The sequence below is a fragment of the Spinacia oleracea genome, chromosome 5 (genome assembly GCF_020520425.1).
Source record: "Spinacia oleracea cultivar Varoflay chromosome 5, BTI_SOV_V1, whole genome shotgun sequence".
Classification (NCBI taxonomy): domain Eukaryota; kingdom Viridiplantae; phylum Streptophyta; class Magnoliopsida; order Caryophyllales; family Amaranthaceae; genus Spinacia; species Spinacia oleracea.
The window spans coordinates 25356956-25493061 of NC_079491.1; the positions used below are offsets into that span (position 1 = coordinate 25356956).

The 136106-nt window shown below is 34.6% G+C and overlaps 7 protein-coding genes, 2 long non-coding RNA genes, 3 other non-coding genes and 1 pseudogene across 13 annotated transcripts; 7 read left to right on the plus strand and 6 right to left on the minus strand.

The window, feature by feature from the left end:
- Positions 1 to 9505: 9505 nt before the first annotated feature.
- On the plus strand, positions 9506 to 11364 carry LOC130461368 (uncharacterized). Its single transcript, XM_056829448.1, has 2 exons — positions 9506 to 9574; positions 10921 to 11364. Exons 1-2 carry the CDS (start codon positions 9506 to 9508, stop codon positions 11362 to 11364), a joined length of 513 nt encoding a protein of 170 aa, XP_056685426.1.
- Positions 11365 to 30495: 19131 nt separating this feature from the next.
- On the plus strand, positions 30496 to 47193 carry LOC110790221 (regulatory-associated protein of TOR 1). Its single transcript, XM_021995009.2, has 23 exons — positions 30496 to 31363; positions 32731 to 32833; positions 35951 to 36033; positions 36157 to 36315; positions 36399 to 36515; positions 36614 to 36765; positions 37079 to 37233; positions 37346 to 37490; positions 39636 to 39714; positions 39869 to 39970; positions 40426 to 40509; positions 40634 to 40744; positions 40868 to 41221; positions 41327 to 41510; positions 41929 to 42531; positions 42709 to 43038; positions 43160 to 43283; positions 44366 to 44490; positions 44617 to 44762; positions 44842 to 44943; positions 45201 to 45286; positions 46014 to 46098; positions 46203 to 47193. Exons 1-23 carry the CDS (start codon positions 31031 to 31033, stop codon positions 46539 to 46541), a joined length of 4101 nt encoding a protein of 1366 aa, XP_021850701.1. The 5' UTR covers positions 30496 to 31030; the 3' UTR covers positions 46542 to 47193.
- A 1271-nt stretch (positions 47194 to 48464) lies between these two features.
- LOC110790230 (uncharacterized) lies at positions 48465 to 49138 on the plus strand (annotated as a pseudogene).
- Positions 49139 to 54526: 5388 nt separating this feature from the next.
- LOC110790222 (alanine--glyoxylate aminotransferase 2 homolog 3, mitochondrial-like) lies at positions 54527 to 61144 on the minus strand. The gene is made up of 9 exons (XM_021995010.2): positions 60743 to 61144; positions 59198 to 59428; positions 57841 to 58011; positions 56598 to 56741; positions 56324 to 56503; positions 55952 to 56177; positions 55752 to 55865; positions 55583 to 55669; positions 54527 to 54827 (listed from the first exon to the last, which is right to left on the minus strand). Exons 1-9 carry the CDS (start codon positions 60983 to 60985, stop codon positions 54784 to 54786), a joined length of 1440 nt encoding a protein of 479 aa, XP_021850702.1. The 5' UTR covers positions 60986 to 61144; the 3' UTR covers positions 54527 to 54783.
- Positions 61145 to 62302: 1158 nt separating this feature from the next.
- On the minus strand, positions 62303 to 63202 carry LOC130461198 (uncharacterized). The gene is made up of 2 exons (XR_008921597.1): positions 62994 to 63202; positions 62303 to 62768 (listed from the first exon to the last, which is right to left on the minus strand). It is a non-coding gene; the product is annotated as an uncharacterized lncRNA (long non-coding RNA).
- An 855-nt stretch (positions 63203 to 64057) lies between these two features.
- LOC110784706 (uncharacterized) lies at positions 64058 to 66382 on the minus strand. Its single transcript, XM_021989159.2, has one exon. It carries the CDS (start codon positions 66380 to 66382, stop codon positions 64058 to 64060), a length of 2325 nt encoding a protein of 774 aa, XP_021844851.2.
- LOC130462272 (small nucleolar RNA R71) lies at positions 65778 to 65884 on the plus strand. Its single transcript, XR_008922370.1, has one exon. It is a non-coding gene; the product is annotated as a small nucleolar RNA R71 (small nucleolar RNA).
- Positions 66383 to 68446: 2064 nt separating the features above from the next.
- On the minus strand, positions 68447 to 69857 carry LOC130461222 (uncharacterized). Its single transcript, XR_008921627.1, has 2 exons — positions 69138 to 69857; positions 68447 to 68912 (listed from the first exon to the last, which is right to left on the minus strand). It is a non-coding gene; the product is annotated as an uncharacterized lncRNA (long non-coding RNA).
- Positions 69858 to 73054: 3197 nt separating this feature from the next.
- Positions 73055 to 82826, minus strand: LOC110790223 (uncharacterized). Its single transcript, XM_021995011.2, is given in 5 exon segments — positions 73055 to 74918; positions 74920 to 75050; positions 78437 to 78781; positions 79563 to 80279; positions 82611 to 82826. Coding segments are annotated over 5 exon segments (1425 nt in total). The 5' UTR covers positions 82701 to 82826; the 3' UTR covers positions 73055 to 74776.
- Positions 82827 to 89309: 6483 nt separating this feature from the next.
- Positions 89310 to 91712, plus strand: LOC110790224 (G-type lectin S-receptor-like serine/threonine-protein kinase SD2-5). Its single transcript, XM_021995012.2, has 2 exons — positions 89310 to 89937; positions 90502 to 91712. Exons 1-2 carry the CDS (start codon positions 89539 to 89541, stop codon positions 91516 to 91518), a joined length of 1416 nt encoding a protein of 471 aa, XP_021850704.1. The 5' UTR covers positions 89310 to 89538; the 3' UTR covers positions 91519 to 91712.
- Positions 91713 to 91787: 75 nt separating this feature from the next.
- On the minus strand, positions 91788 to 91878 carry LOC130462315 (small nucleolar RNA snoR114). Its single transcript, XR_008922411.1, has one exon. It is a non-coding gene; the product is annotated as a small nucleolar RNA snoR114 (small nucleolar RNA).
- Positions 91879 to 93594: 1716 nt separating this feature from the next.
- TRNAY-GUA (transfer RNA tyrosine (anticodon GUA)) lies at positions 93595 to 93679 on the plus strand. The gene is given in 2 exon segments: positions 93595 to 93631; positions 93644 to 93679. It is a non-coding gene; the product is annotated as a tRNA-Tyr (tRNA).
- Positions 93680 to 123027: 29348 nt separating this feature from the next.
- LOC110790207 (cationic peroxidase 1) lies at positions 123028 to 125456 on the plus strand. 2 transcript variants are annotated; one of them, XM_056828447.1, is made up of 4 exons: positions 123028 to 123297; positions 123403 to 123594; positions 124197 to 124362; positions 124959 to 125456. In XM_056828447.1, the coding sequence occupies exons 1-4, from the start codon at positions 123028 to 123030 to the stop codon at positions 125252 to 125254; spliced, it is 924 nt and encodes a 307-aa protein (XP_056684425.1). In that variant the 3' UTR covers positions 125255 to 125456. The 2 variants fall into 2 exon arrangements, with proteins under 2 accessions (XP_056684425.1, XP_021850675.2); XM_021994983.2 differs by having other exon boundaries at positions 123029 to 123297; positions 124863 to 125456.
- Positions 125457 to 136106: the final 10650 nt, after the last annotated feature.

Consider the following 136106-nt stretch of genomic DNA (forward strand, 5'->3'; position numbering starts at 1 on the left):
TTATCTACATGACACCTAATTAATTATTTACGTGGCACTTGATTTTTTTTAATTCAAAAAGAAATTAGAAATCTTATTTTTCATTGGCCGAAACCATTAGTAATCCTAGGTGGCACTCTAATCTTTCAGCAAATATGCCTCCTTTATATATATATATTAGATTAGTAAAGGAAATGAAGAGAAAATAAAGGAAGGGAAAAGAAAGGAAACGAAAGGAAGAGAAATAGATTTTCATTGTGTTTGGGAACCAAGTAAACTTGGAAATGTGAGGAAAATTAAAACTATGAAAATCTGTAGAAAAGCAAATCTGATGAAATATGTACAAATCACAAATTTTAATTTGTTTGGCTAATTATTATGGAAAACAAGAAAATTGAAATATCTCATATATTTCACTTCTTTAATTTTGTTTTCCTCATATTTCCACAGCTTTTCCATCACTTTTGAGGGGAAAAGTGTGGAAAATAAAACATGCAAAATATAACTAGTTGATTTCCACAGATTTCCACACATTTCATTTTCCTCCCTTTTTCATTTAAATTACCAAACAAGCTAAAATTAAGGAATTCTCATATTTACACAATTTTACACATTTTTCCTCATTAAACTAGAGTTCCCAAACACAGTGTTTATTTTCCTGTGTTTGGTTTAAGGAAAAGAAATGAAGGAAAGAGAAAGGAAATGTAAATGACAACTTTTAATTTTCTCTTTCCTTCCAAATTCCTCCGATTTTGGAAGGAAAGGAAATTGAAAATTTTATAAAGGAGCTTTCCTTCCAATTCCCTTCCTTTCCTTCCACTTCCCATATAATTATTTGTACCAAATACAGGAAACCTTATTTTACTTTTCCTTTCTTTTCTTTTCCTTCCAATTCCTCCCAACCAAATAAAGCCTTACCCGATAACAACCCCATACGGGTTTGGGTGAGCTTGGTTCTTGATTTTTTATGCCATATCGGATCATTTGACCAACTTGGTAAAAAAAAAACGGATTTTTCATGAAATATCCCCGAATTTTTAGCGTAATTCACCAAATGACCATCGACTTTCAGAAATTCACCAAATTCCCCTCAAAAATGACTTAATACCCAAAATACCCTTACTAATGACGCGTCGTTAGTCATCCGTTATCCTAATTTTCAAATTCATCAAATACCCCTGTTTTAATACTTACTAGATTTTAACTCGTGCGATGCACGAATTCTAATAAATTGTTAAGTTAAAATAAAACTTTTATATACACCAACTGCTATATTTATATATTAGATTAGATTGTTTTTTATTTTGGATTTTCATTTTAGATTTTTTTTAATTATTAGAGTGTTTGATTTTGGATAAAATTGTACTCCGTATATGCGTAATATTAATAATTAATTAATAAAAATATCTACGTGACGCCTAATTATTTATCTACGTGGCACTCGACTTTTTTAATTCAAAAATAATCAAAATATTATTTTTCATTGGCCGAAAGCATAAGATTTCCTATGTGGCGCTCTAATATTGGATTAGTGTTTGATTTTAGATTGAATTTTATTCTTGATTAGTGTTTGATTTTGGATTGACTTTTATTTTAGATTAGTGTTTGATTTTGGATGAATTTTATTTTAGATTTATTTTTTAATTATTAGAGTGTTTGATTTTTGGATGGAGTTGTATATATATTAGTAATTAATTAAATAAAATATCTACGTGGCAACTAATTAATTATCTACGTGGCACTTGATTTTTTTAATTCAAAAATAAATTAGAAATCTTATTTTTCATTGGCCAAAACCAATAGTAATCCTAGGTGGCGCTCTAATTTTTCAGCAAATATGCCTCTTTTATATATGTATATTAGATTTCACCAAATACCCCTATTCCGAAACTTAATTCACCAAATACCCATAACTTAAAATTACTCATTTTGATTTCCAACGGCTAGTTTTTGTGTTTGAAAATTAGTCGTTGCTTATTGTTTGCTTATGAAAATACCTCCTTTCTGACTGTTTATTGTAGTCTTCCTATTGTTTTTATTAATTTCTTATCATTTTTGTCATGAGTTTTCTTTCAAAATCATCATCCACACCCACGAATCCACATATGTAAGAGTCCCAAACAGATTCTGTTATAGTGGGAGGAAATTCCCATTCGAATCTCCGATACAACACTCAATACAACACTAAAACAGAAAATACTCCAAAAATTAAACACCTTAAAACGCCACAACTCATCAAGAAAATAGCTATTGCTTTTGTACCTTATTCTTTATGTGACCAAGTAATATTTCTCATGCAATCAGAAGGTATTCCTTTGCCAATATGAGATATATCTTTTATCTTTAACATGTGCAAACAGATTAAAAACAAAGCTCTTATTAATTTTATTCTACACATATTTTCCAGCTACCTCGGCTCCTTCGCTTCCATGCCACCTATTTAACACGTTAACTTCCTTTTTGTCTCCTGTCTCTACTGCTTCCAAACATCTTTCTTTCATCTTCTAACTTTCTCTCAACCTTACAGTCGAGACAGAAAGGTTCTCCCACTTTTCTTTTGAGCTAGGTTCTATTGACATGGTGATATAGATTTTATGGACAAATGTATGTTTTGTATTTGAGGGAACAAGAAAAAAAATGAAACTAAGGTATGCTCCAAAACTCATGTACGTACCAGTTAAAAAACATGAATATTGGGACAAAGATTTGCCTCCAAACCCAATATCTTCACATCATAAATCCAAGTTCGATATCGAGGTTGTGATAAAAATGTATGCGTTATTGAACTTGATTCTTAGTCTCTTCACGTGTCATTCAGACAATAAGAAAATTAAGGTGTTAGCTTTAAAATTGAATTACTTCAGCTTCACTCACATAAGATTTCATTGAAAAGGGTTTTTGTTTTCTAGCCTTTTGCTCACCTAAAACAAAAACCTTTTTCAATGAAATCTTATGTGAGTGAAGCTGAAGTAATTCAATTTTAAAGCTAACACCTTAATTTTCTTATTGTCTGAATGGTACGTGAAGAGACTAAGAATCAAGTTCAATAATGCATAGATTTTTATCACAACCTTGATTTCGAACTTGGATTTATGACATGAAAATCTTGGGTTTGGAGGCAAATCTTTGTCCCAATTTTCATGTTTTTTCACTGGTACATGAGTTTTGGAGCATACCTTAGGTTCATTTTTTTTCTTGTTCCCTCAAATACAAAACAGACATTTGTCCGTAAAATCTATATCACCATGTCAATAGAACCTATCTCAAAAGAAAAGTGGGAGAACCTTTCTGTCTCGACTGTAAGGTTGAGAGAAAATTAGGAGATGGAAGAAAGATGTTTGGAAGCAGTAGAGACAGGAGACAAAAAGGGAGTTAACGTTAAATAGGTGGCATGGAAGCGACAGGAGCCGAGGTAGCTGGAAAATATGCATAAGAATAAAATTAATAAGAGCTTTGTTTTTAATCTGTTTGCAAATGTTAACGATATTGCCCATATTGGCAAAGGAATACCTTCCGATTGCATGGGAAATATTACTTGGTCACATATAGAACCCTAACCCTTTAAAAAGCAAGAGTTACCCAAAACTTTTCTTAAGAATAGTTAAATTACCACCCTATCCTTAAATCCTTCCTTGAAAAATATTCAAATTCTCTTAAGAACAGTAAAATGACAACACTGTCCTTTCACACTTTCTTTCTCGATTTTCCTGTCTTCATCCTCCAGATTTTATTTATCTCTCTTCTTTCCAAACCAAATCCTATTTCTACAATACCCTCCTTTACCGCCATCATCATCATCATCGTCATCAACTAAGGTAATCTATCCCGTCGTGTCTTCGTCTCCCTAAATCTTCTCACTCTCCTTGGTCGATTGAAATTCTATCAAATATCACAGCTATCAGAAAACCCTAATTATCTAATTTTTGGATTTCAATGGGACCCGTCTAATAATGGTATGTCTTCCATAGCTAATTAGTAACTCCAATAGAAACAACAACAAAATCGAGTAATTTTAGTTTTATTTTATGGGTTTATCTTCTTTGCTATTAATTTTACTAATTGAAATAACTCCTCGGTTCTTTATCTTTTGGGTTCTTCTGCTTAGTGATCAACTTAGTTTCAAATTGACTATTTTGTATTTCAAATGATTTCAGGACAACAATGTGCCACAACTATTTAATGTCAATTTTCAGGAAAATTCTTCACAGGTATGTAATTCTCTCACCTCGGTAATTCCTTTAATTTTGTTTCCTGTTTATTTTATTTTATTTTATTTGCAGCTACTCATATTGATACCTTCGAGATTGTCGTTGTGAGAGGTTATGTCGTTCTTGTGGCATGCTATTACTAGAGATCATGTCATGCTTGAGGTTTGCACTCCCCTCTCTCCTTTCCCAATTTAAAGTCCAGATCTCTATGTGTTATACTTTCCATCTTAATGTAACAGTTTATTTTAGTTATCATAATCTAAAATTTAAGGGTTTAATTGGAGTATTTCATTCAATAAATCAATTTTATTGTTGGGAGCTATTGGTTATTTGGGTGTTTATTAATGATGTAAAAGATACTTGTTCTTCTTTTACTCCGTATTAAGTAACGACTTTGAGTGTGACATTTTATTGAGCCGCAATTATTGATTATGTCTTTTAGTGTTTTCATGGAGAATTTGCATGAATGGAAGTATGTTTCAATTTTAAATTCTTGTCTGATGGTTTAATCATGAGATGTATATAGTGGGTCAGATATCTAATCTAATTAATATTACGGAGTAAGAGCAACTGAAACTAATTTGTATGTTGGTTTGTGTTTGGCGTTACATTTCCTGTTTATTTACTGATGTCAAGAACTATGTAGTTGACTTACTATAGTTTCTGTCTGCTGAATTTGCTGATATGTGGAGTAGTGGAAATGGAAATTAAGCATGCTTCTACCAGACAAGGATTGTAATCCAAGGAGAAAAAGGACTAACGTGACGTTGAACAAATAGTAAATATAAAACATTCATGACAATAATGACATGTATGCAGCCTTATGCAGCCTTATGCACTACCTTCCAGTTCGTAACGAGTGTCTCTAAACCTTACTTTTGAGTTAGGCCAGGCATACCCAAGCGGCTATTAACACCTCGTTTTAGAATTGGATAGATGGAATTCCCTGTGATATGAATATGATAGGGTTAATTAGATCACTAATTTCCCTTCCAACTCATATTTGGGGGTTTTACCTTCCATATCACTAATATTATCTAAGCTCTTGCTATAACATTATTTAAATAATCTACAGGTTGTAGTTGATTGTAGTTTGCTGAGGAGAATATGTGCTTATCTTGCTGACTACCATAAATTTGAGAGTGTGAATGTTTTACGGGATAGCCTAATCCATTATGATTAAGGAACAAGTGTATTGTTTATGTGTGTTTACATATTCTACACCTTGCATCGCTGCATTTATTTTCCTCTTAACGTAGACTCGTGTTTCTAGATCTTGATTGAAGGATCCTAAGTTAGTTTACTCTTGCTTCTTAATATTAAGGTTTATTGAGATTACAGGGAGGATGAGGGTCTTAGTCGACATTCTCTCTTACTTTTCATTGCGAGTGGTGGACAGGATGATTAAGTCACTATTCTATTGTCTGAGTCTATTGTAACCTTTCATATTCATATTTTTTCCTTACCGGATGAAGATAATTTAAGACTTTTTTCCATCATGGTTGATGTATAGCATGGATTATGGAACTAAGGGTTCTTGCAAAAGAGCTGACGACAGTTCAGCAAGAGTAAGAGAGCGCACATCCTCTCTTTAGTAGATTAATGATGTTAGTGTTAAATAGTAGGTAACTCTTACCAGAGGTAAATAGTAGTATTTGTAATGGGGTGATGAACACAGGTACAACTGCATTCTAACTTCTCCATTTCAGTGTCTTTGCAAACTCTTAACAATAGTGATCTGACTAATTACATGATCGTCTATCTATCTAATAACTACATGAACCATGGAATATAATATGTTGTCATTTTGTCTTATTAAAATTGTGACTTGTTTCTTATGTAATAGTTGTGAGGTACTAATGATCAAGGAGAAAGAGAAAGCAAAGAGAAGGATGGAAAAAGATAGTAAGTATAGTCCACCATTCACATCCAGTTGACCCTTTGGAGGACGAAGATGGTGAATGATTGTAGTCAAGGGTTGATGTCCAACTCTATTTTTCTAAGAATCAATGTCAATTGTTATATGTATAAATTAGTTGAACACTAGCTAGCAATATGATGTAATACGTAAGTGATGAGTCATATTTGTATAGGGTATTTTAGGCGCATTTAGGTTGCATTATTAGGCATTTATATCATTTTAGTTGCATTTAGGATCACATTTGCATAAGTTATCGTTGTCGTACTCTATTACGCCCCGTTTGTGTTTTCTTAATGTTTCAGGTGATTTTACGGTCATTTGGATGCTTTCGGAGTGTTATGAGTTGATTCGGATGATGAACGGATGGAATGTTGACTCGAGGATCATTGCATATCTCTAGGGATAATTTTGAGTCAATAACGAAGCTAAACGCTATTTTTCTAAGCATCAAAACGGACAAGCGTTCACTCTTTTGATGATATCTCAAGTTCTACATGTCGGAATGAGGCGATTTTTATTGGCCTAGAAAGTAGACTTCAAGAGCTTTCCAACGACAGGTCACACGTCCTTTTAGGCATTGTAGAACAAGAGTTATGACATAAACAAGATGGCTCGACTATCCGATTCGCCCGAAGCCCAAAACGATGGCCCAATCTTCCCCTTGGGCGCGAAAACCAGCGACCCACCAGCGGGCCCGCTGGTTTCTCCGCCCAACTACTTCCACACGCGGGTTCATGCTTTCGTCTTGGTGATCGTCCAATTAAATCTTAGCTTATGTAATTGTTATCTTTTCCTATTTTGTTTAGAATTTAGGAAGCATATAAATACTTGAAAGGATTGCTTTATTTCGCTCATGCTTTTATTTCCTTTAGGTTTTCAATTCCCTAGATTTCGAATTCACGTTCTTTTTCTCTCTTTTCTTCTTCATGATACCTAGTTTTTCTACATACTCCATCAATGTAATTCTTTGAGGTATAATTGATTTTTCTCTTTATTTTATTTATTGCTTTTAATTATGTTTTCATTCTTAGAATTGATTTTCATTGTTCGTTTCATGATTGAGTAGTTCGCTTTCTAGGGTTTGGGAATCCATGTTTATATTATGAATCCTTATTATTATTGTTGATGGTTTGATTATTCATTGATATTTCTAGTTGATTAGGTTTATATTGTTAATCTTTGCAATCTGATCAATTGTTTGATTAAATCATGCTAATAGGATTTAGAATCGAAAGATCGAATTTTAGAGGCTTACCTACAACTAGCAATTCTGATTATGTTAGCGATCGTACTGCATATGTTGAATTGAGAGTGTTAAGACCCGACCGTAGGATTAACTTGTGCTCTAGATAATTTGAATATTTGAGTTGTTGATGATGTTTTGATTGATTCTGAACTATGAATATGGTGAACCGTTGCCCTAGATATTTTAGTTTATTTTTCTATTTATTTTAGTTTAAACATTGAATCCTAAATTTCGTGACATTGTTAGTTTCGCCATACCTTGAAAGCTAGATTTAAATAGCCATCTCTCTGTGGATTCGACCCTGCTTACCCTACTACATTGTTAGGAGGTTTCGTTAGGATTTTATTTTTGACGGGTGTACGACAACCTATCAGTAAGGCTCGTACGTACTTTTGAATATCTCTAACACTCTTAGTCCTTTTGTGTGTAAGCATTTGAATTTCTTAAGCACTCTTAGCCCATTATGTGCAAGCACCAGATCATCCAATCACGTACGTACCCTAAGTTTAATGTGTGTTCTTAGGGCTTTTGCAAGGCAATGCTCCATGTTCGTAGCCAATTACTCTATGCTTTTGCTCCTTTTGTAAGACTTAGTAATTCTGGTTGCCAAATGCATCTAATATCTACTACCTAAGTATTTGCATCTACTTGTTTCACTATTTGTTATATCATATGCATCTACTTGTTTCACTATTTGTTATATCATATTGCGTTTTTTGGACTTTTATCATACAAGTTATACAAATTTGCTTTCTCTAATCGTTTTACATCCTTGAATCCTAAGAAATATTGTACATTAACTCTAAGGTACTCCGTATTGGGGTAGCATTTTTCTAATGTAGTACTCTAGGTAGTGTGATTGATTTTATATTTTATTTTTTGAGGAATATGGAGAAGTGAAATTTCATATTTTTAGGAAATACTTATACCTTTTGGCTTGCTATTATGACTCCGACTATCAACGACACCAACATGCAAATCGAAATTTAATATATTCTTGCGTTTATTATTAATTTGTAAATGCCCGACTTTTATATAACATTTTTACAAAATAAATTTGTATAACTTGGGGGATTGTGCGCGCTAGCGCACAATCAAACAACTAGTAAGATACAAAAGCAATAGCTATTTTCTTGATGAGTTGTGGCGTTTTAAGGTGTTTTAGGAGTATTTTGTGTTTTAGTGTTGTATCGAGTGTTGTATCGGAGATTCGAATGGAAAATTTCCTCCCACTATAACAGAACTTGTTTGGGACTCTTACATATGTGGATGATGATTTTGAAAGAAAACTCATGACAAAAATGATAAGAAATTAATAAAAACAATAGGAAACCTACAATAAACAGTCAGAAAGGGGGTATTTATAAGCAAACAATAAGCAACGACTAATTTTCAAACACAAAGACTATTCGTTGAACATCAAAATGGGTAATGTAAAGTTATGGGTATTTGGTGAATTAAGTTTCAGAACAAGGTATTTGGGGAAATAAGTATTGAAATAGGGGTATTTAGTGAATTTGAAAATTAGGTTAACGGAGGACTACAACGCGTCATTAGTAAGGGTATTTTGGGTATTAAGTCATTTGTGAGGGGCATTTGGTGAATTTATGAAAGTCGAGGGGCATTTGGTGAATTACACCAAAATTCAGGAGTATTTCATGAAAAATCAGAAAAAATGGACATTGTGCGTGAGAAATTTCAAAACAATCCCTTTGATTGACATATCAAGTGACATTCTCGTAATTATAATGAAAAATAATCTAAAAATTGCAATGTACAATATATTTGCATAGCTTCTAAATGCAGAAAAGATTTTCTTATGCAGAAATTAAAATTACCAAAATATCCCTAATTAATAAATAAACCTTAAAAATATTAATAATACAAAAACCTTAGTTAGACACCTAACTCAAAGGCAAACCTCCGATTAAACCGATCCCTCCAAAGAAAAAATCATCTGAATTTGTCTCAATCAAATTATCACGGATTTACTCCTCTCTCTAGATTGCATCTTGTAAAGAAAGAGAGAAACAAAAATTTGCCAATGTACCAAATTAATCCATCTTCTTTCCATTGTTGTAATTAGATAAAGAAAATCAAATTGAAGAACACCCATCTGATTTTCTTTAGTGGACGTTACAGAGACAAAAAATGAGGAAGGCAACGGTGGAGGCGGCGGTGGTATGTACAACGGTGGTGTGTGCGGCGTTAGCGATGTTGGTGAGATAGAGGTTGAAAAGCTCAAGCAAGTGGGATCGTGTAATGGCAATACTGAAGGAGTTAGATGACAAATGTGGGACTCCTTTGGGTAATCTAACTTACTAACACCTACTCTCAGTACGGAGTAGTAAATACTTTTGTAAAGAAAATATATAAATAAGGTTATATACTTCGTATTGGGACTTTTGTTTTAACTTAAATAATTTCATAATCATAACAACGTATTCAAGCAATCACCTATATACGTTGTTACAAGTAGTTGACTCCTACAACTACTCTAAGGGATTACTAATTAGTCCTACGTAAAATGTACGTAAGATCCACTTCTAAGTGTACTAGTTTACTTAGTAGTCCTAATAATCTATCTCAACACACCGTCACACGCCAAGATATAATTATATAGCTGGCCGCCAAAATACAATTTTACTCCTTGTATGATTTGATACTACAAATATTATTGTCTAAGTTTGTATGTATTAGGATTCTAGAGTTAGATTATATAGATATAACGTTTCCTTTGCATATTAAACATAGACAATACTCTTTTACAAATATGATGAACATATCAATGAACAAGAGCATTCAATCTTTGATGAAAACAAGAACACAGTAATTGGTCACATCAAGAGAATGGAGGAAGAACAAGGAAAATTTGGCCATACAACAAATACAGAGCCAACTGAATTATATCAAAATAACATTTAGTTTGACTTTGTGTTTAATAATATTGATTATATATGCATTGTTTTTATGATGCAACAATCAATTAAATTAGAGTAGTGATTAATTCATAGTGGTTAGCAATCGATTTATTGATAATTGTATTCACTTGTTTGTTTTGGATTAGAAGGAACCCATAATTGTCGTTTTCATATTTTAAATTTTAATTTTGACAATTTATGTATTTAGAGAATTACTATAGATCGAATGGGTATTGTGTGAAAGAACTATTTACAATTGGCACTACACAAAGGTGATTGGCGTTTGACTATGTGTTTTATTCAGAATGATACGAAGTACATACTATGTATTTTTTTTATAGTCATTTTGATTATTGAACTCAATTTTACCAACATGTTTGATAGGACTATAAAGAATATTGGCATTTTCACTAAACAAACATCAAACCCAATTACGACAACCAATATTTGTTTATAATTATGGACAAAAAACATCGTTGAACAAACATCAAACCCAACCTTTATCGTCAAACCCAATTACGACATTTACATATAGGTAATTCTCACTTGTTTGTTTTGGATTAGAATGAACCCATATTTTATCATGTTGGAAATTATTGTTAAGGTAGTAAAATAGATCATATTGTATAATTTACTTTTTTGCAGGATGTCTATGTCCACTTAAATTCGAGCCAATTGAAGGATTTTGGCTGCTTATTCGAGACAAATGTGACGTTTAAAAGTCGAATTGAGGTAATAAATTTTGCTAGAGATATCGGAAAAATGCACAAAATAGGTGTAGCTATTATCACTTCAAGGGGAGGTGCAGGCAACGGATCTAGAGAAGCATATGTATGGTTTGGATGTGAAAGATCTTTACCTTATCGTAGGAATATTTATAGTGTGCAGGTAAATACCAAGCGTAACACCGGATCCGAGAGATGTGAGTGTCCATTTCGTCTTAATGGAAAGGAAATGGTTGGAGGAACTTGGAGATTGTTTGTAGCCGATGGAAATCACAATCATGATTTTCCTGCATATAATGTGGGTCGTTCGATAATGAGTAGGTTGACCAAGGATGAGGAGAATAAAACAAGGGAGATGACTTGAGCTCATGTGACACCTTCACAGATTTTGGTGCCTATAAAGAATAAAAATAAGGAAAACTAAACCACAATGAAACAAATATACAACTTTCGGCACAAAATAAGGAACGAAGAAACGGATCGTCGATCAGTTATGCAACAAACTCTGAAATATTTGAATGATGAAACATACTTCTATTGGTACCGAACTACACCAGGTACAAATGTATTAACTGATTTATTTTTTGCTAACAAAAAAGTCGTGCATATGTTACAGTTATTTAATTTTGTTTTGATGATGGATTGCACTTAAGACAAATAGATAGAAAATTCCCTTCCTATAAATAATTGGATGTGTTCCGACCGGGAAAAACTTTGCCGCTGGATTTGCATTTCTCCAAGATGAGAAAAAAAATAGTTTTGAATGGGCACTTCGGTGTGTGAGATCTCTCTTTGACCCTAATCATATGCCAGAAGTTATTGTTATGGATAGAGAGTATGCTGTAATACATGCGATTGATGATGTATTTCCCTAGAGTGATCATATGTTAATTCAACTTGAACTGAAGCGGCCTCTAGCTAGACATTCATATCACTTGATCTCAATGAATAATTAACTAAACCACAGTAGAGGTGGTACATGGCAGCCATGAAAAGAAGATAATGGAAGGGGGAGAGAGAAACAAAAATAAAGAGAAAATAAATTAGTTAAATCAATCTATATTATCAAAGCAGAGTGTGAAAAATGTGAGGTCTTCAAAACCCCAATCCTCAGCTCTCATGCACCGTTATTTAAGGAATATGTAATAAATTTTTTGAGTTGAACAACCATAAAATCATACAATACCATTAATTCAACAAAGTCACTTACCAATTGCTATAAAACATGTTACATCATTATTAGAGCATGATATTTTATCTTACATATCTAACAACAATTTAATTATCTAACATTGAGAGAATGTTATTTATCATATAAATGTTTATGTCCTTGATTAATATCGTAACTGCTTGATGTTTATTGTCATTCCCATTATATATAGTACTTTGTAATTGTTTTTATCTAATGCAATGCATCTTGGGGTGGCCTGATTTGGGGAGTAAACATAAAACATGGAGGCACCACTTGCGTGAAGGAGTTACAATCCCAATTATTTTTGGGGGTGATTTTAATGAGTTGCTTGCTTATGATGAGAAGGAGGGAGGCTCAGATAAAGATAGGAGGGAGATAGCTAATTTTCGGGAGGCGGTCAACAATTGTGAGCTCCGTGATTTGGGTTATGAAGGCCAGTGGTGGACATGGGAGAGGGGTAAAACTGTTAGCACTAGAGTGAGAGAACGGCTAGATCGTTTTCTTGCATCTCAATCATGGCTACATATTTATCCCCATGCCTCAGTTGAGCACTTGCTTAGATATAGGTCAGATCACTCGCCAATAGTAGTTCGCACTAGTCCCAGACCAAAGAAGAGACGCATGAGAGGGAAGTCATTCAAATTCGAAAGGGCGTGGCTCTTAGATGAAAATTGTGAGGTTGTTGTGAAAGAAGCATGGGAACAGGCTGCTGGACGGGATGTCATAAGCAAGATAGCCTCGGTGGAAAGTGGTTTGGTGGACTGGAGCAAGGATAAATTTGATGACCTAGGACAACGGATAGAAAAGACAGAGAGAGCACTCAAGTTGGCCCAACAAAAGACTATCTCTCAAGAGAGTTATGTGGAATGTACGGAGCTTGAAAAAACCCTAGATGAGCTACATTTCAATTAAACATGAAGCTTACTGGTATCTTAGGTTTCGTGTGTTAGAGGTGAAAGATGGGGATCGGAATACTAGTTATTTCCACCACAAGGCATCACAAAGGAAGAAAAGGAACACTATTTAGGGCCTCTACGATGGAGATGGAGTTTAGCAAGTTGATGAGGAGAAATTTGAAGGGATAGTTTCCCGTTACTACGAGTAGTTGTTTACATCAAATAATCCCCGTGACACAAATTTGCAAGAGGTACTAAGACACTTAAAAGTTCAATCTCGGTGGAAGATAATGCTGATTTGTTAAAGCCATATACAAAGGAGTAGATACACTTAGAATTACAACAAATGCACCCTTGCAATGCTCCCGGGCCAGATGGTATGCATGCCATTTTTTACCAGCGTTTTTGGCATATTGTGGGTGATGACGTTACTGCCTTCGTTCGTAGTATTTTACATGGCCCTCTTTCTATTAGTCATGTTAATAAAACTAATGTGGCTTTGATCCCTAAAGTTAAAACCCCAAAAGAAATGTCTGAATTTAGGCCTATTAGTCTGTGTAATGTTTTGTATAAGCTGGTTTCTAAAGCTCTTGTTCTCAGGCTAAAATCTATCCTACCTGGGTTGGTGACAGAAAATTAAAGTGATTTTGTCCCAGGTAGGCTCATCACAGATAATGCTCTAATTGCTTTAGAACTTTTTCATACTATGAAAAGGAGGAGTAGGGGCAGACGAGGGACCATAGCTTTGAAGCTGGATATGAGTAAGGCCTATGATAGGGTGGAGTGGGAATTTCTGAGGAAATTACTTCTCACTATGGGTTTTGATGGAAGATGGGTTAATCTGGTCATGGATTGTGTGTCGTATGTAATATACTCTTTCATTATCAATGGAAGAGCTTGTGGTTCGGTGTCTCCGGCTAGGGGGCTCCGACAAGGAGATCCTTTGTCTCCTTATTTATTTATTCTGGTAGCGGATGCATTTTCTCATATGTTGCAGAATAAAGTGGTGGAACGGAAATTACATGGGGCTAAGGCAAGCCGTAGTGGCCCGGAAATCTCACATCTTTTATTTGCAGATGACAGTTTACTCTTTGCTAGAGCTAATCGACAGGAGTGCGAAGTTATAGTTGATATACTCAACAAATATGAAGTAGCATCTGGTCAAAAATTTAATTATGAAAAGTCAGAAGTTTCCTTTAGCAGAGGGGTGAGTACTGAGTAGAAAGAAGAATTGATGGGAGTCCTTAATATGCGGCAAGTCGATAGGCACGGAAAATATTTAGGGATCCCTACTGTTGCGGGGAAGTCTAAAAAATTTGTGTACGGAGCACTACTTGACAGAATCTGGAAGAAACTACATGGTTGGAAGGAGAAACTTCTCTCACGAGCTGGGAAAGAGATACTACTTAAATCTTTCATTCAAGCCATCCCGACTTATTTGATGGGTGTTTATAAATTTTCGTGTTCGGTGATCAATGACATTGGCTCAGCAATGACTCGCTTTTTCTGGGGCCAAAAAGGTACGCAACGTAAGATACATTGGAAAAGTTGGGAAGTAATGTGTACCCCCAAATGCCTAGGTGGGATGGGACTTAAAGATCTCTCGGTCTTTAACGATGCACTTCTTGGTAGACAGGCTTGGAGATTAGTACAAAAGGAGGAATCGTTGCTTGGAAAAGTCATGAAAGCCAAGTATTATCCCAATAGCTTAGCTCATTCATGGAGGCTTTCTTGGGCTATGCAGGTAGTTACTCATGGAGAAGTATATGGAGTGCTAAGGCACTGGTCAAGGAAGGGGCGATATGGAGGATCGATAATGGCTCAAAAGTGAACATTTGGAAGGATCTGTGGCTAACTGACAGTAAAGGTAGGTTTGTTACAAGCACCGAAGTGGAGGATGTTGAGCATGTTAGTGACCTGGTGGACGTAGATAAGATGGAATGGGATGAAGATATTATTGATAAATATTTTAACGAGAGTGACAAAAATGCATCCTCACTATTCCATTGAGTGAGCGAGCACCGTGTGACTCCCTTACATGGGCTTACTCAAACGATGGTCTATACTCAACTAAGACAACTTATATGTTGGGGAAAGGGTGCAATTTTGATGCACCCCATCGTGCTTGGGTGGTGATTTGGGGTTTGGAGGCCTCCCCGAAGGTGAGACTTTTCTTTTGGCGTCTATGCACAGGTATAATGCCCTTGGTCCAAGTATGCATTCTATGTTAAGTCTAATAAATGCGGTTCAGTATTAATTAACAAGTTAATAATTCAGTGAGATCAAGTGAGCTGAATGCCTAGCTAGAGGCCGCTTCAGTTCAAGTGGAATTAATGATATTAATCCACAGCTTACTCTTGACTGAACCCGTAGGGTCACACAAATAGTACGTAAACGGATCAAGTATTTAATGGCATTAAATACTCTATCTATGGATATTCGGAATCGACGGATCTTGGTTTCAGTGGGAGCTGAGATCGTCACAGGCAAGAAATGAATACTCCGGAAACGATGATATTGCCGGAAACGGAAATATAGATCGTATCGGAAATATAAATATTATCCAAGTCGTAGATGTTGCCGAAAACGGAAACATGGTACGTATCGGAAAATATTATCGGAAATGGAAATATTACCAGAATCGGAAATATTGCCGGAAACGGAAATATTGTCAGAATCGGAAATATTACCGGAATCGGAAAATAATTCCGGAAACGGAAATATTAAATATTTGTTCGAAACGGAAATTAATTCCGGAATCGGAAATGTTAAATATTGTTCGTATCGGAAATGAATTCCGGAATCGGAAATTTAATCGGAAGCGTATCGTACGAATAAGCATCGGACGAGGCCTGCCGGACGAGGCCCAGCACGAAGCCAGGCCATCGCCCAGCAAGCCAAGCGCGCCGCACAAACAGCCACGCCAGGCCCAGCGCAAGGCCAGGCCCAGCAGGCCATGGCAGCGCGCACAGCGCGCGCAGCGCGCGCGGGAGCTGCGTGGGCTTGCAGCTCGCGCAGGCCTCGCTGCGTGGGCTGCTGCTCGTGCGCACGCATGGGCGGCCCATCGTGGCTGCCGTGTGTGCGTGTGTAAGTGTTTGTGTTCGTGCACGTTTCCTAAAACGTGCAGAGTTCGGTTAATGATTAAATTCCTAATTCTATTTGATAAATTAATTAAATTAGAGTTCTTGTAGGATTTTAGGTTTAATCAATTTGTATCTGAATAGGATTCCAATTCCCTTTCCATACCCCTATAAATATGTGGCCAGGGTTCACAATTTAAAACGAGTTTCAAAGTATTCAAAGTGAGTTTTTGAGAGAAAAATTCAGCCACACATCTTGCTCAAAAGTGCCGAAAATTCTAGTACCTTAAGGGCGATTCTAGTTGGTCAATCTTAAGGCGGATCCGGACGTGCTGTGGACTATCTACGGAGGGACGACACTTGGAGTCCTAAAGACTTGTTCTTGTTCGGTTCGGGCGCAGCTAGGGAGGGCACGCAACAAAGAGTAAGCATCTAAATTATGCTATATGATTATGTGTAAATAATATGTAATCCTGGGTTAATGGTTGTTTCCGCATGATTTATGTAATATCATATGTATCATAACCTAACAGTGGTATCACGAGCCCCTTATTATTTTCATAATCTAAAATTGCATGAACATGGTTAAATATTACAAATTTGCAAGAATTAAAAGGGGTGATTAATTTTCGTAATTGTTAATTAATTGCAAATTGCGTTTATTTAATTATACGTACGCAGTTTTTCGGCAGTTTCTTCGTTACTCATCCAAATCGAGTGATTTTTGTGTCAATTTCGCATGTAAAAGGCATTCTAAAATTTTGACAAAAATAGTTTTTTTCTGCCGAACCCAGAATTCTCAAATTCGAAGCCTAACTATGACTTTTCGAAGGTTTTAGTTTTTCGAATGCAAAATTTCGTAAATTTAAGATGTTAAATTAAATATTTGCGATTCTTGTTGATAAATCTTGAATTTTTGATTGACCTACTGTATATGTTTAACAAGTTTTAATGCCTAGCCTTGTTAATTATGCAATCTAATTTGTAATTATGATTAATTTGTTGAAAATTAGAATAATTTAGAATTAATTTGATTTTCATAATTAATTATAATTTAGTTAGAAACCTATGATTAAAAACCACCATAAAAATTGTAAATTTATGATAAATTTTAAATTTTTATGACCTAGACTTGAATCCATAACAATCGGAAATCAATTGGATAATAAATTTTCGATTTTTCGCCCTAAAATTATGAAATTAATAATATTTATTAATTTGTCATTAATTTTATAAATTTTAAATTTTTTATGCGATTCGTTCATATAACTTGCACGCACAAAGCAATGGACGCTTCGTGTTACCCTTAAGGGGTGTTGTATAGTGCGGGCATGCGACGACGAGCAAGGGAGCTCGTCGCCCGTGCGGCACGATTGCAATGAGCAAGGCATGGTGCACGTGCACAAGGCAGCAGCCCTGCCTTATGTCGTGGGCCACGAGCAATGGACGAATGGGCATGGGCGAAGGGCGAGCCAAGGCAGTCGCGTGTGGGCAGCAAGCGAGCTGCGCCACAACGCGCACTGCCTCGCGCAAGAGCGCGCAGCCTCGCGCGCAGCGAGCGCAAGCTCGCGTGCCACGAGCGCTGCGCCCAGCGTTGCTCGCGCGCACAGCGAGCGATGTCGCGCGCCCAGCGAGCGATGGCTCGCACGCACAGCGAGCGATGTCGCGCGCCCAGCGAGCGATGTCGCGCGCCCAGCGAGCGATGGCTCGCACGCACAGCGAGCGATGTCGCGCGCCCAGCGAGCGATGTCGCGCGCACAGCGAGCGATGGCTCGCGCGCACAGCGAGCGATGGCTCGCACGCACTGCGAGCGATGGCTCGCGTGCGACGAGCGCTGGCGCGCGCGCAGCGTGCGATGGCTTGCGATGGAAATGCAGCAGCTATGCGACGAGCGCATGGGCTGCGCGCACATGGCCAGCGATGGCTGTGTGCGAGCGGCCCATGGGCGTGCAATGCGTAGGGTGTTTGCGTTACGATTAGATCGTTTTGAATGTTTAATTTGAAAATTTCAGTTCACGTAATTTTAATTAATTTTAAAATTAATAATTTAAATTATTTTCTTGGATTTTAATTTTGAATATTGTAATTATAATAAATGTTATTTATTCTAATTATTTTACTAAAATTAAAATCATGAATTAATTTAAATAACGACTGAAATTAAATTAAACTTTTTGGATTCAATTATAAATTTATATGAGCTTTAAATTTTAATTAAATTTGTATGTTTCCGGTTAGACTAGAAATACATTTTTATGTTTAAAATTGGTAAAGCATATGAATTTATTGGTTTAAGTGGGAGAGCTATTTAGTCATAAACTCTTGATTAGGTCTACAAATCCTTAAGGTTAAAACAACTTGATTAGAATTAATAAGGACTGAATAATTGGTAGATTATTGGTGCCCTTGATTAATTGCTGCAAATATTTACGTGATGCATAATGTGTTTTACTAACCAGCTAAGTGGGCCATTCATGATAATGAATGGGTGAATGGTATATATTGTATATGTACTGTTTTGCAGGTTATGAAGTGACTAGTATGGCCCAAATAGGATAGAAAATATGGTCTGCGTACCATTAATTTGAATGTAATTGGTCTGAAGTACCAAAGTTATTTTTCAATTCAAATATGGTCTGCGTACCATCAAATAGTTGTAATTAGTTATAGCTTATCCTATTTGAAGAAAATGGTGCCTCCCACGGAGATTTTCAAGACGGACTTTGAAGTTAAAGCTTCAAGATGAAGTCGGGCCATACTAGATCACAAATATCTTATGCATGTTTTAAGTTATTTATTGCTTTTAAATATGTCATAAAATGCATGAGATCAAAAGCTTGATTATGTTGCATGATTAAGGATTTTAGTTCACTTAAAATCTAACCAACATAGTAAGAGCTTTAAGTTCCAAACTTAAAAATTGAGTTAAAAGGTGCCATGCCAAAATATACACTTGCTTGGATATCCTTTACATCAATCTAGTAATAGTTTTCGCTCAGCGAGGTGTTAATTATTGGTCCTAAAGGGGCAAGGTACACAAATAATTGTGAGTACACGTTAGTTTTGGTGAAACTCAACGATATAAGTAAGGAGTCCTTTTATGTCGTGGCAAAATCGATAGGTTTACCTAACAAGTTCTTAGACGTACCTATCAACCAAAAGTAGTTTCTAGACTATTAGCAAAAGGCTTTTGCTTACCTAAGATGTTTTAGGATTAAGTCGACAAACTGTGCTTAGTTCTTCAATGATTTTAGGGTCTTGGAATCATTTTATTCACACCTGCCGGAACAATAAAATCGAATAAAATGCTAATAACTTGTTTGAATTGCATGGTTGCTTTAATTTCAAGTTATTATTCATGATAAATGTTTAGACTTTGCATGCTTCAATGTATGTTTTAATTATTGTTTATAATTAAATATCTTGCACTGCAATAAATCCTTTTAGAAAGGTAACAGTAAATTTCCTCGATTGGTAGTGAATCCAAGAACGATTCACGGAAATGAGAGAAAATGAGCAATTTAAAATGTACATTTCTTATATCGACTTTTATGGTTGTTTTCGAGAATCAAAATCGAATGGCAAACCGATTGGTGATTGTGAATTCAAAATACAATGTAGTTTTGAGATCATAAAGCATTGAGTTTAATACGCTCAGCTTTACCAATGGTTAACAACCTAATATCTTTGTCCATTTAATTCTCGAATGAGTCTAGTCCCTAGACATTCGAATAGATCGATGCTTAGAGAACTTTAGAAGCTTCTGGTAAGATCATCTAGTTGAAACAAAATATTCAACATAAATTAAAATGGTAAAGAACCTTGTTGGTGACATTGGACATGTCTAACAAAGTATAAAAGTCAACACTAAAGAATTCAATTCTTAAGACTATAAGAAAGGGTACAAGAAATAGGAAAACAAAGGAACAAATGAAAGGAATTTACAATTCCGTTTCTACCTAAAAGTTAATGTTTAAAGAAAAGTGACCTAGCAATCAAACTTCCTTGGTATCATATACCGCTTGAGGTTCTTACTTCGATAATAACTCAAACAATGGAAGCTAGGATACACTAATGACCTACAAGTGGGAAATGAAGCATGGCATTGCTACATTAATTGTAGGGTCATCTAAGTTTGTTTTAAGTCCTTTCAAAGGCTGGAACTTAATGGCTATTTTGTTCCATAATCAACATACCTAAATTTCTGTTTTCAAACACAGAAAGACTCACATTCAAGAAAAACAAAAACAATGTTTGTTTGTTTATTTGAATGAAATGGTCAATTACAGGTTGAGTCAATATGCTTGATTAAAACAAACAACTCTTTAAAGAACTTTACTAGGTTCAAATCAACCCCTTGATTTGAGTTCCACTAATCTTTGGCATTGTTGCTTAGACCATATCAATAAGTTAACATTCAAAAGCTCTATTTTGATGGACTTTTGAAAGTTGATTGATCAATTCAAGACAAGCTAGTCTTACTTGTTGAAAGTAACAAAAGATATGAACTATTGTTAGAACGCCTAGACAATAGAGTTCAAAGCTAAAGAAAGATTTTATGACTTTATTATTTCACATGGATTTGAGTGAATATAGGTTTATTTACTCAAATGTGATATAAGTTGAATCTGTTTGGCTAGTTCAAAGATTCAGAAGTATAAAATCCACTTGGTAAGAAATCATAAAGATCTAGGTTAGATCATGTTGATGATTACTTAAATCAAGAATGATCATCAATGATTGTGTGTTGTAATTTCACAATCTAGGTCCATAAGATATGGCATATCTTAGTTGGAATAATCGAAGTCAATTAGTACTTGATTCGATCAATGATGGATCATAAAGACTTTTCCTATAATTTCTAAAACAAAATGCTCAACTACCACCAAACTAAACCAAATTCGTCAAAGCTATTGAAAAGTAATTTCAGAATAACTTTTCATAAAATATATCTAGAGAGTTGCAAAACTCAGTGGGAGCTTAGTGTTTGTCATTTCGACAAACTAAGGCCCAAGTATAGATATATGTTTCATTATGATTTATTCAAATGAGGCACAAGGGTATTGTTTCTACCACGAATTTTGAGAACATAATGTTTGTTTGCTCGAAATAATGTCCTTTTGGAGATTCGTTTCCAAAATGACAAGTGGGAGAAAATAGACCTCGAAAGTCTTCGAGGCGAACAACAAACATAAACGGACATTCCGGAGGCTTTTCGAAGTGCTTCAGAAAATCCGAACTTATTCTTTAAGGACTTTAGAAGTGGCTTTAAAGAATAGACATCTCTTAGAAGACTTTACAAGTGCTTCAAGGAGAACAATTATTCAAAGGACTTTCAAGTGGCTATTGATATTCTATTGTTTGATGTTCTATACCCTAGTAGGCATAGAGTTCAATTCACTGGAACTATGAGATTCTTCTATTAGATAGTGAAGAAACATGGAGTTCAGGTCACTGAAACTATGCAATTCTTCTATTAGATAGTGAAGAAACCTACAACTTGCAGTCAAACTATTATCATGTAGATTAATGAATTTGTGACTTGTAAGAAAGCTATGACGAAACCCAGATTCCCTAAAATGGTTAGAGGCCATATATAGACTCAAATGTTTCAAATGGTTAAAGGCCATAAAACATACTCAATGTTTTGATGACAAAATTGAAATTTTGTTGATTTGCAAGAATAGTTTCACACCTATTGGTTGCAAGTTTGTTTTAAAGATAAAAACCATCAAACATGAAATTGTGTTCACACACAAAGCTAGATTAGTTGCTAAAGGTTACAAGCAAATTCACGGCGTGGATTGTGTTGAAACCTCATGCATAATCATAATGCTCAAGTCTATAAATCAAGCAATGATTGCATATTGGTACATATAGCAATTGGATGACAAAACGTATTCCTCAATCAAATGTTGGAATAAAATATGTACATGGTATGTCATAGGATTTGTGGATCCAAATAAATGCTTGAAAAGGAAAGCTAGCTTATAAAATCTAAGTACAGATTTAAGCAAGCAATTGGGAATTGGAACTGTATTTTAAGTGAAGCTAATAAGCATTTTAGTTTCATAAAATATACATGATTCTTATAGATATATAAGAAGTTTAGTGGGAGTACATAAAACTTAATTGGTCCTATGTGTATCACACACATATCTCTCTATTGTGAAATAACATTCAAATGCTAAATACTTAGATTTGAGATTATTCATCAATGACGGACCATGGCGAAACTTAGTACATACTGGGTATTAAGATCTATTTACAAAGATCTTATGATATTGTTTTGGATTAAGTAATGGCATTTACTAAATCAAACACGAAAGTCTCCATTGGAGATATTCGACCCATGTGAATAAATCTAAGTAAAGGATGTTTGAACTATGTATAAGCATTTACTAAGTTAAACATCAAAGAATCTAAATGAGATTCTTAACCTATATTATATGTCAAAGAATTTAGCTGAATTTAGTATCTACTGAAACTAGATAAGCTAAAGTTACATGAATAGAATTCAATTGGGAATTATTCTGCAAAAGAATTTATCATGTATGATATAATATGAGGATCGCCAAAAACGTATCGTATGACTTTAGGCATGACGAACATATACCAATCTCTATTGATCTAAGTGAAGATCAACTAGATTGAGATCAAGAATACTTATGGTACTTGAAAAGGTACATAGGAATAGTTCTTGATTCAAGGAAATAAAGATATGCTAAATATTGATGCTACACGCATAAACACTGGCAAAGGATCAAGCAAGACCCTTTGGAGTTAACCATTGATAAGGACGAGCTATAGAGCATCGTGTTTTGAAATGGCAACATGGATTGGAGACCATGAGTTGTTGCGTGGGAAATTAAAATATTAATTTCTATGTTCTAAGATACAGCTGGAAAGTCTTCCACATATCTGTGAACTGCTTGGATAAGCAAATCCAAACAAAGCATCACTAGCAACCTAAACAGTTGAAGTAAAAGTAATTATTGCCTAAGGAGCAATAAAACAGGGTTGTTTAAAGTTCTTCACTGAACTTGGGTAGATCACCTATCTGCTAGCTTGATGGTTCTTCATTGAAAAATGCGTAGAACCACTCTTGAAGCAAGAAAAACGTCTGCTAACTTGATGGTTCTTCATTGCAAAATGAGTAAAACCACCATCGAAGTAAGAAAGACTAGATCACATAATAAACAAACTCGAAAAGATCTTATCATCATATCTCGAAGAACATTCGATGAAAAGGATATTAAGATTGGCAAAGCATGATAACTAAACCTATGCAACAAGTGAGAAGCAACACTCACGTTGTAGCACTGGAAATCAAGCGTAGCTTTGAATTCCATGAATTGTTTTAGAAGATGGGTTTGAGGCCCATGGTTATAAAACATTGGGGTTGAACATTTATCATATATGAAATGTATTTTCATATTCCATTTAATCTTGGTTTAGTATTAAATGATGAGTCCCTTCAAATTTGACGATATATTCAAGATAGACTGTCAGGACCAGTCCTGTGACTAAGAAATGTCTATCAAGTGAACTTGAATGTCAAAGGTTGAAAATGGTCCCTAGTCGGAGTTTTCTATAAAATTGGACGCATAGAAAACATTAGACGATTAGAATGCAAGATGACTAGTAGTTCTGTTTCTTGAACTATGTGGACATGGCAATGTCATAATCATTTGCATAGATACTTACTTTGGGAAGACTAGTATCGGACAAGACCTATGAAACTTTACTGTAAGAGATGAAAGTCTGTCATAAGTAAATTTCATTAAATTATTAGACACTAAATCCTCAATACCTGAGTGATTTGAGATTACTTGTTTGAGAACTGGTTGCTTTGACGTTGACCAACCGTCGCACCGTAAAAGGAGGCTATAAAGGCAACGCTCAGGTAATCACCTATCAAACGAAGTCTAATCTCAAGATCGCAAGATTGGGATTGTCCTCCCATAAATCGGGATGAGATGCTTAAAAGTTGTACAAGGCCACTCGGAGAGCTAGAAACTGTGAAATGCATGGCCGTGCTCGGATGAATCATAGGCTATGATTATCTGTTTATTTGATCAGTTGAACTCTGAAACCGAGGAACACCTCTGGACATAATAAGGATGACAACTCTTACCTTATGTTCAAGAGCAAGCATCGAGCGACAAAGGAATTAGGAAATGCACACTTGTCCCTAAGGACAAGTGGGAGACTGAAGGAAATAATGCCCTTGGTCCAAGTATGCATTCTATGTTAAGTCTAATAAATGCGGTTCAGTATTAATTAACAAGTTAATAATTCAGTGAGATCAAGTGAGCTGAATGCCTAGCTAGAGGCCGCTTCAGTTCAAGTGGAATTAATGATATTAATCCACAGCTTACTCTTGACTGAACCCGTAGGGTCACACAAATAGTACGTAAACGGATCAAGTATTTAATGGCATTAAATACTCTATCTATGGATATTCGGAATCGACGGATCTTGGTTTCAGTGGGAGCTGAGATCGTCACAGGCAAGAAATGAATACTCCGGAAACGATGATATTGCCGGAAACGGAAATACAGATCGTATCGGAAATATAAATATTATCCAAGTCGTAGATGTTGCCGGAAACGGAAACATGGTACGTATCGGAAAATATTATCGGAAATGAAAATATTACCAGAATCGGAAATATTGCCGGAAACGGAAATATTGTCAGAATCGGAAATATTACCGGAATCGGAAAATAATTCCGGAAACGGAAATATTAAATATTTGTTCGAAACGGAAATTAATTCCGGAATCGGAAATGTTAAATATTGTTCGTATCGGAAATGAATTCCGGAATCGGAAATTTAATCGGAAGCGTATCGTACGAATAAGCATCGGACGAGGCCTGCCGGACGAGGCCCAGCACGAAGCCAGGCCATCGCCCAGCAAGCCAAGCGCGCCGCACAAACAGCCACGCCAGGCCCAGCGCAAGGCCAGGCCCAGCAGGCCGTGGCAGCGCGCACAGCGCGCGCAGCGCGCGCGGGAGCTGCGTGGGCTTGCAGCTCGCGCAGGCCTCGCTGCGTGGGCTGCTGCTCGTGCGCACGCATGGGCGGCCCATCGTGGCTGCCGTGTGTGCGTGTGTAAGTGTTTGTGTTCGTGCACGTTTCCTAAAACGTGCAGAGTTCGGTTAATGATTAAATTCCTAATTCTATTTGATAAATTAATTAAATTAGAGTTCTTGTAGGATTCTAGGTTTAATCAATTTGTATCTGAATAGGATTCCAATTCCCTTTCCATACCCCTATAAATATGTGGCCAGGGTTCACAATTTAAAACGAGTTTCAAAGTATTCAAAGTGAGTTTTTGAGAGAAAAATTCAGCCACACATCTTGCTCAAAAGTGCCGAAAATTCTAGTACCTTAAGGGCGATTCTAGTTGGTCAATCTTAAGGCGGATCCGGACGTGCTGTGGACTATCTACGGAGGGACGACACTTGGAGTCCTAAAGACTTGTTCTTGTTCGGTTCGGGCGCAGCTAGGGAGGGCACGCAACAAAGAGTATGCATCTAAATTATGCTATATGATTATGTGTAAATAATATGTAATCCTGGGTTAATGGTTGTTTCCGCATGATTTATGTAATATCATATGTATCATAACCTAACAGTTACCAACTAGAGCACTGCTTAAGGCTCGACATTTGATAGACGAGGCAGCTTGTCCGTGGTGTGGAGTGGAAGAGGAATCAAGCTCTCATGCCATATTCGATTGTGCGAGAGTGAAGGAGTTGTGGGAAGATGTTGGGTGTGTGGGTATAATCACAAATAAAGAGAATATGTGTGAGCTTGTAGCGAGCTGGGCAAAGACTGAAATGAAGATGAGACAAAAAGCATCAATTTTGGCTTGGTGTATATGGACTAATCGAAATATGATGGTATTTGATGGGAAATCAACCCCTAATGGAGTACTTTCGAGTAGAGTACTAAGATTGGCAAAGGAACATGGTAAGTATAGCAAACAAATATATAAGCGTCCTTCTTTAAGGAACAATGCTAGCAGCAAGTATTGAAAAGCACCACCCATTGGCGTGACAAAATTGAATGTTGATGCATCTCTCGCCGTAGAAGGATGGGTGGGATTAGGGGTCGTTGTAATACCTCGTATTTTTATAATATTTATAAGTATATTTTATTATATTTATAAAGCATTTTACGATTTATTAACATTTAAATAATATTTAAATGCATTTTATTTAATGTGTTTTAATTAATTAGAATATTTATTATTTTAATTAATTACGAAACGAATTTAATTCTTGAGTCGGGAAATTAAATGAGTTGCAAATGATTTATATGTGCTTCGGGTTTTAAATAAAAAGTCCAATCCGTTTTATTAAACGAGCCCAATCAAAAGAGTTTAATTTAAATCCTAAGCTAGCCCAAATCATTTATTTCCTAAGCTCAACTCAAATCTCCTAAGCCTAGCCCATCAAGGGATTAGGGAGCCTATAAATAGGACTCCCCCATCATTAAATGAGCCCCTAAAATTCATAAACCCTATTTTGCTTTGCTTGCCCAACACTCCTCACTCCCTCTCTTTTCCTCTCGTCCGCACGCCCGCACGCACGCAACCCGTGCTCGTGCTGCTGTGCCTCATGCTGCTCGGCCTCACGCCCCAGCACTCGCTCTCGCTCCCTCGCTCCCTCTTCGCGCGCGCCCAGCGCCCACACCCCCTTGTCTCTCGCTCTTTCTCTCGCAGCTCGCCCAGCCAGCACGCATAGCTGCTGGTGTTGTGTTTCTGTGTTGTTGTTGCTCGTGTGCACCGCACACCCCTTCTCTCTCTCTCTCTCTTTCTCTCTCTCTCTCTCGCGCACAGCGCCCAGCGCTCGCGCCCTCGCCCATCCGTCCCGCCCGCCCCAGCGCGCTGCTGAGCCTGCCCCTCGCCCGCGCCCACGCACATCGAGTGTGTGTGTGTGTGTTATTCGTTCGTTCGTTCAATTCTTTTCGCCCAATCACATTAATTCGTGGTTGTTCCGTGCTATAGGACGGATTGGTATAATTCTCTTCTTCCTTACCTATTCTATTTAAATTCCGTATTTTAAATTATTATATTAATATTGTTTTGAGTAATTAAAATGCTGTGAACCGGTTATGAATACTGTGGTTTGAGGATTTGCGTGTTGTGATTCATTAGGTTTGTTTTAATTATTAAAGGATGAATTTTCAGATTTGTTTATTGAATAAAGCATTGATTTTTATGATGATAAACTAGTGTTATTGGGATTTTCAAGTTAGGGCTTTAACCTAGACCTAATGAGTCAATTGATTAGCATAATTCGGTGATGATTTTAATTATGATAATCAATTATATTTTCAGATTTGAATATAGGGTTAAAGTGTCGATTTTTATTGATTTTAAAGGCGGAAAAAGTATGTTTTTGTACTAGGGATTGATTTTGCAAATTGAGACGATTTTATTATTGAAAAACGATTGAATTCTAAAGTTTAAATGAGGTTTTAAATTTTATAAAGTTGCTGGAAATTTAATGAACATGGAAATAATTTAAGTTTCATTATTTTGATGATAGGAGGTGATTTCTAGTTGAGTGCTCGTTATTGCAAAGTGGCCCCTACGCTTAGGTATTCAAGGTACGTACAAGTCTAGGGTGACCACACCTTTTGTCAATGACATTACATGATTGTTGATGATGTGAATTACATTATGTGGAATCATGTTTATTTTGGTGAACGAGCATGTGATTTGTGATGTTGGATTTATTGGATTAATTGTTGAACAAGCATGTTGGAATTGTTATGAGTATGGATTTCATTGTCAATCATGTTGTTCAATATTTATGCATGTATGGTTTATTTCACATGCAAGGGATGAATTATTTATTTGTATGCTATTGTACGGGATGTCTAGCATACTTTGAGCCAATTATTCGTACTTCGTTGTACCTATTTATTTTACCACATGTGAAGGATTAGCTCACGTAAGCCACCGCACATGTAAGGTTCAGTTGGGAATATTATGTATGAAATGAATTAGGATTTGTCGTGCAAGGGCACAACCCTCATGTTAATGTGCATGATGTGGAGTCTCACCTTGGCGAGGAGGAACATGGAAGTAATATCACAAGTGTCTTGCCTTGTTGATCACAAGTCCTAAAGCATTTAAAATAAGATTGTTTTGGTTGTTGTTTATTAATTGTATGTGTGCATGTTGGTGAGTCTTGAGTTCGCCTTTAATAAAATATTAATAAACGTAAAGTGGAACCAGAACAAGCTTCAAAACTCTTGGAACGTATATACCTTGAGTATGAACAATGGGGGGAGTCTTGCCGGAAAGCTCGTACTCCTACTAATGATACAAGACGTTGTTTCATTTATATTATGCGCAGGAATTCCGTCGGTATGGCCCGACACTCGGTATGGCCCGATTTTATTATTATATATTTGGTGTATGGTTGGCTCCCATCACCTTTTCCCTTTGTGGATTATTCTTTTGGCTCGTTCGAAGCTTATTCTAATTAAATTGTGAGTCAAGAGTCGAGTCAAGAGTCGAGTCTTGTATTCATGATTGATTGTTTATTATTATATGGCTTTTGCATGTTGATTAGTACTTAGTGAGTGATGCATGTTTTAGTTTCATTCACTCTATGCTTGTAAGTACTCAGCTTTTGCTGACTACGTGCTTTGTGTGTTTTGGTCATGGCCTTTGCCTTAATGACCCTATGATGATCTATCATTTGCACTTGCATTGATGGGGAGCAGAATAAAATAGCAGGTTGGTAGATCGGAATCATGTGGCTTGGGATGATCGAGAGAGTTGCATGTTTTCGTATTTTGAACTATTTAATAATACTTTAATTATGTTTGAAATGTTTGAAATTATTTATGTTTTGGGTTTTGGGCCATTATGGTTCCAAATTGTAGGAGGCCTCAATATTTCATTAATTATGTTTTTAAAGGTTAGTTGACATTTAATTCCGCTGCGTAATTCTGGTAATAGCCTTAACCGTTATCACGGTGGCGATAATACTTTAGTAATTCCTTTATTTTAAGTTGGAAAATGGTTTTATAAAAGCAAGGAATTATTAGGGTGTTACAGTCGTGGCCCGTGATCATACTAGGGCAGTGTTGTTCGCATCCACGAGAAGAGTCAAAGCATGGTGGCCAATTGAGATAACAGAAGGGAAGGCCATACTTATGGCTATCAAGCTCGCAAAGAGGTACAGGTACGAAGATGTCATAGTTGAGTCAGATTGCCAAGTTATTATTAATCGTCTTGCAAAGGAGGTAGTTTTTCTTTCAAATTTTGATAATGTCCTTGAGGATGTAATTGTTTCAATTAGTAGTGATTTCAATTCCATATTTTGGTCTCATGTAAGAAGGGATGACAATTTTGTTGCTCATCACTTAGCTAGGCTAATGCCGTTTGGTGTTCAACAAGTGTAGGAGAATTTCTGTCCTACCGAAATCTCGCCCTATGTACTCTCAGACATTTTATCCCTAAATTAATGCATTAGCTCCGCTTTCCCCTCAAATAAAAAAATAAAAAAATCTAATGCAATGCATTCTTTTAATAGCATTTTAAGAGTTAATTGGGTTGATTAGGGATTGATGACGTCATTAAGGGCATGTTGGTTTGTGTGTGTGTGTGTGTGTGTTTATGTGTGTGAGAATTAGGGGTATTTGGTGAATTGAAACACGAGGGGTATTTGGTGAATTATGAAAACTGAAGGGCATCTCATGAAAAGCCGTTTAAAAAATGCATCAGCGAAAATTATAAACTCGCAAAAACTTCAAATACAAGGGCCCGTTCGGTATCACTGCTAGTTTTCAGGTTTTGGTGTTTTAGTTTTGTAAGTCATACGATTTGGATTGAATTATGAACTAAAAAATAATCATATCTATAGTATCATGTAGATTTTGAAAATTGGCAACAAAAATACGAAAATTATTTTTTTGTGGTTTCATATTTTGGTTTTTAATTTGTAAAAAACAAAAAACAGGAAACAAAAAACGATACTGAACATGCCGTTAGTTTTTTAGATGATATTTAATCACGTACTCGCTATTACAACTATTTCATACGCAGTACATATAACTGTTTTTTTCCCAGAGTTTTACGTATTATTTGTGTTTTATTAAAAAAAAAAAATTGAATATTATCAGGTTAATATCACATTTACTTTTTCAAACATTTTTGTTGTTTTAAAAAAAATGTGAAGATATATAATTATATATGAACTTTTGACATATTTTCCATTTTTCTCAGAAGTTTTTTTTATATTTTATTTTATTTTTTACCAAAAATGAAATAAAAAAGAAAGAAAATAACCCCTTTGAACCTTTTTTCACTTCACCAGCTCCCTGCAAACTTTCTCTCTCCTCCCTGTCCCTCTCTCTCTTTCGTTTGCAGTATTTCGCAAAATCCCCAACTTTGGGACGCCTCCCTTCTTCCCCATCATCTCACCCCTTTCACCTCGGCCGCCACTCTCTATCACTCTTTCTCGTCCCACTTTTTCACTCCGATTTCTAGGGTTTTCCGACGAACTGAAATCCCCACTTTCCCCCTAATTTCCCTAGGTTTTTCCGAGCTGGATTCTATCTCCTACCTTCAATTAATCTCTATGCGTCGCTGGTGTACTGGGTTCGTCGATTGAGCTCCACTCTACAGGAGAGAATCGATACATGAAATAGATAGATAGGTAGATAGATTGATTCCCCTTTTGATTATACTAATTTAGGGCATATTAGCACAAAATAGGAGCTGATTTTGGTTTAATTTTATCCCTTCTATTACATTTGGTGTAAATGGTTTTGAATTTATTATTGGGTAGGTAGAAAAGGGGGGAGGGTGGGTTTCTGGGTGTTTGATTTGGATGGCATTGGGTGATTTGATGGCCACAAGGTTTGCAGATTCTACAGTTGTGGTATCTAATAACTTGGATGAGTATTTGAACCGGGATGATGTCGAGTTGTATCGTGCTCGGGAGGTTCCGGATGATGCCAGTACGAGTGGCGGTGGTAATGTCTATGAAAATGCTATCACTGTGTTGTCTACTGCTGCAGGGAATACCTCTACTGCCACTAGTATGATGTATTTGCCGCAAACTATTGTGTTCTGTGAGCTTCGGCATGAGGCGTTCGAGGATTCTGTTCCTACTGGGCCTGCTGAAAGTGGGTTGGTTTCGAAATGGCGGCCTAGGGACCGAGTAAGTTTCCTATTTTGTTCATTGATTTGCTTTGTGACGAACTTATGGTGGTTGTTGGACTTTGCGGAAGTGGATTTTTGTATGAAAGTATGCACAATTTGTGCTTTCGCCAGTGTTATTTTTATTTTGAAGCGCTAGTATTTGGGTTTACTTTCAGTTTGGGCCAAAATTATGCTGATTTATCGTGTGATTCACGATGTGCTCTTAGTTGTGAATGGTGAAACTACTCGAGCTAAGATTACTTTCCATTGATTTGGCGGGGAAGCAATGCAGCACAATGCACTAGATTAGACTCGTAACATGGGATAATTCTTTGAATGCTGTACGAAATTGTGCACAAAAATGGTATTAAGTTTTGATGTAGCTTAGGTGACCGATTACTAGATAGACTGTTTGTCTTATCTAGACTGATAGTTTGTCAAATCATTAAGACACATTAATTGCCTTGGTATCTATAGCTTGTTGTATAGTAGGCGTGGTAAGACAACTTAAGATGTTGATAAGTTAGCCTAGAAAAAGCCTTGAAACATTCCAAGTATCAAGTATTAGGAGAACTCTGTGCTCCTGTTGTCTTCAGTTCGAATCAGCTTTGGATCTCACTCTATAACTGTTCTTTGTTTGCAAGATAATGTGACTAGTAGCTGATTCTCTTCCCTGTCTAGTAGTTTCCTACAATAGTTGGTTCCATGGGGTGGAAAGAGTTGTGTTCACTTTTAACTTATGACAAGACTTGAGAGATTGAGTGGAGATTGGAGAAGAGGTGTTCTGCTGGTGCTTGGGAGATGATATCTGCAGGAAAGAAGTAATTATTTAGGTTGTAAAGCTAAGGAGAAAGCTAGCCCTGTTTAGTTTTTGCATTATTTCATGTCATTTGCTTATTGAAGAAATAAAAGAAGAGGCAGGAGGAGGATACCTGCCCTTAACTTCTGACTTTGGTTTCATGGAACGAGGAGTTTCTCTTGTTCTCATTATACGTGTCGGTTCAAGTTGCTTAGGTCTTATGTCGTTCCTGAAACAATGAAATATAGTTTATGCACATAAAATATACGTTCTGTTAGTTAACTACTTTGAAATTTATGTAGTTAAGGCACAGCTGTTGAATGTTAACTTAAATATTACTGCTTTCATTTGTCTTCTGAAGTATAAGTCACCGAAGTTGTCTTGGAAAATGTTTCCTTAATGATTTATTTGAAGTATATAATTTGGGCATCTGATACTATCATTTTATTCTTTGCTGGTGACCCTGATTTTCTCCTAGCAATGAAATTAGGCCGTCTTTAATGATTAACACTTATGTTAAACTGCAATATTTTTCTCAGAGTTCCTCACTAGAGCCATCATCCCTAACACCAAATATATTTTTGCAGATGAAGACGGGAATGGTAGCTCTTGTTTTATGTTTAAATATCAGTTGTGATCCACCTGATGTTATTAAGATATCTCCTTGTGCGAGGTTGGAGTGCTGGATAGGTATGTCCAACTTTTTTTCGTGTTCATTTAACTGTGATAGACTGGCAGTTCAAGTCAACGAGTTCCCATTGTGGATAATGACGAAACTGTACAGTTGGAGACGGGTTGTTTCATTTACTTTCATTTTTTTAAGCCTACAGAACTGCACTCAATGCTTCTTTGCTGGAAAATGAACTTCTTGTTTCATATTCCGTAATCCGTATGATAATGTGAAAGATCCCCATAGGGTCAAGCAAGTGTTGTTACCAGAGAGCTTCTCATAATAACATGAAAAAGCTGGTGAACTCGTCCAAGTTCTGAGCTGAAAATGTTTTGGAGCAAGCTCGTTTAGCATGTGTATGGTCAATATTTTCTTGGTTATGATAAAGGAAATTCTTCTTCATCACTAAATTAGTATGTAGGTTATAATTGATATGTGGAGTTATTTTTAACTTAGGCCCTGTTCTCTTCACATTATCTTTGTGGACTAAAACTTTAGTAACTAAAATTTATTTTTACTGTCGGCACTAATTTATACTACGTCCATAGTATTTGTTAAAATCAAATTTATTGAATAAAACATACTTTTTACAGATTCAGTGTTATATTTGTTCTTTGAAGTTACAAATTTTTACTAAAGAAAATATACTTTTACCCATGAAATCTACTTTTACTTATTGAAACTTATTTATACTCCATACCAATTTAATTGCTACAGTTTGAGTTTAAACTTTGCGAACGTACAACTTTGACCATTAATATCTTTAAATACTACTATTGTTCTTGAAAGTTATTTACACTTTGGAATATGTGTCCAAACTCCAAAGTATGAAAACTATGACCGTAAATTCTCACTATTATATATGTTGAAACATTATCACGTGAGATCTTGTTAGATTTGTCTCGATATGTATTTCCAAAATATCAACTTTTTACAATTTTGTGGCTTACGGTATTTGATATATTAAGGTTAATTATTGTATTGGAGTCCGTGCAACTAGTGAGTGTAAAGAACTTTTCGGAACTGAGGTAGTATGTATTAGTGAAAATATATGAAATTGATATTGCGAAATGTACATAGAGGCTAATCTAACAATATTTACATTCTATCCCATGTTTATATAGTTGTAAAAAGAAGTATGATCAGGGTTAGTATATAAATAGTGAAAGGTTCAATTGTAGAGATTAAATTGGGACAAAGGGAGTATTGATAAAAAATGATTTTTTACCGAATATTATGTTTTAAGGTCAAGAGAACAGGGCTAAGTTGAAACAATCATGTTGGAAACAGCATAGTTTATGAGTATTATTTAATTGTTGGTCATTCCTAAATGTTAATAGTAGAAGGTATTCTATTGAAACAATTGATGTAGATAATAAATTAACGAAAGGATTCTTTGGAAGTTTTGAATGCTGTTAAGTTGCTCAAAAACCACCAAAATCCCATTTATCCCGCCGTTGGTGAAAGTCATGAAACTTTGGAAAAGCCACTTTACTGATATTTTGTTGTTTATGAAGGGGGAAATAAGTACCCATGGAAACTGAATGGGATTGTGACGTATGCTTTTTCTTGATTTGAAATTCTGCCTTTTGGACATCCCTAGTTGTGGAGAACAATGATGCTGTGGAAGTCAGTGTCTATTGTGGCACAGCCAGTGTAACATAATTCGCTATATAATTCACCTTTTCAATTCGCAGTTCGCCCAAAATGGGACAAATATAGGCGAAAACCGACCATAATTCGCTCTTTTCAGATCGCAATTCGCAGGGAGATTAGGGAATTATGTAACACTGGGCACTTAGATGATGAAACAGTGATGAAAAACTTGTGATATATTTCCTCTGATTTTTATTTTAATTTCCAACGTTTTGGCTTTTGCACTACTCACATACTCAACCTTGACTATCTTTAATGATTTATAGTCAAGGAAAAATATAGTCCCATGACATGTTTTTATTTTTTGACAAAATGTGGGTATTGTTAGATTTGTTTCAATATATACTTTCAAAATATAAGCTTTTTATAATTTTTTACTTATTGATAATTAGAAATATTAGTGATTAAAGTAATGCACTAGAAAGCGTGAAAATGGAATGTTGCAAGTTAATAAGTTGGAGGAAGTATATAACAATGCTTGGACAACATCAATGAGTACTATAGTCTCTTTTATTTTGGGCTGTAGTTCACCATATTTTGTCACTGTTCCCTTCATTGTCGTCAGTGTTCTTTTCCCCTTTTTTTGTATTTTAGGATGTCTGATGGGGGCATTTTTGGTGGTTAAGTTGTTTTTCTTGATGACTTCATTCCTTGAGTTGATTCTTTCATATTCTTTCTGATCTCTTCTTATTTTGTATGATATTGAACTGTATCGTTTGGAGGCTTCTATATCCTTTCTCTTGCCACTGCTTTGTTACCTGTTGGAACATTTATAGAGTAAATGGGTTTATGTGTTAAATGTGAAGTGTGTATTATACTAGGAGTTGTGGAGGTAGTATGATGTATATACTGAGAGTTTATTCCAAGCGGATATAACGGTTCAGAGTCGTTGCATTTAGACCTAATGCAACGGTTTTTTGAGCTAATGCAATGGTTGTTTGGGCTAATGCAACGGTTTTGGGCGTTGCATTAGCTCACCCGATCGGGCGAATTTCATGTTGCACGCGGGCCCGATCGGGCGAAGTCTCAAACGATCTTTTTTGAGCGGTTTTTTTGACAATTGCTTTGGATGTAACCGATGGATATTATTTCCAACGGTGACTCTTCATTAAGAACTCTATATATAGAGTACTTATGACACATTTATTTAATGATTAACATATCTATCATACTTGCATACATTTGAGAAACATCTTGCTAATCTTTTCTTAATTGTGAGACATTTGAGTGATAAACACAAATTCTTGTTGGATTGATTTTGTGAGAACACCCAAGATCAATTGATTCTGCATTGTATCTCAATAGTGTTGTCGTGAACCCGATTGTTCCTTTGTGGGTCGATAAAATACTATTAGGAAAACGTGTTATCTCGTGCCTTGAAGATTTTATCCGGTCTCCCCATAGTGATATTTCGAACATTACCTTCTCGTGTTGTTAGTATTGTATTTTTACTTATTGTAGCCTGTGCTCCATGGTGGCAGACCCGTTGGCCATGGCACCTACAAAGGCACTGGAAGCTATTGGAAAGGCCCTTAGTTTGCAATATGAAAGATGGCAACCCAAGGTGACTACTTTCTAACCGTTTTGTAACACAAACTTCTGTTATAATCATCATGGTGATATCCCCCTTGTCTGGCTGGTTTTTGATATGATTCTGCTCCATATTATTTTTTTGGGATCTTCTCAGGCTCGGTATAAGTACCAACTTGATCCGACTGTAGATGAAGTGAAGAGACTATGTAATACTTGTCGTAAATTTGCGAAAGCAGAGAGAGTTTTGTTTCACTACAATGGACATGGAGTGCCAAAACCAACGACGAATGGTGAAATCTGGCTCTTCAATAGGGTAAATTATCTCTTGAGTGGCTTACTTACCTTTAAGATTTTCCTCCTGGAGTTTACTGTTTTCTCATATTTGCACTTATGCAGAATTATACACAGTATATCCCCTTGCCAGTCACTGAGTTGGATTCCTGGCTAAAATCACCTTCAATCTATGTGTTTGATTGTTCTGCTGCTGGAAATATAGTCAATGCTTTCATAGAGGTACATACCTTTTTGCTAATGATTAAAATCCCCCTTTAACTTATGACCCTAAAGATAAAAGGTTGGTGGATGATATGGTTAGTTTTGATTTTTGACAGCTTATTGATGCTTCTACTTCCTCTGGTGCTGCGAAGGATTGCATTTTGCTTGCAGCATGTGAAGCACATGAGACCCTTCCTCAGAGCGCTGAGTTTCCTGCTGATATTTTCACTTCTTGCCTCACAACACCTATTCAGATGGCCTTGAGATGGTAATACTATAGTTTCTTTTGTGAGGCAGCTAATGTTTTAACTGAGTTCTGATTCAGCGGTTGAGCACATATGTCTCCACTTCATTAACTCGGTACTTCCAAACAAGTACTTTTTTTTTGCAATTGCTACAAAGCTGTTTGTTTCCCTCTGCTTTTTATATCTCCTTGCATCCTATTGGCAGCAATTATTGGGATTCTAAAGATGTCCCATTAGTGTTTCATGGTTCAATCATAATAGCATTCTTCTATACTTGTTTGTCATGTCAAGTATCTGTTGTTACTCATTTGTTTTGTATTTGAGTTTGTTTATCAGGTTCTGCAAACGCTCATTGCTTCGTGAATCTCTTGATCATTCACTTATAGACAAAATTCCCGGTCGTCCAAATGATCGTAAAACACTTCTAGGTGAACTTAATTGGATTTTTACAGCAGTGACAGACACAATTGCTTGGAATGTTCTCCCACATGGTAAAACTGTATTTTTTTTTAATTTTTTATGTGTGTCTGTGTTTGTTATTTTTAGGGTTAAAGTTCTCCTTGAACTTGGGGCTTAATTGTTGATATGTTTTTCATTTGTCAGATCTTTTTCAGAGGTTATTCAGACAAGATCTGTTAGTTGCCAGTCTGTTCCGCAACTTTTTACTGGCGGAGAGAATAATGCGTTCAGCTAACTGCTCTCCGATTTCGTATCCAATGTTGCCGCCAACTCATCAGCATCATATGTGGTGTGTATTTAAACTCGAGTGAACTTTTCAGCATCGGTTTATCTTGTGTGTGCGTCACTCTCTTTTTTCAGTAAGTTATGCATTGACTTTATATTTTGGTAGCAAGACTGCACGGGTTACCTTCTTAACAAAACATTAAGCAAAGCAATGTGAGATAGTTGATTTTGACGTTAATTAGCTTACGTTTTCCTTGACCGATTTTAGTTGCAACTCCATGCAACTTTAGCTGTTTTTCCAAATGGCACCATCTCTTCATAAAGGCATGGTATAAGGGTGGCATTTTTATCATTTTATTGTAGGATTTTTTCACTAATTTTGGTACCATTTCTTTTTCTGCAGGGCTATCTTATCTCTACCATTATAAAATAATTAACATCTCTTTATAAAAAATTATCAACCATACTACTCCACTTTGCTAAGCAGTCATCTCTGTGGGAATTGCAACCAGCAGTTCGGCACATACTCGTTTAGGATATGCAATTTACTGTATTTATCATCTGGAAGTATTTGATGTTCGTGCCATTGGAGGTGGTGGGAGTAGCCAAGGGGTGGCATTCCCATCTCCGAGGGGCTTGCCCTGCATCAAATCCTCGTCCAAGCAAGGGGGTAAGGAGTGTGAGTTGAGATGGTAAGCCTTGAGTTTAGGCCTAAGATCTCCAAGGAGTTCAGGACTCTTACCCAAAAAATGTTCATGTTATAAGAAAAGAGAGGGAAAACCGGAAAAGTGCTATAGTGAAATAGAATACTGATCTCCCTGACTTTGTTTGAAAAAGTTTATACAGATGATGCAGGGAATAAACGAGAGGATATCGATTTCTGTTTAAATTTAGCATTAGTGAGGTACATCGCATGGAATTAAAACACGGCCGTTCTTTTACGTAACGGCTGTTCTGTAACCCGTTTTGGATTTTCCGTTACGCAACGGTGCGACAAAAGTCACGTCTTTCTCCCCGCGTCGTCCGTTACTTGGTGACTCGCCGCGTTAGACATTTTTTTCACTGTTACACTGTTCTTTTACACAAATTGACTAAAATATTTTTTTAATTAGTTATGCAGTTTATGAAACATGATATTTTGAGTGCTTATTTGTTAACAAAATATAATACTCACTCATATTATGATAGATTTGGTTATATTATGTTGATATAATACTTTTTAGACTTAAAATATAATAACAAGGCTTAGACATGCTAATGTGATTTTTTTCAAAAAATTCACACCGCGTCAGCCGCGATCCGTTCTATTCACCCGTTACAAGCGGTTTCAGCGACTACGTGCCCGTTACCGCGAACGCGACCGCATCCGCGTTTTTTTTCTGTGGGTACATGGCTTGGCAGGAGGCTCAGAGTGCCACTTGTCCACCTGTGTATGGCTGATGTATGCAGCAGGTATAGAGGTATTCATGGAAATCAGGGCAAACTTCTAATCATGACAATTTCGTGTAGTTAGGTAGAGAGAGATTGACGAGGTTTTTTTTTTATGATTAGTTTTATATCTAGGCTGATAAATATGCAGAGGAAGAGGATATATAGAAATGTTGGATGAGGTATAACTGAAAGGTAGAAGGAAGTTACTTAAATGTTTCAATCACTTCTCTGGGAATACTAAAAACTTTAAACTTGAAGAGAGACAATTGCAAAGGAGTAAACAGAAGGAAAAATTATGTTTGGGGTTTCGCTGTACTCTCTTTATTTTCCCTTGTCTTTTATGCACTGTGATGCTGAGTCTTTCGGTGGATGCTAAATACCGATCTTGTCTTTTCTTTCTTACTCTGTTTTTTAGTTAGGTGTTGCACTTTCCTAAATTGACCTTTTTTTTTAAGTGTTACACTTTTATATATGGAATTTACTGCACTACTTAATTATATTTCTCTCCTCTCATGGTTCCCCAACTCCCATTGTATTGATCTTTCTCTCTTCCAAGGTCTCCACATACTCGCACCATATTTTCTTACAAGAAAATAATTCGCCTACTATCGACTTGTTACAATTAAGAATTTACCACTTCCCTCACTAACAAATTCAACTCAAACCTCATAAAACTATGTGAAGTTGAAATGGTACTTGGTGAGTAGTCAACCATGCTTGAGCTATTCTATTTCCCTACTTTAAGTTTGTTAATGTTTTCCTGCTAAATTGACTGTAGGGATGCGTGGGACATGGCTGCTGAAATCTGTCTTTCTCAACTTCCATCACTAGTTCATGATCCAACTGCGGAGTTCCAGGTGTGTTATTTTTATGTGTATTGTGCCATTTATCATGAATTTCTAACTTAAAGTTGGGATGAACAGTTTTTAGGATCGTTGATCCTGATTTACTGGAGGACTATGGGGATCATTTATGGTTATCATGTGTTAAAATTTGTTTTTCCTCTTTTAGCCTAGTCCTTTCTTCACGGAGCAGTTGACAGCATTTGAAGTATGGCTTGACCATGGATCTGAGCAAAAGAAGCCACCCGAGCAGTTGCCTATTGTTCTTCAGGTGTAGAAACATGCTATCCTCTCTCTCTCTCTCTCTCTCTCTCTCTCTCTCCCTTTCTTGTCTACCGGACTACCCGGAGGTTAACACCTTTTGATTAAGCTGAGCTCGGCTTTGACTTAATACTATGAAGTTTAATATAAAAATAAGGGATACAATTGTACAACATTCAGAGTTAAAAATCCCCTTTGACTTCAAGACCATGGAGTTTAATATGTAGATCTTTTGCTCAAATTATGGAAAAAAATTTGAAGTCTCTGGGATGTGCTGGACTGCTAGGGGTGTAGAGTGGATACTACTGTTTGTTTATGTTCTTGTTTTGTCAAAGTTAATTACGTTTCTTTTGTTCCGAACCTTATTGTAGTTTGGTTATTGTTCCATGCTGCAACCCTGTTTCATTTTCTGAATGTATGTTTTTGTTTGCATTTGGTTCTGACTATTCTCATTGTGTAATATAGGTCTTACTTAGTCAATGTCACCGTTTTCGGGCTCTGGTGCTTCTTGGGAGATTCCTTGATATGGGACCCTGGGCTGTTGACCTGGTATTCAAGACTGAACACTTTTTGCCTCTATATATTATTTTACTTTATTGTTTTTATTGGTACCTGTTGCACCTCTTTGTTCACAGCATGCTTGACATAAACAATGATTTTGTCCTACTTGTAGGCGTTGTCCGTTGGTATATTCCCATATGTTCTTAAGCTGTTGCAAACTACAACACCTGAACTGCGGCAAATTCTTGTTTTCATTTGGACAAAGATTCTTGCTCTTGATAAGGTAATTAGAAAGTGTCCGAACGTTTCTTTCAGTCCTCCCTCCCTTTAATTTCTCTCCTCTTCATACATTTGAAGGCCCTCCTGCATTAGATTTTTTCTAAAATGTCTTTTGTGGGATTGTCAGTCATGTCAGGTTGATCTAGTGAAGGATGGAGGTCATACATATTTTATTAGATTTCTTGACAGCTCTGAAGCGTATCCTGAGCAGCGAGCGATGGCTGCATTTGTTTTAGCGGTCATTGTAGATGGGCATAAACGAGGACAAGAAGCTTGTATCGAAGCTGGTTTACTTGATGTTTGCCTTAAGCACCTTCAAGCTTCAACTCCAAATGATGCTCAGTCTGAACCCTTATTTCTTCAGTGGCTTTGTCTCTGTCTAGGAAAGATGTGGGAGGACTTTACAGAGGCTCAGATAGTAGGTTTACAGGCAGGTGCTGCTGTGATATCAGCATCTCTACTGTCTGAGCCCCAACCTGAGGTTTGTCTATTTACAGTTTCTTACTTCATACGAAGTATCAATTAATGTGTTTTTTCGATGTTTTTTTTTCCATCTATCCAGATGAAATGATTTTCATTTTTTCAGGTTAGAGCCTCTGCTGTCTTTGCACTGGGAACTTTGCTTGGTATTGGATTTGACTCTTCAGGAGATATAGGGGATGAAGAGGTTGATGATGATGAAAGGATAAGAGCTGAAATTAGTATAATTAAAAGCCTTTTAAGTGTTGTTTCAGATGGAAGTCCTCTTGTCAGGGCTGAGGTTGCAGTAGGTAAGAGGTTCTCACTTTCTCATATTTGGTCATTTTGTGGACTAATGGCATGTTCCATGGAGTTTGGGTCTTTTGTTATGCATTGCACAAAAGATACTTCTAAAATGAACTAATGATTTTTGTTTTGAAGTTAACATTTAATCTGTTTTCTATATTTTTTTGGATAGCTATATTTTATGCCTTCTGAATTTATTGAATCCTTTGTTACGTGAGGTAAAAATTCATTAGCTAAATATGTGGCGTAGGAAGACAAAATTTTAGAATTTTACACTTAAGATTGATAACATGTTTTGATAGGATCCGGAGTTTTTAGTTTGATGAAGGCTTTGTTTACCTTGCCACATGTGCGCCCTCATATTTGTATGACTTTTTTAACTTGTAGATTTCTTTAACCATTTTTTTTCTGCTATTTGAACAGCTTTAGCTCGATTTGCTTTTGGCCATAACAGGCATCTCAAATCCGTAGCTGCCACTTATTGGAGATCCCAGCCAAGCTCTGGGCTCAGTACCCTGCATATTAGTGGTACAGGCAGCGGTTATAGTACTCCAAGCCATTATGTTCCTCCAGGAAGTATCATTACTTCTCAAATTGGTCCTCTGTTGAGAATTGGGGGTGACAGCAGTCCTATTGTTCGAGATGGGAGAGTCTCCACAAGCAGTCCACTGGCTACTGCGGGAATAATGCATGGATCTCCCCTTTCAGATGATTCGTCTCAACATTCTGATTCTGGTGCATCAGATGCTGCCGGCAATGGAATAATAAATCATGCTAGGCCTAGACCTCTTGACAATAGTCTTTATTTGGAATGTATATTTTCCATGTGTACATTAGCAAAGGACCCATCGCCTCGCATTGCAAGACTTGGACGGAGAGTTCTTTCTATTATTGGAATTGAACAGGTTGTTGCAAGACCCATAAGGCCCTCAACTAGCAGTGCTCGGTCAGGTGAACCTACCACCTCTGCTGGTGTGAGGCTTGCTGGACTAGCGCGGTCAGCATCATGGTTTGATATGAGTTCAGGTATGTCTCATATGATGTGCTAAGTAACAACAACCTGTTTCGTCTACTTACAAGTTACAACTGTAATTTGTAGTGGTTATTGGTTGTATCATAGGCTGTATACTCTAAAGCTACAATTCACTTGTTTCCTTGGATATTTTTATTTTAACTGGAGAAGATGTTTGGGTGGTTTGACAGGTCATCTTCCTTTGACATTTAGAACTCCACCTGTTAGCCCTCCTAGAGCGAGTTACTTGACAGGAATAAGAAGAGTTTCTTCATTGGAGTTTCGACCACACTTACTCAGCTCCCCAGATTCAGGATTAGCAGATCCACTGCTAGGTTATGGCGGATCTACTGCTAATACCGAGCGCAGTCTTCTTCCGCGATCAACCATATATAATTGGAGCTGTGGGCACTTCTCAAAACCTCTTCTCACAGCATCAGATGATAGTGATGAATTAATTGTAAAGAGGGAATCAAAGGAAAGATCCGCCTTGGACCTCATAGTGAAATGCCAGCATTATTGTAAGTTGATTTTGTTTTATGTTAGTCTTTCTCTCTATCTGAATTCCATCTACTTGTATTTCTTGACATGCTGATCCTGTGGTGTTCTCTTTTTATTGTTGTTTTTTAAATGGGTTTGCAGCTGTTAGCAAGCTAAATAATCAGATTGCAAGCTGGGATACCAGATTTGAGACTGGTACAAAAACTACCTTGCTACAACCTTTCTCTCCTGTTATGATCGCGGCAGATGAGAAGGAAAGGATTAGGTATGAAAATGAGCATTGATTTATATGTCTTGTGGAATCTTGAAGAAATAGAAAATATATCTGTGTTTATCTTGAAAATATGCAACATAAGCATCTTGGAGGTTATTTAGAATGTGAATTGTCAAAATGTCTGATGTAAAGCCAGGGGATTCTGAGCAGAATAGGTTGTAAATAGCTTTTGATTTCGTAATAACATTGGATAGTGTAGAGGTTTCTGTGAGTGAGTTTGTTATGGTATGCTTCTTACCTGCAAATCATCAAATGCCCTTCTAGCTGTTGGAATTTTGATATATTTTCTTTCTGGAAGATAATAGACAAATTATACAAGCTTTCGAGAGGCTTGTTTCTCTCCCAGATAACACCAACTGCAGACTGCAGAAGGGTTTTAACAGATGCCACTATTTTTATGCTTGCCCTTTGGCATTTTGCTTTTCTGCTATTGGCTTGTATATCACTTCGTATCTCTTAGGCCTTTGTTATTGCAGTTGACTTGGTGGCTTGCAAATGTTATGCCAGTGGGATTTTGGAAAAATGGTAAAAATTCCGGATGGGTTTGCATTTGTAAACAACGAAAAAAACGTTTAACATTGAAATAGAATCATGTTTTCCAGAAAAATCAGTTTGGTTAATTTTTCCCCTATTGTTATTTGAGTTTTTTTTTTTTGATGCAACTTGTTATTTTAGTTTGATACCAGATATTAGACATATCTACATTTTTTATTTGTACCCTATTTCTTACTATCTTACGTTCTTATCAGCTGCTTCCTCTGATAGTCTGGTCTCAACAGAGTATCGCTTTGACTTTTTACACTACTTATATACTAACTGGACCATCTATATCTTTAATTGTAATATCAGGGAGTATTTAAAAACAATAATTTTTTTTGATAATTTGAAAATATATTTTGAGATTAACCTAACAATTAAAATATTGGCTTTTGTCTTTATATGTTAGCAAATAAATGTGGTCAAATTTAATAGTGTAAAAAGTCGAAGCGACGTCTATTGTAAAACGGAGGAAGTATTATTTTCACTGTTTACTTTTTGTTTGCTTATAAACTGTCCTTTTGTTTTTCTCTCAGGGTTTGGAACTATGAGGAACCAGCCCTTTTGAATAGTTTTGACAATCATGAATATCCTGATAAAGGAATTTCTAAGCTCTGCCTTTTGAATGAACTTGATGATAGCTTGCTTCTTGTTGCTTCTGGTAAAGCTTCCTCATCTAGTGTTTCTTTTCCTCTCCACACTATGAAATGCTTACACATTAATTAATAGACTGACACCTCAATTATTAGAACCAAGGCTGAATTTAACTCATTTCATTCTGATGAAGGTGATGGAAATGTACGGATATGGAAAGACTACATGCAAAAAGGGAAACAGAAGCTTGTGACTGCCTTCTCCTCTTTGCCTGTTCATGGACCTACTACTCGAAATGTGAATGCTGTTGTAGATTGGCAACAACAATCTGGATACCTCGTAAGCACTTATTTTTATAGCCATCTGGATTTTAATAAATTGAAAACTATTCTAATTATGTTTATCCAACTTTCATTAGTTTGTGGCTGGGGATGTACCTTCAATCAAGGTTTGGGATCTTGACAAAGAACAGCTTGTGCATTCTATTCCTTCATCCCCTGATAGCAGCATATCAGCACTGGTATCTCCTTTATTTGCTACTGTTGCAAAAGCGTTTGTTACCTGTTGCATGAATATTGATGTTTTAGTCTCAGTCTTCATTTTTTCTTGAAATATTCAAGCAGAAAACTCTGCATAGATTGTTTCTTCAAAACTCTGTATGCTGGACTGCTATCAATTCATATGTTACTCTCACTGACTTTATGATTAGCTGCTTCTACATAGCTTTCTGTTCAGTTATTTTTATGTCTGGCTAACACTGTTTAATCGGGTTTGTAGGCTGCTTCTCAAGTTCATGGAGGCCAATTTGCTGCTGGGTTTGTTGATGGCTCTGTCAGACTCTTTGACATCAGAACACCTGAAATGTGAGCTGATTAGGGGTCTATTTTTGTCTGTTGTCGCTTATAAATTGTACTTTAAGTTGTCTAAGTTATATGAAATGTTAACTTGCCCTGTCCATACTTGTGCTTTTCATGGATTTTAATTGACTTGATTAATGCATCTGACAAGTCAATAATGTTGCTACTTCTTGAACACTTTAATCATACTACTTGTAGATTGCCTTGAAATTTTACTTGTATACAAATTATCACTGAATTATGTTTAGTTACTATGTCATGCCATTACTTACCTTTTGGAAATTGCATTTCGCAATACACGTTAAGAACTAAAAGAGCTGTCTGAATGACATGGCAGGGGTTATATAATAAGAAAATGAGTACGCTCAAGTCTAAGGTATTGGCTAGATCTAAGGGAAACTACTGGTGGAATTTTATCTTTTTATTGATTATTTCATCTATTTTGAAGCATTTCCATACAAACACAAGAATGATTGACAATGTCAAATTGAGAACTTGATTAGATGAAACATAGTAGTGAAAGGAAGCTAGATATATTTCTCAAGCATGGGAAATTGAGAAAAGCTGGAATCCTCATGTGGTTTTCTCATTCTTGATATTTTTTAGTTGTTTATGACCTCAGGTAGAATTGTTATGTGGGATTGGAATTGTCATCTATGTGACCTCTTCTCATGGCTAATAATCCTGGTAGCCTTCCTCGACTGTTTTCTAAATATTCTTATCCTCTCTTTAGGCTTGTTTGTGCTACACGCCCACATATTCAAAGAGTCGAAAGAGTTGTGGGAATCGGCTTTCAACCAGGGCTAGATGTGCCTAAGGTGAGTACTTGCCAAATGATTGCTTATATAGCAGCATTTAAACTTATATTCAAATTGCACAGTTCTGCCTAACCATGTGTTCTTTTCACTCTTTCTTTATCCAGATTGTTAGTGCATCTCAGGCTGGTGACATTCAGTTCCTAGATATTAGAAATCACAGCGATGCGTACCTCACAATTGATGCTCACAGGGGATCACTTACAGCCTTAGCTGTTCACCGGCATGCTCCAATCATAGCCAGTGGTTCTGCAAAGCAGCTTATTAAAGTCTTCAGTTTAGAAGGCGAACAACTAGGCACCATTCGCTACCATCCAACATTCATGGCTCAAAAGATTGGACCAGTTAGCTCTCTGACATTCCATCCTTATCAAGTACTGCTTGCTGCGGGTGCTGCAGATCCTTTTGTCACCTTATATGCTGATGACAATAATCCTGCACGATAAACCATGTGCAGTAGCCGAAGCCGAAGGCTATGGCTTTGTTAAGATTAAACATGGGTGATATGATTGAGATTTAAGTTGAAGTTGCAAATGGGTTTGTGTGTTATTTTCAGGAAGAAGATGGTCGGTGCTTCAGTTGTGTTACTATCATCTTATACCGAGTATAAAGGGAGTTGTGGAGGTTGGCGTATGGAGTTGGATTTTTCAGTTGCAAATTCATTAGCCCCCCTGTGTAAATTTCGAGCGAGATGGAAAAGAGTCCATTATTTCCAGGGAGGCTTTGGCTAATAAGCTTGCTATATAGGTAACGACGGTGTAAATATATAAATGCCTTTGTGTCTTTGTTGAAGGTTTGTTATTAAATGTGTTTTTAGTTTTTACAATTCCTGAAGAGGGAGGGGTTTTGTAATGGGTTTCCGTTGTTACAAATTTGTAGCATTTTACAAGCAAGCATTCATAGGGGGGACAGTGGAACTGGGGTGATTGACCCGAACGGTTCCAGTAGCTGAGGGAGTGGTGTTTATGCATATTTATGCTTGTATTTGCTGATTAACGAGTGAAAACTAGTCTTAGAGAGAGATGCTTCAACTCCCCAACATTTAAGATCTTGTACATAGAATTTCTTTAATTTGTCAATTCCCAAGTATTCAACTCTTGTCAGCGTCTATCTTTTCCGTCAATTCTGTTTCTTGTCTCTCTTTTTGGGGGATTACCTTATTCTCTGCGACTCTGATGAAATGGAGTGTGCAAATAGCACAAAAGGGCAATGCTCTTTGGAATTTGTATTCGGATTAAGTAATACGGGAAAGTTCAAAATTCAACCATTGATGAACACAAAATCATATGCTGTTTTTTTAAGAAAAAAGAATGAAATGAAATTCAATACTTCCCGAGAGCATCTTCGAGAGTACTTCCTCCGTACATTTTTAAGAGTTTCACTTTTAGGCCTATTTTATTAGGAGTTGTAAGTTTACATATCCCACTTCTTAATTATTATACGTACTTCATTCCTATTTTCCTACCCCACTTTCCATGTCTATTTTTGGTAGCTTTTCTACCCCATTTGCTATTTTTCTATTTCTTTATTATCAACCATACCACGTACTTCAATTTCAAACTTTTATATAAGACCGTCTTACACAAAAGAGTGTCTTGGTGTCATATAACGTTAAGCAATGAAACAATTAGTTAAGCATTATAACTAAATATAGTTAAGCGTGGGAACTAATTAGTTTAGCACTGGACCAATTAGTTAAGCAACGAAACCAATTATTTAAGCAATGAAACCAATTATTTAAGCAATGAAACCAATTAGTTAAACAGTTAAACCAATTAGTTAAGCAATTAAAGCGGTCTTTTTGATAAAGCGGTGTTAGAGCATCTCCCATGGTTGTAGCTAGGGACTAGCTTGAAATTCATTAAAGTTTCAAGCTAATAGCTAGACCATTGAAGTGAAAATAATAAATTAGTTTGGCCAAGAAAATTAGTTTAAGCAAGATAATTTGCTTGACAACTAGCTCCCAAAAGTTGCCAAATAATTAACTGACAAGTGGAACCAATCTAAATAACAAGATACTTGTTAGCCACTGGAGCACAAATCAGCTAGAAACTGCACAAATTAGCACACATTGGAGATGCTCTTACACAAAAATTATTCAACTAAACTTCCTTAGTACATGTATCTTTCAACTTGTAACCCATACAAAAATATAAAGAGTACTAGATTTTGTAGTTTGATTTGTCACATCAGATTTTCAAGTTACAATAGTTTCAACCTACAAGCTATCGCAATGGATAACTATTTCAATTTGTTGTTTGCATAAATCCCACCTTCAATCTGTAGTTTGCATAAATCCTATCTTGAATTTTTATGTTTTAATTTTTTTTTTAATAATATTGTAGGAGAATCTAGAGTATACAAAGTTCCGATTAAGGGTGTCAACATGAAACTTGAAGAGAAATGGAAAAACTTGTTTGGAGATTCTCATGCCACGGGAGAAAATATTTATATACCATTAATGGACCACATTGAAGACCTTACTATAGATATTAAAAATATGGAGGAAGATAATACAAGAAATTATGGAGGTAAAACCTATTTTTCATGTAACCAATTTACTGTTGCTTTGCTGAATGAAGAGATATTTTATGAGAGTTTTGTGGAACAAGCAAGTAATTCTACTTTGGGAGGTAGTTCACAAATACATGTGACTCGTGAGGCCATAAATGACATGCGCGCTTCTAAGAAGATACAAAAGTAACTTCCAACAAAGCAAAATAGTGTCCAAATGAAGCGTTCAAGAAGAAAATCAGGTGGATCTGCAATATTGTCTAAAGAAATTAGTGATATGACATAGTGTATTAAGAAATTGAGTCAAGGTAGTATACCTAATGCTAACATGCCTTCATCCATGTCCACGATTTCTGCAGCGATCAATGCAGATCATTAGTTGTATGGTAGATAATCATTGCTTGGAGAAACATAGTGAGTTTTGCTTTTATGCTACTACTGTCATTAAAGATACAACTAAAATGGAGGATTTTTTAGTATGAAGGGCGATGAAAGTAGAGCTAAGTGGTTAGAGTACTTGCATGGCTAAAAAGTAGTTATTGGAATTAGTATTTTATTTGTTAGAATGGATATGAGTACAAATTGATTGTTATTTATGAAATACTTTTATTTTTTGTTTCTCCATTTTATTTATGAAATACTTTGATAGTTTAATTATAATTGGCAGGTTCAAAATAAATATGGATGATGATGATGAAAGATAGGGTAAAATTTTGATTGCAATCGCATATACAATGTATTTGATTTCTACATATTGTTATAAATACATTTACAAGGAATCATGTATGACTTCAATTCTGATAGGAGAAATGTGGGTAAAAGAAGTGTTGATTGCTTATCCTATTCGATGTGTCAATGCATTTAGAATGGAGCCACCAATATTTTTGAGATTATGTAAGGACTTATCGTCGAAATATGGATTGAAAATCTAGTTGTAAGATGTCTATACACGAGAAAGTTGACATACTTTTATTAATTTACACTTGCCCAAGGTGTCTCAAATAGAGTTCTGGTGAGGGTTTTCAATGTTTTGGTGATACTATTATGAAGTTCTCAGTTCGATTTCTTCTCAAAAGGTCAAGGGTCTTGCACACGATATTATATGGCCATTTATGATACCAAATTCACCGGTGTCCCAGCTAAAATATCAACAGATACAAGATATATGCCTTTTTTCAAGGTTGTATTGTATTATTAATAAACTTGTAATGTGAATAACTTGATTATACCTAAAGTTGATTTATAATGTGTTTCAGGTCTGTGATTTTGATATGTGTTTTATGTTTGTAGCAGCAGGTTGGGAAGGTTCAGCACATGATACTCGTGTATTTCTTCATGCAATCGGATCTCCAGAATTGAAGTTTTGTAAACAACCCAAAGGTATGTACACAACTTAATTATTCCTTCATTATTTATAAAATATAATTAAAATAATTTATTTAAGACATTTAATTTTTTTTTTTACATATGATACGAAGGTTTGATATATAATATAATTTGATATTTGATTAGGTAAATATTACTTGGCTGATAAAGGGTATCTAGACAGAAAATGTTATCTAGCTAGTACCATATCTTTGAGTACGTGCCTCCAAAAAATGACCAGAAACTTTTAATAGATGACACTCATCACTTCGAAGTGGCATTGAGATATCTTTCGGAGTTTTGAAGCAGAGGTGGAAGGTACTTACTAAAATGCCACAATTTAGTATTGAGACGCAAATACAAAGTATGGTCGTTACATTTGCACTACATAACTACATTAGAATAAATCTCCAGATGATCCTCTTTTTCGGGTGCTAGAGGATTATCCAAATTTTATACCCTCTTTAATTCGAGCTTCCTGATGTTCATGTGGTTTCACATGGGGAAAATAGAGTTGGGAGTTGTAATGAAATGAAGCGTGTCATGATTTATGGAAAGCTAGAAGAAACTTTTAATTATTGTAAACTACATTTTACATGATCGATTTGACGTTATTTATTTATTTAGAGGAACAATGTAGTTTTTTTTTTTTTTACTTTTATGTGTATGAAGTCATTACTTCCGTACATTACTTTAATATTTATGCATGGTTACCAAAGTAAATAATCACGTTAATGGGTTGAATTTATTTAATTTTCTAACTAAATATATTATTTTTAGGAAATTTTGGTATTTACGACCTTAAAAATATACCACTTTTGTATTTACTACCTTAATGAAATTTTTATTTTAAATTACTACCTTAAACTTCCATTTTTTTTTTACTACCACCTTACAGTTCTCATTTTAAAATTAAGATATCTCTTTCGTTTCTTAATCGTTTAAAGTGATTCAAAGTTCATTATTTCCCTTTTTCTATAAGGATTCCATTGAGAATGACATTTCAAAACAATTTGTTTGATAATTCATAAACATTTTAAAATTTTACAAATAATATTTAGTTAGTTTTACCTTTTACAAAATGTTAAAAGCAAGATCCCTATGGAATTCTTACACATAAATGAGAAAAGTGGGTTTTGAATCACTTAAAATGATTAAGAAACAAAAGAGATATATATCAATTTTAAAATGAGAAAACTGTAAAGTGGTAGTAAATACAAAATAAAATTAGAAGTTTAAGGTAGTAATTTAAAATAATTTTTTTATAAGGTAGGAAACACAAAAGTGGTGTATTTTTAAGGTAGTAAATATCAAAATTTCCTACCAATTGAGGTTAGCATGAGTGGTTAAGGGCCTCTTGCTCCTTAACCAAGGTCTCGGGTTCGAGCCTTGGGAATGGAAAAAATCTCAACTGGGAGGGATGCTGCCCATCGAGGTACCCATGCAAACTCCCACGGGAGATTACCTCGCCGAAGGCGGTGGGAACTCCTCGTAATAGAACCAAAAAAAAAATATCAAAATTTCCTTATTTTTATTATCTTTTGTAACTTCAACCTCTACTTTTGCCAAACACTCATACTATCAACCACCACCTTCACATCTAACCTATACCCTCTACTAATTGACAGCTACCCGCTACTCAACCACTAAAAATTACCCGCTACCGCTAATTTAGCCGAACAACGCCTAAACGATTTTTTCACACTACGTAGTTCATTATTTTGCTCTCCAATGAGTAAGCTACCGCTAACATAATAACCCTTACATACACCCACTATAAAACATAGTATAATGAAATACTTGTACTCGAAATAAATAAATAAGTTTGGTTTTATTTGAACCTTTTCGAGATGCCAATGCATGATCAGAAATTGAAGATCTGAAGATGACGACATAATATCGTTAAAAGTGGAGCAAGAAACATGCAATTGTGGGGCTATACAAGTATTTAACGGAAGAATCAACCTTTGAATGACTTCATAATGTTCTCATGGGACAAATACTACTTACCTAGCTAAGGTGGCTTGCACATTTTAATCTCTTCAATCATTTTCTCATTATATTATTAAACTCAAAGTATTTTCGTTTTAGTTAAAACATTGGAATTAACGTGTTGATTGTTTTGAAGATTTTTTACAACATGAACAGTCAAACATGTAAAAATATTACATGTTACATTTATGTTTGGTTAGCAATTACATAGACCAATTAAAATGAGCAAACTAGACAAAAGGCGAGAAAAAATACATATGGAGATGACTTGTATTTTTTTCGACATCGAACTTTTATATAATAAGAGATTTATGAATAAGTTCAAAAAAAACTATGAAAATCAATGATTGGCCGGGATAAGTTATAAAGTTTTGCTAGTAATGTCCACTTTGATCTAGAGAAGAGGAGCACATATCCAAAACACTATTAGCAAATCTCAATAAAAGACTAACTAATAGTTATGCTTGTTCATTGTTATGGCCTAAATATTTTTCTCCTGAAAGCAGTCACTCGACTTTAAGGTTCTAAGGAAACATTCCTATGAACCACACCAAATATTACTCGGTATATGGTGAATTTTATTAACTTACTTTTATAAGGAGAAAGATCTTATTAAACCCGCATTTCTCAGAAATCAATCTATCCAGTTACGCAGGTCAATACTTAAAATAAGGAGAAAAAGATAAGACTCACAAGTACAAGCATACGACGAGTCTCAAACTTTTTACACCCAAGTCATAGGTTATTGCTTGGAGAATACAACAAAATACATCATTTGATATTTTTAGTTTGTATGTGGACCTTTTCTCACATTATAGTAGTAGTTGATTGGTCATCCTCAAAGACTTTACTATAAACCACTTTGAGACGATACATAACATAACATATTTCTCTTTCTCTCTCCTCTTTGCTTTAGTCTTATATAGCTACATTTTTATGTAACATATATAGTTTGCTCAACAAATAATAATATGAACTACCCAGCACCAATGTTAGTGTGTGTAGTTTGTAGAAGAAGCCTCTTAGTGTACTCAGAGCTTGCTCAAGTTTTATATGATCTGCTCTCAGTTTTCTCGTCTGCCCTTCTTCACCTTTCGACGTTGTCCAGACGATCTCCGGCTTATCATTCATCTATTACTACTGTAAGGTTTTCCGGGACATCCGATTTAATGGCTGTCTAATTAGTCTACTTTTTAATTCATTTTTTATAATTTTCAGATTTCATTTCTTTGTATTTTTTGTTGTTCTAGTGTTGGAATAGAATAATTAATTGTGTTGTTTATGAATAATCTCATGGTTTATGATTTATGAATAATGAACAAGATTTACATTTGATTATAATTTATTATTTTTTTTTTTTTTGATATAGGCTTAACGTACCTAATTTAAAATTTTACCCACCTACAAATCTAAAACAACACTAAAGTCTTTAAAGACCATTACATTTAATCATATATATATTCGATGATTATTTTTTTATGTAAACAAATCCATTTAATTAAAATAATAGGGGTCTTAGCTTAAATCAACATCTTATATGACCTCAGGAAAAAAAACATCGCATAAGTATCAATAGGCGTACTAAATTTAAAAGAAGAAAACGAATTAGAGAAAGAAATACAGTTCAAGATAAACTCATTATTTCCAGGTGAGAATATGGAGTGCAACCGCTTTTTTAAAGAGCCACATTGACAATATAAATTACAAATGAGGGAAACCGGGAGTGAAAATTCAAAACTTACCTATCAATCGTACACAAACCCTGCTCTTATCAATAGGCCAAAACCTTATTGGCTAGTGGCCTAGTGCAACCGATTTTTATAAACTAATTTGAGAGTCGCAGACAAACTTTTAGGAAAATAGTTCAATCCATTGAAATCATTACGGATGTCTAATATTTTTAGACATCTGATTAAATAAGTGCTTTTTAGCTTAGCTAAGTTTAAATCAAAACATGCCGGATCAAATAAGTTCAATTCAACTAAATTAGGATTCATTCCGTATTATAAAACATTACCCAAACACCTCGTTCGATATCACTTTTAGTTTCCAGTTTTTGGTTTTTTTGTTATAAAAGTCCTATGATTTAGATTGAATCATGAACTAAAAAATAGTCATATTTATAGCAATCATGTAAATTTTGTAAACTGACAACAAAAAAACTGAAAACTACTTTTTGTGGTTTTCATAATTTGGTTTTTAGTTTTGTAAAAAACAGAAAACTGAAAACAAAAAACAATACCATGTGCGTAGTAGGCAAGACTCAAAATAGTCTTGAGGTAAATAAAATTTACGGAGGTCGTATAAAAAAAGAGAGTGAAATTTTTTAACAAGTAAAATCAATTTGAGGAGCATCATGTAAATTGAGCATGAGATTCTTTAGAATGAAGTTAAAATAAATGAGCTACACATTGTTAAAATAAAAATTTGAGAGTCCTTATGATCCAAAATGTACTTGTATTTGCAACGAAAAAACTTAAGGGATTGCGACTTGAATGCAATGAACTTTACATATGGAATAAAAGTACAGAAAATTTGGATATTGAAATAAAAATCAGGGTAAAAAAGAAAGGAGAAGTGCAAGATTTTCACTTGAATTAAAGCAGAAGCTATGTGATTTGAGTAACAGAGGTAGAGAGACAACGAGGTGTTGACTCATCATCGATCATAGATCATTCTACAGAAGAAGAGAATTCCAAGCACTAATTGGGTTCTTCAACTTTTTACTATCAAGAAGCAAGCAATAGATACAACACTTAACTAAATGCAATTAAATTTACATATCATTACTTTTCACCAACATCAAATTAAACGCCTTCACATCTTTTCCATTACAGAATCCATCACGTCCACCAGGAAATCTGCAACAATACCACCAACGCGATAAACAACTTCAATTGTAAATGTTTTTACAACTAATGTAAAAAGACAGTGCCAAGTACTTGAGCAAGTATACGTGCCAAACAGGTTGTTCGGGACATAATCAGACCAATCTGTTTCCCGGTTAGAATTACATTTTTTTAACCCACTATTTATTGGCGAATCGTATTTTTGGTCCGCAATTTGGATTACACACCCGGGTGCACAGTGCTCATTGTGCACCCTATTGAACATTTATTGAAAACCTAATGAACATTGAGAACGATTTCAATGTACATGTACTAGTGAAATATTTAAATTATATGTTCTATAGATTTGAACTATATGTTCATTGATTATACGTTCTTTGGGTATGAACAATATGTTCTTTGTAAAACAGGGTGCACAGTGAGCATTGTGCACCCGGGTATATAAACCATATTTTGTTTTTAGTCACCCCTCTTCTAACATTTCTTTGTAGACATTACATCTTGTGAGATGCTACTTATTAACAGAGGTGCTATAATTGACACTCTTTGTTCAAAGTTAAGTTAAATGTTACTATCTGACGTTGACCTCTTGTGCCCAAATTAAATAAACATATGATAGACCGGAATAGTAGCGAGGATATGGCATGCATTATGCATTTATGCATAATGGCGTGATCTAACTTAAGGAGCCATTTTTCATGCCTTAATTTGAACAACTCATGTGATGCAAACAAAATTATTAAAAGAAAAGGAAAGGCAGAGTTTACCAGCATCTTCCTTGGTGAAACAGAGGGGAGGTGTGATTCTGAATACATTTCCATAAAATCCTCCTTTACCGACCAATACTCCCATTTCTAGAGTAAATTAAGAAATACCATCAAAAGACGTACAGCTTGTAACACATGAACCAAGACACACAAGGAAATTAACACTAACCTTTCATTTGGTCCATCACATGAATGGTCTCAGCTTTTGCTGGAGTTTTCTTTTCGCGGTCTGTAACTAGTTCTACCCCCAACATCAATCCTCTTCCCCTCACATCACCAATTACTTCAATCAACAACAGAGAGAACAAAATCAAAATCAGAGAAGAAAACATCACTTTCTAAATTGGGGAAATGGGGAATGATACCTACCATCATATTTGTCCATTAGAGCAGTGAGCCGGTTTTTGAGATGAGTACCCACAATATGAGCATTTTCCTGAAGCTTTTCCTTTTCAATCACTTTGAGAACAGCATGTCCTGCAGAAGTGCATACAGGATTTCCACCAAATGTGTTGAAATAACTACGACGAGTTAAGACACTTGCAATCTCAGGAGTCGTTACTACTGCACCTAGGGGAATGCCATTCCCAATACCCTGGGATATCAAAACATTAAAATACGTGAGACACAAATTTAAATATGCACCCTGGCAGCAGCAGCACCCTACGAGTAGACTAAGAATCTCTTTGAGATCAATCACATACGAAGTATATTGTAGAGAAGTAAAAGGAATTAACTGACCTTTGCCATGGTCACAATGTCAGGGACAACTCCATGAGACTCAAACCCCCAAAAGTGACTTCCAGTGCGAGCAAATCCAGCTTGAACTTCATCAGCTATAAAAAGGCCTCCGGCATTCTTTACAATGTCATACACAGAAGAAAGGTACCCGGGGGCCAATTCTACGATTCCACCAACTCCCTGCCACACAAATTAAACCATTAGTTAAAAAAATGTTAGAAAAAAGTGGCAGAAAGAAAAATGCATGCGCATGCTTATGGAAGAAGATGTCGACCTGAATGGCTTCACATATGAAAGCTGCGACATGACCAGATGTACCAAATTGGATGATATCCTGAACATCTTTTGCATACATCTCTCCATCTGCTCCAAACAGACCTCTATAAGGGTCAGGGTTCATGGCATGGTGTACTCCACTCTGTCATAGATTCAGCTATTAGCAAACTTTCCCCCCGTCAATCCGAGTAAGTAAGACTATGGAAATTCATTTGTATCTCTCAGAGAAACAAGAGGAGGCCGGTAACAACTTTCAAAAGTAGAGGCATTCAACGGCAGGAAAGTAAACAGCAGACATTAATTAAGTCAAATAGTTCTATATTCAAGTTTTATTACAGAAATTCTGCTGCATTCTCAAATGCAAACAGCAATATGGAAATGCTCCCTTTTTTCCAAAGCTAAGTTAACATAAACCATTTGAGATGTCCAAGATTAAGATAGAATACCAGTATGGGTAGATTTTCTTTCTCTACTTATTTCATTGTAGTTGGGAACCACACACACTCACACACACACACACACACACACACACACACACACACACACACTCGCACACACTTTTTTTTTGTTTGAGGGAATACTCGATTACTCGCACACACTTTCTTCTCCCTAATTGTAGTGAACTCAAGAAACTTTTAACTTAGCTCCAAGGAAGAGGGAGCAAGAAGACTCCACTACAAATGCTTCCATTAGATAGAATCTAGAATGAAGTTAAACTCATACACCCATAATTAAACTTCAGAAAGCTGCAATATTCATTAAGGAGCACTTGACGTTCCAAAATCTTTTCAATACCAAAAGTTTCTTATAATTTTTGCATTACCAATCTACAGCCTTTGATAGCTGCCACAAGGCCAACAACATCTTTTTCCTAAACCATAACATGTCATAGCACTTGTTTGTCCGAAGAATTTACCTCATACCTAGAAACCAGCTCATTCTTCTGCAAAGTTTATTGTAAATTGAATAGAAAAGAGTGACACAGGGCCAATCTGAACTCTTCGTTCTAACTTAGAAAGTAGAAACTGACAGGAATCTAAATGAAGCAGCTGTTTGTCCTATAAAAGATCATCCAGGAACAGGAAAATAAATGTATTCCTTTAACGAAGTAAGCCAGTTAAAACTCATGAATTGGAATCACGGTACAATCAACCCAACAAAAAAACACAATTAAAGAGACTTTAGAGATTGAACATGAGCAGTCTTTTTTAGCAACCCAAAAAAGCAGAAGAACATAAAACCTGAGTAACATTGAACTTCCAATTGCACTGAGCAGTTGCACCCATAGTTCCAGCTGCGTTTCCATGGTAAGCATTCCTCAAGGAGATAATGTCCTGGCATCCAGTGTACAGCCTTGCCATCATTAAGGCCAACTCATTTGCTTCTGTTCCAGAGTTTGTGAAGAACACAACCTACAGAATGTAGAGAAAATCCAGAGGTTACAACTCAAAAAACAATTTATAATCACAACCATATAGCAGCAAACAGATCACTCCAAGCAACAAGGATAAGTTCCCAGGATCTTAGAAAAATCAGAAAATCTGTACAATGTAAAATATAACTATCAAAATGAAATGGAAAAGGGGTTGAAACTAAGGAAGAAGCCAAACAAATTCTCTTCATATTGGAATTTGGACATAGATAAAAGGTCGCTATCACTATATTTTTCAGCCATAACAGAAAGCCGTAAACCTCTTTGCAACTCTAGAGGGTAAGGCTGAATAGCTGACTTTCGAATCTTCTATAAGATGGGAAGACTTGCGACAGACAATCGGTATGCCAAAATGATAGTGACAGTAAGAAAGAATATCTTGGGAAGGTGGTAAATTGGGTGAATCAGAAGAAACATAATATGCATCTAATAATACATACATACATGACAATTTTTCTCTTAAAACGGCATAGAACATGGATCCATCATTCAACTTTTTTCTAGCAACTGCTGGCAGCCATTTCCTAATTTCTTGCATCTTCCATAGCAATGAATATTTGAGGCATCATTTCTTATGATTTTTTTTAACTCTCCAAGGCGGTACGGCCCTAAAAAATTGGCAACATGTCTATACTTGTGAGGAAAACTTTAATATTCAACATATTATCCTTAATTATACTGTTAACTCAGAATCCCTAAGAAAGGCTGATATTGATATGGTGGAGCTTTATATATTAAAAAAAGTGAAAAAATGTAACGATATGATAACTCGATTTCTCAAACCATGGTTGTGATGTGACTCGCATCATCTAGGGACCAAGGGAGTACAAAGTTGCTATCCCTAATCTCCAAAAGAAATCAATAGGGGGAAAAACGTCGCAGAAAGAGTTGCACTGACAACATAAATAAATGATCCCCACAAAACCAAAAGACAAGTTTGTTGTTGACTTGTTGTGTCATGTTCATGTATGTATTACACATCCAATATAAAAATACATGCACTACAACTCTACAAGTTACTTAAGTGATTCAACAAAATAGGACAAGCACAAAGTCACTTTCTTTTCTATAATCAAATACATATATACTACGATAAAGCCTAAAATCAACAAGTGGAATAACACCTACCAACAAAAGATAAAGTTGAAAAGAAGATGATGACATACTTTGAGATCACCGGGCAATTTGGAGGCCAAAGCCTCAGCAAAATCAGCAACAGCAGGGTTCAAGTATAAAATTGTAGAGTGCTGTAAACGCTGCGTTTGGTTTACAATGGCCTCAACCACATCGGGGTGACAATGACCGCAACACACGGTAGCGATACCCCCAAATGCATCCAAGTATCTCCTACCTTTGTCATCATACAAATACTGCATCCTCCCATCTACCACGTTCAGCTGCCACCCCCCGCCAAAAAAACAAATTAATTATTAGATTCATCAACCCATACCCTGAAAAATAAAATACTGCCAAATTTTACTGTCGACCCAGATAAGGAAACAAAAATCATGACCACCTAACAATCAAAACAAAACCACGTAACGATCTAGTCATTATTAATTATTATTGACGAACTAGAGAATGCATTAGTGATTGATCAATCATTCAATTCCATCTTTGACAAATAATTCTGATGATAAATTTAAGTTCTCTGATATGGACTAGCAATTACAACAATCAATATATCAATCATTCACAATCCACACTACTTTCTTACTATGGAGTACTTACTAGCATACTCTCTAAAAGTTCAATTTCTGCAATATTTCTAAATTAATATAGTCTATATAGATTCAGGATCCTAATGAACAAAAATTTAAAAAAACTTGAAGTTTATGCATTGATTGGAAAGGAAATTAATAATTCATATCAACAAAATAAACAAAGTCATATCACATTAGGTAAGAAATCAGCGCCAATCACCTCAAAACAAACAATTAAGGTATAAAAAAGGTGGAAAATCATATCAAATAAACAATTAATGTAAGAATTCACCTCAAAATCACATTAAATAATTTTTTTATAAGGAATTGATTCATTGATAAAAAGTAAGACTACATCAACAAAGAATTTGAATCTAGCAATTAAATAAATTATTAATAGGAATCAGCACGCTAGTTATAATAATTAATTAAGAGCTAAATCATACTCGTATCAGATACTGATACTCTTTGATAGTGTAATTATAAACTAAATCAAATTCATTACTCCATATTAGTGATAAAACATAAATTCTCGTAAAAGGCTGTCTATGCGAGGGTTTCTAAACCTCAAGTGGCTTGTGTCCATGGACACAAGTAATCCAAATACAACTATCTTGAGTACCAACACATAATATATCAGTACCAAAATGCAAAATTGCTTAGAAGTACCACCAATACAAGTCATATTGTGTTATTGGTATTCGCATAACATATTCTGTATTGATATTCCAAATTCTGTATTGATACTCACTTAATACAAGTCACTTGTGACAAAGACTTCCTCTGTCTATGCAAATTTTAATAAGTTAAGTTAAACTAAAAATTAAAATGGTGAAGCCAAAATATTTGGAAGACAATCATAAACTATTAACTAATAATTAAGTTGATTTGGAAGATAACGACGACACGCATGCATTGATTAGAACAAACGCAAAAATACTCCCTAATTAAATTAGTGACAATCGATTAAGTTAAGAAGATTAAAAATGAATTAAATAAATAACTTACAGGGTGATTATAGAAAGTGAACATAGAAGGGCTAAGAAACTCCTTGCGCTTCTTGAGGATCTCTGCGGCGGAAGGCCCGGTGTAGGGCGGTGGAGAGTAATCAAACGCTGGCATTTTTGGTGAAATGACGTCATTTTCCAGCGATTTAACGTCAACTTTCGCTGTTGCTGCCGCCTGAGAAGCAATAAAACGTCGTCCACCACCAGCCTTAGCGGCGGAGATCAGTGCTCTCCTCATCACCATTCCCGCCCTGTTTCTATTTGGGAGGGGGGGTTGGGTTTTTCTTTAAAAAAGATTTTTTTTTTTATTGGGTTTAATTTTTGTTGTTTGATATTTGTAAAGTTTTGTTATTCCGAAATCCGGAGAAGCAGGAGTAGTGAGAGAGAGAAGACAGAAAATAAGGAAAAGAGAAGTATGAAATGTGTGCAGGTATTTATAGGACAGATAGAAACAGAGAGTGAGTGAGATTAATGTGGGATACAGAGACAGCAGGGATCACGTCACGTGTACGTCTCTCCATTTTTACCTCATTTTTTTTAAAACATAAAATAAATAAAATTTTGATTATTAAGGAATATTGATGAAAAATTGGAATTTGTTCACTCATTTGAAATTTTGTATTATTAACTCGTCGGCAAGGGATATAGAAGAAAATACGTCTTGATTAATAAATGAAATGAACCTGATTCGTCATTAAACGGACTATAAAAAGATTTAAAATAACAAATTCTAAAAATCCGGTCTATATCATACCTAAATTTGTTAGTTTTTCAAGAGAATTAAAAAAGACAATAAAAAAAGCCGCTCAAAAAAATATAAAATTCTTGAAGAAATGTAGCGGTGGATTTTAATTTGTTAAACCAATGAGTAAAACTGTAATATAAATTGTAAAACTAAAAAATATTACTCTGTAATTGGTTCTACTTAATATTTAGACATTGTTCGTTAGTCTTCCTACGATGGAGTTAGTTTTAGTAAATTTGGTCTATCGTTCTCTTGTAATGGATTTATGTAGAATTATTTCGTTGGTAAAATTTTATGCGATCGCAAGCATATGTCAAATTTTCGAGTATCTAGATGAGTCAATTGGAAATCATCCTCGCAGCTACAACAAATCGTTAGACCCTCTCTTTAAAAGGTTGCATAAGTTCCAGCGTTATACACGGGAAACACTCTAAATTGCAAAATCTATCCAACGGTTGTAGTTTTGATGAAGGAAGCATTTATTTGAATTCAATTTACGGTTTTTTCATGAAATGCCCCTGAGGTTTGCAATAATGCACCAAATACCCCTGCGCGTTTCAAAATTCATAGTATACCCCTAATTTTTCCAAACTGTTCATAAAATACCCCTATTATGACTTTCCGTTAGTCCTCCGTTAAGTCATGTTTATAATTCATAAAATACACCTACATATATAGTTATTGCCTAATATACACCTATTTATAAAGTTCTTTGCACCAAATACCCAAACTCCTTTAAAACTGCAGAATTTGAATTCAACGGCTAGTTTGAATTTCTAATTTTCCTAGCAATGAAGTAGTACAGTTTGTAACAAATTTCCAGCAATAAATAGGAATTATATTCCATAAAAAGCCGATTAATTTGCAGAGTAGCTTTACAAAAACTCTGATTATATTGCCATTGCCATTACATTTGAAAGTCTATAAAAGCTCTTGAAAATTCAAAGTAAGCCGGTAATAATACCCTTGCAATGAACATTTACAATCACTCTTGTACTACAATGCATCACATTCTTGGTTACCTTGCTTGAGCCATTTCCACCCTTAAATAGAAAGAACCACACCAGTAGAACGCAAATTAGTTTTGCAGTCCCAATTCCAACAGCAAACCAAAGTAATAACTTCAAATATTCCGCCTTTAACCTTCATCTGATAATCTATTGCAGCTGAATCGTGTTTATGTCACCAGCTTCACAATAGAGCTTTAACTGATATTGAGCTTCAGAGTGTTGTTCAGAGACATGATATAATGATGTTTAGGAATTTGAGATGCACAATTCATCTATGAAATAAAGAAATAAATTCTTCACCATTATTGTATCGAACGAAATGGCAATCGATATCACAACCAGCAAGGAGTTCAATCAACTATAACACTAGTGTTCTATCACTTCTATGCACACTAATAAATCAATTCTTCACCAAAGATAAAAACACAATTGGCAATTTAGCAGCTCACAACTTGAATAACTAACATAAAAAATAAAGAAGGAAAGTTGAATCAAACCTTCATCCTCGTCATCCTCAGGCAAAGGGAAATCAATCCAAGTCTCAGGATGCATAGCATGATAGCAACATCCCTAGCAAACGACACCACCTCTTCTGTGACACCAATGACACCTCGTTCAGTGTAATTCTCAATCGACAGTTCCTCCTCCGAAGCAAACTGCAGTATATTGAAAGCGATCTTCCAACATCCGAAAACCGCCTTATTACTTGAGAGCTTCGAAATTTTGGACCGAAACTTCCCGGACTCAAAACCCTAATTTCTCCCACCGAAATCGCCGCCGAATTCACCCACCATGACCACGCCAACCATGGACGTTTCTGGTGTTGTCCCTCCTCCGTCATCTCCGCCCAACGATGGTGGAAGCTCCTCTTCCTCTGCAACCCGATTTTTCCTAATTCTCTCTCCTCCGCTTCGGGATCAACTCCTCTCGCCGTCTTCTCCTCCCCTTAATCAACGCCTCTCACCTTGATGAAATCTCACTCATCGACAACACCAATGGAGGAGATAGAGAGTTGACCGGGTCACCGATGCCATCGACGGTGCACCAGAGAAAGTCAAACCCTGGCTGAGGTTGGCGACGGTAGCGGGGGCGAAAATGGTGACGGGGTGAGGAGTGGTGTTGGTTCAGTGGGAGGAGAGAGAAAGTTTGGGTGGGTTGGGTGGGAGAGAGAGAAAGTATACAGATGAATGGGATTTAAGCCACATAAGGGTAACAACGTAAATTCATACTAACGGAGGACTAACGGACGTTAAGTCCAAGTGTATTTTATGAACAGTTGGAAAAAATAGGGGTATTCTATGAATTTTGAAACGCGCAGGGGTATTTGGTGCATTATTGCAAACCTCAGGGGCATTTCATGAAAAAACCGTATCGATAAACATTCTATCCCTTGCCTTGCGTGTTATTATTTGTTCTTTTTCTTTATTTTTCTTGCATCCATTAGTCCATTTATGTATGCTTTGTAGACTGCAACACTTCATAAGTCGGAGATTTATTAATAGTTGGGTTGCCTCCCAAAAGCGCTTGTTTATAAGGTCATTAGCTCGACCTCCTTTGTAATTCAACCAGGATCGTCTAGGGAAGAGAAATTTCCACGATGAAACCTGAAATTATACCTGCCTCCCAATAACTCTTTTAGACTAGAGTCAACAAGATCAGCACCAACACCTTTTTTCTGGTAGTCGGACCCATTGGATGATATGGGTATGTCTTCTTTGCTAAAGTAATTTTTATTCTGTACACACTTATCAACCCAGGGATTAGTAGCATCAATTCTCATACAAGTATCCCCATCAAAAGTGAAATTCGGATCATCAAATATCTTAAATACGACTTGGTTATCTTGAGCTTTAATTATCATTTGTCCCTTTGGGACATCTATTAAAGCTTGACTTGTAGCTAAAAATGGACGACCAAAGATCAAAGGAATATCAAAGTCTTCTTTCATGTCCATTACAACAAAGTCAACAAGAAAAGAAAATTCACCAACTTTGACTAACACATCTTCAACTATTCCCTTAGGGAATCTAGCAGTCTTATCAGCCATTTGAAGAGATATAGGAGAATGTTTAAGCTCTTTCAAACCTAATTTCTCATATAGCGAATAAGGTATTAAATTGACACTAGCACCTAAATCACATAAGGCCCTATCGAAATATGTTTCATTGATCATGCAGGGAATAGTAAAAACTCCAGGGTCTTTCAGTTTAGGTGGTAGGTTCTCATGCATCAAGGTGGAACACAACTCATTAACAATCACATTTTTCGATTTATCACAATTCCTATCATTGGCTAATATTTCTTTTAAAAACTTAGCAAATTTAGGCATTTGAATCAAAAGGTCAGAAAAAGGGATAGTTTCATATACCTTCTTAAGGGTCTCAGAATATCTCCCAAAATGCTTATCTAGCAAACCCTTAGTCAACCTTTGAGGAAAGGGCACAGGTTCCTCGTACGGGGGTGGAGAAACATAAATGGGAACCTTTTCTCTCACACCCTTCTCCTTGATCATTCCAAGCACTTCTCCATCTTTCTCAACAAATCTTTCCACACTCGCTCCATCATCTTTAAGAAAGATCGCACTACATTGCTCATTTTGAATTTTTGGTGGATCTCGAGGTTTTGATAAATGAATCACTTGTTGTGAAAGTTGAACAAGTTGGGTTTCTATCACCTTATTTTGAGCAATGAGTTGTTGGATGGATTTTTCAAAGTGCTCATTCTGCTTGGCTTGTAACTCAAACTGCTTGGTCATTATTTCTTTTTGTTGAACTTGAGAAGTAGCAAGAGTCTCCAAAATAGAATCAAGGTTAAGTTTAGAAGTTTGAGGTTGCGGTGGACTAATGGGTGACCCTTGTTGAAAACCAGATTGTTGGGTGAAATTGGTGTTGAATGGGTGAAAGTTATTATTTCCACTAGAGTGGTAAGTGTTTCTTGAAGTGTTTAACTGACAGTGAATTGGGGTATGTCCTTGCACCCCACAAATCTGACACGAGGCAACCAATGATGAAGATCCAGCTCCAAATTGATCGATCTTATGTGATAAAGTCTGCACAGTACTAGTCAATATAGTTAGAGCATCTAAATCATATTTACCTCCCTTTCTAACACTGTTCCGACTACTGGGATGATAGTTATCATTGGCTGCCATCTTCTCAATCAATGCCTTAGCTTCAGTTGGATTCTTTTCCGTGATAGAACCCCCTGATGCAGCATCAATGTAGATTCGGTATTCATGTGTCAGCCCATTGTAGAAAGTCTGAATCAAAAACCACTCCTGAATCCCATGATGAGGACACTGCCTTTGTAAACGTTTAAACCTTCTCCAAGATTCATACAATGACTCATCATCGGTTTGACGAAAGGTGGTTAGCTCATTTCTTAGCCTGGCAGTTTTCTCTTGGCCTAAAAACTTCACTAAGAATGCCTTGACTAGCTTATCCCATGTATCGAATGAGCCTGCACCTTCATCTCTCAACCACTCCTTTGCCTTATCCCGGAGAGAGAAAGAGAAAAGGCGAAGTCTAATAGCATCGTCACTTATATTGTTGATTTTCATTGTATCGCACTTCTCCAAAAAGCTATCAATATGACTTACAGGGCAATCATTAGGTGATCCTGAAAATGAATCATTTGATATGAATTGGATAAATTCGAGCTTCAGCTCAAAATGTGATGCAGTGACGGCTGGTCTAACGATACTAGAAAGTATACCGGTGGTTGTGTCCGGTATACCATATTCCCAAAGAAATTTGGCAGGTGCTTCACCACCCATTGCTTCCTTCTTCTTATTATGTCTCCGCTTAGTCCCTTGCTTACGTGCAGTAGCCTCGATTTCAAGATCAATAGGAATCAAATTTTGTGAATCTGTACGTCGAGTGTGCATGCAACAAGAGAAACTGGAAACAAAATATCAAATAGAACAAGAATAATAGCCGAAGCAAATAACCAAATCTAATGTACTTAGTAAAAATAAATCAAAAAAATAACTAATTTAATACCGTTAGTCCCCCGGCAACGGCGCCAAAATTTGACAAGGCTATCGCGTGCCTATCAAAAATAACCTAACTAGACCTCCTAACTATGTAGTCGGGTAAGTAAGGGTCGAATCCCAAGAGACTAATGTATTAAAAACTAGCTAAACTAACTTGAATTAATACTAAGTCAGTAACCAAACAATGATTGAGAGTGAATAATTAAACTAATTCTAGATAAGAACGTAATTAATAATAAGACTAAAATCAAGGATTAAAAACACCTAGAGTTAAGCATCACCACTAGCATAATCAATGTAAAGATAAATTCCTACCCCAAACTAATTAAATAAATGTTCACAAGGAAAGGTAAAACTTATATAATACCATAAACCTCTCCCGAGTATCAATGGCTTCCCTAATATGCAATCAAGACCTACTCCCGTGGAATCATGCAAATTAAAGACATTAAACTCAATACCATAATTTCCTAACAATCCCTTCTACCTACTCCCGTGGAGAAATTCATGTCCTTAATTGAAATATTCAAATCCGTCAAAACCCAACTCCCGTTACGATAAAGACAATGGAATGATAACAATACTAATTATCCCTAATCTAGTATTGGAAATTATACAATCAATTAAGCAAGAACAATTAAACAATTAATTTGGGGATTAAAAGAATAAATCATACGTTAATCATTATTAGGGTTTACTTAACCCTAGATTATAGTCTACTCACACATATTAATTAAACAACATATTAATTAAACAACAAAAGTAAACTAAGAAGGAAAACATAATTAATGATTAAAGCAAAAAGAAAATATAGCTAATAGATAAAATTAAAGAGAAAAAAGGAAAAGAAATATTACTTGTCAAAAACTTTGTTTCCTTGTGGCAGGCATCAAAACCCAACCAAACTTACGTAATTAATGAACAGAAAAACAACGAACAAAGAAAACGCAGCTCCAAGCAATAAGCGGCGTCCCGAATACCAATTATCCAAGAAGAGTTTAGGTCTTCTACACTATTTGTATTTATACCAAGATATAATAAGAAGTATACTAGTTATTAAACTCTAATAATTTGCTCATTAAACGTTTAATACGGGATCGAAGGAAGACTGCCACAACTCGGGTGTGGCATGTACAGTATGCCGCGGGCATGCCGTGGTATTGGCTGCCCGGTGTTCTTGTATTTGTCTTGAAGTCTTGTTTGTATCACGATGTAAACACTTTGTAAACGTGGGTGACTCCTAAACAACGTACTCGCTCTACCAACATCTTCTCCGAGTTCTACCAACTTGAGCTACTTCCTACAAAACAAAATAAAACAAACACGAGGAGAGAAACATCGAAAATAACGAATAATGACACTTTAAGATTAAAATATGAAAGAAATAAGACAAACAATGGACTAATATGACACATAAAATGCGTATATTATTGTGTTATCAGTGTGCACATCAAGGATGATTCTAATAGGGCATCCAAGTATTTTCATAAGCTATCTAAATTGGACTTTGTGCATGAAGTAATTTATCTAAAAGGAGAAAGTAGCTGAGTATGATGGATGAACAGTTTAGGCATGTATGTTGCTCCTTATGTAACGGTGTTATTAGTTTGTATTACGAACATTCTCAATATCGATAACGGTTTTTTCATGAAATGCCCATGAGGTTTGCAATAATGCACCAAATACCCCTGCGTGTTTCAAAATTCATAGAATACCCCTAATTTTTCCAAACTGTTCATAAAATACCCCTATTATGACTTTCCGTTAGTCCTCCGTTAAGTCATGTTTATAATTCATAAAATACACCTACATATATAGTTATTGCATAATATACACCTATTTATAAAGTTCTTTGCACCAAATACCCAAACTCCTTTAAAACTGCAGAATTTGAATTCAACGGCTAGTTTGAATTTCTAATTTTCCTAGCAATGAAGTAGTACAGTTTGTAACAAATTTCCAGCAATAAATAGGAATTATATTCCATAAAAAGCCGATTAATTTGCAGAGTAGCTTTACAAAAACTCTGATTATATTGCCATTGCCATTACATTTGAAAGTCTATAAAAGCTCTTGAAAATTCAAAGTAAGCCGGTAATAATACCCTTGCAATGAACATTTACAATCACTCTTGTACTACAATGCATCACATTCTTGGTTACCTTGCTTGAGCCATTTCCACCCTTAAATAGAAAGAACCACACCAGTAGAACGCAAATTAGTTTTGCAGTCCCAATTCCAACAGCAAACCAAAGTAATAACTTCAAATATTCCGCCTTTAACCTTCATCTGATAATCTATTGCAGCTGAATCGTGTTTATGTCACCAGCTTCACAATAGAGCTTTAACTGATATTGAGCTTCAGAGTGTTGTTCAGAGACATGATATAATGATGTTTAGGAATTTGAGATGCACAATTCATCTATGAAATAAAGAAATAAATTCTTCACCATTATTGTATCGAACGAAATGGCAATCGATATCACAACCAGCAAGGAGTTCAATCAACTATAACACTAGTGTTCTATCACTTCTATGCACACTAATAAATCAATTCTTCACCAAAGATAAAAACACAATTGGCAATTTAGCAGCTCACAACTTGAATAACTAACATAAAAAATAAAGAAGGAAAGTTGAATCAAACCTTCATCCTCGTCATCCTCAGGCAAAGGGAAATCAATCCAAGTCTCAGGATGCATAGCATGATAGCAACATCCCTAGCAAACGACACCACCTCTTCTGTGACACCAATGACACCTCGTTCAGTGTAATTCTCAATCGACAGTTCCTCCTCCGAAGCAAACTGCAGTATATTGAAAGCGATCTTCCAACATCCGAAAACCGCCTTATTACTTGAGAGCTTCGAAATTTTGGACCGAAACTTCCCGGACTCAAAACCCTAATTTCTCCCACCGAAATTGCCGCCGAATTCACCCACCATGACCACGCCAACCATGGACGTTTCTGGTGTTGTCCCTCCTCCGTCATCTCCGCCCAACGATGGTGGAAGCTCCTCTTCCTCTGCAACCCGATTTTTCCTAATTCTCTCTCCTCCGCTTCGGGATCAACTCCTCTCGCCGTCTTCTCCTCCCCTTAATCAACGCCTCTCACCTTGATGAAATCTCACTCATCGACAACACCAATGGAGGAGATAGAGAGTTGACCGGGTCACCGATGCCATCGACGGTGCACCAGAGAAAGTCAAACCCTGGCTGAGGTTGGCGACGGTAGCGGGGGCGAAAATGGTGACGGGGTGAGGAGTGGTGTTGGTTCAGTGGGAGGAGAGAGAAAGTTTGGGTGGGTTGGGTGGGAGAGAGAGAAAGTATACAGATGAATGGGATTTAAGCCACATAAGGGTAACAACGTAAATTCATACTAACGGAGGACTAACGGACGTTAAGTCCAAGTGTATTTTATGAACAATTGGAAAAAATAGGGGTATTCTATGAATTTTGAAACGCGCAGGGGTATTTGGTGCATTATTGCAAACCTCAGGGGCATTTCATGAAAAAACCGTTCAATTTATCATGTATTTGTTAGATTCATATTTCTTTTTGTTGATATCGTATGATTCTTTATTAATGAATTAATTTTCCCTTCAAAAAAAAAAATTTAGTCAAATTGTCATACGACTTGTCCGTCAAAGAAAATGAACAAGAAATTGATACATAGTTGTGAATATAATGATACGGCTTACCCTAATACGGGTGTCTGGGAATCATATATAATAATATTGTACAGTAGTACAATTACGAGTATACCCTTAGTATCCTTTATTATACCCCCTCAATCTGTGCAGGGGGAACCACGTGCAGATTGAACCTTAAAAACTCAAAACGCTGACCTGACAAACCTTTCGTAAAAATGTCAGCGATTTGTAACTCAGTAGGGACATAACGTACAACTAAATCGCATGAGCAACACGCCCCCGAACAAATGATAATCTATTTTGATATGTTTGCTACGATCATGCTGAACCGGATTCACCGCAAGATAGAATGCATAAACATTATCACAAAAAAGCTTCACGGGTGCGCAAATAGTATCATTATATTCACATGGTATCAAGAGCGTAGGTATTCCTTAGTATCCTCTATTAATAGTATTTATTAGTGACTTATAACAAAATAATGTGCTATCATCTCATTATAAGGAAAGTATACAAATACACCACCAAGTTCTACAACAAACTTGATGACACCGTTGAGGTTTGAGGAGGGCGCTTTCAATTGTGGAAGAGTAGTTGTACTAAGAAAGAAAGGATGTAAAGAAGAGTATATTCAGTTTGAAAAGAATGTAGACCAATTCTAGCATTTCATTCAATTCAATAATTATAATTATTCTAAGAAAATTAAATAAGTGAATTGCTAGACATAACATGACATGTTTACCTTATAGACAGAATCTATCTTATCTTTAGATTATAATGATGCCATTTATACGTGGATTGATAGATTGATGTGAGTACAATAACAATACATTGTTACATATTTATGACTAATGTCCTCAATTTCATTATTATTAATTAGGCAATTTAACATGTAAGTTAAACATTGTTGCTCTAAGCTTACGTATTGATGCAAGCAATCAAGCGATATAACTATTGTAAATTAAGTATTTTGTAATACTAGTGAGTTGGCAAGCTTATTGGTCTTTCCATGGAAAACGTAAACACATTATTCAAGTAATTAGCTAGATGACTAGGATTGATGCAACACGCGGATGGTGCAGGGGCCTGTACGTAGATCTACGTGTACCTGCACCAAAACGCAAAAAACAAAAAAAAATACAGAAAGAACATAAGAAACTAAACAGAAAGAACATAATAGAGTAAACGAAAAGAACATTAACCAGAAGCTGAAAAGAACACTAATGTTAAAAAACTAAAGAAAATGTACAAAATTGAAAATACCATATTCTCTCTCCTGATACACTATAAAAAGAACAACTATTTTACAAAAAGAACATCATGTGCAAAATGCAACAGAAAAAGAAAAAAAAAACATATTCTCGATAATATTATAAAAAATTAAAAAACAGTAAAAAGTTAAAAAGAACACAAAATAATTACAAAAAAAAGAACAATAACTTTTTTAGAAAACACAAAGAACAAAATCAAAAGAAAAATAAAATAACAAAAACTCAAAAAATTTTAAGAAAAAGAAAAAAAAAAAAAAAAAAACAAGAGAACAAAACACATGAAAAAGAACAACATTTTCTTTTTCCTTATCGAACAAAAGAACAGAATGAAAGGGACGAAAAGAACAACAAATCTATGTTCTTTTATTAGTTGTATTTGTTCTTTTCAAACCATTTAGTGTTCTAATTAAAAAGACAAAAACGACGATATTTTGATTCACTTAAAACTAGATCTATATTTTTATTTAAATGTATTTTTGTTCTTATCCAACACATCAGATCTATGTTCTTTTATTAAGTGTTATTTGATCCTTATCAAAAAAAAAAAAAAAGTGTTATTTGTTCTATTCAAACGATTTTATGTTCTAATTAAAAAAAGACGAAATGACGATTTTTTGATGCACTTAAAACTAAATCTATATTTTTTAAAAAAGTATTTTTGTTCTTTTACCACGAATCAGACTATGTTCTTTTTTAAGTGTTATGTGTTCTTTTCAAACGATTATATGTTCTTTTTTTAACAATCTATGTACGTTGATATAAAAGAACAAACTATGTTGATTTAAAAGAACAAACTATGTTGATGCCACAGTAAAAGTAAAGTTGTGAAAAGAACATTACAATTTGAAAAGAACATTAGAGGAAAGAACAAGGAAACGTACCTTAAACACTTGATCAACATTTATCAGGAGCATCAACATCTTTTAATAAATCTTCAAAAACTGATCTCAATCCTCGGAAAATATCACGCTCTCCAGAATCCAGATACTCTCTTGCTTCAAAAACTAGCCAAATTGAACTAGTGTTTTTCTTAATTCACTCATTTTTCAACAAAGGAGAAACATTCAGAAGGAATTTTAGAGAGAGAATAAGGAGAAAATACATTTTTACTCTTTCACTCACCATCTCACTCTTTCTCTCTCAAAAAATCTCTCGTATGTTGAGAGAATATAAATCCTCTCCTCTTTCTCTCTCTAAAATGTATTTATAAAATGACTAATGGTTATGATTCATAAGTACAATTATTATATATATAGTTGCTGAAAAATGGAAAATGAAAAATAGAAAGTAGAATCAAAGAATAACTGAGAAGGAGAAAGGAAATTTTTTTAAAGAGTGCATAATGAGAACTAAGCACGTGTTTTTATTTTGTTCTTTTAGCAGAATATTATAAAAAGAACAAATGAAAAGACTAAAAGAGCAAATAGAGAGACTAAAAGAACAAGTCAAGTACCTTGTCCAACAATAATATATGATTCGGAATCATCATTTTCATCATTTTCTTATGAATTATCAAGCACATTATTCAAAATATCTGAAAAAATAATATGTTAACATGTATAAAACCAAGAAAAAGAACGCAACCAAAAGAACAAAGTATAAATAAAAAGTAAGAAGAAAAATAACACAATAAAATAAAAAGAACAAGTTATGAAACGCAAATGAAATTGAAAATAATAAAAAAGAAGAACACAATAGAATGAAAGAACAAATTATGAAACGCAAATGGTCTATTTTTCTACAATAATGAAACTGTTCTTTTAATACGAGCATAAAGAAACTGTTCTTTTAATACGAGCATATGTTCTTTTAATACGTAAAACTGTTCTTTTCTGGAAAAAAATCGTAATTACATAATTTGATTCATTAAAATCATCAAAACCATCAAAACCATCAAAACTCGATTATTACAAAAACAAAATCATCAAAATAATCAAAATAATCAAAATCATCAAACACACGATTATTACAAAATCAAAATCATCAAAACGTAGAATTAATTATTTCAAAATTGAAAAATTACCTCCCAAAATCTGATTATCAGCTGCAGAATTCAGATTTGAAGAAGAAGAATCGATTTAATTTGATGTTGAAGCAGAAAAATCAACGAATTTTTGGGAATTTTCACTACTTTCTCTCTCTAAGAACCATTTTAGAAAACCTAGTTCATACTTTCTCTCTCCTCTTCACAATTTGAGTTCAAAACATAAAATCTAGAAGAATATATATCGCAAGAAGAAAGCGAATCGAATAAAAAACGCGAATTACAGAGCTGAAAAGAACAGAGCCTTTAATGTTCTTTTGTTCTAGGGTATTGTTCTTTTGTTCAAGGAAAATGTTCTTTTGTTCCCGGGATTTAATAAAACACGCGCGTTTTATGTGTTTTTTATGTCGTTTTGTTTCCGGTGCACCTAGAGCACGGTGCACACGCCCGCACCATCAAATTTGCGGGATTGATGGATTTTTAGGATAAATTATTTTTATTGTTACTACTATTATTATTAAGAAAAATTAACGTGACCCCGCTTCTCCCCTCTCTCCCTCTTTTCTCTCTCTTTTTAGAGTTTACAAAAATCAGGGTTTTTTAGGACGGAAATAGCCAATTTTCTTCAGAAATTTGGTTATTTTCGCCCCTTCTCTTTCAATTATGTTATGTTTTTGGGTTAGATCTCAATAAAACTACATAGTTTCAGTGTAGTAAGTACCTCTATGGTGGGTTTAATTGTTTCGGTGTAGTAAGTACCCCTATAGTGGATTTATTTTTAGTTAAGTTTTGTGTGTTAGTTTAATTCAGGTTGTTTCTTTGGTAAAGATTTATGCGGGATCGAAGAGGATGTCAATCTTTCGACTACAATTAGACGAATCAGGCGGAAATCATATTTGTCATGGCTACAACAGATCTATAGACCTCCTCGTCAATGAAGGCTGTAAATCACAGCGATATAAAAGAGGGCATACAGAATGTTTGATATACTACGATCGTAACTATGGTGAAAGAAAGTTTTTATTTGATTCGTTTGTTATGTATTTGTTAGATTTAAATCTTTACGTAGATGTCATATGACTTTTTATTAATAAATTAATTTGTTTATCAAAAAAAAAAAAAAAAATTAACGTCACCAATCTCAACTATGGATGATTTTCTTTCAAAAAGTGTAAACTTTTTTTTATTTTATTATTATTAATCCGAGGCAGTCCCAACAACTTTCATTGGAATTAGTGAGTTATAACAACTTTCATTCGAAAAGCAAGGCCACAACTAGGTTATATACAAAAGTGACCTATTATACTAATGAAGAAAAGAGAGCACACATGAGTAGAGTGATACAGGAATCAACCGTGATCACCAAAACTGAAGGAAATTCAATATTGTCTAAAAGTGAGATTGAGTCTGCCAGGAACAAGTCTGGTTTGTTCGAACAAGAAGGGAGGGGCAGAGGTCGGTATAATGGAAGTTACACCGTGAAAAACATGTCTTGATGGACCGCCGAATATCAAGACATCCTGATTCTAATATCAGCTTTTCTGCATTATTAACATCTCTTTCATCACCATACATAAACTCTGCTGAATCCCCTATTGAGAATGAAACAACTGGTAGTCCCTTCACTAGAGACTCTCTACTCTCATCTCGATCCTAAATCATAATAAACACATGAATATCAATCAAACTTGAGATAGACAACTCTAAATATATATATAAGATTCACACTCCAACTAATCTTTAGCCTTACAACATCTGATACCAATTTGTTGGAAATAACAAAGCAGAAAAAGGAGTCAATTTTATTGCGTATCTTATTCACTTTGACTTACAAGAAAGAGTCCTATTAAATAGCAATATACAAACTGAAAATGTTAATACAAAGCTAGTTATTTGCTGAGAATATGGGAGATAGTATCCCACTATTTACTCCAATAACCAACTGAAAGTCTCTCAATAAATATGACTAATTTAACAACTAACATACGCATAAGTCATAACAAGCTAATAGAAATGCTTTAACTAACCAATTAATCATTTTCCTAAAAATAAGTTGCACTTCTCCTCTAACTTTGAAACATAACTTTCTACACAACCACTTTGGTAAAAACAAATTCTTTGAAGTACTTCTCTCCATAATGCACCTTTTATCCACAATAATTTATAATTCTAAAATTAATTCTCTTCCACGGCTCCTTGTACCATATTTTCTTTCTCATCGTTTTGTAATTTGCAATTCCTTGGCGTATGCCAAATTTTTTACATTTGAAGTATTATGGCTTCCCCTTATGTCAAAATTCCTTTTTCTCATCACCAACCTTTGAAAACAATTGCATTAGAGATTTGTCTTTCCCCTTTCGGTAAGAAGACTTGACTAGTATGGCAATTTCAGTCTTTTAACCATTTGCACTTCTCACGCTCCATCTTTTGTAGAGGACAAACTTCATGTCACTCTTCTATAGAGACGTGAAACTAATTTTTTTTTTCACTTAAGCTACTAAAGATTTTTCAAAATTAAAAGTTTCCGAGTTGATCAACTTATTCAATGTCGAGGATCAAAGAATAAGCATGAGCGATACACATGGTGATAAGTAGAGTTGTCAAAAACTGACCCGGCCCGAAAACCCGACCTGAACCGACCATGATCCGAAGTTTTGGTAAAACAGGTAACCCGAAACCCGACCCGAAAAAACCGATAACCGATTTTAAACCGATGTTGTATTACCCGAACCCGAACCGACACCCGAACGAAAGATAACCGATAATCGAACTGACCCAACTGAATAATGATTCGAACCCTATTCGACACCCGAAAATGACATTAACCCGATATTTACCACATAACCTGTTATGATGACTTGACCTGTGGAATAAATATTTTACACTTGAATATTTTAAGATGACTAAATCAGATAATGACTCGATCTTAACCCGAGTCCGAGAGTGAATCCGGCCTGAATTTTAACCGACCCAAATATTATCCGATCCGAATTTGACTCCAAACCCGAGATTAACCGATTCAAACCCGACTATAAAAGACCCAAACCCGAAATGGAACCCGACCCGAACATGACTCGACTCGAACTCGACTTGTACCCGAAATGGGAAAAAAACCCAACATGACCCGACCGAAACAAACCCGACCGAACCCGACCTGCACCCCGGTGATAAATTGGCCCGACACAACCCGACCTGATCATGACTCGACCCGGACCCGACCCGATGACCTGTTTTGACAGCTCTAGTGATAAGGTTAAGATGCCCTATTACCGAAGAGGGAAAAGACAAATCCCCCAATGAAACAATTGTCACAAGCTATATATGTTACTTGAAGTCGAGTACTAGTGTTGGACACGGGTACGTGTCCAAGTATTCGACTAGGCTAAATTGTGAAAAATTTCCATGAATTTAGCCCAAAATGAAGTGTCGAAGTGTACATATCCATGTCCAATTAAGCGTCGAAGATTTGACACGCGTACTATGGAAAATGAAAAGTATGAGTAACATAAGTCACAAGGTTGGTCATAAGGGAAAGGATTGTTGGCATAAGAGAAAGACAAAATGCTTCAAATGTCAAAAAATTGGGCATATGCAGGTCACAAAATGATGAGAAAGAAACTAGAGCACAAGTGGCCGTAGAAGAAATTTTACTCCCACTGTCCAATAATTTAGTGTTTTCCATTTTTTGTGTCCCAAAATGTTGTGCCACTTTGACGATTTCCTATTTAGTTGATATTTACCAAACAATTTCGAATCAAACAATTTAAATACCCAAATTGTCCTACTTTCACCTACAAAATACGTGGCCATAGTTAATGCTTATACCACATAAAATTGTGTTGTTGAATTTTTAATTCAAACCATCCCCCTCTCTCATCCATAACTTTATTGTTATTGTTTTTTGTTTTATAATAAAATAATTATGTACTTTTCTAATAAAGTGCAACAATATTAATTGTTAATCATGTCATTTTCCAAATTCCTTAATTCTAGAAAAAAATGTCAAACATACACTATATTATGGGACGGAGGGAGTATTTAAGAACTTTGGGTGAGGAGGTGAACCATGGAGAGAAGTGCTCCAAAGAATTTGGTGCTGGTGAGATGTGCATCAATAAATCAAATGTGTAGGCGATGATGAGAAGAGTATCATAATTAAATATACTTTTACCAAAGTTTAAGCAAGGGGTTGTGTTGAAAGTTATGCTTCATAATTACTGGATGCATCTTATTTTTAGGAACATGACTTGTTGGTTAATTGATGCATACTGTTAGTAGGTTATTTACTTCCTAATATTATGCCTACGTTTGTTGTTAATTTATAAGTTTATTTGAGAGATTTGCAGCAGGTTAGTGGAGTATATAGTGTCACACTAAGTCATTCACTATCTGCATATTTTCAGCAAATCAATTGTTTTGTTTTAACATTTTCAGTCTGTACACTGCCTATTTACTAGGCCTCTTCTTGTAATTCAAAGTGAATAAGAAAATCAATAAGTTCCTTCCAAAATTTACTCCTTTTTTCTGCTTTCTTATTTCAAACAAACAAGAATCAGAGGGCCATTTTCCTTCCCTTATTAGAAATCAAATCTTTTCATTGTTGGAACGTTTTGGAAGGAAAAGCCCAAATCATTCCTCCCCTCCCTTCCTCCACAATAGCTATCTGAAAATAGTGTAATTGTATGATTTAAGTGTATCCAAGTAAGAAGAGTTGTAAGAAAAATGCTCTCAGTGATGTAAAATGGTCTGTATTTTTTCTGTTTTCTTTTTTGACAATGTAATTCCCTCTACTTGTCAAACATAAAAAGGTGCTCTCATTCAAAATTTGTACGTTTATATTATACCCATGCATGAAGCAACCACTTAATGACTTCAATTCCAGAGCTTGTAAGCACAACGTGCCACAAAGCAACGGATAACAACAATGTGAACATAATATTTAATCACCTATTCGACAAATATAAACAGGCGATAATTCTGAAATTATTTTGAGTATGCTAGCAAGCGGAAAAATGATAATTGAGCCAGTAAATATGTACCTGATGCAGACCAAGTCTCCCCGTCTCAGAGTAAAAGTTGACTATGCAAATGTCTGGATTCATCTGAGGAAGGATGTCTTCAGCATCAGAAACTTGATAATCTCTCCTTATGAGAGCAAGTGAATCTAGCATAGCTCTTTTAACCAACTCACTAAACTCGATTGGAATATCCGGCGGCTTAGACTTGTCTATTAGTCTTCTTTTCTGATACTCCCTTGTCTGTGGATCCCAATCAAGACCAAGGCACATCATATGCAGTCGAAGTTTTGCTCCATATTTGTAACCAGGTCGATAGAAGCCCCCAGGACCAACGCCAAGTTCCCTACATTTCCTTGCTATAGAAACCTGGAAGCAGTCCACATAATGAGTGTTGAACTTTTAGAAGGGGCCAAATCGGATATTCCAAAGCAATAAAACAAGAGCAAGAAATGTAAGTGAAATAAGCTCATATTCTTTCAGATTCACAACTACTTGCTTCATATATGGCACATTGAATTATTTGCATGATTTGGAACCCAGCTAACAGGGTGTTTCGACGGCTTGTTATCTAATTTTAACAGTACTCAATTAGCAAAGTGGGGCATATAATTTAAGTTTCAAGTGAAGAGCCAATAAGACCCTTGGCAGTGTTCTTAGGTTAACTGGCTCTTTATTCCACCTGAAGGACCGCTGTTTCGAACTTAACACTCTGAACTGGTTAATGGCAACTCAGATGTTATATTTCAGGCCAAAAACATGAATCTTTTTTAGAAATGGCCAAGTCTAACATATTATCACATACTTCCTCCGAGTTTTAATACTCGCAACATTTGTGTATTTTACACTATTCACATATTCTATTTTGACTATTGTTGGTGATTTATAGGAAAAATAAAACATAATCACGTAGGATCTTGTTAGATTCGTCTCAATTCTTATTTTCAAAATATTAACTTTTTATAATTTTTGCATAAAGAGAATTAAAAATATTAATGATCAAAGTTGTGCATAAGCATGCGTGAAAGTGACCAACGTTGCAAGTAATAAAATCAGAGGAAGTATATGATGCATCTGTTGAACTCTATTCCTGTCCTTGAAAAGATTAATATTTAGGAAATATGAAGTACGACGAGGTCTAGTAAACTACCTGTTCACTGTCTGAGATGTAACTCTTTAACAAAATCATCCCTGGCCTCAGCACTCTTTCTCTAGGCTCCTTATCCACCTTAGGTTCTTTTACTTCATCCGAAAAATATTGAGGTTGTCTCAGAGACATGGAATCATCAGCTTCACACTGGAAAATATCAAACACTTCAGCAGGGCCGCAGCTCTTTGAATGTGTTTTCCTACTACTACTGTCATCTTTCAGAGTATGCTTGGTGGGTTTTTCTTTCCTGGAATGTTGTTTCTTTCGCTTTCCAAAGCTGACAGGCAAAGAGTAGTCTTCCAATTTGCGTGTACAGTTTACATCAAGCAAAGATTCATTCTCTTTCAATGAACCTTTTCCCGAGCTACTACAACCAGGGCTCGCAGAAGGCAACAAGCATTTATTTTTGTGGTCAGCATCTAAAAAAGAAGCAAGATGAGTTTGCTCCAAACAAGAAACGGGCATCTTCAATTTAGATGTTTTAGCCTGATGAGTCACTTCAATAACAGAAGACTGGTTGTTGGTTGCAGATAAGGAGCAACTTGTATTCTTGCTATTTTTAGTTGAAGCATTAGGCTGCTGCTGGTTGGTTTTCAGACCCAGATGTTTTGATATGGCAGCTATACTGTCAATCGATATTCTCCTTTGAGCTGTTTTTCTGATGACAGGGGCTTCTTGCTTCTCACTAAAAGTGCCATTTCTTTTATTCATCTCAACCTGTTCTCATTATAAATAATACAATAAAAGTAATGGATTTAGAATTACCTCAACTCAAAAATACTTATAGCAGTCATGCATCATGAGGAAAATAACGAAAATAGTCATTTATATAACTTGCTGCAAACTTTACAAATTTCCCCAAATACTGTAACATTAGTCCAGAAAACGATGGCCATACATACATTATAGAAACATCAGGCATTAGATACATTTTAATACAACACATATAACCCCACTACTGCTATGCATATGCAAGTTTATTACATATGCAAGTTACATTATAACCATGAAAATATCAAAATATACATTCTTTGTGTGTTTTAGTCGAGGTAATGTTCTTTTAATTTCGACAAAGTATCTACATAAACGATTTAAAAAGCTAGTGAAAATTACCCCTGACCGAGTGACCATTACACAATCATGGATGATGGACAACTAGAAGACATTAATCAGTCAAAATGTTGCATGTATTAAGAAACGGGGTAAGTACTACTTAAGATGATACATTGATACGCTTCCTCCCAACTTCAACGGGATAGGGGTAAGAGAAAAAAACAGAGGATTTAAGTATTTAACATGGGTGCACAGTTGCACACGATGGAATTGTTACTTTGATTTCCAAAACAGCTGAAGCCCATTTTCACAATAACAATCCTCCTACTCTATGTATGCACTATGTGCTATTTTATCTTCAAATTGACATTCAAGTCCCGACCTTTTTTTTTCGAGAAATCTATCAAACTTATGAGTTATTATTTTAAGGATTTTATCACACTGGTAGAGAATAGAATTCTCTTAAGATCTCTTTGTATATTTAACTTTTAGTCGCATTAGGTTGACTACTGCTGTTACTCACCTATAAATTGATCAATGGAATGCATTCCAATTTGAGGAGTTTCACAAATCTAATGTACCAAGTACCGCAACTAGGTGCTCTTCAGTACCTTACTTTTATTCGCACTGGTATAGTTTATACGGTACAACATGTGTGTCATTTTATGCATGGTTCCTGAGAACCACACTTCAACGCATTAAATCGCATTGCGATACGTTAGGGCACCATCTGGGTCAAGTGAATATCAATAAGTCGCAAACGGTATTGCCGAGACATGTTGGCTTCATAATCTCTCATTGGAGCTATTGAGCTACATTAACACACTAAACACGTTGTTCGGGAGAAAGATTCATTTGGTCAAGTAGGGTGCTTCATGTTCAAGTTTCATTTAAGGCTCCATTTGGTAAGGTGTAAAACGTTTTCATTAAAGATTTTGCAAGGGAAAACACAATTCCAAACTAGTTTTCCTTTGTTTGGTACCTTAAGAAAAATGGGAGGAGATGGTGAAGATTGAGGGGAAGAAAGGAGAGGGAGGTAAGGAGGAAAGAAGGAAAAGTGGTTTCCCTCCCTTTGAAATGGAAAAGGGTTTTCCACCTTTGAGAGAGTCATGGAAAATTGTTTTCCATTCCTTACCCAACTAACACAACGTAAAATGATTGAAAAGAGGAAAATCGTTTTCCATAAAAACGTTTTACGCCCTACCGAACGGAGCCTAAGTATGGGAGCTTCATGTTTCTCCAAGATACATATCCATCGCAACCATTATTTTTGGATTTTAGAAACCGTTAAATTTTAACGTATGACCTCCTCCAACTATGACTGCAAGGTGTGGTAGAAAATAGAATTATGTTAGGACATATTTGTATATTACTCCCTCTTTATATAATTCAGCGGTGCACTTTTCATAATCGGCCGGCCATATTTTAGTAATGGTGCACTTTCCATTTATGGAGAATTTCCATTTACTTTATAATTTCCTTCTCAGTCCAATACTCCATGGACCTCACTAATCATATTTTATCATTTATTTTGTCTTTTATTTCCTTTAAATACTTTAATACCTCTACTATCTTTTTATTACGATGGCTTATACTCCATTTACTCACTTACCAACTCCGTGCAAGTTAAAATGCACCACTTGATTATATAAGGAGGGAGTAGAATTATAGTCACATTAGGTTTAATAACATAATTAGGACTAATGATGAAACCCAAAATATGATCAATGGAATACAATTTGAGAAGTTTCACAAATCTAATAAACAGTTTCATGTATCCATGATCTAACTTGCAGTGAATAATCTTGAGTAAATTCAACTAACAACCCCATAAATTAACCTTAACAAACAACAATTTCAGTTTATCGTTCATCAAATTTACTAAAGTTAGATGGAAAATGACTGAAGAACATAAATACTCCGCAGTGTATTAGATTGAATTTACTCAAAATTTAACAAAGATTGAGAAAAAGAGAAGAGCAGAGAATTACTTACATGGGGGATTCTTGATGATGAAATTGATATTCTTCTACAAATGTACGGAAACACAAGAACTGGACGGAAGAAAGGAAGTCGCAGGAACATAAATACGGTGCCGTTTCAAGGAGAATACTGTTTTCGAGGGAAGAAAATAGATCAAACACTTCAACTTTACTTGAAACTTAAAAGGGGTTGAATGTTGGAACTTGGAACTTACTTCCACATAAATTCTGGGAAAAAGTGAATGGGCCTCATTTAGTCATTTTTCCGCTCTTATTTGGGCTGCTCACATTCTTAGATGTTCAAGGGTTCAACATGGACCATGTACATGATGCGCATTTTGATCTCGGATGGATGTATGAATGTACTCCCTCTATATTTTAAAAAGAGATACATTTTTCTTAAACGGTTGTATTTTTTAAAAGAGGTACACTTTTTTTTTTGACATGTTTTCGTCTCCATTTTCATTATATTAATATTTCTCTCTTTCTCGTGGTCCCCACACTTATTCACATCATCTTTTTATTATTATAAATAATTCACCTACTACCCCACTTTCATCTTATTTTAATAAATTCAACTCACTCTCCAAAATCTATGTGCCGGTCAAAATGTATCTCTTTTTGAATTGCGAAGGGAGTATAAATTTAAAGATATTTGGTTTTGTGAATGTCAACTAGCTTAGTTGTTAAAGTGTTAGTGGGGTGATACACAAGACTTGTGATCAATTTTTGTATTATTTTTATATTTCTTGTTTCCCCCCCCCCCCCCCCTCATCTTTATTTTTTAATTTTGTAGGTGCGTGTAATTTAGAGTGTTTTTTTTACGCAAAGAAGAAGATATTATATTATATTAAAACATGAAAGCACAATTCAATCTTTACAAAAGCTACGGGCGAGACACCAAAAACTTGCAGCCCGTAGTAGCAAAAGCTAGATAGATTAAAAACCCTAATTCCTACCCAAAAAAACAGTTCCCCCTCTACTGACTATTTGCCCACTAAACGATTTCATCTAAAGAAGAAAGGAGGAACACTAAAACACCCAACTCACTCCTTAACATTCGACGACTGTCCTTGCTGTGCATCTGATTTCTTTTTGACATTGACCAACTGGGTTGTGACTTTGGTGGGGATTGTACCAAACATTATCTCTGTTGTTATTGTTGTGGACGGCACTGCCTCTGGTGGTGGTGGGATCTCCAAATCAATGACTTGTGTATTACTCTATGCGTGCTCCAGATGAAGATTCACCTATCTCCTTCAAATTGTATAAGTTTCAAGGACCGAACTAATTGCATTACCTGGTCAAGAAAAGTCAAATTCAGTTTTCAAAAGCAACAAAACCATCCATGGTACACATCTTAACCTTCACCACCCTATTATAGTATTATGTTATCCTAAAAAATTATGTTTGGGTTCATGATTTTGAATTATACTGGTAGCTGGCTGCGGGCGTTGCGCGCAGTGTGGCTGGAAATTTGAAATTTGGTATCGTTGGTGTTCTAGTATTCTACGAGTATATGAAATAGTCGTGTATCACAAAAGTGAACTTATTAATCAACATACAATTTTGGATATTTCGGATTTGAAATCTCAACTTGGCTAAAATACAACATAACTCAGCCCTCTCTCTCAAGGTTCTAGACTTCTTAAAGCGGCTCACGACCCATTTGCACTAAACCCAGTTGCATTTATTACACAAACACTATAAATATGCCTCCCCGGTGCATATACCAAGGTACGCTAATTTATTGTATTCACACACACTTTAACTTAGAGAACTCTCTCTACTCTCAAACCTAGTACTTACTTAGGAATCGGAGAGGCTTTCCTCGAAACACCACCGAGGCTAGTTAACTTATTTGTGTGCAGGTATTTTGAGCCAAAATACTCTCAAGAACAAGCTAGATCTTCTACTATTACGAAAGAGCTTTCATCCGAAACTCATTATTTCATACCCGAAACAATTAATATGATTTTGTATTTTAATAGGATGTTAGCATTGTTCAATATATTCTAATCACTACAATTATATACGAAGTATATAGCAATCCTTGACATTTAGCTATCCACTTTACTCAACATGTTAAAAAAAATTAAAAAACAAAAAAAGGAAAAAAAAAAAAAGCAATCCTTGACATTTAGCTATCCACTTTACTGTTCATAAGGGATTTCACATGTTAAAAAAAAAATTTAAAAAAAAAGGAAATTTTTTTTTTTTTAAAAAAAAAGTTAAATAAAATAGGTGTTATTGTTCATAAGGGATTTCTCCCACTTTTTAAGGGTTATAGATAAGAAGGGCTTGTCATAATCTTTAAGATACTTGTTCACAAATTTCACAAATTCTTATTTACATGGGATGTACGATAAATATTGTACACCGAAGTTAAAGTTGACGTAATATGCGTAAAAGTTACCCTTATATGTGTAAAAGTTATATACTTTTTAGTAATAAAAATTTTCATTTTAATAAAAAAATATTTCTTCAAAATCACTAATAATGCATTTAACACTTTAAAATGTTTATCTATTAAATGTTTTTTAATAAAATATAAAAGTTAGAGAAAAACAAGTAAAAGTTAGAGAAAGGTGAGTAAAAGTTATGTTGATGCACAATAAATTTATTGTACAACTTGTGCATGCAAGACCTTTTGCACAAATTTTGAATTATATATGTATTTAAAGACCAAGATACACATCATGGTCGTGTATTCAAGATACGATTTTTAAGTGTTGTTTGATCCATTCTACTCCATGATGAACAGTATCGAATACAAACATTACTCATAGTTTTTAAGTGGTGTTTGATCCATTCTACTCATCATGGAGTGTTATATGTTTTAAGTAATGTGTGTATTCGATGCTGATTTGTTGATTATAGTTGAAACCACATAAGTAAATACGTCGAATCAACAATGATCACAATAACTATGAATCGTTTCAGTTAAATTTAAGTTATTATGGTCTTATGGACTTCACATTTAGCTTAAATTGTGATTATGAATACAATTGGATCAGATCGCAATCTCCATTTTAAAATTTACTTATTAGTATAAAGTTTAATACTTCCTCCATTCCTTAAATATCACACAATAAACTTTTGGGGACTGCAGCCAATAGTATCCCTAAAGCTAATATACCTATTTTGAGATCAGGTCCTAGGCTATCCACTGAAGCTGCAACGTCTCTGTGTAGTCCAGTTACTCATGGTGAGATTGATGCTGCTTTAAGTAGTATTGATGATAGTAAGGCTCCAGGCCTTGATGGGTTCAATTCTGTTTTCTTTAAGAAGGCATGGCATCTTATTAAAGCATATGTGTATAGAGCTGTACAATTCTTCTTTCAAAGCAAGCAAATGTATATGGGTGTGAACTGCACTTCAATCACCTTAGTTTCTAAGTTGGTAAATGCTTCTCATGTGAAAGATTTTCGCCCAATTGCATGCTGCACTCTGTTATACAAGATCATCTCAAAGGTTCTTACTGCCAGATTACAAAGGGTAGTGTATGAAGTGGTTAGTGAGTGCCAATCTGGTTTCATCCCTGGAAGGTACATTGCTGATAACATCTTACTTGCTACTGAACTCATAAAAGGATATGGCAGAGCTCACTTATCACCAAGGTGTGGCTTAAAGTTGACCTCAAAAAAGCTTATGACTCAATAGAATGGAGGATTTTGGAAACTGTGTTACATGAACTGGGGTTTCCTGAGCTATTTGTGCAATGGATAATGGCTTGCATCACTACTGTTTCTTATTCAGTTTTGATTAATGGATTCCCTAGTAAACCTTTTCCTGCTAAGAAAGGTTTAAGACAAGGAGACCATTTGTCTCCTTTCTTGTTTTCCATTGGAATGGAGTATCTAACCTGGTGTATGAACCAATTGAAGTCCGTTCCAGATTTTAATTTTCATCCCAGATGTGAGAAATTGAACATTTCTCACATGATGTTTGCTGATGACCTGTTATTATTTGCAAGGGCTGACAAAATCTCAGTGCATCTGTTGTTGGAAGCTTTCCAGAAGTTCTCTTCTGTTTCTGGTCTGGAGGCTAACATGGGAAAGAGTAATATATATTTTGGAGGTGTCACTCCTGCTGAGAAGGCCAATATATTAGAGCAGGCTGAGATTCCAGAAGGAGCTCTTCCTTTTAGATACCTGGGGGTACCTCTTTCTTCGAAGAAATTGAATTATCATCAATGCAAACCACTTGTGGAGAAGATTCTGGCAAGGGCTAAAGTGTGGTCTGCAAAGTTCCTGTTTTATGCAGGCAGGTTGCTTCTCATTAAAACAATCTTGTTTGGGATGCAAACATTTTGATGTCAGATTTTTATTCTTCCAAAGAAAATTGTAAAGGAAGTTGAGGCATATTGTAGGATTTTCCTATGGACTGGTGATACAACCTGTTCAAAAAAAGCTCTGGTAGCTTGGGAGAAGCTGTATTTGCCTAAGACATCTGGAGGATGGAATGTCAAGAATATCTCCATGTGGAACAAAGTAGCTATTGGGAAGTTGTATGGGCTTTGGCTCATAAAAAAGACAAGATTTGGGCTCAATGGGTGGATAGCTATTATATGAAAGGGAGAGATCCTTTATTATGCCCTATTCCTATTTCATGTTCTTGGTCTTTAAAGAAAATTCTGGGTGCAAGAGAGCTGATTCAACAAGTTGGAGGATGGAATAATGTTATTGCTAAGGGGAAGTGCTCAATTAGTACAGTGTACAGGAAACTGCAGGGGGATCACCCTAAAATTCCATGGAAAAGAGTCATCTGCAACAATAAGGCAAGCCCTAGAAGCATTTTCATAACTTGGTTGGCTGATTTGAACAGGTTATACACTGCAGATAGAATTCAGGCTTGGGGAATTCCATGTGCTGATATGTGTGTGTTATGCAAGACAAAAAAGGAAACAGTTGAACACTTATTTTTTGAATGCAGCTTTTCTGCTGTAATCTGGCAAGCAATTTTGAGGCATTTAGGAATTACTGGAGGTGGATATGGTTTCTCAAGTGAGTTGGAGATAGCTGCAAAGAAGAGTAGGAAAACTGGCAATACTGCAAAGCTATATGTGATGTGTTTTTCAGAGGCTGTGTATAGCATTTGGCTTGCTAGAAATGCTGTCATATTCAAGAGATCAGTCAAGTCTACCCCTTGTATTGTAAAAGAAATTCTGTTTAGAGTGTCTTGTAGATGCTCATAAGAGCTTAGAGATGAGCTAGTGCAATTGTAGGACTGGTACAGTCTTAGTTTTGTTTCTGTTGGTGTTCGTGTTTTGGTGGTCTGGCTCTCAATGTAACAATCGAGCTGTTTGCTCCCTGCTTTGGTTTTTAATATAATATTAATTGCCAAAAAAAAAAATATCACACAATAGTTGACTTTTACTCCTCTAACGCATTACTTTGATTCTTAATATCTCAAGTTATGTATAAGTAAATATTATAAAAAATTGATATTTAGAAAACAACGAACCTAACATGGCTCCATACAACTACAATTTTCTTACGTACGAATCACAAAAAAAGACCAAAATCGAAGTGTGAATAGGGTAAAAAATAAAATGGTGTGATATTTACGAAATGGAGAAAAGTAGATTTTTTTAGTTGTAAAAAGAATGAAGTACGTTATAGAGTGAAGTACATCATACGTCAATTTTACGTTAGATGTATGTCATGACCCAATAAGTCCATAACCCATGGGCCATGGTGATTATAATAACAAAGCCTTCCATTATCCATGAAACTTTTCAAATTGCAATCATCAAAAACAGCAATGCCCATCATTTTATTAACCAAGCCCACTTGATAACACCCGACAATTACAAGTCTTTGACTCTTTGGGTCCCATCTCCAATTCTAGCCAAAATGTAATAAAATCACCAACAAAATTATAATGTGAAGAAGTGATGTACGTTTTACTAATTTGTTGATCACTAAAGTAAGGTATCTTGATAAAAAAAAAAAAATCTCATTGGCCAAGTCATCTAGTTTTGCCGGCGTTGAAGAAAAGTCTGATCACATAACGAAATACAATTGGTTAGAGTTACTAAAAATAATTGTGATCGGTGGAGTAGTGAGACTTTATTTTGTCTAGTATATTTAGTCACCCTAAATCATATACGACGTACTCCGTACAAGTCAGTTCTTTGCGAATGCGTCCATAATATACGGAGTAGTTTTTTTATGAAGGTTAGATAAAGTGTCCTACTAGGTCGGAATCCTGCACGGGTCAACCCGCCCGACTTAGCAGGCTAGACACTTTGAGAGTGGGGGGATGGTAAGGGGATTTAAACCTCCAATGGAAGGTAAAATCATTTCCACTAACCAAGACATTAATAAATAATATTGGCCGTCGTCTATGTTGCGATTAAACCAAAAATTAGAACAAACTTATCTGATTTGATGAACCGAATGAAGAACAATTGTTGCATCTTGGACACCCATACCACTCTCACACTTTCTTAAACAAAAGGTACACCAATTCCCCAATTAATAAACAAGGAGAAGATAAGGAGAATATGAAAGAGTTTTTTCATGTGGGACTCTCTTATTGAGAATTTCCAACAGTCTAATCATTCGATTTACCTTTGCAGCCCAACAAGTAGATTAAAAAACCATTGATATCTTAGTCATATAATGCCTCCCACCATAAGAAAAGTAACCTCTTTTTTGGTACGACAAACATGATTAATAAAACATGAGAATCGATTCGAAAACTTTACATTATTAGTGACAAAAAAGCAGGAAGAAATAAAAAAGAAGCAAACTTTTATCTTTTTGACCCTAAAAATACCTGCCTCTAACAATAAAAAATCTATCTAGGAGAAAGAAATTCAATGTTTCTACTAAAAGTGACAAGAAAAAATGTCAAATTAAAGCAGTCAGACTCTCCTCCGACGCGGGCTTATGTTCGGCCACGAGAAAGCTGCACAAATTACAGTATAACCAATGAAGTTAATGTATAAATTGTGTTTGATAATCCTAGTACTTTTCATGTTGATAAAATTGGGATGCTGTAAGTCTGATGTTTCAGCTGGTTATACGTTCAGCTTAGCCATCCCTAGTGATTACAGTGGAGATTTCAATGGGAAAGCTTACTTAATGGAAACTGATCAAATGCCGCTGAATTTCCGGACTGCAATGAGTGTGGAGGCTATTGATGGGCGGTACGCTTGCTCGTTGCAGGTCTTCTTAGGTAATGTTAAGGTTTGGAGTTCAGGGCATGTTTCTAACTTCTTTACATCAGATACTTGTGTGCTCGAGTTTACTAAAATGGGAGATCTTCGCTTGAAAGGACTCAATCAAGAGATTGGTTGGCGAACTGGGACTTCTGGACAAGGTGTGGAGGTAACTCTTTTTTCTGATAATTAAAAAATACAATTGATTCTGGACTACATTTTCCTAGACTATCTATTTTAGTATTTATTTAGGATGTTATTTCCATGAGGTATCAGATATCAATTTGCATATACTGAAATTCAAACTAGGTATCAAATTAAAATATGAAATAAGAAGTTATATAAATTAAATGGTGAATTGATTGTGAAGGAGGAAGATGAATTAGGGTGTTAAACTACTAGGTATTGATTGGCAATGGTTGTGGTAACTCCACAAGCTTATAAGGTGCTACTTTCTCTCCTCTTTCCTAAATTTTCCAATGTGGGACAGCTCACATGTGGGTAACATTGGGATTCAACAATTATAGCCACCCAATGAAAAACTTTGTAGCTAGAAATTTGATGTGTCAAATTTAACTACACCACGTTGTAGTTAACCATTGAAGTTGTTCTTAGGATCCTCCTATCACCTGGGGCCTTAGCGTTCTTGAATTTTGATTTATGATACTTATAAAGAAAGGACCTAGGATTCGAGCCACACATATAACAATTCCGTATTTTGTGATTGCTGCAGAAGTTGCAGTTGCTTGACAGTGGAAATTTAGTCCTGGTTGATGCACAAGAAAGAATAAAGTGGCAAACATTCAATTTCCCAACAAACATCTTACTGTTGGGGCAGAGACTAAGTGTAGCTACTCACCTGACCTCATTTCCTACTAACAACTACTCCACCTCATTCTTTTCATTTGAGATTCACCATGACAAGGTTGCTCTCTACTTGAATTCAGGTAGAAACAATGACAACTACTACAAGTACTCATACTGGGAATTCCATTCTTCCCAGACCAGAAACATCACCTACATCGAGCTAGCTTCCAAGGGTTTGGAGTTTTTCGATGACAAATACGAAAACTTCACACAAATTCTGTCGCCATACCAAGAACCAGTACGTTTTTTATCCCTGGATAATGACACAGGAAACCTTGGTCTGTACTACTACTCTCCCTACAAGGATAAGTTCGAGGCATCATTTCAAGTCCTAAATACTACTTGTGATCTTCCCCTTGCTTGTTCTTCATATGGGATTTGCACATTTTCTAAGACTTGTTCGTGTATAAGATTGTTAATAAGGGATCAAGATACTACAAACGACAATTGCAATGAAGGGCTTTTTACAGGAAATCTGTGTGGAAAAGATGAGGTAGGGATTATGCTTGAGTTAAAAGATGCAAGTAGTTTACTCAAAAATGCTACTTCAATGACTAATAGTAGCAAAACAGGATGCGCGAATTCTTGCTTAAATGACTGTGAATGTGCAGCTGCATTGTACTCATCGCGCACCAGAGAATGCATGTTCTTCGATGTGGTTCGAGGGGTTAAACAGGTTAATCGAGGAAGCGGGTTGAGTTATTTGGTTAAGGTTCCTAAGGGAAGAACTGGGAAACTTAAAAAGAGTGGTTTGAGAAAATGGGTTTTGATTTTGATACTTATTGCTGATGGAATAGTTCTGTTTTTGGTACTTGGAGGTCTAGGATACTTCATTGTTTGGAGGAGGAAAAAGAGGTTGAGGGACGGAAATTATTCTTCGTGACTATAAAATTTAAGGAGCTCATGCATGGTACAACCGGTTGTATATTAAAAAGTTACTCTTTTTTGATGTTATTCTTTCATTTAGAATGTTCATTCATGATCTTAATGAACATTAGTCAAACGATTCTAAAAATATATTTTTAGGTGTAATTAGTTTGTGTATTTTTCTATTTTGATAATCAACTAGTTTGTGTACTTAATTAGTCTCTTCTTTTGCATTTGGTATAACGTTTGGTTACCTGAGTAACAATAAGATATAATTAAAAAAAAGAGCTCAGAAGCGCCTGATTACATCAACCAAGTTGGTCAGAGCAGTGTGGAGGACCCTCCATCCACTTTGGCGCAGCTATCCTCACAGCTCAATAGTGCACCGGGTTCTTCGTTACTTTAAGAAGTTTTTGAAACTCTTTCTAGCCGATGTGGGATGAGCCTTAGAAGTGTTTCTTCCACTATTTCCTTATTTTAAATTTTATCTACTAAGGTGTAGCCTTTTCTTTCTCCCCTTAAATACACTCAAATCAACCTCTCCTCAAATTAACCAAACAATTGTGACATAAAGGAAAAGATTCAACCTTTCGATCACAAGGTTATGGGGTTCAATAAATCCCCATTATTTACACTTTGGGGGTGAGGGCTTACTCTTACTGTTCTCAAACTCTCTAAGTGTTGGCCTACTGACCCGAGTTTGGTTGATCCAAGAGGATTTCGATTGTTAGTGTTCTTTGCTTTTTATAGTTTGGTCTGAATGTTTTATGTTCTTTTCACCTGCTCAATCCGCTCTAAATGTTAATTGTTCTCTTCATCATGTCTAGTCTGCTCTGAATGTTCTGTTTTCTTCACCTGATTTGGTCTAATTTGTCTTGTTTCTAGTTTGGTCATGTATGATTTTTCTTGGTCTGGTTTGAATGTTTTCTGTGAGTACTTTTTTTCTTCTTTTTTTTCCCTGTTCTTATCTGCTATGTTATTTTTTCTAATAAAACATATTCTTATCTAATCTAATTTAAGAAGAAACGTAATACGTATTAAGTAATATATAGTAAGAATGAGGGGAAGAGAATATATTAAAAAAAAGTTGATTTTATTAATTAAGTAATACGAAGTTCAGATTAAGGTTATGTTTTGTTTGACTAATTTTGACTTAATTTTGACTAATAGCATAAGTTCATATAAGTTTAGTTGAAGTTTAAGGGCTCGTTCGGTATCACTATCAGTTTTCAGTTTTTGGTTTTTTTGGTTTTGAAAATCATATGATTTAGATTGAATCATGAACCAAAAAATAGTGATACCTATAGTAATTGGGTTGATTTTGAAAACTGACAACAAAAAACTGAAAACTACTTTTTGCGGTTTTCATATTTTGGTTTTTAGTTTTGTAAAAAACAGAAAATTGGAAACAAAATTTTATACCGAACGGGTCAGTTAAGTTCAGAAAAAAATAAGATTTTTTAGACATTTTCACACACAAATAAGTTTATTTCAGATAAATTAAGTTTTTTGTTTCCCAAATTTCAGATAACTTCACTTAAATTCATATAAGTTCAGATAAATTCAAATAAATTCAATTAAGATCAGAAATATATGTTCAGTAAAAATAAGTCAAATACGAATTGAACATTAAAAGTGACTAAAGACTAGACATGTTCACTTTTACAAATGCCGTTAATTATCTTTAAAAGAAGAAGAAAAAAAAAAGTAACATCGTCTCTCTTAATTAAGTATTTTCCTTTTTGTGTCATTTTAGGATTCGTTTACAAAACAAGTCCTTCATAGTTAAAATATAAAGAATTCATTACAAGTAATAGGCTAATAGCTATTGATTAATTAGTCGTCATTAGAGTTTGGATTACAGGTAGATCTGTCAAACGGGTCGATCGGGTTGATTTTCGAGTCAGATTGATTTTTGACAGGTATAAGTATCGGTGATATTTTGTGATGATTACAATAGCAACTTTACATCCGAATAGGCGTAGGAAACAAATGGCTCTTTAAGCTTTCAAAAAGTAAAAGTAAAAGGCATTCGCATATCTTAGCAATATGTACATTTGTAATAAATAATTTAGTGTCTCTGAACCAACATCCGACCTTAGCTCAGTTGGCAGAGCGGAAGACTGTAGTAGTTGCAGATAATCTTTAGGTCGCTGGTTCGATTCCGGCAGGTCGGAATTTTTTTCTCTATCCCTCAAAATTTTGTTTTACTTCTTCACTTACCTTAAAGTCTTAACCCCCCCCCCCCCCCCCCCCCCACCATTTTCACTGTCCAATTCCCAATTTCCCATGGCCTGGCACACCTTTTCACCGCCATAACACCCACACACTCCTTTAAACCTTACTCTCCCTCCTACAAACCACCCCATTTCCACCTCTTTTTTAATCACAAAAACCCCCAAAAAAGTTAAAGAAAAAACGCCAAAAATCCAGCCTTCAAACCACCCATGTTCAACCGCAAATTTGATGGTGCAGGCGTGTGCACCGTGCTCTAAGTGCACCGGAAACAAAACGAAATAAAAAACACATAAAACGCGCGTGTTTCATTAAATCTCGGGAACAAAAGAACATTTTCCTTGAACAAAAGAACATTAAAGGCTCTGTTCTTTTCAGCTCTGTATTTCGCATTTTTTATTCGATTTGCTTTCTTCTTGCGATATATATTTTTCTAGATTTTATGTTTTGAACTCAAATTGTGAAGAGGAGAGAGAAAGTATGAACTAGGTTTTCTAAAATGGTTCTTAGAGAGAGAAAGTAGTGAAAATTCCCAAAAATTCGTTGTTTTTTCTGCTTCAACATCAAATTAAATCGATTCTTCTTCTTCAAATCTGAATTCTGCAGCTGATAATCAGATTTTGGGAGGTAATTTTTCAATTTTGAAATAATAAATTCTAGGTTTTGATGATTTAGATTTTGTAATAATCGTGTGTTTGATGATTTTGATTATTTTGATGATTTTGTTTTTGTAATAATCGAGTTTTGATGGTTTTGATGATTTTAATGAATCAAATTATGTAACAACACGCTGATTTCGTTGAAATCGCTGATTTTGAAGATTTGGATTATGTAATTACGATTTTTTTTCCAGAAAAGAACAGTTTTACGTATTAAAAGAACATATGCTCGTATTAAAAGAACAGTTTCTTTATGCTCGTATTAAAAGAACAGTTTCATTATAGTAGAAAAATAGACCATTTGCGTTTCATAATTTGTTCTTTCATTCTATTGTGTTCTTCTTTTATATTATTTTCAATTTCATTTGCGTTTCATAACTTGTTCTTTTTATTTTATTGTATTATTTTTCTTCTTACTTTTTATTTATCCTTTGTTCTTTTGGTTGCGTTCTTTTTCTTGGTTTTATACATGTTAACCCATTATTTTTTTCAGATATTATGAATAATGTGCTTGATAATTCATAACAAAATGATGAAAATGATGATTCCGAATCATATATTATTGTTGGACAAGGTACTTGACTTGTTCTTTTAGTCTCTCTATTTGTTCTTTTAGTCTTTTCATTTGTTCTTTTTATAAATTCTGTTAAAAGAACAAAATAAAAACACGTGCATAGTTCTCATTATGCACTCTTTAAGAATTTTTCCTTTCTCCTTCTCTGTTATTCTTTGATTCTACTTCCTATTTTTTCATTTTCTATTTTTCAGCAACTATATGTATAATAATTGTACTTATGAATCATAACCATTAGTCATTTTATAAATACATTTTAGATAGAGAAAGAGGAGAAGATTTATATTCTCTCAACATAAGAGAGATTTTTTGAGAGAGAAAGAGTGAGATGGTGAGTGAAAGAGTAAAAAATATATTTTCTCCTTATTCTCTCTCTAAAATTCCTTCTGAATGTTTCTCCTTTGTTGAAAAATGAGTGAATTAAGAAAAACACTGGTTCAATTTGGCTAGTTTTCGAAGCAAGAGAATTTCTGGAGAGCGTGATATTTTCCGAGGATTGAGATCAGTTTTTGAAGATTTATTAAAAGATATCGATGCTCCTGATAAATGTTGATCAAATGTTTAAGGTACGTTTCCTTGTTCTTTCCTCAAATGTTCTTTTCAAATTGTAATGTTCTTTTCACAACTTTACTTTTACTGTGGCATCAACATAGTTTGTTCTTTTAAATCAACATAGTTTGTTCTTTTATATCAACGTACGTAGATTGTTAAAAAAAGAACATATAATGGTTTGAAAAGAACACATAACACTTAAAAAAGAACATAGTCTGATTCGTGGTAAAAGAACAAAAATACTTTAAAAAAATAATATAGATTTAGTTTTAAGTGCATCAAAAAATCACCGTTTCGTCTTTTTTTAATTAGAACATAAAATCGTTTGAATAGAACAAATAACACTTAATAAAAGAACATAGATCTGATGTGTTGGATAAGAACAAAAATACATTTAAATAAAAATATTGATCTAGTTTTAAGTGAATCAAAATATCGTCGTTTTTGTCTTTTTAATTAGAACACTAAGTGGTTTGAAAAGAACAAATACAACTAATAAAAGAACATAGATTTGTTGTTCTTTTCCTCCCTTTCATTATGTTCTTTTGTTTGATAAAGAAAAAGAAAATGTTGTTCTTTTTCATGTGTTCTGTTCTCTTGTTCTTTTTTTTGTTGTCTTTTTCTTAAATTTTTTTGAGTTTTTGTTATTTTATGTTTCTTTTGATTTTTGTTCTTTGTGTTTTCTAAAAAAGTTGTACCTTTTTAATTATTTTGTGTTCTTTTTAACTTTTTTACTTTTTTTCACTTTTTTAATTTTTTTTTTAATATTATCGATAATATGTTTTTTTTTTGTTTTTCTGTTGCATTTTTCACATGATGTTCTTTTTGTAAAATAGTTGTTCTTTTTATAGTGTATATCAGGAGAGAGAATATATTATTTTCAATTTTGTACATTTTCTTTAGTTTTTTAACATTAGTGTTCTTTTCAGCTTTTGGTTAATGTTCTTTTCGTTTACTCTATTTTGTTCTTTCTGTTTAGTTTCTTATGTTCTTTTTGTATTTTTTTTGTTTTTTGCGTTTTGGTGCAGGTGCACGTAGATCTACGTGCAGGCCCCTGCACCATCCGCGCGTTGATGCTCAACACCCGTCTTTCTTAAACATCCACTTTTGGAAATCTCGTCAATCGTAATAAATATCCTCTGATTTCTTACCCAATCCAAGCAATTTATCGCGAAACAACCTGAGGACATTCTCCGTTTGAATGATGCCGGAAAACTCTACCGCAAACTGTGTTCCCCCCGCAGAAAGGTTAACAAGTTCGTTGCAAACACCCCCTTATCAGCTTATCTTTGAAATTTACCATCATGATAACAACTAAAAGTGGTTGGGTTTTACCGAGTTCATGGAGAAATTACTCCTGGAGGAGGTACAAATTATGGAGTCTATGGAATTATAGAGGGTGAAAATTGTGAAGAAGCTTTTGATAATGTGAAAGGATAAAGCTAGAAATGGCGTTGAGTAAGATTTTCCATTGTAGGTTATTGTTTGGTTTTCCCGAAGGTTTTAGAGGTTGGGTGTTGACATATTGAATTTCCGATGATTTTTCGTATCGTGAATGGGGATGATGGGAGTAGAGCACTTGAACCAGTGCGATGGGATCCAGCATTGGCCGTGAGCGCGTTGGAGAGGGAGTTTAAGGTTGATGAGGAGAAGGTGAAAGAGGGCATTTTAAATATAAATTTCATAAAGAAAATACGGAAAGATAAGTGCATGAAGATAGTATGAATAGCCTTCTTCGGTGAACAAAAAAATCCACTGCATATCCGATGAAGCATATTTGCTTCTTAGGACATGCTTGAATTGAAAGTAATACATTAAGGGAGTAATAAAAGTCAAACTAAAAAAATATAAGGTGATTGAAGGTGATGATGATGGGATGAAGCGGTGGCATAGAAAAAAGCAGTAGTAAGATGTTTGTAGAAGCATCCATTTTACGTTACCATCTTTTTTTTAACATTGTTTTTTCTTAACTATAATTGCCTATACTATGAGAGCTTAGTCTCTGTGGACATAAGAGCACTATCATCAATGGGTAAAAAAACCCCACTCACCACTCTCTTTCTACCACTTTCTTACTCCTCCACATCATTTTTCTCACAAACAATTTTTTTTTGTAAAACCCATTCCACCAATGTACCAAAAAAAACCACTCACCAATCTTATTTTTACTATTCACTATACCCCACTACACTTTCTATCTCCCACATACTCCATCTATTTTATATTTATTTTATGTCCATTTAAATTAATACCTTAATGATTTAAAACACTTAAGGTAAATAATTGTAAGTTAATTATTTTTTATATATTTTTATTATCTTTAACATTGTATTTTTTTAATTTATATTTACTTTAATTTTTTATTCATGTAAATACATAATTAATGTTAAAAAATGCAAAGGGACATAACTTAAATTGCATAATGTATTTTGAATAACTTGAATATTACAACAACCAAAACATATTCCGTGATAGACTTGAAAATCATAAAGCCAAATAAAAGTACGTTTCACACATTATTAAACCAAATCTTTAAGCCAAATAAAATAATTTTTGAAAGTGTGTCAAAATATATCAAATTGAGTGTCTATTTATAGAGATTAAAATTTTAGAGCCGTTGGTATTTTTTTTTTTTATTAAATATTTTTGGCAAAAATACCGTTATAAAATAGAGTCGTTGTACTGTTATCTGCCAAAAGTGGAAGCAAATAGAGAATATTCCAGCATGTGGGCTCCACTATTTGCACACAATCACATGCAAATGGCACTCACGAGGAGTTTGGTTTTAATTTTGTTCGTGAGCGTTTTTGGTGAGATTTTTTTAACTCATTGGTGTGGGTCCGTAAACAATATTATACTCATCAAATTTTGTACGTGAGTGTTTTTTTTTTTAGCTGACGTGAATGCTCTAAGGTTAACATTGAATTTGTTTGAGTACCACTTGTAGGATCCCTTTTAAAAGCTTATAAACTTTTGGAGACCTATATAAAATGGTGATTCTTTTTAAACTCTCCGTTCTCATGCAGTGATCTTTATTTTTTTTCTTTTCTTTTCACAGCATATGCTTGGAGATTCTAAAACATCTAGGCATCTAGCATAGGCCTGTTTTGTTAGCTGTTTTTAAGGGGCTTGATTTGCACCTAGATGCATCATTTAAACTGGAGTTTTATTTATTTAGTTGGCTGTCAATGATACTCCCGTTCATCTTCCAGTTGGTATATATTTATTCTCAAATATAATCCAGTACCATAATATGTTTCTTACCATGGTGGGGGTAATATGACTCTCCAACACGTGGAATGTTTTTTGGTTTGTTAGAACTTGGTTTTCCTAAGGTAATATTTCTGTGATACACTACTTATTTTGATATTCCAGTAGGAACACACACAAGAGGGGAGGGGGTGAATTATAATTCGAACTTTGATAGAGTTTCTTGCAAAACCAAGGAACAATAAAGGAGCTGAGAGCAAGAAAGACTAAAATAACAATTGTGAGAACTTCTTGACACTAATCAAGAAGAGAATTTCTTTTATTATGGCAATACCTCGATTACAATAACTCTCTAACACAAGTTCCTCTCTAACTCGTGTTCCTCACAGTAATCTACTCAGATTACAACTCTCTTTTCTTCACTTTCTCTCAGACTTAAACTCTAAGTCTTTACAGGATAACTCTATCCTATCTAATACAAAATACAATTCGTGTTTAGAAAACTCTAGATATTAATAATGCTTTTGTATATATAAGGAACTTAGGAACTCTGAATTAACTAGGACACAAACTGATTTTAGAAAATATTTGATAATACGTTTTTAGGAAAGCAAAAACTCTTAGAATGTTTGTGTATCTTTAACTAAAAACGATTTCCCTTTTATAGAGTTTATCCCTAGGGTTAGTTCCCTTCAAAACCTCAACTGATAACTGTCAGCACTTTGGTCTCCACGTCCCTTGACTTGGGGAACAAGGGGAAGACCACTTCCCACGTTCAACCACAAAGCAGTTAGTGTTTTGACTTAATCAAACCCTAAAAGATTTTCTTTAAAACAGATTTTTATTTATCTACAAAAACTTAGGAGAATATTTAGGAAAATAAGTTTTGCTTAAATAAAACGTAAATCTGTTTTATATTAAATATGTAAAACTTTTATTTATTTAATTAAATGTTTTCCATAAAAATTGCTTCCAGTAAAATAAATGACCTAATTAAATCACAAGTTCCTTGAGTACCCTATATACCATTAACATAATTAATATTTACATAAAATTCTAAGTACAGTAGACTACCTAGACTTTTATGTCTTCCCTTTGTCTGGAACTTGCAACTCAGAAGCTTCAGACGTTCCAGCTCTGGAACATTGATGAGTTCCTCTCATGCTAACATAGGAACTCGTGGCTATGAGTCTGTAATTGTTCTTGTGGGCATGAAGAACTCTTGATATGTAAAATGTGTTGCTCCTCTTGTGACTTCAAAGCTCAAACTAATACTACTTCCAGCTCAGGAACTCCAGTAGCTGTTCCAAGTGTAAACCAGGAACTTCAACATCTGATTCAAGTTCCTATCCTAATAGGAACTTAGGCACTTACCTGTCTAAAGTCATTAGCAACCACAATCAGGAAGTTTGCAATATGTGTGTCATCAACCAAAACCTAGGAACAACAATATTCCCCCTTTTTGGTGATGGCAACACTTGCAAACTTTTTACAAAGAGAGTAAACCCAAGCTGGAACAAATACAGACTTTAAAAAAAAGAAAAAAAAACTTACAGAAAAAAACTTACAGAGGGTACATAAGAAGGTGAGTCAGGAACTGGATTGATTCTGCCTTTGGAAGTTTGCACCTTTGACTTCCCCCTGTTGACATTAACAAAAAGCATAGCACGAAATATAGCCATTCCAAACACAGTGCCCCACGATCAACGTGTGGCAAGTTAAGCTAGCCTCAAAGTGTTAGACTAACTCACACAATAAATTAGAAAGCAAGCAGTAATTATCAATACCAGAAAACACAAAGATACTAACCAAGCAATTTAAGATAAGATGGAACAAATACCCAAGCTTTGAAGATTATACAGACCAAAATAAAAAGATTGTTCCATGGAAAAAGAAATTTAAACAGGAGAGATGGATTTGGCTTGGGATGGGGAACCAGAACCAGCTGTTTCTTCGACCACTATTTCTTCAAAGGTTTCCAGATTGTTGATTTTGGTGAGAATGGTGGCACGAGTGGCATTGGCTTGATCTGCGTAGTGTTGGAGATTGGTTTGAAGAGTCTTGACACTATCAACCAGTGCACCAATGTGAGCTTGCATTGTACTGATCCTGTGGTCTGTTCCTTCCTGCAGATTCACCAGACGGGCAACTGATGTTTTGAGCTCCAGTATCTGATCATCTTTTGTGTTCCAGGCACCCCCATGATCTTGAACATGTTCCTGGGAAGATGGAACACGACGAGATTTGGATTTCTTGGAGGATTTAGGTGTCCTGGTCCTAGGCATAGCAACTTCAGGCAGTTCCTCCTGCTTAATAGGAACAACATCCTCTTCAATAGACATTTCTTTGACTTCTCCTTCCTCATTTATTTCCATAAACACTGGACCTCTCTTCTTATTTTCTTGCATAGCCACCCTCATGCTCTTTCTTTTCCCGTGGGATCCTACAATCTTCCTTTTCCCTTTAGGAACTCGAGACAAAGTTACCTCCAAGTGCTCGAGTTCCTCCCCCTCTTCTTCTTTAACTATAGTTCCCTCTTGATCTTCCTCACTTTGTTTCTCTTCCTTTCCAGCCCTAATGACTTTGCCATGAACCACCTTAAGATTTAACAGATTGAGCATTTCAAGTTGAAGGATTTGGGTTGATTTTAAGGGGATGACATAGTAGGGGCTAAGGTCAACTGAGAAGCTTTTGAAGATTTCTGTGAGAAGGGAGGAGTATGGAATTTTGTATTTGGGGATACAGGTGGATAGATGTTTGATCATGATTGCTGGAAAGTTTATGGGAATTTTCCTTTCAAGACAATACATGAGACATGCATCAAACAGACTGGCTATGTTTCTTTTCTGGGTTCGAGGAACTACACCTCTCCACACAATATTAAACAGTAATTTTTGAAGGGGTGAGAAGCAGTTGTGTGTGGTGGAGGTGGAAACTTTGGAATCTCCTCCAATGGAACCAACTATGTCATTCTCATCTACATTATCAATTGTCACTGTGATTTGACCTTTTAACCACATATCAAAATCCCTATTGGGTGTACCAAACAGCTGTTCCAAATAAGAAGCATCAAATTCAATGCGAGTTCCATTCACTTTGCTTGAACATACATTATCAACACAAGCAAAGTTTTTGCAAAATTCTTTCATAGCTTCAGGAATTAAAGGTGATTTGGCATAGGTACTCAACAGACTTACCCATTTTTGTTGTTCAAGGATTTCCATCAACTCATTGAACTTCGTGGCTTCACACCATGTTGAGTTGATTGCAAACCCCTCGACTAGATTGTTCTCCTTCGCAGTGAGTTTCTTGGACCCTTTTCCTTCCCCCTGAGTTTGAGCACTCTCCTCTGTTTCCTCAATTTTCTCCCCAGAAGTTTTCACTCGACGTTCTTTGGATTTTCTTGTGGAGGATCTAGGGTTTGAAATTGGGGATTTCATTTCAATGTCAGTGTCGATTGGTTCCCCCCGAGTAATTGCGAGTATTGGATTGTGAGATCGAAGGGGAATTGGTGATTGCATGGGTGAGGTATCCATGGGAACTGGAGAAGATGAATTTCTTTTTCGTTTGAGGGAAGTGAGATCAGTGTTGTTGCTTGTGAGAACCATGGTGAAGCGTTTTATAGGTGGAGGGAGAGGTGGTGTCAGTGGAGAAAGCGTGTGTGAGAGAGTGAAAGGGAGTTGCATGGGTTGAATCAGAAAGTGAAGAGTTTCTCCTGTTTATTGCCAATGGAACCGTTCCAAACATTCTTTGAATGTGGGTATTCGTTTTTGAATTTTAAAAGTTTGTTTAAAAATTTTTTAAAAGAAAAGTATAAAAATAAATTAAAATAAAACTGTGTTTGACTTGGTATTGACTTGCTTAATTTTGTATCTTTGAATTAACTAGTTTGAAAGGAACTGCTTACCTTGCACATTTGGAGTGTGAGTTTGTTTGCCACGATGGTAAGCTTCAACTATGTTTGCACACAAGATTTTGTGTTTGTAATAGTCTATATGTACTATAGTTTTTGCCTTTGCCTTAGAGGAACTTCAATTTAGCAATAACCTTAGCTTGAACATTCCGAGTTCCATTCTCATTTTCTCATGTTTCTCCCTGTTTAAAGGCTTAGTTAAAATGTCAGCAATTTGGTGATCAGTTTGGCAAAAATCTAATTTAATTAAACCTTTCTCAACATTATCTTTAAGGAAATGGTGTCTAATGTGGATGTGTTTGACCCGGGAATGATGAACCGGATCTTTTGAAATACAAATAGCACTAGTGTTATCACAATAGATAGGAACACAATCATAGATACCAAAATCACTTAACTGTTGTTTTATCCATAGAATTTGTGAGCAACAAGTTGCAGCAGCTACATACTCAGCTTCAGCTGTGGATAGAGCAACAGTGTTTTGTTTCTTGGAACCCCAAGAAACCATGCATGGACCTAGGAACTGTACCATACCTGATGTGCTTTTTCTATTCACTAAGTCACCTGCATAATCAGCATCAGCATATCCTTTTAGCTCGAATGATCCACTTCTTGGATACTATAGGCATAGGTCATCAGTTCCTTTGAGATATCTTAGTATTCTTTTCACAGCAGTTAAGTGGGACTCCTTTGGATTGGATTGAAACCTTGCACATAGTCCTACACTAAAGAAATGTCAGGTCTACTAGCTGTTAAGTATAATAGTGATCCAATCATACCTCTGTATTTTGTTTGATTCACACTTTTTCCATTTGGATCAATGTCTAATCGGGTAGCTGTTCCCATGGGAGTGTGATTTACTTTGGCTGATTCTAGCTCATATTTTTTTAGGAGTTCCTTCACATACTTTTGTTGGTGTATCATGATTCCTTCCTCAGTTTGCTTGATTTGTAGACCAAGGAAAAAGTTGAGTTCCCCCATCATGCTCATTTCAAATTCACTGCTCATCAAGTTTGTAAACTCCTTGCACAAGTTCTCATTAGTTGCTCCAAATAATATATCATCAACATAAATTTGAACTACTAACAAGTCAGTTCCTATAGATTTTAAGAATAAAGTTTTGTCTATTCTACCTCTTTTAAAATCATTTTGAAGGAGGAACTTTGATAATCTCTCATACCAAGATCTAGGGGCTTGTTTTAGTCCATAGAGAGCCTTATCTAGTTTGTAAATGTGATTTGGAAATTCGGGATTTTCAAATCTAGGGGGTTGTTCCACATAGACATCTTCTTCTAAGAAACCATTTAAGAAAACACATTTAACATCCATTTGATAAAGTTTAAAACCCATAAAAGCAGCAAAAGCAATTAAGATTCTAATGGCTTCTAATCTAGCAACAGGTGCAAATGTTTCTTCGAAGTCAATACCTTCCTGTTGGTTATAACCTTTGACCACTAACCTTGCCTTGTTCCTTATGATTGTTGCATGTTCATCTTTCTTGTTCCGGAACACCCATTTCAGCCCTATCACCTTCTGGTGCTTTGGTTTGGGTTCCAAGTGCCACACCTTGTTTCTTTTGAATTCATTCAGTTCTTCTTGCATGGCTATGATCCAGTCAGCATCCTCCAGAGCCTCAATGTGATTTCTTGGCTCAAATATGGAGAGGAACGCGTGGAATGCACAAAAGTTCCTTAGCTGTGACCTTGTCTGAGTTCCTTTTCTAATGTCACTCATAATGAGTTCCATTGGATGAGACTTTTGATGTTTCCAAGGTCTAGGTTGAAACTGAGCTGCTGGTGTTGTGGCATTTCCGTCAGTTCCTTCTGTGACCTGAGTTCCTTGTTGGTCATTGTGGGGTTCCTCAGGTTCTGGTGTTGTTTCTGGATCTTCTTGGATCTCTTCGTGTTCCTCTTGTACAGGAACTTCTTGATTTTGTTGAGCAGTTTCTCTGGCTGTGTGTCTGCTTGGTTGGAAATCCTCATCATTGTCTATAGCACGAGATAAACCAATCTCGAAATGTTCTTGTTCCTGTACTATATCATATTTGTTAGATTCATCAAATATTATATGTACACTTTCCTCAACGCACATAGACCTTTTGTTATAGACTCTGTAAGATTTGCTATTTAGAGCATATCCTAGGAACACTGCCTCATCGCTTCTTTCATCAAACTTCCCCAAGTTCCTTTTGCCATTGTTGTGGACAAAACATTTACTACCAAAAGCTCTAAAGTAAGAGATGTTGGGTTTTATACCTTTTAGCAGCTCATAAGGGGTTTTGTTTAAGATTGCTCGAATCATAACTCTATTTACAATATAACAAGCTGTATTGACTGCTTCAGCCCAGAAGTTCCTAGGCAAGGAACTGGCTATTAACATGGTTCTTGCCATGTCCTCTAAGGTTCTATTTTTCCTCTCAACAACTCCACTTTGTTGTGGAGTTCTGGGAGCTGAGAAATTGTGGTCCATACCTTGTTCCTTGCAGTATTCATCGAATTTGTAATTTTCAAATTCTGTTCCATGATCAGATCTTATATGGATCAGTTGATGACCTATAGTTTTCTGGATTTTCTTTGAAAATGCAACAAACTCATCAAACGTTTCATCTTTGCTTGTTAGAAATATGACCCAAGTAAAGCAAGAATAATCATCAACAATAACTAGAACATATTTGTTCCCACTTCTACTTTGAATTCGCATTGGTCCACACAAGTCCATATGGATGAGTTCCAAAGGTTTTGTTGTGCTTACCAATTTTTTAGGCTTAAAGGAAATTCGGACATGCTTGCCTTTTGCACATGCATCACAAACTTTATCATTTAGGAACTTGATTGAGGGGAGTCCTCGAACCAGTTCCTTTGATCTTAGTTTGTCGAGCAATGAGAAGCTAGCATGTCCAAACCTCCTGTGCCATAGTAGGGGATCTTCTTCAATGGCACCGAGGCAGGTTAAGTTGTTCCTTGGAACTGTATTGAGATCCACAGAGTATGTGTTCCCTTTACGAGTTCCTTCCAAAATAACCTTCCCAGTGTTATTGTTAATGATTTGACAGTTTTCAGAGGTGAAACTTACAGAGTTTCCTTTGTCACAAAATTGGGAAATACTTAGTAGACTGTGCATTAAGCCCTCGACTAAAAATACATTTTCAATGGCATGGGAACTTGACCTTCCAACTTTTTCAATTCCAACAATTTCTCCTTTCATGTTGTCTCCAAAGGTCACAGTTCCTCCATTGTAGGCTTCTAGTGAGAGGAATTTAGATTTGTCTCCTGTCATGTGTTTGGAACACCCGCTGTCGAGATACCACGAGCTGTTCCCCTTCACTAGAACCTGTAAAGAGATCAAAGGTTAGTTACAGGAACTCGGGTTTCCTCGAGTTCCTTTTCAACTACAATATCTGACTTCTTAACCCATTTTTGCTTTACATAATTTATGTTTCTTTGATCCTGTTCCTTCATCTTGGAACATTCAGTACTTACATGACTTCCATTTCCACATGAGAAACAGACTTTCACACTTGAAAGATCCACATATTTTTTCTTATGACTGGTTTTATGATTAAAGCCTAAACCTTCTGTTCTCTTAGATTAAACTCTCAATCCACTAGCCAACCAACTTCTTAACCTTTTTCTTTTTGAATAAGCACTCTCGGTGCAACTGGCTGTAGTTTTTGCTTCAAAGCACTTGGTTTTTAGCTTATAGGCATGATGTTATACTATATAAGTGTAATCAGGCCCTAAAGGGGAATTTAAGTGTCAAAAAGGTTTATGTTATTGCTGCAACATCTATATAACATACTAAAAGAGAGGAAATCAATGTGGTGATTACAAATGTCACTCATTGATTGGCCTCTCTTTTAATTTTAAAAAATAATGAAATAAATGATTCTATGAGATTATTTCTATAAAAATAGTAAAATATTTTGTTGTAGGTTTTTTTTTTTTGTTAACTTTCACTATATAAAGGTGAGATTTTTCTTATACTTCGTATATATTAGAGAGGATTGCAGTCAAGTAAAGTCAAATCATGTTTTTTTTTAATATAGTAGTGATGATTGCAGTCAAGTAAAGTCAAAGAATAATTTTTTTATAGAAAAAATTATAATCATGATTACTTATTACAAAATTAGAATACTCAAATAACAGATATATACGTATTAAAAACTTTGAAAAGGAGTCAAACTTATTATGGAAAATTACAAATAAAATGATATTGTTTTATCTTAGCTACAAGTAGCAGCTAATCTTTAACATAACATTGTTTGAAATTGCAAAAATATTTGGCCAAAAAAATAGTTTAAGGAACTTGATTAAAAGAATACTTATTATACACTCATATACTTCATCTCTTTTCCATGTTATGTAAGGAGTACATTATATGCTAATCTAACTTGTACACTTGCGATAACATTTGAGATAAAAAGATTCCATGCATGTTCAAATAATCTTTTCCATAAAATCTTATAAAAAAATGTGTATAAATATCTCATGTATTACCTGTATATTCACTATATATGGTGTTTCTGACATCACCCCTTGCAAAATTTTAGAAATTAAAGCCGAAGATTGTGAGACTATGATTTTGTTGACATTACAACGATGTGAATTTTTTTATAGAAAATAATCAATAAAAATAACTTACGATAAAATTTTCTAAAAAAACTTAGACTAAAACTAATGTTGAGATTCATCTCAAACTGAAAAAAATTTAGTCAAATTGTGCAACTATTTAAAAGCGGTGGTAGTATTGTAATACATTAGTATATATTAATATGTTTGCAACAACATAAATAATTTGAATACGTTATTGTAAAGGATTGCAATATCACTTATATATAAAATTTCGTGCAAATTTAACATTTTGATATGTAAACCGTGCATCACACTTTATGATCGGACGAGTTTGGTTTTAGGTTGGGCTAACGACGAAGATAGACATAGATGATTGACTAATAAATAGAGTTTTGGGGTTGATGAGCGGGTTTAAGGATATCATGTACCCACCTTGGTGATAGAGCGAGTTTAAGTTGATTGGATTTGAAAACACTCAATAAATCCTAATTATGTATGTCACTTTTTAAAATTATTTATCAACATAATCAATTATAATACCTCGTAATAAGCTTATGTCAATATATTCAAAAGTTAGCTGAAAAATAAAGTAAATTATCTACCAAATATAGGGATGTTAGATTGCTTGTGGGGAGGTTTCTTTGAGAATCCCCCCGCGGATTCGTCTCATGGCCGAGCGAGGAAGGAGGAAAATTTGGTGGGTGATATGGTTAAACAGTGTATTCCACGCGGGTGATGAGACGGTGATGGATTTTAGATTGGACCTTGATTATCCTTCATCTTATTCATTATAAACATATCAACATTTTTTTACTACTCCTTTTATGCCAATTTCATCGTCACACTTTCTTTTTTCGACCGCCCAATTTATTTTTCATACTTTTTTTATGGCATGAACTCACTAATATAATTAAATCTCTCTTTTCACTATCATAAATTAAGGTCTCTCTTATTCTCTCATTCAATTAAAATACTTTTGTGTTTAAATATAATAGATAAGCCAAAACCTACTTATCATATAAAACTTTGTGAAAAGTTAATGTGACCATTAAATTGGGACGAATTTATCTATATATTATACTAAAAGAGAGGAAATCAATGTGGTAATGACAAATGTCATTCATAAATAAGACAAAATAAATTTAGCCTAATAATTAATTTTTTTAAAAAATAATTATTAGGCTAAATTTATTTTGTCTTATTTAAGGAAAATATGCACTATAAAATATATTATTGTTTGCCAATGTAAATTTTAAGGATTCGGTTGATAATAAAACATCCTAAAAATACTAAATAAAAATAGAAAATGTAAAAAATATGCATAAATAATATTCTATTCATGTGCTTATGTAAACGTATGTAAATATGGTGCATTAAATAAATTATCATTTACAATTAATATTCTACAAAATATAGCATACATATATATACTACGTATTACTTAAGTTATCATACACTACTTAAGCTGACACGTGTCATATCTCCTTTTTTTTATAAGTAATCCAAAAATTTATATCAGTAATTGTGGAAATATGCTAAAGAGTAGAAGACATTATTATGTACTCCCTCTGTTTCGAAATAATGGGGATAGTTTACCTTTTCACTTTTGCAAATGTAAATATTTGGAGATTAATATCTCTAATTTTGTAATCGTGAAAATTATAAAAAGTTGATATTCCGAAAGTACATATCGATACGAATCAAACAGGATCTCACACGACTATATTTTTCATTACTCATAAATGACAAATGATAGTCAATCTGAAATTTGTGAATAGTGCCAAAATTCAAAGTGTCCCTATTATTTCGAAACGGAGGGAGTACCTATCTATTTATCTATCTACTACGTATATATAGAGTATTATACTAAAAGAGACTAAGAGAGGGTATCTCGATGTGGTGATGACACGTGTCATTTGTAATGTTACTTTTCATTTTCAAGTACTCCCTAAATGTATATCGTATATAGATTATCCAATCTATATTATTGAATACACTGTATAAATAATATCTATTTACTAAATTAAATAAAGTATTTAATTAACTTAAAGATATTATAATTGACTTTTATTGTCTATCACAAAAATATTATGGAAAATATTACAGACAAGATATATGTACTGTACCAAAATAAAATAATCATTATTTCACAACTTCTATACGGTAACTAATAAGATATTTAACAAAAACTTATGATCAAACTTATTAGTATATAGATTACACAATCTATATTTTTTAATATACGGTATAAAATAATATCTATTTATTAAATTAAAGAAACTATTTAACTTAAAGATATTATTGACTTCTATTGTCTATCACAAAAGTATTATGGAAAATATTACTTAAAGATATGTGTACAGTACCAAAATAATATACTTAATACGGTAAATAATAAGATATTTAACAAAAACTTATGATAAATTAATTTATGAAATATACGTACTTCGTACTAGAATACATATTTATCAGGTTGTTTAAAAATTATATTTTTCTTAATTTTCCTTAAAATAAAGTTATGACCAAATTTGATGTACTAAAATTTAGGTGTTTGTTTCAAATGGGTATACATGAATGCATTCTGTATACAGTGCGTAGGAGTCTATCCGTTCTATAATAATGTTCCTCACTTTTTCATTATGTGCGGTCTCCAATGCACTACTTTGATCATTAATAGTTTTAATTTCGCATTAGTAAAAATTATAAAAATTTAAATTTAGAAAATTTACATGAATCCAATGATTTCTCACAAGCTAATATTTTTTCTTTTATTTATACTACTAATTATAGTCACTGTTTTTAAATTTAATTATATGAATATTAAATATGAGAAACATTATGGAACGGAGAAAGTATAATGTTGGTGAAATTATAATCTGACTATTATTATATTATACGTACTCCGACTCCGTAGTACTTATAATATGACCATAACAAAATTATACGTACTCCGACTACGTAGTACTTATAATATAAGAATCTCAATTTTTTTTAAATATATAATATAGTATTTTATCTATCTGTTTTTTTATTTGCAGAACTTTCCAAAAACGGAAAAATTACAACGCACAATAAATGGATAGCTCTTTGTATATGATTTAACATTTTATCCTCACTTTACTCTATTTATTAACTATAACCTTTCAAACACCAAATAAAATAATAGCACCCCTTTTCATTTTTACATTTATATTAAAGAAGTTTGATTCCTTTTTTCTTAAAGTGTGAAAAAGTGTATGTTCCAACTATATAACGGAGGAAGTTATCTCAAATATCACTTTTCTACTCTTTCACAAATCTTTTATTCAATAGTCATTTCATCCCTTTATTGCCTCATATTAATCTTTGGTGTGTCCGTTTGATATAACTCCATACACTAAACATAAAGTTTTCTCACTTTCTCTCTTTATCTCTTCTCTCATGTGACCACTATATCAAATCATGTGCACATTTTACACTCAATTCTTAACAAAGTGAATTTTGGCCATGGGGCAATCAAAAGGGTCAGAGTGAGTTCACTAGAAAATTAACCGAAGATAACGTGGATTATTGACCAAATATAGAAATGCCAGATTGTCAGTGGGGCGGGATTTTGTGAAACCCTTATGCAATTCCCAAATGGGAAATATTGGAGGAAAATTTAATTTGGTGGAAGATGCGAATAAAAAATATATCTGCCTCGGGTGACAACGCAATGATGGATTTTTGATTGAACCCTCCCACCTTGCATATCTTTCATCTATATGAGAATAACTTATGTTTGACACAAGTAATGAATGAGAATGAATGAAATTTTATCTACGTGCCCTTATTCCCTTTATTTTTATTTTTTTAATAAATAAGATACGAAATGGGGCAATAACACATCTATCCACAATTATTCTAATTAGAAGAATATCTACAAGCTATATTTTAGTTAATTATCTATAAATATATTTTAGATTTCATTCAAATTAATATTTTGCGTAGTAGATTGTAAATCGTGCATCGCACGGGTATTATTCTAGTTCTTATACTGTTTCTGTATATATGTTTCTCCTCTTCTGCCTTTTTTATACTGATGCTTTGTATGCCTTATGGCCAGTGAATTAATCTATTACTTTTCTTAATTTTATTTTTCAGTACAGTGCCTATGGTGGTGTTAATTCTTTCGTATTTAATTTTTTTCCCTTTTATATATATGTATGAATATCTTATACCCCGTTGTTTTTCAGTATTTTCAGATTGCCAGTTCCTGGTTATGACAAAGAACAAAGAGCAGATTGACGAAATAAGAACCGAATGGGTGCGCCATGTTGTTCAACAATTGTATAATAGCTAGGTTATGTTGAGAGAACCAACAAACATAAGACTCTAATAATTAATGTATTTTACGTAGTTTAATGTTTTGAATTTTATTTTAGATCTATGTAATTGGTTTTATTAGGGTGACAATTGCAAAATTCTTTTAATTGAGGTTTGGAAATTAATTTTCAACTATTTACTACTCTTAAGTATATGGTGTTATTTTGTGGCAAAAAATGAAATATTTTTCAGATATATTCTAAATATATAAAAAAAAATATAATAACTTTGATAGCGCTTCATATACACCCGCTATTAGAAAATAATTTAAAAGTTGGCGGTAAACCTTTAATAGCGCTTATAATGTGCTATGAAAAAACATTTGAATTATCCTAATATTACATATGACAGCGCTTTTGAAAAGCGCTATTAAAGGTACGTTTTATTTTTAATAGCGAAGCCATCAACAACGCTTCAAGAAGCGCTGTTAAAAGCATTATTAAGTGCTATTAAAAAGCATTTTTTTTTTATCATAGTGTAATTATATTCAGTTTCGTTCAATTTAAAACCTCTTTCATCGGTTCTGTACAAACTCAATTTCTATATTGAGCAATACGAAATACAATTTGAGATTAAATTAATATTCGTCACCACTCTTCCTCTGATTTTTGCATTCATATCCTGTGAGAGGTTCGCGGCGTCGTCTTATGTTTGGTCTCTAGGCGTTGTCGCCATCCCTGGCCGTTAGAGTTGTCCTTGGTGTTCCATTGATCTTCAATAGAAAGGGACGCACATTGATCCGAAGATTGAAGAGCATCATTGCGCCACCACTTCTTTATGTCCCAAAATTTGTCACGGTGGCAACTTCTTCTAGTACAATTATACAAACAAAAGTTTAAGGTAGCTTTGATGAACATAGTCTCTTAAAGTTGATGTAATAGAAGGTTGCTGATGTAAAATATTTTTTTCTTTTCGGCATTATTAGGTCTATTTGTTTTAAGGAATAAGGAGTAACAAATTATTGAAGGTTGATGGTTTTTCAAAGATGGATGATCAGTGAAGGTTGGTTAGGACTTGGGAGATCGAACTTACTATATTAAACAAAGGTTAATTTCGTACTTTTACTAATATTTAACCATAATACGGAGTAGTAGAAGATTGGTCAATTAGGTTAAAATTAGTGGAATAATGTTATATTAGAGAAAACATAGATTAGTAATTCAATTTGAGAGAAAGTGACAAAATTTTTGTTACCAATGAGAATTTGCAAAAGTATAATGCTACAAAAGATAATTTCCCTAAATTGTATACAGGAGTACAACAAGACGTCGTTAATTATTGTACTTAACATCAACATTTACAAAAATCACACTAATAATTATTTCAGTTCAAAGTATACATTCTATATAACGTGATTTGTTGACAAAAGTGTCTTCAGAATTCCTATAAGTCTTATACTCCTATGTAATTCATGAATTGGAACATTAGTCAAAATTTGTACATATTATTCCAGCTGAACACTTCACTCTCCTGTGTCTCAAAAGATTATTATACCTAATATTGTGTTAATTTTAATGGAAATAGGTGATAAAATTAGAGAATAATATATTCACAAGCTAGGGATGTTCAAAATCGGCCTGGACTGGAAAAACGGACCGGAAAAGGCAAACCCCGAACTGAGCCAAATCGACCCTAACAAACTGGTTTCCGATCTCATGGTGGAAAAATATTATTTTCTAGTCAACCCCTACCCACTACGGTCCCAAGCCCAGCCTGGTTCGAACATAACTATAGTAAAATCCGGGCAAGATATGGAAGCAAATAACTCGTTCAGCGCGTCTCCTGTGAGACCAGTCACACCATCAACTTGATGGTGTGACGAGCGCGAAACCAATAGCGTACCTGGACTATAAAAAAAAAAGTAACAGATCTAAACTAAAAAAGTACCTCCTCTAAAATTATATAAAAAAAATAACATATCTAAACTATAGAAGTAACATACCTAAACTAAAAATGTACCTCCCCTAAAACTATTCCGTATAAAAAAAAGTAACATGTCTAAACTATAGAAGTAACATACCTAAACTAAAAAAACGTACCTCCTCTAAAATTATATATAAAAAAAAAAGAAGTAACATGTCTAAAGTTCTAAACTATAGAAGTAACATACCTAAACTAAAAATGTACCTCCCCTAAAACTATTCCGTATAAAAAAAAAAGTAACATGTCTAAACTATAGAAATAACATACCTAAACTAAAAAAGTACCTCATCTAAAATTTTAAAAAAAAGTAACATGTCTAAACTATAGAAGTAACATACCTAAACTAAAAAAAATAACTCCTCTAAAATTATTAAAAAAAAAGTAACATGTCTAAACTATAGAAGTAACATACCTAAACTAAGAAGGTATCTCCCCTAAAACTACTCCGTATAAAAAAAAAGTAACATGTATAAACTATAGAAGTAACATACCTAAACTAAAAAAAGTACTTCCTCTAAAATTAAAAAAAAAAAAGGTAACATGTCTAAACTATAGAAGTAACATACCTAAACTAAGAAGGTATCTCCCTTAAAACTACTCCGTGTAAAAAAAGTAACATGTATAAACTATAGAAGTAACATACCTAAACTAAAAAAAGTACCTCCTCTAAAATTATATAAAAAAAAAAGTAACATATCTAAATTAGTAAGTGTGAACTGTTCTCATCATCAGTTGATGGTGAGGACAGTCTCATATAAGAATTTGGGTAACGCGTTACGTAAATGAAGGTAACAATAAAATTAAAAAAAAAAAAAAAAGTTTCCAATGATTGAGATAATTAAGGTGGACATACCAGCCCAATTAAGTGATCATGATATGTTACAGTAGATAAAAGCTACTCATCAGTCATCATATGCCATTAATCAATTAAATTTAATTAATCATCTCAACTGCCCAGCCAATTCTTTCGGTCCTCCCTTAATCCCTTTCTAGAAAGAGTTTCTAACTAAAGTAATTGACTTATTTCTTCACAATTATTTATAGTAATCCACGCGGTTAAGGTTTTAACCCATTATCCAAAATAATAGTATTTGTGTCTGTCTTTTCACAAAAATTGTTGTTTTGCGTTAAGTCAGTACTCGTACAGCTAGTTACAACGACTAGGATTCTTTTAACACAAATTTGCACGTATTTTCTGCTCACGAATCGATAGCTAAGGGCTCGTTAGGTATCACTGTAAGGTCCTATTCAGTATCGTTTTTTGTTTTTTGTTTTCAGCTTTCTGTTTTTATAAAATTAAAAACTAAAATATGAAAACCACAAAAAGTAGTTTCCAGTTTTTGTTATCAGTTTTCAAAATCAACATTATTAATATAAATATGACTATTTTTTAGTTCATGATTCAATCTAAATTATATGACTTTTGTAACCAAAAAAATTGAAAACTGGATTAGATTGAATTTTTTTTGGTTCATGATTCAATCTAATCCAGTTTTCAATTTTTTTGGTTACAAAAGTCATATAATTTAGATTGAATCATTAACTAAAAATTGTCATACTTATAGTAACTATGTTGATTTTGAAAGCTGACAACAAAAAATTGAAAACTACTTTTTGTGGTTTCACATTTCGGTTTTTAGTTTTATAAAAACATAAAACTGGAAACAAAAAATGATAACGAACGGGGCCTAAAATTTACCATAACGTTATACAAGTCAATTAATTATACATTTAAAGTGTATCTTATCACTAATCTATCTATACATTATGGCCCTGTTTGGCAATTGGCTGTTGGCTGTTGGCTGACGGCTGTTTTACTTGGCTGGTTTGACTGACTGTTCAAGTTGGCTGCTTTTGTTGGCTATGGATTGGTTACAAATATGTTTGGTAAAATCAGTTGTTGGCTGTTGGCTGTAGCTATGTAAAATGAAATTTAAGGACATTTAATGTATTTTATTCATTTTTCAATACATACTTTGTATTATGTACGGAGTAAAACGTAATTACAAATAAATAAAATATAAATTTAAAAATAAATTACTTTATGCAATAGTATTAATAAATTATTATTTTAATTAATAATTATGGAGTAATAATTAATAACTAATAATTAATAATCAATGATTAATAATTGATAATTAATAATAATTATTAATTATTAATTATTAATTAATCATTAATAATTAATGATTAATTATTATTAATTAATAACTAATTATTTATTAATTATTCACTTTTAGTTATTACTCCCTCCATTTCTAAATGTTGTATCCATTTGAAATCTTGGGGGATTTTTAAGAAAAATAGAATCTTGGTTTGTATGGGTATAAGTGTAATGACTGGGTGTAAGAGAAATGATTGTGTGTAAGTGATTGGAATAAAAGAAGGAGAGAGAAAACAATGGAGATATTTATTATTATTACTAAAACAAATCAGATTTACTCAAAGGATTTATATACCGGAAAATTCGAACTAAAATATGAACAAAAAATCGACCCAGAAATTTCGAACAAAAATAAACAAAAAAAAATCAAGAAATTTCGAACAAAAATCAACAACAAAAAAATATGAACAAAAAATCAACCCAGAAAATCAAGAAAAATCAACCCAGAAAATCAATTCGAACAAAAATCAAGAAAAATCAACCCAGAAAATCAAGAAAAATCAACCTAGAAAAATCAACATAACTCAACCCAGAAATTCGAACAAAAATATCAACAAAAAATCAAAAACTCAAGAACAAAAACCCAGAAAATTCGAAAACTCAAGAACAAAAACCCAGAAATAATTCGAACATAAATATCAACAAAAAATCAAAAACCCAGAAAATTCAAAAACTCAAGAACAAAAACCCAGAAAAAATCGAAAAAACAAGAACAAAAACCCAGAAAAATTCGAAAACTCAACCCAGAAAATTCAAAAAATCAACCCGGAAAATCAACAACAAAAACCCAATCAAAATCGAACAAAAAATCAACAATTCGATCCCAGAAATTCGAGAATTCGAACCCAAAAAACAAGAACGCGAACCCAGAAATTCAAACCCAGAAATTCAAACCCAAAAAACCCAAAACTCGAACCCAAATTCGAACCTAAAAAATCAACAAAATAAAATAAAAATCAACAATTTTACCACGAATCCAAGATTTTGAAGATTTAGAGGTCAAATTCGACAATGAAAACTCTAGATCTAGAATTTTTATGGTCGAATTTCACCATCTAAAGCTTTAATATAGAGTTTTTTTTCCAGAGATGGTGGTGGAGGCACAAAGGCGGCGGAGGTGTGGTGGTGGTGGTTGCGGCAGAGAGGTTTCAGGAGGAGAGAGAGTGAAAAAAATGAGGGAGGAGATTGAGGTAGGAGAGAGAGTGAAAAAATTGAGGGAGGAGAATCAGAGATTGAGGGAGGAGAGAGAAAATGAAATCAGAAGAGGGAGGGGGGGGAGAGAGGGACGTGAAATCATGAGGGAGGGGGGGAGAGAGGGACGTGAAATCATGAGGGAGGAGAGAGAGTGAAAGTGATGGTAAGGTAATATGAATTAAATAATTATTTTTGGGAAAATAAATTGATTAAATATTATGGGTGGGGAAAATTAGGTGGGAATATGGGTAGAATCTTTAGGTATTATGGTAATTAGATTGAAATGTAAGGGTATTTTAGGAAAAAATATATGTCCAAAAATAGAAAAGATTCTAAGTGGATACAACATTATGAAACGACTAAAAAGGAAACGGATACAACAAAAAGAAACGGAGGGAGTAGTCATTAATTAATACGGAGTACTCCGTAATTATTAACTTTTAGTTATTAATTATTAATTATTAATTATTAATTATTAATTATTAATTATTAATTATTAATTATTAATTATTAATTATTAATAATTAATTATTAATTATTAATTATTAATTATTAATTATTAATTATTAATTATTAATTATTAATAATTAATTATTAATTATTAATTATTAATTATTAATTATTAATTATTAATTATTAATTATTAATTATTAATTATTAATTATTAATTATTAATTATTAATTATTAATTATTAATTATTAATTATTAATTATTAATTATTAATTATTAATTATTAATTATTAATTATTAATTATTAATTATTAATTATTAATTATTAATTATTAATTATTAATTATTAATTATTAATTATTAATTATTAATTATTAATTATTAATTATTAATTATTAATTATTAATTATTAATTATTAATTATTAATTATTAATTATTAATTATTAATTATTAATTATTAATTATTAATTATTAATTGTTAATTGTTAATTGTTAATTATTAATTGTTAATTGTTAATTGTTATTATTAATTGTTAATCATTAATTATTAACTATTAGTTAATTAGTAAAAAATAAGGACAAAAAAGTAATTTAGATAGTGAAAAGCCAAAAGTCAACTCCAAAAAGCTAGTGTTACTAGCTTTTCATTTTTGGCGGAAAAGCTGGCTTTTCAGCAAGCTAAAAAGCCAGTTACCAAACAAATTTTTTGGCTGTTTGACTAGATTAAAAAGCCAACAGCCAAAAGTCAACCAAAAAGCCATCAAAAAGCCATTTGCCAAACAAGGCCTATATTAAAACAAACATTAAAACTTAAGAATAACACGTAGGTAAAAGTTGAACAAAAAAGTAAAAAGTTACCTTGTTTTAAATATATTTTTTGAAATTTTTATACTCAATTATTATTAATAAACCGAGTTGTCGTCAAATAAACACATAATTCATCCTCCCTAAAAATAAAAATAAAAACACATAATTCATCCACCTTATCAAAAGGAGGACCTTTTTGTAATCTAATCTATATCCTTGCATTGGTAAGATTAGTGGTTGGAGTTGAGTAATACTCTGTAGCTTAGAGTTATACTTTGCTACAACTTAGGATAAAGAAAACTCTTAAACTAAAGAGTACTATTTTTTGAGGGGAAACTAAAGAGTACTATTTTTTTAGGATAACACACATTCAACATATATCGTTGACTTTGAGTAAGATATAATCTTAAAAAAGAAATGTAATAGAAATTGTAATCCATTAGTTGATGGAATTAAATTAAAACTAAATTACCTTCAAAAACTAAGTTACCCTCAAAAATTTGCACAACGTCCACATGTACCCGTGCGATGCACAAGTTATGATATGAATATTAAATTTGCATATTTAAACTATAGTTATAGACAACTACCATTAACATAGAGCTTATCGATAATGTTGTTATTAAAATAATAATATATAGATATGTTACTGCCCCATTTCGTGTGTTATTTATTTAAAAATTTGAAAAAAAATACGAGTACGTAAATAAATTTACTTTCAATTCTTCCCCTTCCATGACCTGTTTCAAACATAAAATTATTCTCATACGTTCTTTACTTCAATAGTCATCGCCACTTAATATTCTCCCACGCATCATCTACATCACTATCCGATCATTTAACACTTACCCCCACCATTTACTTTATTCAACTATATATATTAGGGTAATCGAGTAAACAAAAAAACTTTATAATACGTAGGTTAATAGTGATAAAAATGTTGACATATCCACAATCAATTAGATGAATGACAGGTGGAGGGCATATCCAGTATATCTAAAATCTATAAATAGATGGGGGCTCCAAAAATCCCGACCCACATACAATCTTTCGCTATATTTGGTCAAAATCGATCTCACCTTTCAGCTAAATTTTGAGTAATTTGACATACATTTATTATTAAAATTGAATTTATTATTAACACCAATAACCAATATATTGATAAAAATATATTTAAATGCGACTATACATTTTTAGGATGAGGTAAGTGTTCCAAATCCAAAAAATCCAAACCCGTTCTATGACATAGGTGGGTACATGTTATTCTTATATCCGCCCACCAACACCATATATTTATTAGTCAATCATCTATTTTTATCTTTATCTTTTTCTTGGATAAATTAATAATAATACTTTAAAACCCGTGTGATACACGACTTTCATAATATGAATAGAAAATATGCATGACATCTAAACTATTATTACAGACAATTACCAACAAAATGGAGCTAGATAGATCAACTTGTGTCTTATTTTTTTTTTGCATTATTTTAGAAAAGAGAACATAGATAGATTTATTTTCTTCCCTTTTATCAAGTATCAAGCACAAAATTATTCTCACCCGCCCTATACTTCAATAGTCATACCCACGTAAGGTGTGCCCACCATCTACATCATTTCCTGATTACTTAACACTACCCCCATCATATACTTTATTCGGTTAGAGATTGATAACTTTGATTCAGGTTAGGGGCTAGTGTGGAGGATGGTCCCTCCACCCATGTACCCGCTTAAAATTCTCATCCTCGTCCACAATAGGTACAATCCTCATCCCGCTCCCCGCCTAATAACATTTATTCCCACCCCGTCACCCACCCGTGAATCCACACCCGCCTCATACTTATCCCTAGAGACGATATTTTTTGGGTAAGAAAGAAGATGATTTGTAAAACTTTATTCTAGAGTATTTGACAATTGGTTTGTCTAATTAGGTTGATCGAGTGAAGAATTTTTTTATAATATATAGGTTAATAGTGATAAAAATGTTGATATATCCACGATCAATTAGATGAAGGATACATGGAGGGCATGTCCAGTACATCTAAAATCTATCATAATCTCTCCATCAGCCGAGGCAGATACATAGAATAATTTATACTCTATCACCAAACACTTTTCGCCATTCCCCCCCCCCCCCCCCCACTTGGTTGGGGCGGAGTTGGTAGGGGAGACGTCTCCCAAAAGCTCTACCCATTGACAATATGATATCCCTTTATTTGGTTAAAACCGACTTTACCTTTTAGCTAACTTTTGATTTTGAATATATATAATGACATAAATTTATAATTAAAATTGATTTTATTATTAACCACAATATTGATAAAAATATTTTTCATCACACGGGTTCATTTTTAGGATGGGTGAATGTTTCCAATTCCAATAAATCGAAACATGCCCTGTCACCAAGTTGTGATGCACAATTTACATATCAAAATAAATTTGCACAAAATTTTATGTATAAGTGATATTGCAATCCTTTATTCCTTGACATCACATATATTATCTATAATTTTGTGTTGCAAATATAATAATATTAACTTATTATATTATTAAATTAATACTCCAATATAAACCTTTATAAGATATAACCATTATAAAGTATATAACTTATGGAGTTAGAAAATTCAAAATTATCATTGCCCCACCCCCTAAACTTGATGTGTTCATAGACATACCACTAAAATGTCTGCTCACCTTTTCGACCAAAGGTTCATCTTACCCACCACCTTTTAATCAGTGACAATCGTGAACATTTTCTTCGGCAACGATTTTTCCCCGCTCTCAGTCAGTCCGGGCCAAGGGGTATTCCGATTTTTATTTTCAAAGAAAGGGGAGCTGGCGGGGCCCCCAGGAATCTTTTGATTCAAAAGACTTGAGTGTGTTCTTTTTCAAAAAAAATTTATTTATGAAAACCACCTTTTAATTCTACATTAACCCTTTATGCTTTTGAGAATATGTTTATACATTAAATTAGCTATTTAAAAATTATTCTTAAATTACAAATTAAATTAATATTTAGAATGAGTAAATATGTGTCGTATGTGAGTTTGGAACCTTAAAATCAATCCTTCTTTATTATTATATTGACTAACATTTTATCCCTATATTTCTCTGTTGCCCATCTAGCTAGCATAGATGTGACAAACATTCTCTAAACTCGTCATTTCTACAACTCCTTCGTTCATGAACTTAAGATCTCTCCCGCTTTCTATTTTAGTCATTTCCTAAAAGTTATTTACACTTTTCTTTTTCCATTTAGGCATATAAATTTTACATTTATACCCTCATTTTTCCCACTACAACATACAACTTACAATATTTTATTATAGGAGTCAACCACAATTTATTTACTCACAATATCTTAACATTACTTTTCAGTTTTCAGCCACTTGCATTGTTGGAAAATTTAGGCTTAGTCTTATTCGACTTTTTTTGTCTAAACTTATATTATCTGAATTTATCTGAACTTATTCGTGGCGGAAGTAGGAATACGAAATATGTCAAATTCAATTAAAAGTATACTGAGTATATTGATTTAAGGAAAATGTAAATTGAATTAGATAAATATGTTAGTCCTTGTAAATAAAGAAACAACATTCATTTGTTTCAAAATAATTGATACAGTCACACTACTCACACGTCATATTAAAGTTAAGGAGTATGTTTATTTTTCCGTAATAATTATTCCATTTTTTCAATAAATGGAGTAACATATAAATTAGTCAGACTATTAGTTTTAGGAAATAATAGCAAAGATATGGCCACATTTTATGGCCTCACTTTTAGCTTTTATTTGGTAAATAAGATATAGTAGAGATATGACCACACTTTTAGTTTTTATTTTGGTAAGTAAGGTATAAGATATTTAACATAATATTTAAATGTTTAGGAATGATACTATATTGGTAATTTAAACTTTTACGTAAATGTTTTAGGATATTTATTATTACAGAATCGTTAAGAGCAGTGAATAATATTTTCATGATGCATATTTTTCCTTAAATAAGATAAAGTTAATTTAAATTACTTATTTTAATTATTTTTTAAATTAAAAGAGAGGCAAATAAATGAGTGACACTTGTCATCACCACATTGATTTCCTCTCTTTTAGTATAATATATAGATTGAATTTTGTTCTATTTATATATTTTTTGTACAACTTTTGAAAGGATATATGACTTTAACCGTACTTTTTTGCTAACAAAAACTGATGGAGTACATAGTAATAGTATTATTAATTGATTAAAATACCGGATTAGATTCAATCTGTATATTTACTAAATATCTAAGTTATAAACAATTTAAAAGAGGAAAATTTGTCAGAAAAAACCTTTTAAAACACAAAAATTGTGAGAAATGACATTTTTAAAAAAAGTTGTGAAAAAGGCCCAATTGCATTTTTTTTGTGTGAATAAGGACCATAAGTGATTTTTCGGTGTTGACCATCACGTGACACGCACGTGTCTTAAATTTTGACTTTATTTTTTTAAAAGTTTCCCTCCAATATTTCCTTCACCCCTAAGTCGTTGACCACAGGAAAATCGCTTATGGTCCTTATTCACAACAAAAAAATCCAATTGGGCCTTCTTTCACAACTTTTATTTTTTATAAAAGGTCATTTCTCACAACTTTTGTGTTTTAAAAGATCCTTTCTGACAAATTTTCCTTTAAAAGATTAATGATAAAACTAAAGTTATGTGTTGAAATTTAAAATGTCAAATTTGTTTTGAATTATAAGTCAAATATAATACACTCCATAATTTCCGACAATAAACAACGTATTATTTTGTCCATTTCAACAAATACTTTATCACTAAGCATTATTTGGCCAACCGAATATAGTCGTCGAATGTTGACTTGGAATTGTTCACACTTGGCTTACGCACTTAGGCTTGATTTGGTTCTACAAATACACATGAAATCAACCATGCATTTTCATAACCAAACTAATAATATTTCACAAATGGCTTCCTTTTCATCATCTTCGACGTTGAAAATTTCCAATTTAAAGCTTCAATGCAGCTTAATCTTAGTACTAATTGGAGTAGCTTCAGCTCAATTATCATCAACTTTCTATTCAACCTCGTGCCCAAATGCGCTCTCCACAATTCAATCCGCAGTTCAAGCTGCAGTGAAAAACGAGTCTCGTATGGGTGCATCCTTGCTTCGGCTTCATTTCCATGATTGCTTTGTTAACGTAAGTCTATATCCATAAACGAGTCTTGTATGATCTTTGTATATATATGTGCGTAAACTTTTAAAAAAGTCATTGTTTTACTATTTGTGGATGATCAATATATAGGGATGTGATGGCTCAATATTGCTCGACGACACTGCGAACTTCACCGGAGAAAAAACAGCCGTACCAAATGTAAATTCAGTGAGAGGTTTTGATGTTATCGACACCATCAAATCACAAGTTGAGAGTGCTTGTGCCGGAGTTGTATCTTGTGCTGATATTTTAGCTGTTGCTGCCAGAGATTCCGTCGTTGCGGTAAGACTATCGATCATAAAACTAACAATCTATTGCAAGTTCATGCATTGATCGGTTAGCCACTTCAAGTTTCTACCCCCAGTACTAACTCCGTTTCATAATAATCTTTACATTTTCCGTTTTAGTCTATTTCATGATGTTCTTTACATTTTATCCATGTTATAGCTATTTCTTTTGATATTTAAGTCTAAACAATATTGCATTTTAGTGATAAATCGTCGATTAGATAATATAGTATCCACCACTAGGTACAATCAAAATCAATTAATATATATATATATATATATATATATATATATATATATTGTTAATAACTACTAATATACTGTCAACATCTAAGAGTAGGAGCAAGAATCAGCGATCAGATAATATAGTGTCCAGCAAAATATATACGAAATTCTATTTGATTTGAAAGTTTTCTCAATCACTGAAATTAACTCGGAATTTTCGCATATATATAATTGTCCTGCCATGTTATAGCTACTCCGTATTTCTTTTGATATTTAAGACTTGCAAATTAGAAAGAGAAAAGATCGAAACAGTTTTGGTTTCATATATTTAAGACTTAATTTCCCACTAATTAATTTAATATCAACTTTCAGCTTGGTGGACAAAGTTGGAGTGTACAATTAGGGAGAAGAGATTCGACAACGGCAAGTCAAAGTGCAGCGAACTCCAATATTCCTGCCCCAACTTTGAATCTCTCCCAACTCATACCATTCTTCACCAACAGAGGCTTTACTACCCAAGATTTGGTGGCTTTATCAGGTTTATATCAATTTCTACCCACTTTTTTTATTCATACATTTCTTACTTTCTAAGGGTGTCTTTGGTACACTACTTTTAAGGGTGTTTTTGTAGTAGTACGGATTGGCTATTAACTAACCGGGTGATGATAAAAGTCACAAATTGCGACAACATTTAGTTGTCGCAATCTTACACGTCGGAGTTTAATTGGTACATATACGCGCCACGCAGGTCATGAATCATCGGAATATTTTTACTATCAATCTAATATTTTTACTATAAAAATAAGTAAATATGATATTCGACATAAAGAAGGAAACAAATTAGAATATTAAAATTTTCCTACCTTTTTATGAAACATGTATAATAGGTTATATATATAAGTTAAATACTTTAATTTCCAATTTAAATCATGACACATAAGCATGACATGTCATCATTGTGACACGGCTTAAAGGTCGCATGTTGCGACCTTTATCATTTTCGTAACTAATTAATGTCGTTACCCATTATAATTGTAGGTGCTCACACTATAGGGCAAGCAAGATGTACAACTTTCCGGTCACACATATATAATGAGACTAACATAAACTCCACATTTGCGACATCTTTGCAAGCAAATTGTCCTAGCACTGGAGGTGACAACAACCTTTCACCACTTGACAAGACGAGCCCAACGACGTTTGACAATGCCTACTTCACCAACTTGATGAGCCAACAAGGACTTCTTCATTCAGATCAAGAATTGTATAGTGGAAATAGTGGAACCACAGACTCTCAAGTTTCGTCTTATAGTTCCAGTTCTTCCACATTCTTCACGGATTTCTCTACTGCAATGCTTAAGATGGGTAACATGAGTGTTCTTACTGGCACCACTGGAGAAGTCAGAACTAATTGTAGGAAGACCAACTGATTTGAGGTTTTCAACTTCTTTGACACCTGAATTTCAGTTGAAACTCAACAAACAAAACAATTGTAAGGAAAGAGCTAGCTTTGAGTTGTAATTCTAAAAGTCAAATTTTATGAAATTGTAATCTTGTATGATTAGTTTTTAAACCGTGCTATATATGCACGGTTTTCTTACTTGAAAAAATTGGTTATATTGCCTATGGAAATAGGAGATGATACGAAAATTTTAAAACAATAGAAGATAATGCATTTGGATTGTGATAAAAATAATTAAAATTGGATGTGAAACAAAATTAATTGTATGTGATCCAAGGGAAAAAAAAAACAGAACAAGACATATGTTCCGGGTATAAAACAATGAGCTTTGGATTGAAAGTCCTTTCGTTGATGTGGAAGACTCCACGAATACCTGCACACGAGTAAGGTTACTAGTCTCGGGGTGTTTTCAAGGAAAGCCCCTCCGATGCCTAAATAAGCACTATATTCGGATCTAAACAGAGTTCTCTAGAGATTGTAAGTGTGAAGGCAATCAATGAACTGATAGGTTATGATACATATGACAAAACATAAATCATGCGGAAAAACCTTAATGTCAGGAAACATATTATTTACACATAATCATTTAGCATAATTTAGGAGCATACACTTTGTAGCGTGCCCTCCCTAGCTGCACCCGAACCGGACAAGAACATGTCTTTACGACTCCAAATGTCGTCCCTCCGTAGATAGTCCACAGTACGTCCGGATCCGCCTCAAGTTAGACCAACTAGAATCGCCCTTAAGGTTACTAGGAAATTCGGTTAAGTGTTTGCAAGTGTTTGGCTTATTTTTCTTTCAAAACTTACCCTTAGAATACTTCAATCCCATGTCCATAAATTATGACCCTAGGCCCTTATTTATAGAGGTTTGGAATGGGAATTTGAATCCTAGTAGGATACGATTTAATTAAACTTAGAATCCTACAAGGACTCTAATTAATTAAATAATCCTTTTAGGAATAGGAATTTAATCATACACCAAATCCTAATAGATTTAGGAATTGTGCATGGACACAAACACACACACGCACGGAGCCACGAGGGCGCCCATACGTGCATGCGCTTGGCCCACGCTACGCAGCCCACGCTACGCAGCCACGCCTTGGCGCGCTGGGCCTGCCTTGCGGTGGGCCTGGCGCTGCCATGGGCTGTGCGTGTTGGCGTGCGTCTTGCTTGCTGGGCGATGGCCCGGCTTCGTGCTGGGCCTTCGTCCGGCAGGCTTCGTCCGATGCTCATTCGTACGATACGCTTCCGATTAAATTCCCGGTTCCGGAATTCATTTCCGATACGAACAATATTTAATATTTCCGATTCCGGAATTAATTTCCGTTTCGAACAAATATTTAATATTTCCGTTTCCGGAATTATTTTCCGATTCCGATAATATTTCCGATTCTGACAATATTTCCGCTTCCGGCAATATTTCCGATTCCGGCAATATTTCCATTTCCGATAATATTTTCCGATACGTACCATGTTTCCGTTTCCGGCAACATCTACGACTTGGATAATATTTATATTTCCGATACGATCCATATTTTCGTTTCCGGCAATATCATCGTTTCCGGAGTATTCACTTGCTTGTGACGATCTCAGCTCCCGGCCACTGAAACAAAGATCCGCCGATTCCGAATATCCATAGATAGATTATTTAATGCCATTAAATACTTGATCCGTTTACGTACTATTTGTGTGACCCTACGGGTTCAGTCAAGAGTAAGCTGTGGATTAATATCATTAATTCCACTTGAACTGAAGCGGCCTCTAGCTAGGCATTCAGCTCACTTGATCTCACTGAATTATTAACTTGTTAATTAATACTGAACCGCATTTATTAGACTTATCATTGAATGCATACTTGGACCAAGGGCATTATTTCCTTCAGTCTCCCACTTGTCCTTAGGGACAAGTGTGCATTACCTAATTCCTTTGTCGCTCGATGCTTGCTCTTGAACATAAGGTAAGAGTTGTCATCCTTATTATGTCCAGAGGTGTTTCTCGGTTTCAGAGTTCAACTGATCAAATAAACAGATAATCATAGCCTATGATTTATCCGAGCACGGCCATGCATTTTACAGTTTCTAGCTCTCCGAGTGGCCTTGTACAACTTTTAAGCATCTCATCCCGATTTATGGGAGGACAATCCCAATCTTGCGATCTTGAGATTAGACTTCGTTTGATAGGTGATTACCTGAGCGTTGCCTTTATAGTCTCCTTTTACGGTGCGACGGTTGGTCAACGTCAAAGTAACAAGTTCTCAAACAAGTAACCTCAAATCACTCAGGTATTGAGGATTTAGTGTCTAATAATTTTAATGAAATTTACTTATGACAGATTTTCATCTCTTACAGTAAAGTTTCATAGGTCTTGTCCGATACTAGTCTTCTCAAAGTAAGTATCTATGCAAATGATTATGACATTGACATGTCCACATAGTTTAAGAAACAGAACTACTAGTCATCTTGCATTCTAGTCGTCTAACGTTTTCTATGCGTCCAATTTTATAGAAAACTCCGACCAGGGACCATTATCAACCTTTGACATTCAAGTTCACTTGATAGACATTTCTTAGTCACAGGACTGGTCCTGACAGTCTATCTTGAATATATCGTCAATTTGAAGGGACTCATCATTTAATAAACCACAAATTAAATGGAAAAATGAATTTTATTCATTTATTGTGAATGATTAACCAATAATGTTTTACAAAGAATTAAACTCTAAAACTTTTAAAACATTAAATATATCAAAGCCATTCTCCAATATGCTTGATTCCCATAGCTGCAGTGTGCGAGTTGTGTTTCGCCTGCGGCAGAGGTTTAGTCAATGGATCTGATATGTTGTCATCAGTTCCTATCTTGCTTATCTCGACTTATTTTCTTTCAACGAACTCTCGTAGAAGGTGAAATCTACGAAGTACATGCTTGACTCTTTGGTGGTGTCTAGGCTCCTTTGCCTGTGCAATAGCTCCGTTATTATCACAATACAGGGCTATTGGTCCTTTAATGGAGGGGACTACACCAAGTTCACCTATGAACTTCCTTAGCCATATAGCTTCCTTTGCTGCTTCATGTGCAGCAATGTACTCCGCTTCAGTTGTAGAATCCGCAATGATGCTTTGCTTAGCACTTTTCCAGCTTACTGCACCTCCGTTGAGGCAGAAGACAAACCCAGACTGTGATCTGAAATCATCTTTGTCGGTTTGGAAACTTGCGTCCGTATAGCCTTTAACAATTAATTCATCATCTCCACCATAGACCAGGAAGTTATCTTTGTGCCTTTTCAGGTACTTCAGAATATTCTTGGCAGCAGTCCAATGTGCCTCTCCTGGGTCTGACTGGTATCTGCTCGTAGCACTGAGTGCGTACGCAACATCCGGGCGTGTACATATCATAGCATACATTATTTAACCAATCAATGATGCATATGGAATCCCATTCATTCGTCTACGCTCATCAAGTGTTTTTGGGCACTGAGTCTTGCTTAGAGTCATTCCATGAGACATGGGTAGGTAGCCTCGCTTGGAGTCTGCCATCTTGAACCTTTCAAGCACCTTATTGATATAAGTGCTTTGACTAAGTCCAATCATCTTTTTAGATCTATCTCTGTAAATCTTGATGCCCAATATGTAATGTGCTTCTCCTAGATCCTTCATCGAAAAACATTTCCCAAGCCAAATCTTGACAGAGTTCAACATAGTTATGTCATTTCAGATAAGTAATATGTCGTCGACATATAACACTAGGAAAGCAATTTTGCTCCCACTGACCTTCTTGTATACACAAGATTCGTCTGCGTTCTTGATGAAACCAAAGTCCTTGACTGCTTCATCAAAACGTATATTCCAGCTCCTTGATGCCTGCTTCAATCCGTAGATTGATTTCTTTAGCTTGCATACCTTTTTAGCATTCTTTGGATCCTCAAAACCTTCAGGCTTTGTCATAAACACAGTTTCTGTTAAAACGCCGTTTAAGAAAGCGGTTTTGACATCCATCTGCCATATTTCGTAATCGTAATATGCAGCGATTGCTAACATTATCCGAATAGACTTTAGCATTGCAACTGGTGAAAAGGTTTCATCGTAATCCACACCGTGGACTTGACTGTAACCTTTTGCAACCAATCTAGCCTTGAAAACTTCAAGTTTCCCATCCTTGTCTTTTTTCAGTTTTGAAAACCCATTTGCTTCCAATGGCTTGGTAGCCATCTGGCAAATCGACCAAATCCCATACTTGTTTTTCTGACATGGAGTCTAATTCAGATTGCATGGCTTCTTTCCATTGCTTGGAGCTAGGGCTCGTCATAGTTTGTTTGTAAGTCGCAGGTTCATCACTTTCAAGTAATAGAACATCATAGCTCTCGTTCCTCAAAATACCTAAGTACCTTTCCGGTTGAGATCTATATCTCTGCGATCTACGCGGGGTTACATCTCTAGGTTGACCATGATTCTCACCAGATTCTTCTAAAGATCTCTGAGTTTCATCCTGAATGTCATCTTGAGCATTCTCTAGAGTTTGTTGTTCGACTCGAATTTCTTCGAGGTCTACTTTTCTCCCACTTGTCATTTTGGAAATGTGATCCTTTTCCAAAAAGATACCATCTCGAGCAACAAACACCTTGTTCTCAGATGTATTGTAGAAGTAATACCCCTTTGTTTCCTTTGGATAGCCCACAAGGATACATTTGTCAGATTTTGGATGAAGTTTGTCTGAAATTAATCGTTTGACGTATACTTCACATCCCCAAATATTAAGAAAAGACACTTTTGGAGGCTTTCCAAACCATAACTCATATGGAGTCTTTTCGACAGCTTTAGACGGAGCTCTATTTATAGTGAGTGCAGCTGTATTTAGTGCATGTCCCCAAAATTCTAATGGAAGTTCGGCCTGACCCATCATTGACCTAACCATGTCTAGCAAGGTTCTGTTCCTCCGTTCCGACACACCGTTCCATTGTGGTGTTCCATGAGGAGTCAATTCTGATAGAATTCCACATTCTTTCAGATGGTCATCAAATTCATAGCTCAGATATTCACCGCCTCTATCAGACCGCAGTGCCTTAATCTTATTGCCTAATTGATTCTCTACTTCACTCTGAAATTCCTTGAATTTGTCAAAGGATTTAGACTTATGCTTCATTAGGTAGACATAACCATATCTACTGAAGTCATCAGTGAAAGTGATAAAGTAGCTGAAACCACCCCTAGCATTTGTATTCATTGGTCCACATACATCTGTATGGATTAAACCCAATAGTTCAGTTGATCTTTCTCCAACTTTAGAGAAAGGTTGCTTTGTCATTTTGCCAAGAAAACATGATTCGCACTTACCATAATCCTCTAAGTCAAATGGTTCTAGAATTCCTTCCTTTTGAAGTCTTTCCATGCGTTTCAAGTTAATATGGCCTAATCGACAATGCCACAGATAGGTGAGATCTGAATCATCCTTTTTGGCCTTTTTGGTATTTATGTTATAAACTTGTTTGTCGTGATCTAATAAATAAAGTCCATTGACTAATCTAGCAGATCCATAAAACATCTCTTTAAAATAAAACGAACAACTATTGTCTTTTATTAAAAAGGAAAATCCCTTAGCATCTAAGCAAGAAACTGAAATGATGTTTTTAGTAAGACTTGGAACATGGAAACACTCTTCCAGTTCCAAAACCAGCCCAGAGGGCAACGACAAATAATAAGTTCCTACAGCTAATGCAGCAATCCGTGCTCCATTTCCCACTCGTAGGTCGACTTCACCCTTGCTTAACTTTCTACTTCTTCTTAGTCCCTGTGAATTGGAACATAAGTGTGAGCCACAACCTGTATCTAATACCCAAGAAGTTGAATTAGCAAGTATACAGTCTATAACAAAAATACCTGAAGATGGAACGACTGTTCCATTCTTCTGATCTTCCTTTAGCTTCAAGCAATCTCTCTTCCAATGCCCCTTCTTCTTGCAGTAGAAGCATTCGGATTCAGAAGTGGGTTGACTGACCTTCCTCTTTTCAGACTTGGCGCCAGTTTGCTTAGTTGGGCTGGCCTTGTTGCCACCTTTCTTAGCATTCCTCTTCTTTCCAGATTTCTTGAACTTACCCCCACGCACCATAAGCACATCTTGCTTATCACTTTTGAGCGTCTTTTCAGCGGTCTTCAGCATACCGTGAAGCTCAGTGAGCGTTTTGTCCAGACTATTCATACTGTAGTTCTGTTTGAACTGATCATACCCGCTATGAAGATAATGGAGGATGGTGTCTATAGCTATTTCCTGAGAGAATTGTTGATCCAGCCGACTCATATTCTCAATGAGTCCAATCATTTTAAGAACATTTGGACTTACGGGCTCGCCTTTCTTAAGCTTGGTCTCAAGAATTTGCCTATGAGTCTCGAATCTTTCGACTCGAGCCAGATCTTGGAACATGTTCTTTAACTCACTGATGATCGTGAAAGCATCTGAGTTGATGAACGTTTTGTGCAGATCTGCACTCATTGTGGCGAGCATTAGACATTTCACATCCTTGTTGGCATCAATCCAACGATTGAGGGCTGCCTGAGTGACCCCGTCGCCTGCGGCTTCGGGCATCGCCTCTTCTAGGACATACTCCCTTTCTTCCTGCATAAGAACTATTTGCAAGTTCTTTGCCAGTCAAGGAAGTTTTTCCCGTTCAACTTCTCCTTTTCGAGAATTGACCGAATGTTGAATGAATTGTTGTTTGCCATAATTAAAACTACAATTGAAAAGAATAAACAAATAAATAACCATTCACAGTTGCTCTTAATAAACTTAAATTCTAGCATACATGCATAATTCAATGTTTATTAAGCATTTTATTCAAATTATGTGTTCCGGAAGGTGTGAATAAAATGATTCCAAGATCCTAAAATCCATTGAAGAATTAAGCACATTATGTATTTAGACTCAATTCTAAAATCTTTTAGGTAAGCAAAAGCCTTTTGCTAATAGTCTAGAAACTATTCTTGGTTGATAGGTACGTCTAAGAACTTATTAAGTAAACCTATCGATTTTGCCACGACATAAAAGGACTCCTTACTTATATCGTTGAGTTTCACCAAAACTAACATGTACTCACAATTATTTGTGTACCTTACCCCTTTAGTATCGACAAGTAACACCTTACTATGGCGGAAAACTATTACTAAGATCGATATAAAGGATATCCAAGTAAGTGTTATTTTGGCATGGCACCTTTTAACTCAATTTTTACGTTTGGAACTTAAGGCTCTTACTATGTTGGTTAGATTTTAAGTGAACTAAAATCCTTAATCATGCAACATAATCAAGCTTTGATCTCATGCATATTTAAGACATATTTAAAGCAATAAATAACTTAAAGCATGCATAAGATAAATGTGATCTAGTATGGTCCGACTTCATCTTGAAGCTTCAACTTCAAAGTTCGTCTTGAAAATCTCCGTGGGAGGCGCCATTTTATTCAAATAGGATAAGCTATAATTAAAACTAATTACAACTATTTGATGGTACGCAGACCATATTTGAATTGAAAAACAAATTTGGTGCTTTAGACCAATTACATTCAAATTAATGGTGCACAGACCATATTTTCTATCCTATTTGGGCCATACTAGTCACTTCATAACCTGCAAAACAGTACATATACAATATATACCATTCGCCCATTCATTATCATGAATGGCCCACATAATTGGTTAGTTAAAAACACATTGTATGCATCACATAAACATTTGCAGCAATTAATCAAGGGCACCAATAATCTACAAATTATTCAGTCCTTATTAATTCTAATCAAGCTGTTTTAACCTTAAGGATTTGTAGACCTAATCAAGAGTTTATGACTAAAAGGGCTCCCACTTAAACCAATAAATTCATATGCTTTACTAATTTTAAACATAAAAATGTATTTCTAGTCTAACCGGAAACATACAAATTTAATTAAAATTTAAAGCTCATATAAATTTATAATTGAATACACATATTTAATTTATTTTCAGTCGTATTTAAATTAATTCATGATTTTAATTTTAGTAAAATAATTAGAATAAATGAAATTTATTATAATTATAATATTCAAAATTAAAATCCAAGAAAACAATTTAAATTATTAATTTTAAAATTAATTAAAATTACATAAACTGAAAATTTCAAATTAAAATTTTAAAACGATCTAATCGTAACACAAGGTACGCAACATCACCACGCAACGCACAGCCATAGGCCACATGCACGCAGCCATCGCTGGCCATGTGCGCGCAGCCTATGTGCTGCGTCGCATCCATCGCTGCACACCATCGCAAGGCGCCTCGAGGTACGCTTGGCCTCTGGCTCGCTGCGCGCGCCTGCCCTCGACGCACGCGAGCTTGCGCTCGCTGCTGGAGGCTTCGCACGTTGCGCGAGGCAGTTGCGTCGTGGCGCAGCTCGCCTGCTGCCCACACGCGACTGTCGCTGCCTTGCTCTCGCCCTTGCCCACTCGCCCATCGCACATAGCACACGACACAAGGCAGGGCTGCTGCCTTGTGCTCGTGCACCATAGCCTTGCTCGCTGCATTCGTACCGCATGGGCGACGAGCTTCCTTGCTCGTCGTCGCATGCCCGCACTATACAACACCCCTTAAGGGTAACACGTAGAGTCCATTGCTTTGTGCGTGCAAGTTATATGAGCGAATCGCATAAAAATTAAAAATTTTATTTTCAAAATTAATGACAAATTAATAAATCATATTAATTTCATAATTTTAGGGCGAAAAATCGAAAATTTATTAATTAATTGATTTCTGATTAACATGGATTCAAGTCTAGGTCATAAAAATTTAAAATTTAACTTAAAGTTACAATTTTTATGGTGGTTTTTAATCATAGGTATCTAATTAAATTATTAATTAATTATGAAAATCAAATTAATTCTAAATTATTCCAATTTTCAATAAATTAATCATAATTACAAATTAGATTGCTTAATTAACAACGCTAGGCATTCAAACTTGTTAAACATATACAGTAGGTCAATAAAAAATTCAAGATTTATCAACAAGAATCGCAAATATTTAATTTAACATCTTAAATTTACAAACTTTTGCGTTCGAAAAACTAAAACCTCCGAAAAGTCATAGTTAGGCTTCGAATTTGGGAATTCCGGGTTTCGGCGGAATTGACACCAAAATCACTCGATTTGGTTGAGTAACGAATATTCTGCCGAAAAACTGCGTACATATAATTAAATAAACGCAATTTGCAATTAATTAACAATTACGAAAATTAATCACCCCCTTTTAATTCCTTGCAAATTTGTATAATTTAACCACGTTCATGCAATTTAGATTATGAAAATAATAAGAGGCTCGTGATACCACTGAAACAGTCGGAACATTACCGACTAACAATATAATGTAGTCGGTAATTTACAGACTAACTTAGTAGTCAGAAAATTACCGACTACTTTTTTAGTCGGTAATTTTCCGACTACTTTGTTAGTCGGTAATTTTCCGACTAAAAAGTAGTTGGTAATGATATTTTTAAAAATTAAAAAAAAAACCAATTTGACAATCTTCAATTTCCAACCGAACAAAAATGCAAATATTTTAATCAAAACAAAATGTAACCAATTTTCATATTATTAATCCACAAAAGAAATAAAACCCAGACTTTTATATCATCAAGAGTTATTACAAATTATACCAACAACTTATAATACTTGATAACAATACTTGTACCAACAACTTAGATCTAATAATAATAAAAAATTATAATATTTAATCTAATCTAAAACAAAAATTTACAAGACAAGATTTTGATAGAGCTCCTCACTTCAAAGATTTTCTTGAGATCTTCTATCTCCTAAAACCACATATAAAAAATAAAATTCAAAAATATCAAATTAAAAAACGAAAATTAAATAAGATAAACGAAATCAAAATTAAAAAACGAAAATCAGATTAAAAACGAAAATTTGAAATTTATATCATTTTTGAGGCATGTGAAGCTGATGTTTGGTGAAACAGTATTCTATAAATTATAATGCAGAATTTTATATTGCAAAACCATAAATTATATTGCAGAATCAGGAATTATATTGCAGATTTTTTTAAAAAAAAAAAAAAAAAACTCAAAGGTTGTTGTTGTTTGCAACAAGAGCAACCTATGTGAAGCTTATAAGTTGCGATGGTTGCAAACAAGCGCAATCTTTAATAGGCTCAAAGGTTGCGCTTGTTTGCAACCATCACAACTTATAAGCTTCACATAAGTTGCGCTGGTTGCAAACAAGCGCAACTTTTGAGCTTATAGGTTGCGCTTGTCCAGCGCAACTTTTGTAAATTTCACAAATGTGGCCATGCTATATGATGCCCTTATAATTAAAGCACCACATATAAGCCTATTTCAAGCCCCACCTTTGATGTTTTTTTCTACTAGTGGTAACAAATATCTTTTACAACGGATTAACGACGGAATTTTTCATTAATGACGCCCCCTTTTATGACGGGTTCGCGATAGGAAATTCCTTCATTAATTAATCAACGATTATTGGTCTTTAATGATGGAATTTCCCGTCGATAATGGTATAATTTTGTGTAGTGTATATATAAAATATATCAACTTAAATTATTTTTAAATGCCCTTAACTCATATCGTACCTGGCCAACTTAAATTACGGAGTACTTCCTCCATTTCTATATAGTTGCAACACTTCCCTAAAAAATGTCACAATAGTTACAACACACCTAAAATGAAAACATTTTTTGCCAAAAGTTACAATCTATATATTATACTAAAAGAGAGGAAATCAATGTGGTGATGACAAATGTCACTCATTGATTGGCCTCTCTTTTAATAT

Coding starts and splice junctions, on each gene's coding strand:
- LOC130461368 (XM_056829448.1), top strand. CDS start 9,506: ATGAGGAAGGCAACGGTGGAGGCGGCGGTGGTATGTACAACGGTGGTG. Junction 9,575..10,920: donor GTGCGGCGTTAGCGATGTTG/GTGAGATAGAGG, acceptor ACTTTTTTGCAG/GATGTCTATGTCCACTTAAA.
- LOC110790221 (XM_021995009.2), top strand. CDS start 31,031: ATGGCATTGGGTGATTTGATGGCCACAAGGTTTGCAGATTCTACAGTT. Junction 43,284..44,365: donor GATGAGAAGGAAAGGATTAG/GTATGAAAATGA, acceptor TTTTTCTCTCAG/GGTTTGGAACTATGAGGAAC. Junction 44,944..45,200: donor ATAGCAGCATATCAGCACTG/GTATCTCCTTTA, acceptor TCGGGTTTGTAG/GCTGCTTCTCAAGTTCATGG.
- LOC110790222 (XM_021995010.2), bottom strand. CDS start 60,985: ATGGTGATGAGGAGAGCACTGATCTCCGCCGCTAAGGCTGGTGGTGGA. Junction 59,429..60,742: donor TCACTTTCTATAATCACCCT/GTAAGTTATTTA, acceptor GGGGGGTGGCAG/CTGAACGTGGTAGATGGGAG. Junction 55,670..55,751: donor TGTGATGGACCAAATGAAAG/GTTAGTGTTAAT, acceptor AATTTACTCTAG/AAATGGGAGTATTGGTCGGT.
- LOC110784706 (XM_021989159.2), bottom strand. CDS start 66,382: ATGCACACTCGACGTACAGATTCACAAAATTTGATTCCTATTGATCTT.
- LOC110790224 (XM_021995012.2), top strand. CDS start 89,539: ATGAAGTTAATGTATAAATTGTGTTTGATAATCCTAGTACTTTTCATG. Junction 89,938..90,501: donor CTTCTGGACAAGGTGTGGAG/GTAACTCTTTTT, acceptor TGATTGCTGCAG/AAGTTGCAGTTGCTTGACAG.
- LOC110790207 (XM_021994983.2), top strand. CDS start 123,064: ATGGCTTCCTTTTCATCATCTTCGACGTTGAAAATTTCCAATTTAAAG. Junction 123,298..123,402: donor TCCATGATTGCTTTGTTAAC/GTAAGTCTATAT, acceptor ATCAATATATAG/GGATGTGATGGCTCAATATT. Junction 124,363..124,862: donor AGATTTGGTGGCTTTATCAG/GTTTATATCAAT, acceptor TTATAATTGTAG/GTGCTCACACTATAGGGCAA.